This window comes from Capra hircus, chromosome 13 (assembly GCF_001704415.2).
Source record: "Capra hircus breed San Clemente chromosome 13, ASM170441v1, whole genome shotgun sequence".
NCBI lineage: Eukaryota > Metazoa > Chordata > Mammalia > Artiodactyla > Bovidae > Capra > Capra hircus.
The window spans coordinates 23,338,063-23,482,241 of record NC_030820.1 but is presented as its reverse complement, the minus strand read 5'-3'; the positions used below and the strand labels follow the sequence as shown (position 1 = coordinate 23,482,241).

The following is a 144,179-nucleotide window of genomic DNA, read 5'->3' as shown; positions in this document are numbered from 1 at the left end:
AGGAGACTGCAGGGTGGACGTGCCCTATCCTTTCTTTCAGAGATCACGGCCTCTAGCTGCCTGTTTGTCTACTGCCTGAGAACAGTTTTGTAGTTTTTGTTCAGTTTTGTAGTTTTTATGTTGGGAGGGTGAATCCGATTCTTGTTACTTCTTCATGACCAGACCCAAAAGTCAGCTCAAGGGTTTTTAGAAATATAAACCGTCATGTATTGAGGGAAGGAACACTGTATTTTCATTTGTCCATTCATTTTCCTAAGGTAGTACTGAAAATATATCTGCCGATCTGTAATTTTTCTCTCCTTTCCTTTTCTCTACATCCAGTTCTTTCTTTTTCTCTGGTTCTCCATAATAGGAGTGCCACAAGGTTTGCTTATATGCAAACTCGAATTTTGGCAGCTACAGAAAAATTTTATACAACAGTAAGGCTGTATATACTAGAGTTTTACCTAAAAAGGAACTGGGGAGGAATTTAAGTATATGCAGCATATATCCAGCTAGTTTTAGAAAGACCAGAAACACACAGCTGGCAGAAAACTAGTTTGCCTGATCTTCCTCCCATTCTCCTGCCCAAATGAACACATTCTTATTTCTCACTATTCAAGAGTGGTCTCGGAACCCTGTCTTTTCTTCAATCAAAGCCATGGGAACCCAATTCAAGCTTCCTAACTTCCCTGAGCCTTTTGATTCATCTTCTAGTCTAGGAAAATTCCTTGATCCTAAGAAAATAGTAGGACTTTAATGGTCTGTACCCTGAATTTGGTCATGGTTAAAGTGAAGCTCCACCCCAGAAAATCTATCCACACCACCACCAAGCTAGAGAGCAGTCAGCCCATTAAAGTTCATGAAATAATGTTTTAAAAGGTGCAGTAATCTTAGCATTTATAATTAGGAACTTGAGTATAATACATAGCATAGGAGGAGTTTATCTGCCCAAGATAATGCAAGAATTGTGCATTATATCAGAGTTATGCAAGAATTGTGTTGAATATCAGAGTAGAAGGGTGCTTAGGAGTCATCATATTCAACCTCTTCATTTGCATTTTACTCAAATGGGGCCCAGAGAGGATGACGTTTTCCCCAGTCTCACACACTGAAAGGCTCAGAGCCAGATTAACAGCATGTGTTATCTGACCTACAGTGTGCTGCTGCTGCTAAGTCACTTCAGTCGTGTCCGACTCTGTGTGACCCCATAGACAGCAGCCCACCAGGCTCCCCCATCCTTGGGATTCTCCAGGCAAGAACACTGGAGTGGGTTGCCATTTCCTTCTCCAAGGCATGAAAGTCCGACTCTGTGCTACCCCATAGACTGCAGCCTACCAGGCTCCTCCATCCATGGGAGTTTCCAGGCAAGAGTACTGGAGTGGGGTGCCATTGCCTTCTCCGGACCTACAGTGTAGATTATGTTTTATTGTGCAAATGGAAGATTCATCTCTTCTGGTTCCCTTATCAGAGGTAGATCTGATTTTCAGTAAGTTCTGTTCACTGGTGAACTTTGTAGGCAGCCATGGTGAGACAGAAATGACTAATGATCATGTCTATTTTGCCTTGACTATCTTAATACATTCTAACCTCCTTATTCTTGGTTTACTGCTCTAAAGGCCTGTGTTTTAATGAACATATTCATTTTTGTTGTAATGAATGCGTACATTTTATTTAAAGTATCCACTTTACAGCTGAATAAGCAGGCCATTTCAGGTTATTTTCACTATATTTTGCCTCACTTTACTTACCTAGATCTGTCTGGGCTTTTGAATGACTGAATAGCAAACTAAAAAGCAGAACTTCACACACCATTTCTCTGAAAGCTAAGGTCACATAAATTGGACAATTTTCTACACAGGGTGTCATTTATTTTTATGCCTTTGTAAATAAATAATCTTCACTTGAATAGAAATCATTTACTTCTTGATTCCGTAATATTTATAATTTTCTAGAACTTTACATGTTCACCTTGGAGAAGGAAATGGCAACCCACTCTAGTACTCTTGCCTGGAAAATCGCATGGATGGAGGCGCGTGGTAGGCTACAGTTCATGGGGTCACAGAGAGTCAGACAGGACTGAAGCGACTTAGTAGCAGCAGCATATGTTCACATTATGATATGAGAGACATCATCTGTAGACACGCAGCACTGTAACTGCTACCTCATTGAAGGACTAAGTCAGCAAGTCTTTAGTAAACACTCATGAAAATTCAGAAAATAAAGGACGTGATAGTATCTCTGTCTTCATAATGTCTCTAGCCAAACTGGGCGGTCAAGATGCGCAGCTGCACGAGCAGAAACGTCCCTGTGGAGGAGCTGGGAGAGTCAGGGATGGTTTCACAGTAGTGAGATTGAAGGAAGTATGGAGAGAGACCCTTGAAGTTGGAAGGAAAGCATTCAAAGCAAGAGTAGCACAGCAAACAGACGCGGAGCAGAGGAGGCAGGCTGTCTGTGAGAACTACATTGGCTGAGAACATCAAGAAGAACCAATGCTAGCCTTCCTTGAAACCCAGGTACTCTACCCATTCCAGTACATGCTAATCTTGTTTAACTTCCCCAAGAATGTGGCTTCTATCAGAAATATATATTATCCCTGCCACTCTACCATAGATGAAGAAATTGAAGTTCACAAACGGAAGTGATGTGCCCCAGGCTCCACAGCCAGTGGCGGGGGAGGAGGAGAGGGATGTGGGAATTTGATGGTCCAGCTGCCTGGCTCTACTTTCTGTTCTCTTAACCATCATGCTCTCATGTAGCTTCCACAAGGGGGATCGGATATAATAGGAGTGAAATATCTATTCTTATTAAACTGTGGGAGACTATGGCACTGATCCTGATTTAGGATTTTGCAACACTATGCCTATATGCTTTTGCCTGCCTTGCAAACCAGAAGGCTGAGAATATTTACACCCATTTAATATTATATTTTAGATTCCATTCAATGGGAAGTGGCTTAAATTCAGCTTCACTCCACTTTTCAGCCTCAGGTCTGCCCTCTGCCCAACACTATTTTAAGATCACTATTTACTTGTGGATGAAATTTTATCATAACTGTGATTATTATAGCTTCCAATTTTGAATTTCTAACTTCCATTTCATAGAAGAGGTGAGACTTAGAAAAGGTCTTGAAGAAGTCAAGTTGAAAGAGAGATTGATAAGCATTACAGGCATGAAGGAAAATTCTCACCAAATCCCACTGGTTGTAAAGATATTGAATTACTAAGTTGTACACCTGAAACTAATATAATACTATAAATCAACTGTGCTTCAATTTAAAAATGCTTTGGTTGGACCTGCTGCATGAAAAATCTTTTTGCTGGTGTTAAATTTTTGTTTTGCTGTACAAATTTACATCCAGGTTAATATATGCTGGAAATCATCCCTTCTGATTAGGTGGTCAGAACTACTTGCAGCCAAAGTTTAATGTGGCTTTAGTAGGATTCTGCTCTCCTGCTTTACTCTGTTATGATAAAGAATAAAACCTGAGATGTGATCACATCTGAACTCCTACCTATATTTTTCAGATGTGTCACATTATATACAAACAAAGAACACTGAACTCTCAGAGGGATATCTGAGGATAATAAGATTGCCAACAAATAATATCATCATACTAGCCAGTATTTAATTAGTCTCCAAAAGACAATACATTATTTAATACTTTAACCTATCAAAACTGTGGATATTTACTCATGGATGTAAAAATTATCCTAGCATTTAAGGAAACAAGTACATGCAAGAGTAAGAAGACTTTTCTATTAAGAAAGTATAGGGTATGAGTATCCATGTGGACTAATAATGAGTCAGCAGCATTTCTGAGGATACCACACTATGCTGGGAGGCATCTATATATTTAATAGTTGATATGAAATTCTTGTATAAACTCTGGATTGTTAGGCCATCTCTTCAATCAAAAGTTCTGTTAGTTTTCTTATTAGACTTGAGTCATTGACCAAACTGTATAAGTCAAAGTGTTTAACCCACTACCACACACACACACACACAAACACACACACAGCTAATGAAAAGTACGCATATTAATTAATTTGCCCCTGAGGAACACTCCATCAATCCTGACATACTAATGGCAGACAAGTCAAGGTAGTTGAAGGTTGTCTTTTGGCCATGAGGCAATATTTCCCTGTGTCATATGACATGATGCATAAGGAACTTTCTTCTCTAGGGTTAAGAGACAATGAAAGAGAAAACCGTAGCACGTACCTCGTTGATCCCTAGTGGATATCTGAAGATCACATATGTCTCTTTTTCTTCTGCATAGTGAACTTTTTAGGAGTTACTCTTTCCAAGAGAAGTGAAACAGTATTCTAGTTCTTTCCCTGAGGACTTTGATTCTATTCCCTTTTTCAATCAAGTCAAATATATTCCAGAAGAGGACTTAAGCAAACTCTGCCTTCTTTATCTGTTTTTTAACTTAACTCTCTCTTTTTCCTCAAGATAATTATTTATAGAACTTGCCATGCTTGCAATAGATTTGATTCTGATCCCCTCGCTGGAGGGTTAACAAGTTAGAGCAAAGAATGCTGAGAGCATTCATAAGAATACTCAGCGTGCATTCTCTGGAGTTTGGGGTGTACAAGCACAAGAGGGCTGTTGTCAGTTTTAGGCCAGGAGTGCCCAGTAGAGTACTCTGTGCTGGCAAGTCTTGAACCATGAAGGTGGCCTGGAAGAAGTAGGGTGCAGCCCCACCCCAACCAACTTCTCTGTGCTTCTTGAGAGAATGGGGAAAGTATTCTAATTATTCCCATGGCTCCACATGAAGGAATATGGAAACTGGAGGAAGGGTAAGGGCTGTGAGGCTTCCCAGGAGGTCCTCAAGCCAAATGATGGGGCAGTCCATTCTGAGAAGGGGCCGGACATGTGGACTGCTAGAGAGGCAGAGAGGGAGCTTAGCTGTTGCTCTGAGGGGTCTTCTGTAACAGAGGGGCTGAGATGCAGCTGAACACCATCCATCTAAAGGGGAGAAGCCCCTGTGAGGAGTGTACCCCATCAACCCAAGTCACTAACTATCAGACTAAACCAAAGGCAAGTCAGAGAGCTGCCTTTCTGAGTTCTATAAAACGACATGTCAAACCCACCTGTTCATTTGCAATTGGGTGAATATCCAGCAATCCATGGGCTTCCCTGGTGGTTCAGGTGCTTAGAATCTGGCTGCAATGTGGGAGACCTCAGTTTGATCCCTGGGTTTGGAAGATCCCCTGGAGGAGGGCATGACAACCCACTCCAGTATTTTTGCCTGGAGAACTCTGTGGACAGAGGAGCACCTGGCAGGCTATACAGTCCATGGGGTCGCAAAGAGTCGGACACAACTGAGCAACTAAGCACACAGCACAGCCCCAGCTATATATAGGGTTTTTGCAAGGCACTGAAACATCAGTTCCTAAAAAACATTTTATTATCACAACAACTGCTGCTTATTAAGTGCTGTGAGCGCAGAGCTGCAGTGGTACTTTCCTTATCTTTCCTTCCCTTCCCGCCGGGAAGCAGCTGGACCCAGGAGTGGGGCCACTACTCAAATGCATCTTGCTAGGGTGGGAGAAAGAAAGAATAAGCAAACCATGGTCCAGAACCCACTCCTAGCTCTTGGCCCCCAAATATCTAGCCTGTGTTAGGTACAAAGAGGAGCTTTGAATTTAGCTATGTTCTAATGACTGAAAGTAACCAGCAATGACAGATTCTGCCGAAGGACATCATTAGAGGGGAAAAGCTCAGCTGACGTAGCACCACTGAAATTGGTGGTTGAGGGGAAAATAATGTTCTTATATTTTCAAAGAAGTGAAATTCTTTGGTAAATCATTTACAAATACACTTCATTTTAGAAAGATTGCCATCCAAGTTGGCAGATTTTTTTTCTAAGTTTGGGATTTTAAAGCAGCAAGATTACTCTATCTAGAAAGTTAATTTATAAGTTATCAATCTTTCTTTCAGAGAAAGTATTAATACAGTTCCTACTTCATCACTTGTCTTAAAAAATAAAATACAGAGAAATTACTGGGATCTGGGATGGATAGTGTCCTGTTAATAATGAAGTAGATTCTTCAAATAGAAGACATCTTATCTCTTTAAATATGAAGAAAGTACCACTTACATTCATTCACGTATGGTCAGTGTCTTGAAATAGCAGTTTTCCATATGGTGATCTCATGGATGAAATGCACTCATGTATCTTATCAACCTGAGCCATTGAGCCCCCTCTCACCTGGAGGAGCTGTCCCCATGTGTCATGAAAAATACAAAGTAGAGCTGATGAAAAATTACAGAACAAGAAATGGATAACCCCTTCTTCTTTTCTTTTGTGTGAATTCCTTTGCTTTGAGTAAAGAGATTTTATCATCTTAAATGGTCCAGTCACCACCAACAATATCAAAGTAAATATAGACAAATTCCCATAATGTTAGCATATTTCTTACAAGTTGGAGCCTCTGTTTTTGATGGTCTTTTGGTAAAATTTTCACTTTGGCTTTGTAGCACTTTTCTTATAGTTTGTATTTTATCTCTGGTATTTGAAAATTTGGGATTAAAAACAATCTTTCATTATATTGAACATTTCACATTAAGCAATTGATGTCATTTCTACATAGCTTTAGGAACAAAGTGTAATGGCTTTTAAAGAATTGAATATACAAAATAAAACTGAATTCATTGTATGTGTTCTGCCCTCAATTGTGGATACATGCAGGGGTTTTCTGGAATGTGTCAGGCTCCACTGTGAAGAAAGGATGGTGAGAAAGGACGATGGAGTGAGCTGGGCAAAAAGTAGAAATTGTGACAAATGAACACAGACTGGGTTTCTCAGATTAATCTCTGACTTGCTGGTGAAGAGATTGAATTTGAGAAGGGCTGTAATAAATCAGGGGCTGTTCACAGTTACTGATTACTGAGAGCAGTCCCCCAAAGTAAATCAGCTTTCCAGGATGTAGGCTAGTTTTGAAACCAGAGATTCCCCTGTAGGTCTCAGGGACCCAGAAGGATGCATGGGAAGGCATGCTTATCTCATGGCAAGGAAAGCTAAAAGAGTAATAAAACATGATTTTAAAATGCTCCCCCCTTGAACAGCACTTAGTGATTTTTGTTTATCTCATCTTAATTCTTATGCCAGCTGTGGAGTATGTTTTTCTGCTTTATAAGAAGCAAGTGACTAACCCTAGATCAATTGGAACCACCACTCAGATGCACATCTTCTGACATTAATTCCATTTGTGATTTTCCCTGACAGGTTTGACTGGAAGGGTAAGGTTAACCCACCATGGCCAGGCCATCTCCCATAGATATGTACTTTCATCCCCAAAACTGGGGAAAAGCCTTCCTTCTGGTGAATTGGTATGCTTTTGTTTGATAGTATGAATTTTCCATTAATATTATGGCTGCTGAAAAGCTCAGGGCCCAATTTCTGGTCTAGTCTCCAGTTTTGGAGATTGCATAAGGCCTTTTGATCATGTCTTTCCATTCTATCCACGTTGTTCCTCCTTCTTTTCATTCACATTTTCTTATTTTAAAGTGGCATGCGTGTTATTTTTTTTTAGTCACCTCAGTCGTGTCCGACTCTGTGCGACCCCAGAGACGGCAGCCCACCAGGCTCCCCCGTCCCTGGGATTCTCCAGGCAAGAACACTGGAGTGGGTTGCCATTTCCTTCTCCAATGCATGAAAGTGAAAAGTGAAAGTGAAGTCGCTCAGTCGTGTCCGACTCCTAGCGACCCCATGGACTGCAGCCCACCAGGCTCCTCCATCCATGGGATTTTCCAGGCAAGAGTACTGGAGTGGGGTGCCATTGCCTTCTCCATGCATATTATAAACCTCTTCAAATTATTTGTGGAACAAAGTAGGATATAAAATACCTATTTAAAAAGGCAAATTTGTGGCATTTGACAGCTTTAGGTTCCTGGAGGCAGAGCTATTGTTCTGAGTCTTAGAAAACAAAATCAACATCTATCGTTTCACCTGTGCTTGGATGAATATCCAGCTATGTTTAGTGATGTTGCAAAGCATTGGAGTGTCAGTTCCTGGAAAAACTTCATTATAACAACTGCTTTTTATTGAGTGCTGTGAACACAGTGCTGCTGGAGGTGCCGAGAGATGGGCTCATAGTCTTTGGGTTCAGATGGAAAACATCTTTCTCTTCAGTGTTGAGGAAATTCCTGCTGGGAACAGGTGTAAGTCTGGACTTTGCATGTAGTCACCTTATGTGTGGCAGGAACACCAGAGTTGTTTCCTCTGTGGATTTCCGTGCTCTCCCATCTTCTGCCCAGTCTGCACCCATGAGAACCCCCAGCTTGGAGCTCCACGCTCTTCCTGGAATCTGACGATTTCTTCTTTCCTCGTCCTCCTTTCAGTTCTGAAGAGCAGGACCTCAGACTTCATGACCTTACTAGACCGTGACATACACAGTCTTGAGATTCAAGGAAGACATGGCCATTCCTCTCTGAAAACCCAACCTCACCATATGAATCGATATAATTGAATATGTAGAACAGTATAATGTGTTTTACTGTGAAGTAGTTTGACAGAATTTTTAACAGACCCTGGAACTTACACCTCCACCTGAATTTGGATGTGTTCGTTCTTTCATTTTTTAAAAAATGATCCAATCATGAAGCCCCACATAGACATTTATAGGGGTGGCCTTTGGTGTATTGTCACCATCGTTATCTGTGACAATGGAAATTATCAATGAATGAACACAGATGTGGGCTAAGCTCTTTGCTGAGGTTGTCAAACCTGCAGAACCCTGACTGCAGAGTTCATGGTTGAGGGCATCTTCCTGATGCGACGGACTCAGCTAAAGCTGCACCCTGAGCATACAGTTACTCATTACTTACACATATAATTAAACAGTCTTTCCAGGGCATGAAGAAGGCTAAAATGTAGGTCCCTATGGGTTATTAGCAAAGAGACTTTAGAAATTCTCAAAACTACCTGTATCCTTCTATTATGAGTCAAAGTGGTAGTTAACAATTCAGAATTGAGTAGTATCTGCTATTACCATATGCTGGGAAAGAAAGAGCTTAGCCTAAGTGGGAGATAGCTTCCAGTTCTAGGTCACTGGTTTCCAAAGGGTGGCTCCAGACCAGCAGAATCAGTATAACCTGGAGCTTGTTGCAACTACAGATCCTCTGGTTTTACCCCAAACCTACTAAATGAGGGACTCTGTGAGGCCCAGTAATCACAAGAGGATATGTGATTCTGATGCTGCTAACGTTTGGTACCACTGCTCTTGAGTCTAGTGTGAGAACAAGTGCCCAGAATTGAATCCTGGTATGAGAGCAGTGAACTCACTTCCCATTCTGGTACTAGAGTATGTCCAGGTTTAGTGAATGCAAAGTAGTTAATGAATGGAACATGAAGGATTACTTTTCCTTTAAAGTGTCTTGTGGTTTTGGGGCCACAACTGCTTGGCCTAAGTTAATGGCATCCATAATTACTTAACTGTTTACAGTTAGACAATGATGTCAACAAATTGAGTGGTTAGTGGCCAGTATTCTGGAGACATGCCTGAACCTGGGCATAGCCCACAGCTGATTCCTCAGTCATGACCGCATTCTCTTTTCATCAGAGGAAAATGATCAGATCTTTTTTTTAATTGAAGTATAATTGCTGTATAATATTTTATAAGTTATGGGTATAATTTATAAGTTATGGGTATACTATATAGTGATTCATAATATTTAAAGTTTATAGTCCACTTACAGTTATTATAAAGTATTGGCTATATTCCTTGTGTTGTATAACATATTTGTAGCTTACTTTACACCTAATAGTTTCCCCTACCTCTATATTGCCCTTCTCCCCTCGCCTCACCTCTGTCCCCACTGGTAATCACTAATTTTTTCTCTGTATCTGTGAGTAAGCTTCTTTTTTGATAACATACAGTCTTTGTCTTTCTCTGTCTGACTTATTTCATTAGCATAATGCCCTCCAAGTCCATCCATGTTACTGCAAATGGTAACATTTCATTCTTTTTTACTACTGAGTAGTATTCCATTGTGTGTGTGTGTGTGTGTGTGTGTGTGTGTGTGTGTATTTTTATCTATTCATTTGTTCTGTTGATGGACTTTTAGGTTGCTTCCATACCTTGGCTGTTGTAAATAGTGCTGTTAAAAACACTGGGGTGCAGATTTTTTTGAAACAGTGGTTTTGTATCTTTCAGATATGTATCTGGAAATGGAATTGCTGAGTCTTATGGTGGTTCTGGTTTTAATTTTTTGAAAAACTTCCATACTGTTTTCCACAGTAGTTGTACCAATTTACATTCCCATCAACAGTGTTGGAGCATTCTCTTTTCTCCACATCCTTTCCAACACTTCTTTTTGATGAGAGCTACTCTGACAGGTGACAAAGAACCAGATCTTGTAGGGTAAATTCTTTCTTTCTTTTCAAAAAAAGAATATTTTTTTTCTTGCAAAATTCCTTAAACTGCAGTAAATTTGATGCTGCAGACAAGTAGTTTAGCACTTGAATCACGCAGTCTCCCTGACTCCTATCTGTTCTTTCTAACAGACTCCCTGACCCTCATTTTAAGCGTACGCCCATTCCTGCATTTTACAATGGTTCCTATAACATTTTGACAAGAACTTTACATCAAATGTGCAATTGAAAGATAACTGCTGACATCAGCATACTTAATAGATCTTCCTGAGCCTTCACCTTCAGGAATAGTCAGAAGTGTCTAGGGACCTCCCTGGTGGTCCAGTGGTTAAGACTTCACCTTCTGATGTGGAGGGTGCCAGTTCAATCCCTGGTCAGGGAACTAGATCCCACATGCCTTGTGGCAAACACAACAGCAAAAACAACAACAACAATACCACAAACAGAATGTAAACAGCAGAAGCAATATTGCAGCAAATTCAATAAAGACTTTAAAAATGATCCACATCAAAAAAATCTTTAAAAAAAAGTCTATACCCAGTAGAGGGTCTTTCCCATTCCATGAGCTTTCTCCTATTAATGAAATGGGCAATGCCAAGGAGAAGGTTGGGGCCAAGATATTCCAGCCCCTGACCACCTGCCCTAGGTTTCTCCCTGTGTCTGCAACAGAGCAGCCACCTCCTGGCCCCAACAGCAGCCTCTTCATGTGGGAACTGTTATTCTTTCTCAGGAAATGTCACCTGTCCTCTTAGTTGCCCTGTTGTCACTAAGAGACCCAGGGACCTCAAATCAATTTGGAAAAGGTAGGAATTAGCATACATCAAGTAAGACCGAGGAGAAATGACTGCCTGCATGAATGGGTTAAAAACAATCATACTGGGTCCCATATTTATGTCCTGCCATTTGTCAGACACTTTCAAGCCTCTACTAATGTTACTTTAAAAATGTCTAAGTGGAAATACTATTCCCAGCCTGCCTGGAACTTGAGCCTGTAGCCGAGAAGAGGTCTTCCCATTCTCCCAGAACAAGCAGACAGTTATTAATGGACATGCTCACCCAGCCCATGTACATACTAACAGCTGTTAAAATTGCATTTGTACGGGATTGCATGAATGATTGATACGAGAACATACCCCACTTTGGCTAAACACAGGCTCTTATGATTTCATGACGACGCTTCCCAAAGTTCTAGCTTATAACAACCTAACTTTGAAGGCAGTCTCCTCTCATTCTGAGCTGACTGTACAGAAGAGGTTTTCCATCGAAACAGTCTGACATCGAAAGAGAGTGGAGGGTCTCTGGCAGTGGAAAGAGCTGGAATTTGTGGCTGGGATTTCTTCGGCGCCTCCTGAGGCAGCTGTAGCCTGAAAGACAGGGTGCTATACTCAGAAACATTTTCTCTTCTAGTCTGGAGGTGGTTAGTTTTACTGCCTGAGGAGGGCAACTACATAAAAGCAGGGCATAGAGGAAATCCTGATTGTCTTGCTTGTGCATATCCCCAAAGAGCATTCTTAATGCTCTTGAACTTCCATTCACTGACTTGAACTCATGTTCAAATATACAGCAGCAGCTCAGAGTGCCAGAGCTGGGTCAAGCCTCCGCTATTGTTAAATCCACATCTCTCCTGCCTTTACTTTCTCCGGTACCATCTGTGCATCCCAGTCCGTAGTCTGTTTCACTTTGTTTTTGTGTTAGGGAATCTTAGTAGGAACTCTAGACAAATTGGTGTTGGGGCGGGGTGGGGGCGGGGGGTCTTCCCGAGTGGTGCCTGTGGTAAAGAACCTGCCTGCCAACGCAGGAGACACCAGTGATCCAGGTTTGATCCCTGGGTTGGGAAGATCCCCTGGAGAAGGAAATGGCAACCCTCTCCAGTATCCTTGCCTGGAAAATTCCACGGACAGAGGAGCCTGGCTGGCTACAGCTCATGGGGTCACAAAGAGTCTGACAAGACTGAGTGACTGAGCACCCTGGACAAATTGAACACTGTTGTAGAGTGAGGTGACTCTTAACAGCTTTCTCTTCTTACCTACTTAGAAAGATATTTTGGAGAGGGAGCAGAGATTTCGAGGGCTTTGTTGTGTTATTGAGACAGAATTATTATTTTGTAACCTTGCTCCTAAGGAAAGGCATCTTCGCTGGTGAGGAAAGAATTTTGTCTGTGGAATTTGGTACAAGGAAGGGACCACTAGGGGGCGCTGAGAGCCTCAGGATAGTTCGTCTCTGTGCAGAGAAGGCCGGTTGCCAGCCCTGGTGCTGGGAGGCTTAAGAGGCTGGAGCTGCTCCTGGAAGGCCTTCATCTGTCTGTTAATGGGTTTGACAGAGAAGAGAGCTGCCAGCCCCGAGATGGGAGGGTGAGGAGGGGCATTCAGAGAAGGGGAGGAGGGGCAGGAAGGATGATTTTTATAGGACTGGGGTGCTCCAGAGACCTTGGGATATGATATTTTGGTGGACCATATTGGGAAGCAGGGAGGAGATAGGGAAGGAAACAGGTATGAGCTGAATTAGAAGACCAGGATGTGTGTCCCAGGTGCAGGAGGTCTCAGGCATCCTGTGGGCCTGGCTGTGCGGATCTCTCCAGGGTCCTTCCAGGCCTCTGTGTCAGCTTGCCACCTCCCTGATTTTTCTGTTGCTTTAGAGTCACAACTTGCCTTGCTCACGCCCTCCTCCTGGAAAATAACAATGACCATTTTGACTTCCATGCGTGCCTGACAGAAGCAGGACGTGAAGATGGAATCACATGTAGTTATTAACTCCAGAGGCTCTGGAGCTGCTCCTGGAAGGCCTTCATCTGTCTGTTAATGGGCTTGACAGAGAAGAGCGCTGCCAGCCCTCTTGAGAATCACAGGTAGTTATTAATATTATGGACAGTTTTGAGCCACAAGATGAAGAGCAAGGAAGGAATTTTATTTTCCTATTTTAAAATGTTTGAAGGACTTCCCTTGTGGTCCAGTGGTTAAGACTGCATGCTTCCACTGCAGGGGGCATGGGCTAAAAAAAAAAGTTTGAGACTCATAACAGTTGCTCTTTCTCTGCTGCAGGAAATGTTGTTAGCATCTAAAAAGGATGATACTAGTTCATCCTGGCAGCAACCAGATGAAGGTGTATTGTAGTCCTTCATATTTACAAAAGTAAAATGACTCACCTGGAGTCACACGACTAGCAGGCAGTGGAGCCAAAATTATGACCCCAGATACTCGGACTTTGGAGCCTGCCCTTATGCAACTTACCAAAAATCAAAGTCCGTTTGGTGATGGAATTTGAATTTGAATTTAGAACTTTGAATTTGAATTGAATTGAACTCAAATTGAATTTGATTTTAGAACTTCCTGTTGTATCCTATCCACCACCATTCCACGGAAGTTTTTGCCTCAGAACCTCTTTGCAGTCTAATTACTGAAGGTTTTAAAGAGTAATTGTTTCTGTAGGTTATATTAGTCACCATTCACTGGGCTAGAAATTACAACTGAAATTCAATTATTTATTGGTTCATTAAAAATAATAGTAACAAACGCATTCATGTGTATAAAGAACATATTTTTACCAAAAATATCTGTTTCTGAAATAATTTTAAATGTTAATAAATTTGTAACTATGTGAGGTGATGAATAGTAACAAACTTATTATATATGTATGTATATGTTGCATTGTACATCTAAAACTAATAGAAAATTCCATGCCAGTTATATCTATTTAAATATTATGAGGAAATTTCAATTTTCTATTCAATATAAAGGTAATATTATTGATACAGAAAACTCTGTGATAATAGAAAAGCACAAAGAAAAGGAAAAAAGCAAAAATCCCTTGAAATCCCACCACCTAAAAGTGAACTACAATGAATATCTTTTGTATAGTGTTCCAGTCTCCCTTAAAGACTATAAATTCCAGACATTGCGTCTTCCAGACGTCAAAATAGTAACTTAAATTTCACCAATTAAGAAATTCATACAAAATCAGAGTGGGATGTCTCAAGGCTAAGCTAAGACCTATAGGGGAAAGTGAGTGACTTTTGACCACATATTTCTCCATAAACAGTTTGGAATCACAGACCCATAATTTACAATCTAAGTGACCCTGAATTGGATAGGTTATCTAAATTCCCCAGCCTCAGGTTTCATTTCTACAGGGAAGATAATAATAGTACCTTCAGAGAATTATAACTATAATTAAATAAGGAATGTATACAAATGCCTAGAACAGTATCTGGAATGTAAGTATTCCAAATGTTAGTATTATTACCATGTTAAATGATTCTGAAACCCTATATATTCCCTATTAAATCATATGTTCCCTTTGGCTTTAATATCTGTTGTGTTGTTGTTGTTGTTTCTTAGTTGCTAAGTAGTGTTCAACTCTTTTTGCAACCCCATGGACTGTAGCCCACCAGTTTCCTTTTTCCACTAGATTTCCCAGGCAAGAATGCTGGAGTGAGCTATCATTTCCTCCTCCAGGGGATCTTCCTGACCCAGGGATCAAATCCATATCTCCTGCATCTCAGGCAGATTCTTTTACCACTGAGCCAGGAGGAAAGTATATTGGCATGTTTATTGGTGTGCTTCATCTTAAATAATCAGGCAATTCTGGAGACAGCGATAACACCCATCTTGGTATATTTAACTCCAGAAGATCATGTCTGTTCTAAGCATTATCATTTGTAGTTTTCTTCCCATACCAGAGTCTCTGATGAAGACATGGGTGTTGTGGATCCTCAAGTTGGGCAGAAAAAGATCTGCATTCCTCCTATCATTAACCTGTTATATGGGAGGTGAGGACATAATACGTGATCGGTGTGTGAGGAAGGGACTGGCACTTGTTATTACTGCATGTCCATTAAACGGACAGGTCAGGGAAGCACAGTCTAGCTCTTCAAGCAGCCTCCTTCCCAGTCTGTAAATCCCCCAAGGGTGGGCGACCAGAGCAGAGGCCAGGAGGACAACCCTGTAGAGAAGTGGTTTTCTCTTTGTAAGGTGTTCACTTAGCAGGGACAATACTGGGAGAGTGGACCACCCTTTGTAAACAATTGTACACCTTGGCAGGCTGGTGAAGATGCCCACTTGTAACCTGCCAGCAAGATGAGGAAGAAAGCAGGCGTGTTTCCCAAAGATCAGTTAATCTACCTAGTGGGTCAAGTAACCGTGGATTGTTGCCACCAGCATACCGACAAAAGTAATGAATCTAGTATTTAAAATTTTTTTTCAAATGTATTTTTAATTGGAGGATCGTTGCTTTACAGTGTTGTGTTGATTCATAACAACGTCAATCAGCCATAATGTACACATACCCCCTCCCTCTTGAACCTCCCTCCCACTTCCCCCATCCTATGCCTCTAGGCCGTCACAGAGCAGCAGGCTGAGCTCCGGGCGCTATACAGCAACTTTTCACCAGCTGCTTCACACGTGGCACTGTGTGTATGTCAGAGCTACTCTCTTACTACCCTCTTCATCCCCCCTGCAGCCGCAATTCCGTTCTCTACGTCTGCATCTCTATTCCTGCCCTGCAAGTAGGTTCATCAGTACCATTTTCGAGATTCCATATATATGTGTTAATGCACGATATTTGTTTTTCTCTTTCTGACCTACTTCACTCTGTATAACAGTCTCTTGTGGATCTAAGAGTTTTGAAAGAATTCCTAAATCATATTCCATTGTTAGCAAGCCAGTTTCTCCCTTTCCTGTACCATGATGGGATCTGTCATTGCCCCCAGATCTTTCCCTTTCTCTGAATTCATTCCTTTTGCCCTGTGACTTTGCAGTTTCTCCCACGAAAGGGGCAGAGTGTATGTCCCAAACCTATCATCTTGTGTCTAGCCATGTGACTTGCCTTAGCCAAAAGAATAAAGTACAAGTAAGAGGATGCACCTAGGTCTTAAGAAGACTTGGGTGTTTTCACTTGCTCTCTTGTGATTCAGCCATTTCCATGGGAGCATGGCTCAGGCACGCCCTCTGGTCTGAGAAGGGGAGTGAGAGACACATCGATCAGTCAGCTAACTTCCTGCCTGCCCACAAACATGTGAGCTAAATAAATGCTCACAAGTTTGATGCCCCTAAGATATACAGTTGTTTGCAACACAGCAAGAGCTGATGCGCTGACCCAGCATGAGGCTGCAGTAAGGAAACAGGCAGATATGATGACAAAAAAAAGCCTGTTCCCTTCACTGGTTGAACGTGGGCAGTCAGAGAAGTAAGATGGGAGGGTCAATGTCAAGCTTCTTACTTTCTCCTTGTTCTTGAGTATGAGGGTTTGGAAGGGTGAGATTTTGGAAAACCTGAGGATGTCAGGACCCAGAGGTCTTTTTTGCTGGGTATGGTATGGAGGAATCTGTCATACTGGACACCGGGGAGTTGTCACCCAGCTTTGGCAGCAGGAGATGTCTGGGCCACTGGCCGTGGCCTGTGGTGCTCCTGGCTCTCCCAGTCTTCATAAGTGTTTGATGAGGGTCTAGAACTTACTGCCTGCCACAGCAAGGGGCTGAAGAAGTCCGTGGGCTGACTGAAGACAGAACAGACGAACCAGAGAGCACAAGAAACCTGTGGCCAGAGACAGATAGCTGGGACCATGGTAATAATGTTCTCTCCCTCCTTAAAGCCAGAGGCCAGCAGCTCCCCAGCTGTGGTCCCCTGCAGGCCTGTGATCACCCAGGTGTCATCCTGGGGAGAAGTGGGGTGGGAGGCAGTGCAGGGGCAAAATTTGCCACCTTGGGCATTTACCTGAAAGATGCTAGATCATCCTGAAAGAAATATCCAACCACAAGTGGCAAACCTTAAGTTTTCTCCTTGCTACTCTGGTATCATGGGGAGTGCGCTTAAGAAGAAGGTTAAGCCAGGGAATTCCCTGGCGGTCCAGTGGTTATGGCTCCATACTTTCACTGCTGAGGGCCCAGGTTCGATCCCACAACTGCAGCATGACAAAAAAAAAAAAAGTTTAAACCATACATCAACGATGTACGTGTTAGTCCCTCAGTTGTGTCCAACTCTGCGACCCCAATGGACTATAGCCTGCCAGGCTCCTCTGTCCATGGAGTTCTCCAGGCAAGAATACTAAAGTAAATAGGCATTCCCTTCTCTAGGGGATCTTCCTGACCCAGGGACTGAATCCTGGTCTCCCGCATTGCAGTCAGATTCTTTACCATCTGAACCATGGGTGGCTCACGTGTCAACTCTATTTCAATTTAAAAACTAAAAAAAAAAAAAGAAAAATAGTTTAAACCAATTCCTGAGCACAGTTTATTCTTTCTTAGAACTCCCTTCTTTATAATTCTCTGTTTTCTCCAAATGGTAACACATGGAGGGTTTTAGTTTGTAAAGCAAGCCTAAAATGCCATAACCCATCCAAGACTTCGGCATACAAACATTTGCTCACCGCTACTAGTTAAAACGTCTTCTTTCAGCTGTTGCCTGTCAGCAGCTCTTTGCAGGCTGGTTTAAGTTGGACAGGACTGATTGTAAGGGAGGGCCGTGTGGTATTACCCATATGCTGTGTAACCGAAATTGCATTTTCATGGAGGAGGGAACAGGAGCGGGATCCCAAGTGGATTTCAGGTCAGTTCCTGATTCTCAGGCCAATGTCCTATATCCAGTTTCCCCTCCCTCGTTTTACATTTCAACAAAAGGCAGCAGCGCCTTGCGATCCCAGAGTTTATTTGGCCAATGTCATCTGAGTATGCGACAGGGTGATTTGTGGTGGGAGAGATGTGTTAACTGGGCCCAAACTGCTATCCAATACCCCAGACGTAAACCACTTCCTGCGGGGTTGAAAGAGACTGAGGCTTTCGGAAAGTTTACCTTTCATTCTCCGAGGCCTTCCAATTTCTTGGTTGCAGCTGGATGTACTCTCACGTCAGAGGAGATAGATACCCTGGGAAAGAATAGGGAAGGCCGGCCCAGCTGGGGGCAGTGGGAGCAGGGGCCTGCATGGCTCCCAGCTCTGGGGCAGCTCACGGGGTGCAGGAGCTCTGCCCTGGATGGGGGAGGAATTCTTCCTTCAGGAAGAGCCTTGAACAGCAAAAGGACCTCCCAGTTCCTGTATATTTTATCTCCCTAGCAAGCATCCTTTCACTAGTAGTTATCACAGACCGCCCATGTGGCAGCCACCAAGTCACACAAGACACTCAGGAGCCTTTTGCATTATTTCCTTGGAATTCATTTTCTAGGCAAAACATGTTTATATATGGCAGAGTTGCTCTGCTGTGCATCTGAAACTCTCACAGTGTTGTTAATCGGCTATACTCCAATGTCAAATAAGAAGTTAAAAAATAAAAAAATTAAAAGTCACCTATAATTAAAAAACAAAGTAAAAGACATCAGCAATATTAGTAATTATACCAAATAAAATGAGAAGAAGAAAAAATCAGACAATGGAGATGAGCAGCAACCCCTACTTCCTTCCCCTGTGCTTCTTGACTTACGATCTGCTCTTGTTCTAAAATGCTTAGCCTCTGTGACTTTCAAACCAGTGTCCTGGGTTTACATGTGATGGATAGAGTCCTTGTGACTTGTTCTGAATCCAGTTGAGAGCTGAAGGGATTTGTGAGAAATGCAGATTCTACTTTGAAGGATTCCCCTCAGGGATTGGGAAGGTGCCCTCATTGGCAGACAGGACTCTCCCTGATGGGGAGAGAGTTGCTGGCAGTGGGGGTGTGAGGAAGTTGCACTGGAAAGCATTTGGGTGACTTGCAGGGAGGAAATCCTGCACAGCCGTTGCACGCCTGCAAATTTATCTCTCTGAACTATGGCCTCCCCATCTGTTCCAGCCTCTAATTACAAATGCAAGAAATAGCTAATTTGCAATGGCATCATAAAAGGGGGAAATATAAGTGATTTAAGAGCTGCTCTATGCTATGTTGTTCATGTTTTACACACTCCAGGCAAAGAGAAATTGTGCTCTCCTTGTGTTAAGAGAGTTCCCTCACATCAGCCAGTTTCTTATTTGGCTGAACTGTGGGAGAATTTCTATGAAGGTCTCAGGGTAGAGGATCCGGCCCCCAGGACAGGACACGCCCGATGTGATTGTGCCTAGGAGAGGAGGCTGGCCACTGTGGTTACTGTTTAAGGCCAGTCGTCTGCCATGATTTCTGGATTAGTTGAGCTCCCTGGGGAAATATATAATGTAGATATAGTGTTGTGAGTCTATCTTGGATCACTATAAATTATTTTCTTTCCAACTGTGCCAGTGATGAAATAAGGAGGGTTTCTCATGCATCATCTCAGTAAGGAGATGTGGAAAGGGACGTGCCCACACAAAGTCATAGGTGCAATTCCCTTCTCCTTCCTCCTCCCTCCCCTCCCTGTCGTTCTCCTCTGTCTTCTGTCTCTGACGTTAGAAGGCCTTGGAAGTCGCCCAGAGTGGCATCCATGTAGGAAAGAGGGAAGAGCACATGGTTTGGAGTCAGGGGCTGTTGTGCTCCTGGCTCCCAGTGGTTATGGAAAAAGGGGGCCAGTGCCAACCTTGCTGAGCCTCACCTTCTCTTAGGTGTGGATGGAATGAGCAGCATCTGCTGTGTTTCCCAGGCCTCTGCAACCATCAGGTGACTCCCTCGGTGACAGAGCTTGGTAAACCAGGAAGCACATGCAGGGGCGTGCCCACTGAGCCAGCCCCTTTATTAGGGAAGTGAGGAACTCAGGCTCCTGCAGTGCTCAGATGAGGGGCTCACTCTCGCACTTGGTCCCTATGCTCACTCCTCACCCAGAGTGCAGCACACCCAGAATGGTGCTGACTCCTGGGGGAGGAGGCCGGGTGTGTGAGGGCAACAGGCTCTGGTGAGGGCCACCAACGCAAAGGCATGGTTTCTGAATGCAGCATTACTGACACCTGTGTTCAGAAGCAGCATTGCCAAGGGCTTAGAAACTAAACAAATCAGCTTGCTTTTCTGGTTCTCAGTTTTTCTCTGCTGTCAAATGAGAAGTTTGAACAAGATGCTTTCTAGGAATTCTTCGAGCTTTAAAATTCTATCTTTGTATTGATACTATATCAATATTATTAATGTTGTGCACTAGTCTTTGATTTATTAACTGTAAATCTGAAACACACATTTGCTCTGGGATCCTTTGATTTCTCTAAGCATATTATGAATGTCACCTCCATCTTTAATGGTGGAGAAATGAAGAAAATAAGTGTAAAAAAACTCTTTCTGAAGAAGTAAAATACAACATATCCAGTGGATAATTCATATAGTGTGTGTTGGTTGCTCAGTCATGTCCTACTCTTTGTGACCCTGTGGACTGTAGCTCACCAGGCTCCTCTGTCCATGGGATTTTCCAGGCAAGAACACTGGAGTGCATTGCTATTCCCTTCTGCAGGGGATCTTCCCAACTCAGGGATGGAACCCAGGTCTCCTGCACTGCAGGCAGACTCTTTATCATCTGAACCACCAGGGACACTAAGAATATTTGGGAGATGGTAGCAAAGAATTATTTTGACATTTGTTAAAGGGGTGAGGAAGACTTTATTAAAAAAATTTTTTTAATGATTTTATTTATTTTGCCTGTGCTGGGTCTTTGTGGCTTTTTTCCAGTTGTGATGAGGAGGGGCTGCTCTCTCGTTGCACAGCTTGGGCTCTAGGTGTGCAGGCTTCAGTAGCTGCGGTTCCCAGGCTCTAGAGCACAGACTCAGTCCCTGTGGTGCACAGGCTCTGTTGCTCAAAGGCATTAAGGGATCCTCCGAGACCATGGATCAGACTCCTATCTCCTGCATTGGCAGGCAGATTCTTTACCACTAAGCACCAGGGAAGCCCTAAGGAAAATTTTATTCAGGACTATTGCAATAGAGGAGAGAGATTGGGCTTAACTGCAAATACAGTGATGGTTGCTGGGGGGTTATAGTTAAGTAAAATGAGTGGATCAATGGATAGAAATTCCCTAAGAGGAGATAAATCAAGGGAGATTCTTGCTCAGTGCAGTTCAGTTCAGTCCCTCAGTCATGTTTGAATCTTTGTGACCCCATGGATTGCAGCACGCTAGGCTTCTCTGTCCTTCACCATCTCCCAGAGCTTACTCAAACTCATGTCCATTGAGTCGGTGATGCCATCCAACCATCTCATCCTCTGTCGTCCTTTTCTCCTGCCTTCAATCTTTCCCGGAATCAGGGTCTTTTCCAATGACTCAGTTCTTTGCATCAGGTAGCCAGAGTATTGGAGTTTCAGCTTCAGCATTGGTCCTTCAAATGTATATTCAGGACTGATTTCCTTTAGGATGGACTGGTTGGATCTGCTTTCAGTCCAAGGGACTCTCAAGAGCCTTCTCCAACACCCTAGTTCAAAAGCATCAATTTTTCGGTGCTCAGCTTTCTTTATAGTCCAACTCTCACATCGATACATGACTACCATAGCTTTGACTAGATGGACCTTTGTTGGCAAAGTAATGTCTCTGCTTTTTTATATGCTGTCTTGGTTGGTCATAACTTTCCTTCCAAGGAACAAGCATCTTTTAATTTCATGGCTACAGTCACCATCTACAGTGATTTGGGAGCCCCCCCAAAATAAAGCCTGTCACTGTTTCCACTGTTTCCCCATCTATTTGCAGTGAAGTGATGGGACCAGGTGCAATGATCTTCTTTTTCTGAATGTTGAGTTTTAAGCCAACATTTTCACTCTCCTCTTTCACTTTCATCAAGAGGCTCTTTAGTTCTTCTTCACTTTCTGCTATAAGGGTGGTGTCATCTGCATATCTGAGGTTATTGATATTTCTCCCAGCAATCTTGATTCCAGCTTGTGCTTCATCCAGTCCAGCATTTCTCATGATGTACTCTGCGTATAAGTTAAATAAGCAGGGTGACAATATACAGCCTTGACGTACTCCTTTTCCTATTTGGAACCAGTCTGTTGTTCCATGCCCAGTTCTAACTATTGCTTCTTGACCTGCATACAGATTTCTCAAGAGGCAGGTCAGGTGGTCTGGTATTCCCATCTCTTTCAGAGTTTTCCACAGTTTGTTGTGATCCACACAGTCAAAGGCTTTGGCGTAGTCAAGAAAGCAGAAGTAGATGTTCTTCTGGAACTCTCTCACTTTTTCGGTGATCCAACAGATGTTGGCAATTTGATCTCTGGTTCCTGTGTCTTTTCTAAATCCAGCTTGAATATCTGGAAGTTCTCAGTTCACATACTGTTAAAGTCTGGCTTGGAGAATTTTGAGCATTACTTTACTAGCGTGTGAGATGAGTGCAATTGTGCGGTAGTTTGAACATTGTTTGCCTTTGCCTTTCTTTGGGATTGGAATGAAAACTGACCTTTTCGAGTCCTGTGGCCACTGCTGAGTTTTCCAAATTTGTTGACATATTGAGTGCAGCACTTTCACAGCATCATCTTTTAGGACTTGAAAAAAAAAACAACTGGAATTCCATCACCTCCACTAGCTTTGTTCATAGTGATGCTTCCTAAGGCCCACTTGACTTCACACTCCAGGATGTCTGGCTCTAGGTGAGTGATCACACCATTGTGATTATCTGGGTCATGAAGATCTTTTTTATATACTTCTTCTGTGTTCTTGCCACATCTTCTTAATATCTTCTGCTTCTGTTAGGTCCATACCATTCTGTCCTTTTTTTGTGCCCATTTTTGCATGAAACGTTCCCTTGGTATCTCTAATTTTCTTGAAGAGATCGCTAGTCTTTCCCATTCTATTGTTTTCCTCTATTTCTTTGTATTGATCACTGAGGAAGGCTTTTTTCTCTCTCCTTGCTATTCTTTGGAACTCTGCATTCAAATGGGTATATCTTTCCTTTTCTCCTTTGCTTGTCTCTTCTCTTCTTTTCACAGCTATTTGTAAGGCCTCGTCAGACAGCCATTTTGCCTTTTTGCATTTCTTTTTCTTGGGGATGGTCTTGATCCCTGTCTTCTGTACAATGCCACAAACTTCCATCCATAGTTCTTCAGGCACTGTGTCTATGAGATCTAATCCCTTGAATCTATTTGTCACTTCCACTGTATAATCTTAAGGGATTTGATTTAAGTCATACCTGAATGGTCTAGTGGTCTTCCCTACTTTCTTCAATTTAAGTCTGAATTTGGCAATAAGGAGTTCATGATCTGAGCCACAGTCAGCTCCGGTCTTGTTTTTGCTGACTGTATAGAGCTTCTCCATCTTTGGCTGCAAAGACTATAATCAGTCTGATTTCGGTGTTGACCATCTGGTGATGTCCATGTGTACAGTCTTCCCTTGTGTTGTTGGAAGGCGGTGTTTGCTATGGTGTGTTCTCTTGGCGAAACTCTATTATCCTTTGCCCTGCTTCATTCTGTACACCAAGGCCAAATTTGCCTGTTACTCCAGATATTTCTTGACTTCCTACTTTTGCATTCCAGTCCCCTATAATGGAAAGGGCATCTTTTTTTGGTGTTAGTTCTAGAAGTTCTTGTAGGTCTTCATAGAACCGTTCAACTTCAGCTTCTTCAACATGGGGCATAGACTTGGATTACTGTGATATTGAATGGTTTGCCTTGGTAAGGAACAGAGGTCATTCTGTTGAGATATCAAGGGATATTCTCACTAAACCCACCCAACAGATTTCTTGCCAAAAGCAGGCTGGGTGATGAGATGTCAAGGATGGGGAATGAGGAATTTGATTAGATTTCAAGGGTGAGGGGATTCTCGCTGAACTTAGTAGGATTTTGGCTACAACTAGACTAGGCTAAAATTTGGTTAAGGAAAATAATCTTTGTCAGTGGGAAGAAATAATGTAATTTCTAGGACAGTGTAATCTTTTTTAGGTGACTGTTTCAAATAATTATCCAATAATAAGTTCTCCATGGTTGTTTTACAAATAAATACTAGAGGAGGGAATGAGGGTTTAGTGGAAGGATAAATTCCTGTTTGGTTAATAAGACACAATCCTCAGATCCCTAGTTTGATGAGCACTCATAGTTGTAAGTGGTTTGGAATCCTGGATTGCAAGATGTGGGGTGAAACTAATCTGAATCAACCCCCAAGACTAGCCCAAACTCTACACTTCTATGAAAATAGTGGCCATTTCAATGGTTACCATGCAAAGACAACTGCCAGAATGTTTATTGTCTTGCTCATGTTCCCACCATTTTGTAGAGGATAAAATTTGAATAACCCTGTATACTATTGACTGGTGTTCAGAAAGTGCCAAGTGAATATCTCAGTGTAGACATATGTCACATGGTCTACACTGCATGTTTCAATACCCTGCCTTCTTCATTACTGATCCAGCTCCATGTGCACTTAGTTAGGATCCTTGGTTTTGGAAGTTCAGTGACATTGATTATGAAACAGTTCAAAACAGGGAACATGTTTTCTAGGAACTTAATCCACTATTTTAATTCAAGATTTGAAATGCAGACAATTTTGAGAGACAGATTTTGAACTGGAGGGTGTCAGTACAGTGAGTATCTGTTATTGCCTGTGCCCTCCATCCAGGCCTCTAGTTCCAGGAGAGTTGGGTTGGGCTGATTTTGGATCCAGTAAGGATGAGAAGGTAGGCACACTGTCCCTGCCTTCTAGGAGTTTCTGGTTAATATGGGAAGGCTGCTCTGAGAGAGAATCTCCCAAGTCTGTGAAAGAACATTCAGAACAGATGAAAGGTTAGCACCAATGGAGAGAAGTCAGAACATAAATCACCAACAGTCAAAGTCTAAGAAATAGTACGGAAAAACATCCACTTCCCTCCGGCAGCCTCAGGGTGGCAAAACCTTCCAGAGGCAAAAGAGAAAAATGGCAGAACAAAAGGAACAACTTCCTCCTGAAAAGGAAAATGATGTCGCCCATCACCTGCAAATACAGAGGAAGGAGAAAAGAAAACAAAAGAGCCTTTCACTTCTCATTTATATGCATGAGTAGAAGTAGGTCCCCCATCTTTCCCTTGTTTTCCTCCAAAGAAAGCAGCTTTCAAATTGCATTCAGAGATTGACTTTGCTGCAGAGATGCAGCTTTGTTTTATGCCATCGAAAAATAATCCTTTTCGATCATAACCCTATTTGAAGACAATGTCTTTTTAGCTACTGAACAGAGCTTTTGGAGTTGTGGTGGTTCTGTGGCTCTGTGGAGCAGTCTGGCAGTTTTGATGTTTGTATTTTCTTCTGTTCGCGTTCAGAGTGAAAGGGCCTCCTTAAGCTGTAAATGACAGGAAAAAGAATAAGCTGTCTGCTCTGATCCACAATCAGCATAACTCCAAGAGAGCGTTCTCTGCTTAATCCGGACATGATTAATTCAGCTAAAGTGGATTTTTTAAATGACTAAGAATAAAATGTATTCCAGTCGCTTCCTGCTAAACCATCCTCAGTTCGTGCTCCTCTCCGTGGACAGCAAAATGGGGGACTTCTAGAATTCTGACCTAGCATTTCCATAACACCTCAGTGAATTGGGGGAGCTTTCTGCGTAATTAGCATGCAAATGTGCATTTCCATGCAGAATGGCAGACAAGCTCTCACTCTCCTGCTGAGGGACTGATTTTGTTAGAGGGCCCCAAGAAGGTGTGTTTTTCATTAAGACATGCTTGCGTGACTATGAACACAGGGGTAAATTCCATCTAGGCTGTAATTGGGAAGGAACCTTATGAGAAATGAGTTCTGGCCCCACAGCAAGTCAAAATGTCTGTGCCCTGGATTGGTCTAACATAAACTGGCCAAAAGATGCACACTTCTCAAGGAGTGTTCATCTGGGGCCAGTTCTTGCTTTTTGCGTATTTAAAATTTTGTCTAAAGGAATTTTTTTTGAAAAGCTTCAGTGATTATCTGCAAAATAACTATATTAGGGGACTTTATTAAATCATGCAATCTCACTTCATTTATTATTTCTAAGTGGCTCCCATAGGGCAGAGGGAATAAGGCCTTTGTTCTGTCTTCTTTTTGTCCCAGGAAGGAGGTTCCCTGGAGAAAGGACTGTCACGGTTTTCTCTGGCGACATTCTCTTCTGTAAACAGTTCTGCTTGGAGCTTCTGAAATGTATATCTTTAAGACCAGATGTCTAGCTTTCTGGTTTTGTTTGTGGGAAGACATTTTTCCTGTCGGGAGTGTGGGGACAGTCTGTGGCTGGGGTGACACATTCTGTCGTACCTGAATAAGACTGAATAGGGAGGACTTCCCTGGTGTCTCAGACGGTAAAGAATCTGCCTGCAATGCAGGAGAGCTGGGTTCGATCCTTGGGTTGGGAAGATGCCCCTGGAGAAGGAAATGGCCACCCACTCTAGTAATCATGTCTGGAGAATCCCCATGGACAGAGGAACCTGGCAGGCTACAGTCCAGGAAGTCTCAAAGAATCAGATACAACTGAGCGACTAAACACAGCACAGGGAGGACTTAGCATCTTAGGTATCCGGGCAGCTAGAAGCTTCTGGGTGAGAAAGTGGCTGCCTGAAACGGAGTTCCATGCCTTTTGAGCAAGGGAAAGCTGAGTTGGCTCTGAGATGGGGGTAGGGGTTAGGGGAAAGCTTTGTCCTTGAGAGGTGTCCTTGGGTGGGGGAGGAGGATGAAAATGTACCACTTCTTAGCATCCAGGATGATGGGTAGCATAATTATTTTTAAAATCTTTAAGGGGACAAGGGGTTTTCCACGGGGCACAGTGGTAAAGAAACCACCTGTCAATACAGGAGACGCAGGAGATATGGGTTTGATCCCTCGATTAGGAAGATCCCCTGGAGGAGGAAATGGCAACCCGCTCCAGTATTTCTTGCCTGGAAAATTCCGTGGACCAAAAAGCCTGGTGGGCTACAGTCCATGAGGTTGCAAAGAGTTGGACATGACTGAGCGACTAAGCACACACATAAGGGGACAACAAGCTAACAGTGATTAGTTGCCTCTAGTCATGGGACTGTGGGTGACAGTAGCTTCTTTATATATTTGTCTGCATTTTAAAAGTTCTCTACGTTTTCTACAGTGAGAATGTATTACTTTCAGAATCCTAAACACTATTTTTCAGGCTCCCAGTCCTGGCAGAGGGGTCAGGAGGAATGGAGCTGGCAGTTGCAGGAAGGTGCAGAGGCAAGAGTGCAGAGCTGGAACCCTGCCAGTGACTCCCCACACCCTGGCACTGCAGCATGGCAGGGGTGGGGCCATCTGCTCCCCACTGAGCAAATCTCCCATCCTCTGCAAGGTGCTCAGAAAGCCGCCTCTGCTCCTCAGCCAACCCTTGCAGGGCTGTGGGGCCTGCCTTCGCTGAGAGCTGCCCTTGACTGTGGTACCAGCTTCCAGCACATTGATTTATGGAGCTATTTGGTGTCAGGTAATTGCCCATCAATATCCTATTTATCACCCAGCTTGTCACGGGTTGTGGCTGCTATTCCATAAAGCCAAGGCCTCTGAGAAAGGGCCAGTGACTCAGAGCCCAGGGAGAGGACACAGGAAATGTAGCACTTTCAAGTTCTTTTCTCCCCATTTGTTTCTTGCTGCTCAGCTCTCCCTTGAACAGGGTGGTGAGGCACAGCGGCTGCACCCAGGGCAGGGCGCTTGGGGTTGTGGGGAGACTTCTGAACGCCCAAGGCTGCCTTCTGCTGGGAGGAGCTCCCTTGACCCCACCCTTCTCCCCAATATCCTTCCTAAATAAGTGTGCTCTGTGTGTGTTGAGGGGAGAGGGGCAGATTAGGAACAAAATCTGCGTATTCAGCAGGTCATTACATTTTTTAAAGTCCAGATTAATAGAATGGAAAGGAATATATCAAAACACAAATACTCTAGCTTGATAGAAAAATGCTTTTCTTCTTTGCAGTAGTTTTCATACTGTGTAGAATGAGCGGGTATCTCTTAGAAACAAAATAATACACCTTATATATGTTCACTGATACTTGAAATTCCACAATTCAAGAGTCATTCATTCAGTTTCAAGTTTTTTATGATTTTAAAAATGCAGGTTCTTCTAGAAGGTGTCTTTTACAGCCTGGATGAGGAGTTCATTATTCTGGGAAGAAGGCTTCGGGGAATTGACAGGCCCTGGAGAGCAGGCTCTGATGAGGGGTGGGGGGGGGGGGCGGTGGCTGGGAGGGAAGAGTGGAAGGAAAGCAGCTTTCCTACCAGAGGGTTTGCCAGGGGTGCAGCTGGAGGTGTCAGGTATGAAGGTGGAGGTGCTCCCCACTTTGCAGGCAGTGCTGAATTCCTGGGAAGCCCAGCTGTTGTCTGGAGCCCTACAGGTCAGGAAACACTGGGCTTTCTGGGCCCTTGCCCTGCCCTTGAGTTTCATGGGTTCTGTCAAGGCTCTTGCCTCCTCCAGTCCTTACTCTGCAGGGGGGAGAAAAGGGAGCCAGAGTCTCCAGGTGTCTGACAACAGAGTCCCATCTCCTGACACTGAGTGATTAAAAGGGATTTTTCTTTTAAGAAAAAAGAAACCTTTTATCATACTCCTGGGGCTGTCAGAAACCACTGGAGGTTTTGCTAGTCTTGCTTTTAGATGCAAAGCGAGAGGGCATGCCTGTTCTCACCCTAGCTCACCCTTACAAGCCTGGGTGAGGAGAGGAAGGAGGTTTTCCGGTTGGTCTGGGAGGTGTTTTGATGGACTGTTCTCATTATATCCAGGGCAGCCCTCACTGAATGAAGGCAGGCTGCGAATCATTTCTACCCACAGATTCCCCTTCCTATTGATTATGTCTGAAAATCTGGGTCCCTGGGCACAGCATGAACCAGCCAAAAAGGGTTCATCTGGTGCTTTCTCTGTGGCAGGCACTGTTTCCCTTTCTGTCTTTTTTTCCTTTTTTTTTTTTTTTACTGCTTTACGATTATGCATCCATATAATTCTCTCTGCACCCCAGTGAGAATGGAGCCATTGTCATTGCCATTTTCCAGGCAAAGAAACTCTGGGCCAGGGAGTCGCTTGCCTGAGACCATCCTGTCAGTGGGTAGCAGGGCCAGGCTAAGAACCTGGGTGTTCAGTGATGGCCTTTGATTATAACCACGACCCATACTCTCCCACCATTCTGTCTGCAGATGGTCATTTCAAATTTTGCTTACATCTGTGTGTAAGGTCTTAAAAAATAATTATAATGGAATACCCTTTCCAGGCATTATGCTAATTATAATGTGCCAACAATTTACATCAGTAATTAGGAGACTGGGGAGTGAGTGATTCAGTTGCTTGAGGAGAGGTGCAAATATTACTCCCTGTGGAAACCATATTCCCAAATCCCAAGAATAAAAATAGCATACCAACAAATACTGATGCCCACTGGAAGCCCGTCATCTAAATATTTTCAAGGTCCAAGTATTTTAGTGATTAAATATCCCAATGGCATAAATCTATAAAGACAAGAAAGTGGGCAAACCCACTCAAGTCAGCCCACTTCAGTGCAGGGGAAGAAAAAGCCTTTTCACACTACCTTCCTGGGTCCTCTAGCTCGGTCCCTATAAATTGGACTGACAAATGCAGATTAACAAAAGAAAGACATAGACATTTATTTTTTATTTATTTTACTCTTTATTTTTTGCGTGCATGTTTCTTGGAATATTTTTTTCTGACACTCCAGTTTTTGTGACAACTGTGTAAATCTTAATTGATAATTAAATTGAAATACTTGCTAGTATTTTAATTATAATACAATGGAATTATTTGTTAGTATAAAAATAAATATGGACAAATGTTTAAAACTTAAAAGCAGACTACTGATCCTGAATTGAGTGGAGATGGCAAAACTAATATTGAGATCAGAATAGAAAAGAAAAGCAGAGACTGGAAAACAAATATTTTAAACTTCATTGTGAATGGCAATTGCAATTTGCTGCAGAATAAAACAAAGAAGTTTTCTGTTTTGTTTTTTAAAAAGATAATAGAAAAACAGAGAAAGTTACATCAAATATGATAAGTTCCTCCTCAAGTCAAAAAATAATTGACTAAATTTGTCACCTGCTATCAGAATTAAGCATCAATCAATAAAAATTTTAAATATTTTTAACAGAATCTGATTATAATTTTGGCCAGCTATGAAATGGCTCAGATTCTTATTCATACATACATAGAACCATTTCTTGATAGATAATAAAATGAACTATTATTTCACTTATTGAAAATTTAAAGAAACTTGTGAGGAAACTACTAAAAGTGATAATTTACAAAAAGTGGAAGATTTTCAGTTAAGCTGGAAAACAATTGCCCATAGACTGGAAGACCTTTCTAACAACATCAAAGATCAGTTCATACACAATTGAAAATTTGCAAGGATTTTTTCCCCAGCTTTTAATGGGTTGGGAAATCTAAGAGACACTTGCCAATAAATATTTGGGTATATGTTGTCTCAAATTTGCAACAAATGTCAACCCCTGGCCTAAAGTATGGAACTTGTGGCATATATAGTTTTAATCTTTCATACACATTTATTTACTATAAGCCTTATGTTGCAAAAGAGCTTTCATAAATAAATTAAGACACCAAGACAGGTGAAGCCTCAGTGTGTTCATACTAGGTTTGATGGAGACTAGAAGTTGTGGGGGAAAACTGATGAGAAGAAAGGGTATGAGCTAATTGTGGGAAACTGAAAGTCCTTTAGTCGCTCGGTCATGTCTGACTCTTTGCGACCCCATGGACTGTAGCCCACCAGGCGCCTCTGTCCTTGGAATTTCCCAGGCAAGAATACTGGAGTGGGCTGTCATTTCCTTCTCTAGAGGATCTTCCCGACCCAGGGCTCGAACTTGCGTCTCATGGATTGCAGACAGATTCTTTACCACTGAGCCACCAGAGAAGCCTCAGGGAAAGTTATCAAAGTCTGTTTGTTCAGAGTCCTGTGAGTCCCTTGGTCTTGGGAGATAAGGACTCTCCTTTCCTCCTGGTATAAGGAGGTTGCCTCTCACATGAGGTTCTCATGACTCCTTCAGGGTGATGGAGAAGGTCAGGGAGACCTGCCTGTACCTGCCATTTCTCAGGTTCCTTCAGCTAAAAATATTGTTTGCCAAGTTGCTGTATTTTGGAATCACATGTTCTCAGCCCTGCTTTCAGCAAACAACAAAGGTGAAATAATAAAACTTTAAAGCTGAAGGCATTCACAACCAAGACATTCTCAAATTTCCTAAACAGTTTAGTTCATGTATTTTTAATTGTCTTTTTATAGACATGAACACACATTAAAACAAAAGTTTAGTTCCAATTTTTAAAAAAATTGAAGAACAGTTACTTTTAAGTCTCCTGCTTGGATTAAGGTCTTAGTATCCACACTTAGCCTTGGATGTGAAAGCGTGAGCTGAAGGAACACTTTGAGGTGCTCATCAAAGACTGACTCTGACCTTCTCTGGGCAGGTTTCTGGTTCATAGCTGAACTCTGTGTGTTTTTGCATCCTTCCTACATGGCCTCTTTGACAGTGGTGCCAACTGTACATGGTACACATGTGCTTGGTGCCAACTGAAAAATGATAACAGAACATGTCCTTGGAGGAGTCACTTTCCAGGACCTCTGACTCCAAGGGACCTGAGTTCAGTGAGTGGCAGGCTGAAGGCAGACCTGGCTTCTCTCCTGGGGTGATTTATGTTAAGGCTCTGGATCAGGTTCTCAGCCAGATGCCATCCCCCTACTCTCACCCAGCCCAGGCTGCTGGGACTGTGCCAATAACTCAATGGTGAACCTGAAACTAAGCAGACAGTCTGTATTAAGAGATTTTTCCATGACCCTCTTCATTTCTTCCTTTCCTTTCTGTGGGATTTCACATTCATGAGCATATCCTCTGAACGTGATGTTGTAATAGCATCAGACTAGGCGATTCTGAGTCCCAAGGTACTCATTTCATAAAGAACATGCGTCAGAAGAGAGCATTTGAGTTATCCTGTAAATGTTTTTAATTCACCAATAATTAGTTAGCAATCATGGATCCTGGGCCTGGAGAGGGCTTTCCTGTTGCTAAATTTTGTGCCACTCATTAAAAAAAAAATTTTTCTAATGTGTATCTTTTCGAAAAGTCTTTATCGAATTTCTTACAATATTACTTTTGTTTTATGTTGCGGTTTTTTGGCCGTGAGGCCTGTAGTATCTTAACTCTCCAACCAGGGATTGAACCCACACCCCCTGCCTTGGAAGGTTAAGTCTTAGCCACTGAACCACAAGGAAGTCCCTGTGCCACTGCTTAAAGCCAGCTAGGATGCATGTGTGTGTTAAGTCGCTTCAATTGTGTCTGAGTCTACGCGACCTTATGGACTAGCCCACAGGGTCCTCTGTCCATGGGATTCTCCAGGCAAGAACACTGGAATGGGTTGCCATGCCCTTCTCTAGGGTCAGCCAGTATGGGTTCCATATTGTTACTTCTGAGAGGGAGCCTATTTCAAGAAATTCTTGGCTTCCTTTTTATTTATTTTTTATTCTATTAGCTAGGGAAAGTTAAAAACTGCACAAGGAAAGTCTCCCTATCTCATTCAGCAGTTCATTTTTTTCCCTTTCATCCTAATTCTCAAAGAAGTAAATAATTACATACAAAGGATATAAACCAAGCTTTCTATTCTATAAGCATCTAAGGAACCAGCATATTTATCTTTCTTCCTATCTGTCTCTCTTTTATTTGTATTGATAAAAAGAGATTAATTTTTTTTCTAGAAAGCCAGACAAATGAAATCATACAGCTAGAAAATTCTGTATGCAAGATAATGACTATCATTGATTTAGCAGATACATGACTTGATAATACAGATATAAATGCATTCATCTGGATTTTTCAAAGTTTTTCTAAAAGTAAAGACTATGAAATGAAAGGAGAAGATAGGCACTAATTCAGATTTTTCAAAGAAAGGAGCCCATAAATAAACTAATTGGACTATCACTCGATTTGTATGTCAGATATGTAAGTACTTAGGGAACACTGTTTGTTTCAGCTGTTCTCATCACTATGATTAATGACTACTTAAAAGTGCTCGATTCCATTTGTATGCCAGCTGTTCTTGTGTAAAACAAACTGGGACTTTCTCAAGATAGAGTCAGACTGTCTGCAGAGCTTGGGAGCTGATACCTACCAGTTAGAAAAGGAAATGGGTGGCTCTTAGCTCATCCTGATGAGATCAGACCCAGATGCTTGTGACTGAAATATATTCCTAAAGTGGATGCTTGTTACTGGGGACTTGTGAAATCTAGGGCCTGCCCCATGTGTCGGTTCAGCTTAGTGGAAAGGTTGAGCCAATCGGGAGCTTTATGCATGGTTAGCAAGCTAAAAAGAAACAAAGTAGTCTTAGCCGTACAAACCAGTATTTTCAAAGGGAAATATGCAAGATGAACCTTTCAAAATCACAGACAAGCTGGACCAAGCAGCAGTAAGAAGTCATCAAGCTGTGGAAGTAATGTTATGTCCTTTCCCAGAGAAGTGGCCACACACAGATCACATCCTGGGGGTAGGCAAGGTGTTGGTGATGGGGGCATGACTTCACAATTAGAAGACTGTATATGCAGGATCATGACCATCAACAATTTAGCAGATAAATGACTTGAGAGTATAGGTATAAATGGATTCATCTGGGATTTTCAACATTCTTCTCAAAGTAAAGACTATGCAATCAAAGGAAAAGAGAGGCAGGGCTTCCCTGGTGGCTCTGTGGTAAAGAATCAGCCTGCCAATGCAGGAGACGTGGGTTTGATCCCTGGTCTGGGAAGATCCCACATGCCGTGGAGCAGCTAAGCCCTTGCACCACAGCTATTGAGCCTGTGCTCTAGAGCCAGGGAGCCACAACTGCTGAGCCCGCACAAAGCAGTGAGTGAAACCCAGGAGCTCTAGAGTCCATGCTCTGCAACAAGAGAAGCCACTGCAATGAAAAGCCTGCAAACTGCAACTAGAGAGTAGCCCCTACTTGCCGCAACTTGTGAAAAGCTCATGCAGCAGAAAAGACCCAGCACAGCCAAAAAGATATAAATAAAATTACTTTTAAAAAAAAGGAAAAGAAAAGAGAGGCATCGTAGGGAATGATTTCAACCATGAACTTCAAAGACAGTGAGCAGAAATGCTCACCGCATAGTCACTTCCTGTAGAGCAAGTTCAAAAGTAGCTGTGCGATCACTGACTGTACCCTCTGCATTGAAACGCAAAAGGGAGTCTGAGATGGGAGTGATATTCTTTACCACACAACGGCTTTCAAAAGGGTCCATGTGAAAACGAAAACCCTATTGTAGTCTTTAAGGTGAGTTAGTTTAAGACACAAAGACGGTCAGCAAATATTGTTCAGGCTGTCTCTGTGCTGGTCACTCTGCCTGTAAGGTGGATGCGAGGCCTAAAAGAGCTTTTTGTCTCATTGGGAGAGAACAACACTTAATAGCTAACAGTTGTCAAATGCTTACTATGTTTGGAGCTATACTGAATATGTCCATCCTCTTATTTATTCCTCAGAGCAACCTTATGATGTCATTATTATAACTACATCCCCATTTTAGAGACAAGCATGCCAAGATATTTGCTCAACATCTATTAGGAATGGCAGAAGCAGGATTCTTGCACCGAAGTCTCTCTGATTCCAAAGACCAGGTGTGGTCTCAGCTACTATGTGGTAGCCATGTTTATGAGGAAAGTGGCAGTGCCAGGCAGTAAACATGAGGAAAAATGTTAAGATGAGTGTCAATGGCAGTGTCATGGCAGGTCATCAGAAGAGTGAAGAGCATCTTGAGGAAGCTTAGGGAAAAAGGTGAGGCTTAATCTGAATTTGGATTTGAATTTGTAGTCCAAAGATTAGTAGGGTGATTTGAGGATGACTGCCATACATGGAACAACAGACTGGTTCCAAATAGGAAAAAAGAGTACATCAAGGCTGTATATTGTCACCCTGCTTATTTAACTTCTATGCAGAGTACATCATGAGAAACACTGGGCTGGAAGAAGCACAAGCTGGAATCAAGATTGCTGGGAGAAATATCAATAACCTCAGATATGCAGATGACACCACCCTTATGGCAGAAAGTGAAGAGGAACTAAAAAGCCTCTTGATGAAAGTGAAAGAGGAGAGTGAAAAAGTTGGCTTAAAGCTCAATATTCAGAAAACTAAGATCATGGCATCTGGTGCCATCACTTCATGGCAAATAGATGGGGAAACAGTGACAGACTTTATTTTGGGGGGCTCCGAAATCACTGCAGATGGTGACTGCAGCCATGAAATTAAAAGACGCTTACTCCTTGGAAGAAAAGTTATGACCAACCTAGATAGCATATTCAAAAGCAGGGACATTACTTTGCCAACAAAGGTCCGTCTAGTCAAGGCTATAGTTTTTCCATTAATCATGTATGGATGCGAGTTGGACTGTGAAGATAGTCGAGTGCCGAAGAATTGATGCTTTTGAACTGCGGTGTTGAAGACTCTTGAGAGTCCCTTGGACTGCAAGGAGATCCAACCAGTCCATTCTAAAGGAGATCAACCCTGGGTGTTCTTTGAAGGACTGATGCTAAAGCTGAAGCTCCAGTACTTTGGCCACCTCACGTGAAGAGTTTACTCATTGGAAAAGACTCTGATGCTGGAAGGGATTGAGGGGCAGGAGGAGAAGGGGACGACCGAGGATGAGATGGCAGGATGGCATCACGGACTCGATGGACGTGAGTTTGAGTGAATTCTGGGAGTTGGTGATGGACAGGGAGGCCTGGCGTGCTGCGATTTCTGGTGTCGCAAAGAGTCGGACACGACTGAGGGACTGAACTGACTGACTGACCATACTTTCTCACTAATGCTCTTTTCGTGCTGCCAGAGAAAAGAAAAAGTTGGCTCACGAGTCACTGAGTTGATCTGTTGTCACTTTTCTTGAAATAACATAGTTATAAATAGAATTGACTTTATACGTGTTCATACAATTTTTTAAATTTTGTATCAAAATGTATCAATATCTATTTTATAGATGAGAAATTCCATAAAGCCTCACATACTGGAAGAAGTGATGTAGCTATTGGGAGACAATTCTCCCTGGATCTCCCTCTTTTCTGTCTTATGAGAAGAGGTTTCCTGACTACTCTTTGCTCTAGAATCTGTCTTCAAGGATGCTAGTGAACAAGCCTGGGAAAGATAGTGAAAAGGGTAGATGCTTCCTGCCCACATAAAAGTTAGGTTCTCTGAACTCAGGGTTCCTCTCCTGGGACACACCCGCTGTGCTTGCTGTCGTCCACCCGGGTCTGTCCATGGGACTGGGAGCAAGAGTGCCTGATATGATACGCTGTCTCTGCTGCTTGCTGTGCAAGAAGAATAAAGCCCTTTGTCTCTGACCCGGGCATCTCATGTTTATGCCAACAAAAATGGTGGCACTTAGCTTGCAACTGGGGTGCAACCTCAGACCCTTCACACATCAAAGAGAGGGAAATTTATTTACTTTTTTAGATAGGTCAAATTTATCCTCACCCTTATTTTTTTCTGTTTTTTTTTTTTTTTTCCCCCTCATTGCACGGCATGTGGGATCTTCATTTCAGACTAGAGGTTGAACCTATGCCCCCTTCAGTGGAAGCATGGTTTCTTACCCGCTGGACTGCTAGGGAAGTCCCTATCCTCATCCTTATTGAAAAATAAGGCTGCTGCTTTGGCATCCGTCAGATTACTATCAAGTAGATCCATCTCAGAACCCAGAGAAACCAAAGAGGACAAAATGCCCTTGTGAGCGTCTCTCTTTTACACTTATTCAAGGTGCCCAGAGCTTAGTCGCTTGGTCGTGTCCGACTCTTTGTGACCCATGGACTGTAGCCCACCAGGCTCCTCTGTCCATGGGGATTCTCCAGGCAAGAATACTGGAGTGGGTTGCCATGCCCTCCTCCAGGGGATCTTCCCAACTCAGGGATCAAGCCCAGGTCTCTGGCATTGCAGGCAGATTCTTTACCATCTGAGCCACTGGGGAAGGCCAGGGACTAGGTTAAGTCCAGTTCTCTCCACGTCCTTACCCTCAAGGTGCTCATCACCTAAAGCAAGGCTTGACGCTGGCCTGTGAGCCAAGTCTGGCCCACATCTGTTTTATTAAATAAGATTTATTGTCTAGGTGTGATCGACCGGCTGCTTCTGTGCTACAATAGCAGAGTTGAGTTGTAATAGAAACTGTACGCCTTGCAAAGCCTAAAATATTTACTCTGTGAGTCTTTAAGGAAAATATTTGCTAACCTCTGATCTAAAAGAAGAGATACATGAAGAATGAAGAATGCCCTCAAATCATGCTAAAGACAGAGGTGTGAACAGAACATTGTGAGAATAGAATACAAAGCTATAAGCACCCACATGTACTCACATAACCTCCCCATTCCTCCATGCACACACACACATACATGTCATTTACATGCACGGTCTTACTTCATCCTTGTAGCAGCTTTATTAGATTAGTAGCTTTATAGATTGGGAGCATCTCCTCTACAGACAAACTAGGTTCAGATTTAAAGCTTTGCCAATTACTACCTGAGTGAACTAGAGGTAAGTTACTTCTCTGTGCCTCACTTGCCAAACATGGGTAATATCACCTATACATCAAAGGGTTCCTGGAAGGATTCAATGAAGGCTTAGAAGAGCCTCTGGTACATAGTAAACAACATGTAACTATTCATTATCATTTATCTCCATTTCCAGATGAGTAAATTGAGAGACAGAGAAGTTGAGTAATTTTTTCAAAATCACATAAGTAGAAAAAGGTAGATGCAGAACTTATCCCCAACTCTCACTCGCAAACCTGGGCTTTTTGCCACCATTATTATATTGCTTCTCAATAATAAAGGCTTATTAAATTTATAAGGAAAATCACCACAGTAACATTTCTTCACCTTTTCCAACAATGCTATTTTTCAAATTGTAATTTTTGGCTTATTGGCTTATCCTACAGGTCCTTTGTACTGTGTGAGTTCTACCAGGGCCTTACTTGAATTTGCTATATTAATATATTTATTCCTGACACTTCAGTGGCTGTCCTTTGAAGTCAAGTATACTTTTATTATTAAAATAATGATGTTTCTGGCTTTAAAAGTATAAGTCTAAGCAAAGCTTTTGCTAGTGAACTATCTAAAAATATTCAGGTGATTTTAGATTAAGAATAGTACTTTTAAATACTAAACTCAAGTAATTGGATACTATTATATTGCTCTAAAAAATATTCCCCCAAAATATGCCCAATGGTGATATTCTCCATTTAGTTTTCATAGTGTCAGTTTATCTTACCCGTATTATTCAACTGGGTGAAAACAAAAAAGCAAAAAAAAGAAAAAAAAAAAAAGAGCAAATAAACCACCAGTAAGTGGTTTATAGCCTTTCTGGGAATGGTTCTAAAGGGAAATGTATTTCCTGAAACTCCTTACCTCTTATCTCCAGGTATCTTCAGATTACTGTCTTTAGCAGACAAATAGTATGAGGAAATATTGCTGAGAAATATGTTACTATTCAAATAATTTCATGTCAATAAAAAGCCAATATCCATTTGATTTGACATATCATTTTGAGCTTCTAGAAAATATTTTCCATCACTGACAGTGCTGCTTCTTGGACAATATCTCTGAAACCTACTTGCTAAAAGTGGAGGACAGTTATTACCTAGAACCTAAGTGAGAGAGAGAGCATACCAAAATCATATCTAAGATGAAAACAGGAATGTGGGTTTGGTCTGTACCAGACTAAAAATACGTCGTGTCCACCTGAACAACATCACGGTGGCTCCGCACGGAACTTTTCCCTCATTCCATTTTGATGTTTGGCCACTGGCTTATGAAAACTCTTTCCAGAACTTGCGGGGAGGTGGTTTTTCAAAGACGTTGTTTTCTATATTGCATTTGTCATCTGTTTGAAGCGCCCAGAGAAGAAGTCCCCTGGTCTCTGTTCCTCTTGAGAAACTGCTCTGTGATTTTGTCTAGCGGACCCCGTCATCAGTCATGACAGCACTCCCCTCTGCACTGGCTGCTAGACAGTCAAAATCCCACTTACCTCTAACAAGCATGCAGGATTGTCACAGAATGCATTTTGAATTCTAAACTTAGTCTCAGCCTTGTCGAACTTTCTTTTCTATACTTACGCCTGTTGCTCATTTGTTTTTTATCTTGTTACATCTTATATATCTTTGTAATCCATCAAGAGAGACTTGGAAATGCTTTGATGGGTATGTATCCTATAATCTGTGCTCTGGTTCATGAAATTGGTTGATAAATATAATTACCACACCATTTGATGTAGCAACTTTATTTTGAAATAAAGAATTACACATTCTTTGAAATTACACATTGGTTCACACAGAATAATCTTCACCTTAATTCCTAAAATCAAAGTCACTTTTAAAAGCCTTTTAGTAAAATGATTAGACGGGTTGGCTTTAGACTTAAAGGCATGATGAGGAAAATGTTTATACTATATCAGATCCATTTTCTCTCGCCGTTTGGAATGTGTGCTTGCTCCCCATTTTGTGCTCAGTACTGACAAAACAATCTCTCCCCAAAGATTTACCTTATTCTTATATTTCAAAACTTTTCAGAAAAGAAGAAATTTTTAAGTCACTTAAATTAGAAATCATATTTTTGTAACCCAGCATTAAAATGTGCAAAAAGCAAATCAGAATTTTTAACTGAAGGTATATTTCTAAGTCAACATAGACAAGTACCGTGTATGAAAATCGTTTTTAGGAATATTTTCAATTCAGTGAAGTATACTAAACAGTGTTTTTAATGATAAATTTGGAAAAATATAAACCAAAAATTTTAGAAAGGAATTTGTGATACTAAAATAGATCTGCTGCTGCTGCTGCTAAGTCACTTCAGTCGTTTCTGACTCTGTGCAACCCCATAGACGGCAGCCCACCAGGCTCCCCTGTCCCTGGGATTCTCCAGGCAAGAACACTGGAGTGGGTTGCCATTTCCTTCTCCAGTGCATGAAAGTGAAAAGTGAAAGTGAAGTCACTCAGTCGTGTCTGACCCTCAGCGACCCCATGGACTGTAGCCTTCCAGGCTCCTCCGTCCAAGGCAAGAGTACTGGAGTGGGGTGCCATTGCCTTCTCCAAAAATAGATCTACAAATGTTCAAAATATGAATACTCTTACTATATGGTAGTGAGAGGAGGTGACCGAAGACATGAAAGACCACTGACTTTATTTAACCAGGTCTTCCTGGAGTGTCCTGAACATGAAGCATAGCAGTCACAGGGCACTCACTTTCTGGGAACAGTAACTGTGGGCTTTTTACACAGGATTACCAAAGGGCAGAGATGCTCCTCAGGAGATGGGAGGGGTGGGGTGGGTTAATTTCAAGAATAAAAAGCTTTCCTTGAGCATAATATGATCTCATCAGACTGACTGCTTGCCAAAAGCCTGAAATCAGAAGCACAGCTGAGTCCAATCCAAGTGACCTCATTTCTACACAAGGAGAGCGTTTCTAAGGTTTTTATTTAAAGAAATAAAATCCACGGGTGAACTTCATAGAAAGGTATATACTGCATTTCTTGTTTGAATCCCTTCTATGTTCATTTGGAAGTTTAGAGAAATCTGTAATGATCTGCCTCGCGACTTCTTAACTTTATCAGGGACCCTGGATGGAACATGAGGTCAACTATGTAAACTTCCAGGGGAGGGAGTGCCCCTATCACTCCCTTTCGGGATTCGCTCATCAGCTTAACTTCATTCCAGGCTCTGCCATACTCCCCGCGAACAAGAGAGCAGCCTACACCAATTTTATCAGCCAGAGCCTGTGGGAGAAAACACGAGATCAGCCAAGAGTGAGGAGGGGAGGGGCGGAGAAAAAGGCTTGGTTGAAAGACCCACCTTGCTTGAAGGTGAAATATGCACTCTTGTAAAGGAAAAAAAAAAAAAAAAAGTGCTTAGAAAGGAGGCTGGCAAAATGTACAGAATTGTGACAGGAGTCAGTAAAATGTGTTAAGTTTCCTTGCTCCTCAGGATTCTGTGGACTCGAAACTTGTGTGTAGGTCCTGCTGGGAAGGGACATTTTCCAGGCAGGTATGCTGCATTGTCCCATAGCACAAGATTGATAATGTAATTGGAGAAAAGCTGTTCCACGGGCTTTCAGCACTACGGTGTCTATCAATCTTTCCATGCTCCTGGGCTGTTCTTTGGGTGTGAAATGCAGTGGGATTGAAGAGAGGGATCAGACTGGGGTGGGGTGGGAGGGACCTGTTTGTTCTGTGTGGTGTAGGCTGGTGGAGCCAGACCAGCAGAACTGTGAGCAGCTGGTCCTTGGGCTGCCTGCCACCCAGTCCTCAGGGGTTGCTTATGTTCCTTGGAAGCTGTCTCTTCCTTCAATTTGTCCTGATTTTAACAGCACTTTTTAAATAATCTGGAAAGTTCCTAGTCCCATCATAGGGAATACGAGAGCTGGCTGGGTTTGAATTTCAGGTGACTAGTGTCACCTTAAGGACATGACTCACTTCTTTATGCTTCTGTGTCTCCATCTGTGGGATGATAACAATGGTGTAAACACCTTCCTTGTCAGGTGGGTGTAAAGGTCAACTGAACTCATGCTGTGAATGCTGGTACACAGTACGGGCTCAATAAACGTTCCTAGTACCAGAAGGCAACGCTTGCGTTGATTCGATCATCTCTGTATTTCTACATGCATGTCATTATAGTTGGGCACGACTGAGCGACTTCACTTCACTATGTAAAGACTGCTACCAGGGAGTCTTGGGTGAACCCAGATGATGGAGGCATGGTTGTTATTTTTAGGGCCTTAGATTCCATCTAGTCTGATCAACAGTCAATGGTAGCATAACAGTGTCTGGATGTTTGGTACTCCTGTGATATATAATAAAAAATATATATTTGGTCTTTGTCCAGTTCCTGGCAGAGGGCTCCTAAAACTCTTGGAATTTCCTAAGTGATGAGATCCATAAGGTGTCTTTTGTTTTGTGAGTGAGGTGACTTTTGGACCCTACCTAAGGATGGGAGCTGGTTGCCAGGAGAATCAATTCTGTGAGTGAAGGGTTGAAACTTTCACTCCTGCTCCCATGACCTCTAGGGAGGGGAGAGGGGTTGGAGGTTGAATCAATAGCCAATGGCCAATGATTTAGTTAATCACACCTATGCTATACATCGTTCATGAAAAACCCCAAACTCTTGGAGAGCTTCTGGGTTGATGAGCAACGTCTTCAGAGAGCATGGAAGCCCAGAGCCTTTTTCTCACGGCCTGCCCTATGTGTTTCTCCTACCTGCCTGTCCCTGCTGCTGCTGCTGCTGCTAAGTTGCTTCAGTCATGTCCGACTCTGTGCAACCCCATAGACGGCAGCCCACCAGGCTCCCCTGTCCTTGGGATTCTCCAGGCAAGAACACTGGAGTGGGTTGCCATTTCCTTCTCCAATGCATGAAAGTGAAAAGTGAAAGCGAAGTCACTCAGTCCTGTCCTACCCTCAGCGACCCCATGGACTGCAGCCTTCCAGGCTCCTCCGTCCATGGGATTTTCCAGGCAAGAGTACTGGAGTGGGGTGCCATTGCCTTCTCCGCCTGTCCCAGAGTTATACTCTTTTATACTAAAGAGTTATACTCTTTTATACTAAACCACTGCTTTAGTAATAATAATAATATTTCTCTACTTTCTGTGAGCCACTCTAGCAAATTAATTGAACCCAAGGAGGAGGTTACTGGAACCTTCAATCTACAGCCTGGTCACTCAGATGCACAGGAGACAACTTGGGCTTGTGACTGTCACCTGAAGTGGTGAGGGGGGAAGCAGTGGTGGGGGGAAGCAGTCTTTTAGAACTGAGCCCTTAACCTGTGGGGCCTGACCCCATCTCCAGGTAAAGAGTATCCAAATTGAGTTGAATTGTAGGACACCCAGCTGGTAGCAAATAATTGCTTGGATGTGTGGAACAAGCCCCTGATCCCCTTGAAATTGGTCCTAGAATCATTTTACACTCACTGTAGGGGGTCGACACACACACACAAAAATATAATCTTTTCCAAAATAGTATTTAGAGATCTCTTATTCCATATCAAGGCACTTTAAATCACCAAAACACCCCTGTGGAATACTACCGTATTCCTCATCTTTCAGAGAGTAAGACTGAGGTCAGACAGTTTTCCCAAGGTCACCGTAAGGGTTGACCTAACGTGAAAGCCATAGAATCTATCTTCTGAGTTCTTGTAGGACCTTAGTTCTCCAACCAGGGATTGAACCTGGGGCCCCAGCAGTGAGTGCACCAAGTCCTAACCACTGAACTGCCAGGGAATTCCCAGAGTCTGAGTTCTTAACCTCAGCTGAGTTGAACCTGGAAGTTTCTGTTTACTTCATAAAATGGGGAAAAAGGTCATTTGCTCATAGGAAGAGGTGAAGATGGAAAGGCTTAGGAAGGAGGGCAGATGTGGGGACATGACTGCTGAGGAAAATAAGAAAAGTCCTTGGCTAGGAGCTGGAATAGGTGGCCAGGCAGCATGCGAACCGCCATCTTGGATCCTGAATTGGCGGTGGTGCACCCCACGGTCGCGTGCTGTAGCCTGAGTGTCATCGTGGAAAGGGCAGGCAGGGTGGGCAGGCAAGGCAGAGGAGTGGAAGGATGGGGGCAGGAAGATGAAGGAAATCAGGGAGCAGGTTATAAGGTCTGTGGACAATTTATCTAGGCTGCCATGGGGGAAAGGAGCTGGAAGAAAATGGGGGAGATGAACAGTATGTGTAGGGGGATTGAACGATTTAGGAGGAATAGAGGGATGAGACATTTTACCAGTGAAAAATGTAAGAACCTTGAGTTCTGGGTCAGGACCCCAACATTTAAGACAAGGGTGCAGGAAAAGAAGTCTCCAAAGGAGACTGAGATGAAATGACGAGAGGACAGAAGTTACTGAGGAAAGTGGTGCAGAAGAAAGGGAAGGATCAGTGACAAGTTCTCTGACATATCAAGCAAAAGAGACACTAGATCATTATGATCCTTGTCGGGAGGGAGCAACAGCCAGACTGCAGAGAGCTGAGGATAAAAGGGAGATCAAGGAGTGGAGATCACTCAGAATTTTTGACCTGGAATGAGAATTATCTTCAGACAGAAGCAGTGTAGTAGGTTTTGGCTCAGATAGGCATGGGTTCAAATTCCAGCTGTATCTCTGGGTAAATTCCTTGTCTAAGTATCAATTTTCTTGTCTTTAAAACAAAGGTAGTAGTTCCAGCCTTTGGCCTATTTGAGACTGTTGATAATTATGTTTATCTAATGCCTGGTATATAAGCTCAAGATGATGACTGTCATGTAATGGACTGTATACAGGAGTGGTTGTAGAGATAATGAGAAAAGATTTACATTTTCTCTTTAGATAGAATGGACTTAAGTTTGGATTTTAAAGGAGAAACAGCTGGCAGAGTGCAAGAGATTTAATATGGGAGAGAAGAACTGATAGAGCAGGAAATCCCGGGAAATAGGAAAGACTGGCATTTGGGCTACAAATAGGATTAGCTTGAAACTGGAGGCAAAATGCAATGAATTTTGTAGTATTCAGGAGAAGGCTGTATTTTATACATTTAAATCTATGGTTCAGAAACCATTTTCTCAGCCCCTGTTATATTTCAGACACTTGACTACAACGCAGGGAAAAAAAGATCACCCCCTCCCTTTCACCTCTTCTGGCTCTAGTGTCCTCATCTCCGTGAATGATGCCATCATTTCCAGTGGCCCTGACCAGAGTCTGGAAATCATTCTCTTCTCATGCACCCTCTCATCCAACTGTCAGGCAGCCAGCAGCTTCTTCCAGTTTTGCCTCCCATGTCTCCCTCTAAACTCACCGCTCGTTTGCAGCCTCCTCCACGGCTTTTGTATCTGTCACCCAGACTTCTTGCTCCAGGGACCCTGCAACTGGTCTTCCTGTCTCCAGTCTTAGCCACATTCTAATTCATTCCCTGTTCTGTAGCCTGAATGGTCTTTCAAAATCATGTTGCCACACTCCCCTTAACTTTCAGTGGCCACTCGCAGATTTTAGAATCAAGTGCAGAATCACATGGTGCTTTATTGTCTGGTCCTTGAGCCCATCCAACCCTTCCCTGCTCTTCTGGATCCAGACCTACTCTCCATCCCTCAAGTGGATCACTGACTCTCATACCTGTTATTTTGAATAAAATGTTTAGAACATCCATGTCTTTCCTTCTTCCCTGCTGGAGTTCTATGCAGCCTGTAAAACTGAGGCCACATATCATTTCCTCCCCTGGAACTTTCCCTGAAGTCACCTGAGAGCCCACAAGTCTGGCTTCAGACCCTCTTGAGTGCAGGGATTGTCACTTTATTATCCCTATATTCCCGACCTTGGAAGAGGCCCTGGTCTAGAGTTCAGTTCGGTTCAGTTGCTCCGTCGTGTACAATTCTTTGTGACCTCACGGACTGCAGCGCGCCAGGCTTCCCTGTCCATCACCAACTCCTGGACCTTGCTCAAACTCATGTCCATTGAGTTGGTGATGCCATCCAACCATCTCATCCTCTGTCATCCCCTGGTCTAGAGTAGGTGTGTCACAAATATAGAATGAATATGCTTCTAACAGTCTGGTGAACTTACTTACATGTGTGTATGTATATACACATACATATATATGCCAAATATAAGTACATCTAAATGATAGTATTAGTATTACAAAGTTAATTGTTAGCAATTGGCTCACTCCACAATGATGAAGATGAAACATTTTTACCTAATTGGAAATGAGGCAAAACATCTTAAATACCTTGAAAAGCAAAGCTCGATGGTAGAAGATTCCTTTTTTGATCAGTCCAATTGGTACAACATTGGATTTAAGTTGAAATTTTAGTTCACTTATATGAAGCTCCCAGCTGAAATCCTGTAGTTTTTCTTTTGGAATCTTACCGCCCATCTTTTCAGCCACATACCTGCATCAATTACAGTGAGATTGAATCAGTCAAGTTTAATATTTCACTGTCTTCTGTGTAATTATACTTGTAAAACATGTGTTTCCTCTGATTTTTGTTTTACTTTATGTATTTACTATAAGTTAAGATTATGCCTGGGCTTCCCTGACAGCTCAGTGGTAAATAATCTGCCTGTAATGCAGGAGACACAGGAAATGTGGGTTCGATCCCTGGGTCAGGAAGATCCCCTCATGGAGGGCATGGCAACCCACTCCAGTATTCTTGCCTGGAGCATCACATAGACAGAGGAGCCTGGTGGGCTACAGTCCATAGGGTTGCAAAGAGTCGGACTCGACTGAAGCAACTGAGTGTGCATGCATGCACACACACACACACACACACAGTATTACACTTACTCTCTTCATATATAAGCTGAAATTCTAGCAGTTTCATTCAGCAGGAAAAAAGAAATGAATGCTAATTTTCAGAATGTTTATAGCAAGATACAGATCAATATCACATTACATTTGTATCAATGCAGTTTTTGAATGTTATCTTACTGTTGGAAAGTATTTTCAAATGTTTGAATCTGAATTGTCCTGACATATGGTCCTTCTTTTAAGGAATTTAACCTCATCCAAACACATAGGACCACTGCATACCATTAGGTTCACAATTATTTTCAAGTTTTATCCTCCTCTTCTTTTAAATTTTATTATTATTATTATTTTAATTTAGAGAAAGAGATATGCCATTTATGTAACACTGAAGTTAGAGGAGGGAGGAAGAGGCACAAAGGAAAAAATAAGTAACAATTACATGAGGTGAGTTGGACGTATTGTACTTTGCCTGAGAGTTTCTCCTAAAAGTAGGCTCTCACTGAAGATGTCACTCAGCACACCTGTAAAAATCCTCTGTCAACTGAGGCTACTGCATCATGGAGTAAAAGCAGAATTGCACATCGTTAAAGAATTTCCTCTTGCTGTTTGTGGAACCAACAAAGAAGAGCAATGGTGAAACCCAAGAGAAAGGATTGGGTAGAACACTGACCTGCGTTGTCAGTCAGCCAGGTATACAGCTAGGAGCCAAATGCATGGGGATACATCTCTGTATCACTCTCTTGGTATGGGCTCAGATTAAAAGAAAAATGGGGGAATGATGAAAACGATTTCTGATAGGAACAAAGCATGAGGAAATCTGACAAATGTTGAAATGAGTTAAGTCAGAATCTGCTTGAGTCATCACTTCTCAAGGACACCAGGAAAACTTCAGTAGCCAAAAAAACATTCCCTTGCAGAGCCAGCTGACAAGAGTCAGTGATCTGGCGGCTGTGTTTCTTGCAGTTGTCACATCCAGGTTTGGTGCCTGCAACTCACTTCTATTTGGAGAAGGTACAAGCTCTCACAGAGACTGCAGCTGTTGCACAAGCCAGGAGCTCACGACTGGCTGGTGTCAGTCAAGAAAGTGAGCCTCCATTTCCAGTAAGTCTTAATCCCTGTCAGCTATAAGGTCAAGTTCTCAGTCTTCTCTTGGTGGAATCTAGAGTAAACACTCTCATTTAGGAGGCAACCTCACTGGATTATACAGAGCCCTGAACCATCTCTTAGAATACCCACAATGCCACTTTAGAGCAATGTGAGACACAAAATATCGGACATATAACATAAAAATAGTGGATGACCATTTGTATTAGGAACCAACTTGTGAGTTTACAAATAATTCACAATAGGATTCCTTCATTTATAACTTCTTTGGAATCACCCTGAAAGATGCTTTTCATGGTTTAGCAGGAGAAAATGACAGAGACATTTTTCTTTAAGTAATTTCTAGCTCCTAGTTCTGATTCTTGGCAGAAATATTATCCAAAATAGAAATGGAGGCTTTCTTTCCAAATCTTTGTGTTTCTGCTTCAGAGTCAGAGTGCTGTTTATTATGGTGTAGTTGTCTGAAAACTGGCTAGAACAATGCAAATCACTAACATCGAAAAAACATTTTTCAGAAACTGAAAATGCATATGTATACACAGACAGCTTACTTTGCAAGAACCTCAATCTGTTCCTTTATATTGGTGATGGGAAGTATGGATTTGGTCACTTCATACACATAAACACAGAAGTCAGGATCAGAGGGAGGGAACCATTCTTTCTCAAGGCTTCCTTCTCCAGTCAATTTGGGTGCTGCTGCAACCTCTTCCTCCTCCTTCACTTTTTCCTCTTCTTTTTTCCCTCTCCCTTTCCTTAGAAAATGAACAACAGCAAGCAAAATAACAGAGTGAATAAGCACTAACTGTGCTCTGAGTTAATCTGAAGAGCATCATGGGAATATAGTATTTGCTATATACCTCAATAACCATACCCTACATATTTTTCAAAGTTTCCATGACAAGGAGTTTTACAGTCTCTATATTTGTGGGAGAAATTATTTTTCAAGAGAATACTACATGATTGATACATATTATGAAAATAATATATTGCTTTTATGCACCATTTCTTATCAAAATATTTGGTACACTGTAGGTATGCAATAAATATTTATTGAATTGGGAAAAAAATAGGTTGCCTCCTCAGGGAGTCTATGCCAGTTTTTTATCATCTCTTGCTTCAGCTGAGACCTTCTGCAAGAAGAATTTGGATCCCAATTTTTAGAACAATTACCCAACACATGGGGGCTTCCCAGGTGCACTAGTGGTAAAGAACCTAAGAACCTGCCTGTCAATGCGGGGGACATAAGAGATGTAGCTTTGATCCCTGGGTTAGAAAGATCCCCTGGAGGAGGGCATGGCAACCCACTCCAGTATTCTTGCCTGGGGGATCCCACAGACAGAGGAGCCTGGAGGGCTATAGTCCACAGGGTCACAAAGAGTTAGACATGACTGAAGTGACTTAGCATGCACACATATCCAAAACATGGTAACAGGCAAAAAACAAAATAAGGATGGCAAGGAATTTTCATGTCATGCAGGGACAAAGACCTCATGCAAAGTTTATCTAGGGAAATGTACTTAGTTCTGTACTTAGGGAAAATAGAATATACTTAGTAAACAGTAAGGATACTGTTTACTCTCAATGAAAAGTTCCAGACTTAGAGAAGTTACTACTTAACATAGAAATTTTTGTTTAGTACGGATGCAAATTATTTCCATTCAATGGAAAAGATACCCCCAAAGGTTACAATTTATTGTCCTGTAAGACGTTAGTCATCCTACAAGTTTTTAAAATGTAGCTCAGCAATCTTTTCCTAATATTCTTTAGTTAAATTGGATATAAATATATATATTCTCAAGTGATCTTTTCCCAGTATTAACATCTCACTAATTCTCTCATTATTAATGAGTTGAACAAACAATGACTGGAGTTCTCATTCCAGGTAACAGGGAATAAGTACACTTCCCCCTGTCTCTCCTACTGAATACAATCCTAAAACCTGGACAGGGTACATGCAATAGCTATTTGAAAACTCTGAAAAGTAATTCATAGCAGAAAGATCAGAAAAGACCAACATCTGAATGACTACTGAACTGATGGTGAGCTTGTCTTTTAATTTTCCTCCACTATTCTCCAAGCTGAAGTAAACATCGCCCCAAGTCTGGAAGTGGGCATCAGCGTGTAGAGAGAGCTCAAGAAATCTACTTGAGAAATGGAGGAAAGCCCTGATTTTGATCTTTTTCTTATTTTTATCCATTCTCTTGTGCCACAGCCCCTAAGGAATCTTGTGACGGCAGTGGCAGTGGTGACATTCAGGTCCCTAAGAATCTAAAGCTGCCTTATTCATGCCCAGTCCTCCTGCTGTTTGGCTGTGGATATGGATGCTGTCATGGCAAGAGTGTTGCAGCACAGGGTAAATAATGTTTTTTTTGGCTTAAGGACCAAAAGGGAAGCTCCAAGGAACCAGAACAGACAAGTGAGGTCATGGAGAGGGAGGAGCTCAGGAAAGCAACCCTATAAAAGTCTTTATGAACTCCTAGGCTTATTCCAAGCTGTGTGTGCATAGTTCTGACCCTAAATAGCACATACGTAGATTTTGAAGATGGAACTATAGTGTAGACCACTGCCCAAGTCCCAAATGGATCTTAGCTGGCACACATGCAGGGCTCATCCAAATAGCACTGCAAAGCCTTTGAAAATGGGGCAAACAGTAGATTGGCAACTGGTTGGAATTTGAAGACTGAAAGCACCTGGGGCGATTGACTGCTAAAACACACACACAAGGAACATTCTTCTTAGAATGTGTCTAAGACCCATAAATAAGAACTGTAGGACTTATAACATATTGCAATCTAATTACTCAACATACGAAGAGCCAGGAAAATCTCACCTCGTATGGGAAAAGGCCATCAATACACATCAATGCTGAGATGATACAGATGTAAAATGTTCCAACAAGTAAAACACTCTTGAAATGAACAAGGAGTCAGAAAGTCTTAGAAAAAAGAAGATATAAAAATAGAATTTGGAGCTGAAAAATACAGTAACCAAAACTTAAAAATCACAACTCTCTGAATAGGATTCATAGCAAAATGGAGATAACAGAGAAAATAATCTGTGAACTTGAAGATGTGTCAATAAAAATTATGTGATATGGATAACACAGAGAACAAAAGATTGAAAAAGCAATTGACAAAGTCTCAGGGACTTGTGGTGCCATAAAAAAAGCTAATATTAGTATCATCATAGAGTCAGAAGAAGAGGACAAAGAAGGCAGTACAGGAAAAAAATGGAATAAATTAGAGCTGAAATGGTTTCCCCAATTTGGTTAAAAACATAAATCTACATAGTCAAGAATTTCAGTGAATGTGAATAAGGCACACTCAAAGAAATCTACTCCAGACACGCTGAAATCAAACTACTGAAAACTAAAGACAACGCAGATGATATGATTGCCCATGTAGGAAATCCCAAAGAATCTCCTGAAAAACACTCCAAGAACTAAGAAGTGAGTTCATCAAAATCTGAAGATGTAAGAACAACACACAAATCCATTATGTTTCTATACAGTGAAAACAAACATGTGGAAACCAAAATTTAAAAAAAAAAATTTGGAGCACTCACAATTATGCTAAGAAAATGAAATCCTTAGGTATAAACTTCTCAAAACATGTACAGGATTTGTGTGCTGAATATTAAAAAGTGTTCTCAAAAGCAATCAAAGAAGATCTAAACACATGATGACACGTCCTGTGTCTATAGATTTAAAGATTCAACATAGTAAGATATAATTCTCCTCAAATGGGCTCAAGGTTTAATGGAATTCCTGTTAAAATCCAAGCAAAGTTTTCTGTAGGATAGAAAATCTTATTCTAAGCTGTATATGGAAAGGCATAGGCCTTAGAATAGCTAAATCAAATGTGATGAAGAAAAATAATGTGGGAACAATCAAAAGTGATTGATAAAACGTCTTACTGTATAGCTACAGTAATCCAGATAAAGTGATACTAAGGGAGAGACACGCAGATTAACCTAACAGAAGCCCCAACCCACCACAGGTATACTCAACTATTTTGACAAAGTGAAAGTGAAAGCCACTCAGTTGTGTCCGACTCTTTGCAGCCCCATGGACTATACAATCCATGGAATTCTCCAGGCCAGAATACTGGAGTGAGTAGCTGTTCCCTTTTGCAGGGGATCTTCCCAACCCAGAGATGGAACCCAGGTCTCCTACATTGCAGGCAGATTCTTTACCAACTGAGCCACAACGGAAGCCCAAACCTGTTGTAAATTTCTTTTCTTGTCATGTCCTTGTCTGGTATTGGCATTAGAATAATGCTGGTATCATGAGCTGGGAAACATTCTGTTTTCTGGGAAAGATTGTGTAATTCAGTTCAGTTCAGTCACTCAGTCGTGTCCGACTCTTTGCGACCCCATGAATTGCAGCACGCCAGGCCTCCCTGTCCATCACCAACTCCCGGAGTTCACTCAGACTCACGTCCATCGAGTCAGTGATGCCATCCAGCCATCTCATCCTCTGTCATCCCCTTCTCCTCCTGCCCCCAATTCCTCCCAGCATCAGAGTCTTTTCCAATGAGTCAGCTCTTCGCATGAGGTAGCCAAAGTACTAGAGTTTCAGCTTTAGCATCATTCCTTCCAAAGATTATGTAGAGTTGGTGTTAATTCTTGAAACGTTTGACAGAATTCACTAATGAAACCGTCTGGGTCAGGAAATTTCTCTTTTGGGTTTTATGAAATCAACTTTTTTAAAAAATACATGATTATTTTAGCATCTATGTCATCTTTAGTAAGTTGTGATAGTTTGTAGTTTTTGATGAACTGGTCCTTTTCATCTAAGCTGCTGATTACAATTCTCATAGTAGGATTGACATAGTTATTGACATTTTTAAAAAGCCAGCCTTGATTTCATTGACTTTCTCTGCTGTTTCTGTTTTAAATTTCATTGATTTCTCTTCTTTATTATATTCTTCCTTCTAATTGTATTGAGTTTATTTTTCTAGATTCTTGAAGTGAGAACTTAGATTATTGGTTTACAACCTAATACATTTTAGTGAAGTAAATTTCAATATCAGCATTGCTTTGGCTGTATTTTCATTCAATTCTTTGTATTTTTAAATCCTTTTGAGACTTCCTTTTGTCCCAGAGATTATTTAGAAGTGTATCATTCAGTTTCCACGTTTAAAGAGTTTCTTCTTGTCTTTCTGTCATTAATTTCTAGTTTGATTCTATTATGATCAGAGAGCATATTCTGTATGATTTAAAGTACTTAAAATTTTTTTGCTATGCTTTATGACCCAGAATATTATAAATGTTCCAAATGCAGCTGAAAAAATGTGTTGGTGATGAAATGTTCCATGATATGTCAATTAAATCCTACTTATTTTGCTGTTGTTCAAATCCTTTATTTCCTTGGTGATTTTAGGTCAAGTAGTTCTATTGGTTGCTCAGAGGGGCATGTTGCAGTCCTCAACTACAATTCTGGATTTATCTATTTCTCCTTTCTGCTCTATCAGTTTTTGCCTCATGTATTTTGAGGCTCTGTTGTTTGGTTCATATATATTAGATTATTATGTCTCCTTCATGGATTAATTTTATTATACATAATGTCCCTCTTTCTCTCTAGAATTTTTCTTTACTCTGAAGTCTACTTTAATACATATTTGAAAAGCCATTTACGCTTCTTTAAAAATGAATGTTTACATGGTATCTCCTTCCAACCTTTCACTTTCAACCCATCTAGCTGGATAAATTTGAAGTGAGTTTTTTTAAACAGCATGTAGTTGAATCATAACTTTTAAATACACTCTGCCAATATCTGCCTTTTGATTTGTTTTTTTCCTTTGTTTTTCTTTTCTTGCCTTCCTGTGGGTTACTTGAACATTTAAAAATTATCCATCTTGATTTATTTATACTGTTTGTGAGTGGAGCTCTTTGTATTGGTTTGTTGTTGTTATAGTAAGTACTATAACAGACATATTATATATTACGTATCACAGTCTGCTGGTATCCACATTTTATCACTTTGAGGGAAATATGGAAATGTCACATCCATGGGAAGTCTCTTTACTTTATCCACTTTTAAATATAATTTTTCTTGAGTATCAGATATTATTAAAATTTTTGTTTCAATCATCAAATATAATGTATAAAAATAAAACTCATGAGGAAATAGTCTATTGTATATACCCATATTTCAGTTCCTTCTTTCTTCCTAATCCTTCCAGATTCTTTCAGCATTTTCTTCTCTTTGGAAGAACTTCCTTTCGTTAGCCAATCTGTAAGGGTAGGCCAGCTAGCAATAAATTGTTTTCCTTCATCTGGAAATGTCTTTATTTCCCCCTCTTTATTGCTGAAGGATAGAGAACACATGGTTGATTCCTTTAGTGCTTGAAAAATGTACTGTTTCCTTCGGAGAGAAATCTGTGCGTGCCTGTTCAGTTGCTCAGTTGTGTCTGAACTATAGTTGCAAGTCCTGTAGCCTGCCAGGCTCCTCTGTCCATGGGGTTATCCCAGCAGGGAATACTGCAAAAGGTTGCCATTTCCTCCTCCAGGGGATCTTCCCGACCCAGGGATAGAACCCACATCTCCTGCAGCTCCTGCTTGGCAGGCAGATTCTTTACCACTGAGCCACCTGGAAGCCAATCATTCAAGTAGGTGTTCCCTACAGGTAATTGGAATTGGCACCTTTATAAAGTCTGGATTCCATGACTCAGGTAGGCTTTCTGGGGTGGAGCTATGTCATATGAGAAAATCGCATCCTATGCTCTGCTGGCAGAGAGGGAGGAAGGACTGGGAGGGAAGCCTGTGTGTGACTTCTGTTAGCCATTGTTTATGTGTACCTTTTTCTTGCTGATCTTGCATTGTATCTTTTGCTATAATAAATTTTAGCCATGATCATATATTTGAAAGTCCCCAACTGGAACTAGGCTAGTGTAGACAGGTAGATCTCCTAAATTATGTATTCATAAATAGGGAGTATTCTGTTCCACTAGCAGTAAATTAGGGGTGGGAATTACCTTTAAGTATTATTTGAAGCATGGGGGGCAAGGGAGATCAACTCAAGACCATTTGAGTTTTCTCTTTAATTTGGAGGGGAAAAAAATACAGAAATAATCCAATTAGCTGCTATTGGAGAATTACACAAAACTCTAATCATAACAAATACTAAAAAAATGTTTTATATTTTCTAATTCAATATTTTGATGATTAGTGACATTGAGCATCTTTTTACATGCCTATTGGCCAACTACATTTCCTTTTTGGAAAAAATGTCTATTCAAATCTTCTGCTCTCTTAAAGTCAAATTGTTTTACTTATTTGTTTTTGTTACTGAGTTTTATGAATTCTTTGTATATTTTGTATATTAACCTTTTATTGGATATATGATTTGCACATGCTTTCTTCCGTTTAGTAGGTTACCTTTTCATTTTGTTGATGGTTTCCTTTGCTATGCAGAAACTTTTTAGTCTGGTGTAGTCCCAGGTGTTTATTATTATTATTTTTTTTTGCCTTTGCTTTTTAAGTTAAATCTAAAAACTTATTGCCAAGGCTGAAGTAAATAGCTTATCATCTAAGTCTTTTTCTAGGTGTTTTAGGGCTTTAGGTCTTACATGCTGAGTTAATTTCTGTTTATGGTATAAGATAGTCATTCAGTTTCATTCTTATGCACGTCCAGTTTTCTGAGGGAAATTATTTTAGAACAAAAATGTTATAGGACGTCACTGTGATGGGAATCAAAATGATTTAAGTACCAGAAATGTTAAAGTTTATAGGCTGTAAAGATCTAAAAGTCGCCGAAGATGAACAGACTGGAAGGATATGCATTTCATATCCTTCTATATGGAGACAGAAGAACATGCTTTTAAGTGTGTATAATAAACTCACGTGCAATCAAATTAAATATTTATGAAAACCAGTCTGAATAAAAAATATAGTATAGATAGAACTTATAATTCCTTTCATGAATAGGTATAGTAAATATTTAACATAAGGAGAATGATCTTTACAAGGAAAAGCTTTGGAGGGCATTAGACATGTTGGTTTCAGTGAAACCTAGGTAAGTATCGAGAGGGTGTCTGAATAAACAAGAAATAAATTAATCACCTCTCCTAGAAGTGTTGCGCTATAAAACAGAATGCAATTAAAACCTTTGAAAACAGAAATAAGATGGTGGCTGGTGACCGAATGAGAGTCTCTTGCTCAATGATTTTAATTTATATGATAATAGTATTCATCAGGAAAAGGAAATCCAGGTTTTCACTTTCCTTGTCTGGCACCTCACACACAGCTGTCTCCCATTTCTTCTTTCCGCTCCCTTTCAAAACTTCAGCCAGTTTGTGAGTCTGTGTTTCATGATTCTTCGCCAGTGTTGCTCAGTCTCTTTTTGTCAATATGATAATATTCTCTGTGACATTTTCAGATGAGTAGAGTTAAAATATTTTACTCTATTTCTAGGGGTCCAAAGTTTTAACAGTCACAAGATGAGAGACAAAAAAGATAAACAACAAGATTATAACCAGTCTATCCCCTAGTGGACCAAGGGCTAAGAAGGGGTAAAGAGCCTGAACACACACTGATCACTTAAATAAGCCAGGTGGATTCTTCCCCAGGACCGCAGTTGGGGAGACCATGGGGAGACACCTGCCTCAGAGCCAGTCAATGTCCTGTCAAGCATATGATGTTAAGAAGGCCTCCCTCACAAATACACAGAAGAGATACAGACTGTACCTGAGCGTTGTTATGCTTTAGAATTAAAAGACAGTCTTGGAACTGGGGCCAGGTTTGGTCCCATGGCAAATCGGAGTCACATATAAGCTATAGTTATGGGTGAGGTGGTAATCAAAAGAAAGTCACGGTAGATAACAAAGCAATTGCAAAAAGGCACTGTGCAGGTAGAGAGAGAAAGAGAGGGAGAGAGACGAGCAGACCCTACTGTTATTGACTTAACTCCCAGCCTCTTTCATGTGCTGGATTTGGGGGGTTCTTCTCATCCCTACAAGGCTGGAGTGGCTTTGGGCTCCTTGCAACTGGTTCATCCAGCAGTACTAACATTTGTTGAGTGTTTACTCTGGGCTGGGCTCTGCTCTAAGCCCTTTACATTATGTTTCTTAACTCATTTAATCTCTCAACATACTATGAGGAACAACACACTGCAGGGTTTTTTCCCTCCATTTTACTGATGAGTGAATTCAGCCAGAGAGATCCTATGTGTTCAGGAGACACAGTTTCTAAGTGTGGACCTTTTCCTGAAAAAGTTCACGTTTCTATTCTCTTGAATAAACACGAATGCCTTAGGTATGCTAACCAAGCACTGTACTAAATACTGGGGATGGAAAGAGAAATTATTTGAGTTAGAACATGTTCTTGTCCTCAAGGTGCTCTCAGTCCAGTGGAGGAGAAGCAAGAGAAGTAAAGAGAGGAGAGAAAGGAAACGGAAGAGGTGGGGAGGTGATGGGCAGGCAAAAACGATGAGGGCTGGGACAGCAGGAGCAGATCAGAAGCAGAGACCAGAGCAGTGAGCCAGAGAGACTGACAGAAGAAAACAAAGGCAGAAATTGAAAACACAAAGCTCTGAGGTCTGCGGAGGAAGGCAGACAGTTCCTTAGGAGACCTTAGGGGACAGTCTCGGTTTAGAAGGTAGATGCTCAAGTGTTTGTGTGTGCACCAAATAGCCTCCAGCACCCCAGTGGTTCTGAAGGGCTTAAGCCAACTCTAATTGAAGGCTCATGGAGTGGGGCAGGAGTTCTGAGTGGTTTTCTGAAGAATTCAGGAAAGAGCTCACATGAGAAAGAATATGCATAAAAATATGTCAACATGTCAGTCAGTCAGTCAGTTCAGTCACTCAGTCGTGTCCAACTCTTTGCAACCCCATGGGCTGCAGCACACCAGACCTCCCGGTCCATCCCCAACTCCTGGAGTTTACTCAAATTTATGTCCATTGAGTCGGTGATGCCATCCAACCATCTCATCCTCTGTCGTCCCCTTCTCCTCCCACCTTCAATCTTTCCCAGCATCAGGGTCTTTTCAAACGAATCAGTTATTCACATCAGGTGGCCAAAGTATTGGAGTTTCAGCTTCAGCATCAGTCCTTCCAATGAATATTCAGGACTGACCTCCTTTAGGATGGACTGGTTGGATCTCCTTGCAGTCCAAGAGACTCTCAGTCTTCTCCAACACCACAGTTCAAAAGCATCAGTTCTTCAGTGCTCAGCCTTCTTTATAGTCCAACTCTCATATCCATACATGACTACTAGAAAAACCATAGCTTTGACTAGATGGACCTTTGTTGACAAAGTAATGTCTCTGCTTTTTAATATGCTGTCTAGGTTGGTCATAACTTTCCTTCCAAGGAGTAAGCGTCTTTTAATTTCATGGCTGCAGTCACCGTCTGCAGTGACTTCGGAGCCCAAAAAAATAGTCTGTCACTCTTCCCACTGTTTCCCCATCTATTTGCCATGAAGTAATGGAACACGATGCCATGATCTTAGTTTTCTGAATGTTGAGTTTTAAGCCAACTTTTCACTCTCCTCTTTTACTTTCATCAAGAGGCCCTTTAGTTCTTCTTCACTTTCTGCCATAAGGGTGGTGTCATCTGCATATCTGAGGTTATTGATATTTCTCCTGGCAATCTTGATTCCAGCTTGTGCTTCTTCCAGCCCCGTGTTTCTCATGGTGTACTCTGCATATAAGTTAAATAAGCAGGGTGACAATATACAGCCTTGTTGTACTCCTTTCCCTATTTGGAACCAGTCTGTTGTTCCATGTCCATTTCTAACTGTTGCTTCCTGACCCACATACAGATTTCTCAGGAGGCAGGTCAGGTGGTCCCGTCTCTTCCCATCTCTTGAAGAATTTTCCACAGTTTGTTGTGATCCACAGTTAAAAGCTTTGACATAGTCAATAAAGCAGAAATAGACGTTTTTCTGGAACTCTCTTGCTTTTTTGATGATCCAACGGATGTTGGCAATTTGATCTCTGGTTCCTCTACCTTTTCTAAATCCAGCTTGAACATCTGGAAGTTCACGGTTCAGCCTGGTCTGGAGAATTTTGAGCATTACTTTACTAGCGTGTGAGATGAGTGCAATTGTGTGGTAGTTTGAGCATTCTTTGGCATTGCCTTTCTTTGGGATTGGAATGAAGACTGATCTTTTCCAGTCCTATGGCCACTGCTGAGTTTTCCAAATTTGCTGGCATATTGAGTGCAGCACTTTAATTCCATCACCTCCACTAGCTTTGTTCATAGACAGCATTTAAAAATACATGGAACCATATTATAATGGTTCCAGCCAAGTCAAGAATGTGGTCCTGTTTCCTTTCCCTCTTCTCATTGCTTCTTGAAGGGTCACAGGTTTCTGTGAGCAAGATGGGAAGGGGACATGGAAGTACAAGGCAGGGTTAAGGAAAGGCTTACACTCTAGTCACTGCAGCTCACCACCTGCAAAGGCAGCCACCAGGGGAGGGTGGAAATGTTCATTTTCGGTTGATTCCTACACATGGCTAGACTTTTAAAGGGCTGACTGGAGACTGCTATTTGCATTGTGATTTGTGAATTAAAGTGACTGTAGGACTTTACAGGGGTCAGAGTGCCCTGAGTTCTCACCCAGAGGCAGGAGAAGAAACTCCCTCTGAGTAAGTTTTAAAGAGACAACAAGAGACACAAATAAAGGTAATTTTAATTACACTTTATGAGTCCTGCTTAGTTCTATATCTTATCCCATGAGAAGAGCTTCCTAGTTAAAAGCCGCCCTTCTCTTTCCCCAACTCTGTAATTAAAACTTGATGGGATTACAGTTAGAAGACTACAGTAAGGTGTTTCCTACCTTGATCCTTTCTCTTTAGTGGTGCTTTTGCTAACAGCTGTATTGCGTCCCGAAGTGGGTTCTGATTTCTCTTCAGTGGGAGATCCAAATCCAGCACTAAAATGAAAACTATTTTCTTTTGTCATTTGACAAAGCCACGACCAATGTCAATCATATGAAAAGAACAATATGCTACATTTGCAAGACATTTCATAGGTTATAAGGCATTTTCACTTCCATTTTATGTTTTGATTCCAATCAACGAGAAGAAATAGGGCACCAGGCATTATTCCACCTGCAGATAAGGGTGTGAAGCCTGATCATAGACCATGAGTCATGGGTTCACAGCAGACAGAATGTCAAGCCAATTTTCCTGGTTTTCATCCTGAAATTGTGTGACTGTCAGAAGAATAAAAATTAAGCTGCCAAAACCTAAAATCTAAATTTCCTTTTTACTCCCAAATTCAGGGAGAGAATGATTTGAGTATAGACAAAACATCATTTTCTTACTTGGTCTTTTCTTTACTTGCTCTTCTTAAAGAAGATGAAGAAGAAATACTTCGTCCATAACCAACGTCTGATGACTTATCTTCCGTAGATGGAGGTGGAGAACTAAAATTTTACATATTTGAAATTATGTACAAATTAAAATAATTTGTCAACATTAACTTTGTCCTACAAAATAGATTTTTTTCTGAAAAATCATATTTGGAGCTGACTTTTAACAGTGACACATTATTTTAATAGCATAAAGGAGAGGTGAAGAAAAGATAGAATGAATACTATAAAGCTTTTCATGACCTAGAACTGGAAATAGTTTTTAAGGTGTGCCACATAAAATGTATAGCTTCTACTGTTTTTTATTTTATTAGAAAAATTGGGCATCAGCGGTATTCTTGCATCTAGTTCTGGAGATCTGTAAACATAATTCATCTTGGTTTGCTCCTCTCTGTTTATACCTTCTTCAGTTACTTGATGTTGCCAGAAGGGTAAGAATCCCTGACTGCAGAAATACATGTGGAATTGAGTGGTAATGTGGAGTAAAAGGAAAAACTATGGTGGTGACTATTCCGTGGTCTTTACTATGTTAGGCTATGAATTTACAGACCAGTATTTACTTTCATGGTGGTGCTAGACAGAGGAAGGGATAAAAGGTACCATACTGGGCACCTTTATGTATTTACATGATGATAGACAAAAATTTTGCTTCCCCATATCCCTGCTCCCCCCAAAGACTCACACATCAGAAGATCTACTGTTAATTAAGAGTATAGCACGTTGGTCACTTGGTTCTTGTAAGCAGAGATCCTTCAAAGGCAAAAGTTTGGTGCCAGGATTTATCTGTAGGCAGTTTAAGAATTGAAAAGTAATCTCTGCATGGGTTATATATTTTTAAAAAGTATATTGATATAATAGGTTCTCAATTATTTCAAGTATCTAATTTCACACACACACACACACACACACACACACACACACACACACGTAGAAATAGGAATCTGAAGCTTGTGGATGTCTTGTCTTTGGGCAAAATATACTCTCCAGCGCCCTCCGCTCCTCACCCCAGCCCTGCAAGTCTCTGTAGCTTGATACTCAGCTGTTTCACACCATAATGATCAGACTGGCTCGTGGAAGTATTTGAGTTTGAAAATCCACCCACATATATAAGGGAGAGTTTATTGTCTGTAACAGTAACTAATTACTCTACAGATCACCAAAAATGTTGTGAGGATGACTAAAAGCCAACTAGATGAAGCTCTATACTAGCAATTTATCAGCCTGGTGAAAAGGTTTAGACCAGATCACCTTGTGAGGTCCTTTTCTAATCAAGTAATAGATAATTCTCTTAGTCATGATCCTTTTAAAGTAAGACAGAGCATGTCATTCTTCTGTCCAGAACTCTGCTGTATTTACCCATTTCATTCAGAGTAAAGGCCCACGTCTTTGCAATGATCTACAAGCCCATCATGAGCTCCTGCCTCTGTGACTTGGTCTATTATTCCACCCCTGCTTGACCCAGCTCAGGCTACGCTGACTTTGCTGTTTCCTTAAATGTGCCAACTGTGTTTACTCCTCATGCTTTCTGCACCTCCACCTATAAAACTCCTTCTCCACGGCTAAGTCCCTCACCTCCTTCAAATTTTCGCTTGGATGTTACCCTTTCAGTGGGGCTACCTGACCTCAATGCCAAATTATGACTGTCAACCCCAGGATCCTCAGCATGATAGAGCCCCTTGGTCCTTCTTTGCTCTCCTCCCCAGCCACCATAGTGGTTCTCACTTCGATCATGTGATACAATTTGTGAGATTTACCGTTTATTATCTGTTTCCTCTCACTGGTACCATGGGAGAAAAGATCTTTGTCTCATTTGTTCACTGACATATTTAAAGACTAAAATGTCAGAAACAATTTAGAATTAATCAGAGCAGGGGTTCCCAACCTCCTGGGCTGTGGACCAGCATCCTCTGTTAGATCAGCGGTGGCATTAGATTAGAAATAATGTGCACAATAAATGTCATGCCCTTGAATCATCCCCAAACCATCCTCCCCTATCCCTGGTCTGTGGAAAAACTGTCTTCCGAGAAATTGGTCCCTGATACCAAAAAGAGTGAGAACTGCTGAATCAGAGAGTTCTCCTTCATAAAGAAATTGTCTCATTAAGTTTTGGGGTTTTTTTGTTGTTGTTTTTTAAACTCATGAACACACATATTTGCCACAGTTTTTCACCTGTTCCATGGCAACATTTTTCCAACAAGTGCTCTTTGGTGGTTTTTCTGCTCTTTCCCTCATTTTTCTTAAAGCATCTTTGTACTAATAGTGTGGCACTTGTTCTTTTAAAATTACTCATCATTGAATGAGAGCAGTAATTTCTCAGTGGTTTGTGTGTGTTCTGGAGGGTATGGTGGTGGCAGTGCCGGGAAAAGCAGAAGGAAGAGATGAAGTGTTAGGCTAGCTGTTCTGATGACTCAAAATGTCTCTAATTCTGTTACCATGATATAGCATTTCCTGCAAATATGGCTTAATTAGCTGTGATTCTTTTACAACCCTGTGTCCTCTGCTTCTTTGAACCAAATTGATCCAAGAAGGTTGCTGCCACCAGCCCTGCTCATCCCAGTTCCCCAGGGCCTGTCCACCCAGCCCCTGGCAAACCAAGCACACGATTTTTGAACGTCTGAGTTGTCCATCCCCTCAGGAAGCATGGAGTCTGGATGGTGCTCTCTGAGATCAGCTACCACTCCTGTCCGTCTCTGTGCTTTTCCCCCTTTCTCATTCTTCCTTCCATATAGCTTCTGCTTGATCCCAGGGACTTTTAAATGTTTGAAATCTGCAGATCATACTTGTTTCCTACTTCTGCCTAAAATGGGATTTGTAGGTTTTTTAAAATTTCTCCATTTTCCTCACTGCTTTTGGTTTCCAGAAGTAGAAAATGCTGATATAGACAGTAATGTCAAAAACTCTTCAAGATTCTAATGTTTAGCTTCCCATTTCTTTCAACATTAACACTGAACTGAAATCATAATCATAAATGCAGCTAAGTAAAAAATAATATTATTCTGCATTACATGTTATAATTCAGTATTCCAATATGGCTTATTTCAGTGAGATTATAATTAATAAAATGAAGACTTATATTTCTATTGTTAACATTATAACTGACACGGAGCCCTAGAAGCAATATAAAAGAAGCTGATTCTTTTTTATTTTCTCTGAAACTTGAGACTAGCATTAGCAAGCTAATTTAAGTACAAGTAATTAAAATCTAGTTAAAACTATACACAAATGCAAAATCTTATAGCCAGACAAAGTTTAAGGATGAAGTTCTGATTCCCAAGTTTCTGTCTATAAAAATAAAAATTATGTCAGGTGGTATAAAATTGCAATGTAATGGCATCATGATGAAAGAACTGATCACTATATACTAAAATACAAATTAGTGCTGCCACTTACCCGACCATAATCATAGAATCCATCACTAATTATGTTACTTGATGACAAATAGCCAGTCTGGCTGTATTTCAGAGACAGGTAGTTGTTGAGCAGTTTGTTATAAGCGGCCTCACTGAATTTATTTTTTCGACTTACTGATACATTAATTTCTTCAAGGATTTCTAAAGCCCTGTCAATAAAAGCAAAAATGACATTATTTGCCTTATATAAGCAATCTAACATTAAGTTCCCATTTATGTACCTCACACTAAGATCCTGAGTTGAAGAACTGGGATGGAAAGGTTAAAACCATCCCACCCATTTAGATAAACTAATCCTGACAGAATTATAAAGACAAATCTGCCCTTTTTGAGAACATATATACCATGTAGTAACTTACATTCAAACAATTTGAAAAAGACACTTTCAGAAGAAAAACATTGTTCATTTAAAGCAAAAATCAGTATTGGATTCCAGTTTTTTTCAGCCAACCAGGTGATATATGCAAAGAATAAAAATGGTTAGGAATGATATGAACTTGTCTGTGGAACCTTAAAACCCTACTGACGGTGGTGCTAAAGGCAAGTGGCTCATAGGCTGTTGGTAAGGAGAACCAGTGCGGTGAAGCTGCTTAAAGGCATAACTGTAGTGGGAAAGTTTGGGGGACAGAAAAAGACAGATGACAGCCATGGCTTGACTGTTTAAATTCAGTCTTGAAAGTTAAGAGAGCAAACCAGGGGACAGTGAAAGAGGAGCCTTCATTGAGATGAAAAAGTGGAAAAGAAGACATTGATGATGATTTTACGGAGGTGGTGAGGGAGGTCTAGGACCCCGCTTCTGCAGGTGGTCCCTTCAGAGGGACTGTGACCCACAGAGCTTCTGAATGACGCCCAGCAGCCTGAGCATGGGCATGGAAACTGTTGGACCTTCCTCCGGCCTGAAGAAAGTGTGTGTCCTTGATCTGAGCCAGACCCTCCAGGCCATGCCACCCACCCGAGCCTGCACAACTCCACAGCCATGGGCTCGTCCCCGGCACAGACCATCACGGCCCAGCTGGCGTTCCTCCGGACCTCCTCATTCTTAGAGCGCAGGAGCTCTACCAGCGGCTCCAGCCCACCTGCATTTCTCAGCTAGAAGTAGAAACCAGAATTTTACACATTAAGAGTACAGAACATAAACATTTATGCTTAAGAAAACTTTATTATTTGATTGTTAAAAGGGTGTTGAGTATGTAAAAACATTTTAGGATGTGTCCACATTTAGACTTATTAAATTCAGGGGTAAATAATTGATTGCAAAAACCTTAAGAGCCCAGTTTTCTGTTCAAAATCAAGAGGCCACAGTAAAGTAATTGAGGGAGGGACTTTCCTGGTAGTCCTGTGGCTAAGATTTTGTGCTCCCAATGCAGGGGGCCTGGGTTTGGTCCCTGGTCAGGGAACTAGATCCCACATGCTGCAACGAAAGTGAAAGTGAAGTCGCTCAGTCTTGTCTGACTCTGCGACCCCATGGACTGTAGCCTACCACTCTCCTCCGTCCATGGGATTTTCCAGGCAAGGGTACTGGAGTGGGTTGCCATTTCCTTCTCCAGGGGATCTTCCTGGCCCAGGGATCCAACCTGGGTCTCCTGCCTCATAGGCAGACCCTTTACTGTCTGAGCCACCAGGGAAGTCCAAAGCCAACTAAATAAATAATTAAAGAATGGATATTAAAAAATAATTCTTTTATTTGGAGAATAATTATGATACTGTGATGGCTTTTGCCATACAACAACATGAATCGGCCACAGGTATACATGTGTCCCCCGCACCCTTAGGGAGGAGATGGGGCAAAGAACCTGTCCTCCTTCCCCTACAGTGCAGTGTCCCACGTTCGTTTGCTCTGCTCCTCACCACTGCTGGTGCATCTGGCCCTGTAGTGGACAGAAGCATGGGCTCCCAGAGATGCCCTTGTACCCTGGAGGGTTCTGGCAGATGTGGTTAAGTTAGGGATTTGAAGATAGGAAGATTGTCCTGGGTTATCAAGTGGACCCAATTTAATTACAAGGGCTCTTATAAGAAGAGGGAGATGAGAGTGTGAGGAGTAGGGAAAGGAAATTTGTAGAAACAGATATTGTAGTAATCTGCTAGGAAGATAGAGGAAGAGGCCACAGCCAAGAAATGCAGGTGGATGGTCAAAGCTAGAAGCATCAGGAAACAGTCCCATCAAGTCTCCAGAAGGATCAGAGCTCTGTTAATATCCTAACATTAACCCATAAGACCCGTTTTCAGACTTCTGACCTCCCAACTGTGAGATAACAGAATCGTATCTGGCCACCTGATACAAACAGCTGACTCATTGGAAAAGACCCTGATGCTGGGAAGGATTGAAGGCAAAAGGAGAAGAAGGCAGCAGAGGATGAGATGGTTAGATAGCGTCATGGTTAGATAGCATCACTGATGCAATGGACAAGAATCCGAGCAAACTCCGGGAGATAGTGAAATACAGGGGAGCCTGGCATGCTGCAGTCCACAGGATGGCAAAGACTCAGACACGACTTAGCGACTGAACAACAACAACAATTGCTTTAAGCTGCTGAGTTGTGGTCATTCTTACGGCAGCAGTAGAAAACAGACATGGTCTCCAAAGCCGGGCAGGAGTAACCAGTGCAGGCAAGTGGCACCCGTGGCACCAGACACTGTGACCAAGCCAGCCGTGTGGCCAAGGCAATGCTGAAGCAGTTCTCCAGAGGAAGACCCATTTTATCATTCATATTTCTTCAAGGAGTGAAAAAGAAAAAGAACAAGAAGAGAATCGGGGAGAACTACACTAATTACACTACTAAAAGGAATCACTCATGTATAAAATTATTCAAATCGGGGGGGGGAGAAAAGATTTGACAGAGCGCTTGTCTCCCTGTCTGAAATGTAATACTGTGCTATCTAAGCCTGGAGGACAAAGGAATATTCTACAGGTGTCTCTGTGTAGTATTTGAAAACAGAAGCCCTTATGAGACATGATCCACTTCCAGTCATGTTCTTCTCAACCACAGGGGCTCTGATGGAGATCACACATTAGCACGAGTAACTTGGGCAGCTTTGAAAAGTTTACTTGAAGCATCTCATGCTTAGTAAGCCACATTTCTGAACATCTTTATTTCTGAGTATAATACAAGATTGCAATCTGACTCCGTGTGCTCTTTTGGCAGATATCTAACTCATTTATGAATTTCTCCACTCATTCCTCCATTCATTTATTCATCTACTCATTCATTCAACAACTGCTTACTAAGCCTATACTGTGTGCCAGATATATGTCAATGACATGAACACAGGAAAGGGAAACTTCAGTTCCCTTCCCTAAAGCCTCAGGGAGTTTATGGTCTTACATGCAAGGGCTAATGCAAAACTGAGTTCAAGGAAGGCATGCACAGGGGGTGGTGGGATCACAGAGCAGGATGTTTGAGGCCCTGTTTGAGGACTGAATCTTTTTAGCCCCATTTTCCTCCTCTGTAAAATGGGGATGACAAATGTACCTATTCCTTTTTCAAAAACTGGAGTATAATTGCTTTACATACCACATGCATTACATATAGTTGGCTTATTCTGTTAGTTTCAGGTGTACAACATAGCAATTCAATATTTTTATAGACCATACTCCGTTTACGCGAGTGCTCAGTCACTCCCTTTCTTGGCTGGATGAGGTCAGTTTGTTTCCCAACATCTTGCATCTAGAGGGACTTAAACGATGGATGCGGCGAAACACTTGAAAATGTTTCAAATGGATGCAGGGGTAGGTACCGACCAGAAGAAGGCGCAATCTCTTGCGTCACAGAGGTGACGCAAACTCTCACCTCTGTGCGGGCCTCCGCGTCACACGCGGTTGCAGCAACGGTGAGGGCGGCTTTGCTCTGCACGATGGTGTTGGCCGAGTGCAGCGGGCCGAGCAGGGCGTGCATGACGTCGTGGCTCTGGATGCCCAGGCGCAGGGGCTCCTGCATGGCCATGTTCGTCAGCACTGTGGCTGCGTTGGCGATGGCTCCGTCTCGCTTGCTGGACAGGGTATTGATTAACGCGTCTACACCATCACCTTCCGCAGCAGCTCTGGGTCAACGAAGGAGAAATGAATGCTCTTCACCCCACTTCAAGAACTGATCTTTGGAGCGTACAGCTAAGCTTATAAAACAAACGAGTGCATAAAGACAATTTTAGAAAGAAATTAATTTACCCAGGCAATGAACCTGGCATTGAAGCGCTGGGGATTTAAATGGAGTCTGGGGGCGGGGGGTAATGTCAAGTTATGAATGAATTTAAATAATCCTTTCCCTACATCTGCAGCTTTGGGTTATAGAAAAATGCATGATTGCTTCTTAGAAACTCTGCTTCAGCTGTTCATTTTTTAATACTTATAAGTATTCCAATTCAATAGTTACTGAATTCTATTAAAATATTTCTAACCAGTAAGAAAACAAAGCTTAAATAGGAGGAATGAGTGAACATGGAAATTTAAGATCAGATTGTTCAGTTTGTCTTCTTTTTAAATTAAGCTGTTAACTGTAGGTAGATGTTAACACGTTTGAAGGCAGCAAATCATTTTGATGGATGAATGTTGCTTTTATAAATTAAACATCAAGATTCAAGTCATGATATTGACAAAAAATAACTTTAGTAATAATGTAGGCATATCCAGTTGTTAAATTTCCTATTTCTAGTATAAAAAGACTACCATCATCCATTAATATATTATTAACATTTTCTCACAATTAGAAATCCTAAACCTTCTTATAAAAACACTATACTTTCTATAGTCCTTGCTTTGTAATCACTGAAAAAGCTCATAAAAGAGTATGAATTAAAAAGACATAATTTTAATGAGTGAAAGATTATTTAATCTTAAGCTCAAAGGTTCTTTAATGTTTGGAGTTGTTTCAATTATGATGTTTCAAGCAATAAGATATATAGAGCATCCTGGTTTTAAAGGAGGACCCCAAATTGTATTAAAAATCTGTTTAAATCATCATGGGAATAGAAGTAATCAAGACAATAAAAGTACACTTAAGACTCCAATAATACTAACATCTCTTTCAGGTTATATTTGACACTTAAAAATTTTAGGATCATATTAATAACCAAAATTGAAAAAAACAACAACAACAACAACTGAGGCTACATAGTTTAGCTCATCACCCTGCATTCTGATGAGTTTAATTTGGCTCTGTCACCTAAATCTGCTGATGGTGAAGGAGAATTGATGTGTTAAAACAGAAGTCATCACAGTTATTCATCAGAGAGCAGAATACACATATGGCCTCAATAAGAAGACTGGTCGCTCTAGGTGAAAGGAACCTGTGATTAGGTACAAACTAGCTCTGAAGGAGACTCAACTGCAGCCATTGGGCAGGAACGGAATGACATCATTCTGGAGAATGAAGGGCTCCTCGGTGTTGACCTTGAAGGCAGCTCCCACCCCTGGTTTATATAAATCCATCCAGAAAACACACCATATTGATTGTCACCAAGGCAAAGCGAGCACTCAGTTCCATGTTTCTCCTCCTCCAGTCCCTGGTGTCTGTTTAACCCTCTGTATCATCTCCCAGTCTTTCTCTGGGAAAGCATCCTTTAAAATTTGGTTTGATGACAGGTGACCAAAATTTGGGAGGAAGCCCAAGAAAAACATTGAGAGGAAGGCCCTGCATCTCACTATGACAGACTGAGGGACAGCATTTAATTTCCTTTCCTCAAGTATAAAATAAACACTCTTAAGATTATTTCACATTACATCTCTCTCCTATTATTGACATCGTGGTCATTTGATTTTATGAAGAAGGGAAAATTTGAGGCTCTAATATAGTCTAAATTTGGTGGAACTTCTCATATTCAACTTATAGTAAAAATTGACATAAAACTACCAGGAGTAATTTAAAATTATGCATATCTTCTAATTAGTATATGCTTCTGGTTGTTCAGTTGCTAAGTTGTGTCCAACATTTTGTGACCCTGTGGACTGCAGCACACTGGGCTTCCCTGTTCATCACCAACTCCGGGAGCTTGCTGAAACTTATGTCGATTGAGTCGGTGATGCCATCCAACCATCTCATCCTCTGTCACCCCCTTCTCCTCTTGCCCTGAATCTTTCCCAGCATCGGGGTCTTTTCCAATGAGTCAATACTTTGTATCAGGTGGCCAAAGTATTAGAGCTTCAGCTTCAGCATCAGTTCTTCCAATGCTTAAACCTCAAAATATTTTGTTTCCTTTGACTTGTTTTTCATGCACTTAATGTAATCCATTCCTTAAACCAAATACTTTGTGATTCTTAATCATTATAAACACACCTTGGTTAAAATCTACTTAGTGGTTTTAGATGTTTACTTTTTAACACATCTTGGAGTGTAAAGAAAGAGCACACAATGGAATCCATGAGAGAAGCCAGAAGTATTTTAGGTAAATGCATTTCAATAAATTCTCAAAGGCTTTGTCTTTTGTGTGTATCAGGGAATTTACAGAAAATTTAAGTAAGTGCATAGGATCATACTCCATCTTTTTAGTTTCTCTAGTTTATGTTTTTTAAAAGACAAAAACAAAAACAAAAAAACCAACTCCTTAGGTCATGGAGACACAGGGATTTTCATCAGGCATGCCTCTGCTCTCAGTCTTTCTGCTTGGATTTTGCTTCTCTCTTTCTCCTGTACAAAAGCATGTCTGGCCCTGGTTCATTTATACTCTACCTTCTGCTCTTTCTTTCCTCTTTATGGAGGCAGTAAAGGGAAGTACATTTTTATGTACTAGCTGTTTAAAAAGCTCAAAGATTCTAGACACAGTGGAATATAGCATTTACTAAATTGAACATAACTGCCAGCACCAAATCATACATGCACAGCTAGGAGAGCAATGTAATATAATGTAGACATATCTGCCCATAATTTGCTATGTGCAGCTCTAAGTGCAAAATGCATAAATGAGATTAAATTATGATATGGAAAATCAAGCTATTAGTCTTACTTAAAAAAAATAATTTCAGTTATAAAAATGGAGTGCAGAATTTGTACTTAAAAAAAAAGAATTGCATTAATTTGGTGTCTTTCAAACCCAAGACTCTATGTCTTATTTCCCCTGTGTCTAACATATACACAAGCCAAATCCTATCCTATTCTAAAACACATTTTTAGTTTCCTAAATGGATCAGCACTATTCAAATAGATAGGATAGAAGTCAAACTGCTTTGTTACAAAGTACAGAATTACAGGGTCATCTGTAATGACCTGAACAATCTGAACCTATTTTCTGATATTTACTATCATTAGTCTCCATCCGGTTGGACTTAAATAAGAGTTTAAAATGTAAATTGAAAAGTTTAACCAAGCTAAAAACCAAATATGGGAATGTATAAAAACATTTTTATATCATATATGTAAATAGAAGTGAAGTTTGACATGTCATGTCTGTCAATTTATTACCAAGTCCTGACTATTTCCCTCCTCTGTATTTCTCAAATCCCTCCCTTTCCTCCATCTCCATCTCTCCCTCTGAATCCAATCCAATATCCTTTCTTATGGATTGATGTAAGTTCTCTCCTAACACACTTTCTCCCTCATCCACTCCAAACTTTTCTCCATCTTACAGTTAAGTGATTTGAAATATATATATATATACACATATATTCATACAGGTATTGATACAAAGATACATATATTTATTTGGCTGCACTGAGTCTTACTCGCCACACATGGGATCTGCCTTCTAAACCTTAGTTGCAGCACATGGGATCTAGCTCCCTGGCTAGGGATCAAGCCTGGGCCCCCTGCGTTGGGAGCACTGATGCAGGTGGACCACTGGACCACCAGAGAAGTTACTGAAGTGACTGAAATGTTTTCACATTTATACTTTTATTGGAGTATAATTGCTTTACAATGTTGTGGTAGTTTCTGCTGTATGATGAAGTGAATCAGCTACATGTATACATCATCCCCTCCTTCTTGAGCCTCCCTCCCACCCCTCGCTTCCCATCCATCTAGGTCATCAGAGCATGACCATGAGCTCCCTGCGCTATGCTGAAGATTCCCACCAACTATTTGCTTTGGCACAATGGTAAAGAATCCACCTGTCAGTGCAGGAGACACAAGAGAAGCAGGTTTGATCCCTGGGTCAGGAAGATCCCCTGGAGTAGGAAATGACAAGCCACTCCAGCATTCTTGCCTAAAAAATTCCATGGACAGAGGAGCCTGGTAGGCTACAGTCCATGGGGTCACAAAAGAGTCAGACACAATTGACTGTCAAACCTCATCTCCCAGTTCATCCCACCCTCCCTGCCCCACCTCATGTCCACACACCTGTTCTCTATGTCTGCATCTCTATTCGGGCCCTGGAACCAGGTTCATTTGTACCATTTTCCTAAATTCTGCATACATGTGTTAATATATAGGTATCTGTTTTTCTCTTTCTTAGCCATAAAAGGGAATGAAATTGGGTCATTTGAAGAGATTTGGGTGGACCTGGAGTCTGTCAAAACAGAGTGAAGTAAAGTTACTTTTTAAATAATATAATCATATTTCTCCTCTACTTAAAGCTTCCACCATTGCCCATTGCTCAGGATAAAGCCCCAGATTTCATGTGTCCTCTGAGGTTAAGCATGAGTTGACCCTGTTCTCCTTCACCCCCACGCTCCCCTGCCACCTCTCCCTGTTGCTTCATCCCAGCCAGGCCTTTCTGGCAACCTTGCCAGGCTCCTTGTCACCTCAGGGTGTCCTCACACTCTGGTCCCCCTGCCTGGACATTTCTTCCCCCAATAATTCCCATTCCTCTTTCAAAGTTCAACACTAACATCTCCTCCTCAAGGAAGCATTTCTTGACCCCCAAACTAGGTCTTGGAGAAGGCAATGGCAACCCACTCCAGTACTCTTGCCTGGAAAATCCCATGGGAGGAGCCTGGTAGGCTGCAGTCCATGGGGTGGCTAAGAGTCGGACACAACTGAGTGGCTTCACTTTCACTTTTCACTTTCATGCATTGGAGAAGGAAATGGCAACCCACTCCAGTGTTCTTGCCTGGAGAATCTCCGGGACGGGGGAGCCTGGTGGGCTTCCGTCGGTGAGGTTGCACAGAGTCGGACATGACTGAAGCGGCTTAGTAGCAGCAAACTAGATCTTCTTTTTCACGTAAGTTCAGAGCATGCATTTGCTAAACATAAACGTTTCTTTTTGTTTAAAAAAAAACGAGATTTGGGTACAAACGTTCACAGTCAGAGAATAGTAACCATCTCAAAATATTATTTCACGGCATATGTTATGGAAAGGAATTCAACACAAAGTTTTTTTTTTTGTATTAAGTCCCCAAGCCCGACAGTGAAAAAGCACTTACAGCAGGGCGCTAAGAATACTAAGGAGAAATGCATTTGCACAGACAGCATCTATTTTATGCCTCCTTGTATTTACTACGCTGTTTCACGTCTGTGTGCCTTTGCACTCATGCTCGCTTTGCCCCAGATGCCCTGCCCTATTTCTCCCACACCTCTGCCTGAGGACCACTAGCTCAACCTGCAAAACCAGCTCACTTGCCCTTTCCTGGGTGAAGTTATCCACATCCATTACTGCCCCTCCTTATTAATCACCCTGCCTCTGTGTCTGCCTGGTATCTACTTCTCAGCCAGGCTGCGAGTCTTTTTATATCCTCAGTGCTGAGAAGATCAATATATTTTAATTGACTTGAATCACCTCAAGGGGAGTGATGAGAACCTCTTGCAGGTGTTGAGAAACACAGAGGGAAAAGTACTCAGCTCAGTTTTAAGTTCACAAGAAGGGAGAGGACTCAGTAGTATGGGGATCTCCACTAGTATCACTTAAACAGCTCCTCTTGAAAGCAGGTTATTTCCTCCTCACCCCTGGGCTTCTCTAATTATACAGTGAAGTCATTTTTATAGGAAGTGTAATAGAATCTTGCGCTTGACACAGTGTCTTTGGGATCTACTCCTTTCAGGTATCAAGGGATGTGGATATTCTGTCTTTGCCGACAGGGTGGACTGTTTATTTGGGCTCTGTCATCGGAGGACATGATTTGGTACCTCTCGGATGTTGATTCTTGCTGCTGTCGGGAGGCTCACATTTAACCCATCTGCAAAGGCTGGTTACATGAATCAAGGGTGACCTTGGGCCGCACGGAAAATCTGTTTAACAGAGCCCACATACCGGGGAATATGTGGAACCCGATGGAACAGATGGTAATATTGGCAATCAGAACCTTGTTTGTTAACAGTGATTACAACCATTCCCACCAGCACGGCTTTTCATATGTCTCCGTGAGGTTTGTCACACCAAAGCAAGACATATTGGTGGCAGGCACGCTGCGAGCGGGGCGGGGAGGTGCATGTGCCCCAATGGCTGGGGGCTGGCGAGTTTAATTGCGGGTTCCCGCGAGTCTATACAGGTGCGAGGCGGGTGGGGCGCGGGCCACTAAAATAAACAGATCTCCTGGTTATCAGAGCCAGATTTGGAATGCTGTGAACAGGATTCCTGACTCTCATTCCAGCCAGCTTTTCAAAGGTAATGACCTGAGAAGTCGAGGGTGTTCGTTAAATTGATCGATTTCTGAGTCCCAAACAGCCGTCATTCCGAGGCAGCCCCACAGCTGCAGAAGACAAAGAAATGTGTCCCCCAACTCTGGCTGAACCCCAGAATTGACAAAAGTAGCCAAGAGATTGTCTCTTTTCAAAGAAATATTTAAAGACGTTTATCCTGTAGTAAGGGACAGAATCATGATTAAACTGCAGGCAAAAATCTTAAAGAATGTAAAGTAACATTATTATTAAACTGAAACCCAGCCATAAAAAACAAACGGAGGAAGCTTTGCGTCCTATAGCAAAATAAGGGGGAAAAAATGCAAAATAAAATTTTTTAAGTATGTGAAATCAAATTGTTTCCATCATACTGAGGTGCCCTAGCAAGTATGATTTGGGGGCTTCCAGGGCATGCTTTTAACTACAGTTGCTGCAACATCACGATTTTTCAAGAGAAAACTGCTACTCAAAAGGAGTCGAGTACACCCTAATCCAGCCCCTCCACAGAGAACACGCAGGTTTTTTTTTTTTTTTTTTTTTACCAATTATGAGGCAGTCAGTCAAGGTGCAGGGAAATCAAACGTAATTTTCTTACAAGTGACATGGAATCTTTATTGACCTGTCTGTTCAATCAGGATACCTCACTTCCATACATGCCACCTTCTGTCTCAAAAAGCTGCAATGCCTGCCAATAATAAACTAGATGCCATCAGGAAAGAACAACTGTCTTCATTTAACATGGCTGACTTGTCTCCTGATAAAATAGGAATAACGGTCAAGGTGTTAGAACATTCATAATAAGTGGCTTCTGCAGCTACCAAATGTTTCTGTTTAGCCTGGAAGTCAGTCTGTTTACATATCTGGATGTGACAGGGGCCACAATCCCAAAGTAATTAGAGATACCACGTTTTTTATTTTCTTAACTAAATAATAAGGATGCTGAAATCTCTAGAGTGACTGCACATTAAAAAACAAAACAAAACACCACTGGCCATTGCCAGGACTACCCTCAGCTCATCAGCTCTAATGTTGCTTCTTCGGAGAGACCCTCTTTGATGAGCTGTGTCATTCCTGTGACTCCTTCCACAACCCTGTTGTCATGCATGCCCCTCTCTATGATATCATGCTGTTTTATTTAATCCATACTGTTACCGCCTCTGAAATTACCTTACAATTACTCATGTGTTGTCTGTCTTCCTGTCCAACCTGTAAGCTTCATGAAAACAGTTTCATGGAACCATTGTCATGTTCCCTACTGAACCCCTAGGGCCTAGAGCAGTGCCTGGCACACAAAGAACACCCAAGTAAAAGTGAAATAATTTACACAAGAAACCAAAATTCACAGATAAGAACTTCCTTAGCCTTTGGGATAAAATGATAAAAGAGGTAAAGAGTGATCCCATCTATTCCTAGTGGAAATTTGTGTTCCAGGCTCCCTGGATCAAGGGTAATCACTTGGATGTGCAAAATAGAATTCAGATTCCATTTTTATTTTGTTTTTGTTTTATAGTTAAGAAAGATTAGATGGCAATGACGACCCTGTATGCAAGACAGGAAAAAAGACACAGATGTGTATAACGGACTTTTGGACTCAGAGGGAGAGGGAGAGGGAGAGGGTGGGATGATTTGGGAGAATGACATTCTAACATGTATACTATCATGTAAGAATTGAATCGCCAGTCTATGTCTGACGCAGGATACAGCATGCTTGGGGCTGGTGCATGGGGATGACCCAGAGAGATGTTATGGGGAGGGAGGTGGGAGGGGGGTTCATGTTTGGGAACGCATGTAAGAATTGAAGATTTTAAAATTAAAAAAATAAAAAACTAAAAAAAAAAAAAAAAGAAAGATTAAAATTTAGTGAGAGAATTGCTCAGGGAGCAAGTCAATCAACAGAGACAAAATTAAAACCATGGTGATCTGACTTTTAGTTCACTACCTTTTTTTTGCAATTATTAATATCTTAAGCTTTGAAAAATATTGTACTTTCAAGGGGGGAAAAAAAAGCCAGCATCTATTTGGTTTACTTCATCATTCCTTAGGAAATGAGAAATAAGGGAGACCATTTTGATTCGCAGCATTCTGGGAATTTTTTACTAACCTTTGAATACTTTTTTTTTCTTTTTCTTATTCTCGTATAAATAGAAAACAAGGGTGAGGAGGAAGTGAAGTGATAACAGGGAAAGAAACCTGGGAGAAAGGTGGAAGGAGGGAGGAAGGAGAGGGGGGGGATGGAAACTCACTTCTCCAAAGGTGCCTTCAGTCTGGTGGAATCTAAAGAGACCAAGAAGGCAGAGGGAAACATTTTGGTGGGAAGATTTGGAGAAGCTCAAACTCAGGGAGATAGTGAGCTGGAGGCAGAGAAAGAAAAATTATGAGCTTTCTCTGGATATAGGTAGCCGACTGGCTCGGCGTATAGTGTCCATCCCACCTCTGTGACCTTGAACAAGGACTGTGCTTCTGTTTCCTCATCTGCAGAATGGACATGATAATAAGACTTGCTACATCATAGGGAACTTTTCAAAGATTTGCTGATACATTCCAAGTACTTAACTAAGTGCCTGGCCACACATTCCAGCTCTCACCATCATTTCACCACTGCTGTCAGCATCGTCATCACCACGTCACCATCATTATCACATCATTACCCACGCCTACTGAGTGAGCCACAAGGGCAGAGATTTTCCTATAATCCTGTCTCCATTCCTGGGATCATGGGAAAATAGCGTCCTGTTTCCAAATTTGCATCTATGTATGAACTTTTCATTTTCAGACAACTTTTCAGCTAGACAGTCAAATCTCCAACCTCTGCAGGGCTGGAGCTGAAGCCATTTCCTCAAGCCTCACCCCCAAGTCTTTGTTTAGGCAACAAATGAGCAGTGAAGGCTGTTTTCAGAGGGATGGAAAATCATGGGAAAAATTAATATAAAAAGTCAAGGATGAGTAAAAGTGGAATTTATGTAGGTATTAAGCTATCCAAACTGTTTGATAATTTCCTCTTAAAGTCAGTTACATTGGAAATTAAGCCTGAAAGAGGTACCAGCAAATTTAAAATAAGGTTATGCAAGTGTCAGTCTTTGCTCTCCAGGTAATAAAAGCAGGATAGATAATTTTCTAATTGAACATTTCATGGGATTCACCTAGCCTCAACTGGTAGCTAATAAAATTCAAACTGTTTGTGAAGGTTGACTAGGCATCAACTGACACAAAATGGGGATACGGAATTGACTTGTTTCATTGCAAAATCCAGCTTTTCATTCTATATACTCCTTAAAATCAAAGGTGTTGATGAATATACAGTTAGCAGAGAAGAAATCTAGGTGCTAAGGTGGGTAGAAACAGAAAGTATCCACTCGGTAAACTTGGACGGAAATAAGGAAAGAATACTACTTAAGTTTACCATGAAGGTGCCTCCCATATATTTTATCTGTTAATTTCAGAAGGCTTTTAAGATAGTGAAGAACACTTTAGATAAGTTTTTGAGGTATCATCCTGAGTACAAAAATCTGATACACCCTTACTACAAAATTGAACTTTCTAAAAGGAACTAACTCAACTTGTCTTAGAGGATTCTCATCTTATGAGCATTTTAATTCAAAGGAGGTAGCACCTGACAATAAAGTGATATAAGTAAGAATTTTAAAACCAAATAATTTCTATTATTCAAAGTCAAGAGCAAAAAATTCAGCTCTAGAGTAAGTACCATAACAACAAGATTAATTTATGTCAGTTAAGCGTATTATATTTATCCTATATGGTTATGTAGCACAGGTGATATTCAGCCACCAGGACAATGAATGTGTCAAAATATTTTGAAATGACTTCACCTTAAAAGGAGACAAAGACAAGCATCTATTAACACAGCTAGCAGTAGAATATTATCTCTTTAAAAGCACCACAGTGGAATGCTTTCCAGATCACAGTCTTTCAATAATATTTTAAAATATTATTTTAAACACACTGAAGAATATTTCGGATTAAGTTGGTGAGCATTTTCACTAAAATACAGAGCAAATCTTCCATTACCTTTTCTGCCCCTCCCCCAACATCTGCCTAAACTGCCACTAGGGGTCAGTATGAAGACACAGTTCCTCCCCTGTTAGAGGAAAATGGACTGCGGAAAACCTTTTCCGTGAAAAGCCCTAACAAAGACCATAACCGCACAGCTTTACCATTACCAAGCCCACCCCATACATCAGGTCTTCATTTTTCCGGAGACTACATTTTAATGTTGTAAATCACAGTGGATTATTTCTATGGTCAGTATTTCTTTGATTTAAAAAAATAAGTATTGTAAATGACAAGATTACTTATTCCTAAGTGAATCTGTGTGGATTGGTCAAGAAGTATGATCTAGAACAGATGTTAAAGTTTATTTTGAAAGGGTGATGGTATGCATCTCTAGCCATCTGGGAGATATATATATATATATATATATATATATATATATATATATATATCTTCCTGGAGGGGAATGGCAATGTGGAAGTGAATCTTGTGATGTTTTGCCAACTCTGAGAGGTGTTTTGTCCCCTCCTTTGAAATGACATCACCATTCATTGCACTACAGCCTCAAGTGCACAAGAAAATAGAGTACATCCCCTACATAGGAACCTTCAAGTTGTGAACTTTCAAAGATGCACACATTTCCAGAGAAAGGAGGGAGAAGACGTAATTGAAGAGCTGAAGAGATTCACGATGCAGGAAATGGCAAGAGGGTTTTATTTGAGGAGACACTGTTTGCTTTTGAGACACAAGACCCAAATGTTGAACGGTACACAAAGCTTGCAGCAGCCATTAGGAATGCAATCCAGTGCATCAATGACAAGAGAAAAGGCTACTACCCAGACATCGCTGGATCCTTTTTGCAAGAGGGTAGATAGAATTGAATCCAGCAAGGAACCAAAACCTGGGCCATCAGCGTCAGGCATGAATGAAACTGCAGCTTGCCATCCGTCTCCTATTGCTGATGACCATTCAGCTCTACCATCTCCCACCTCCCCTTCCTCCTCCAGTCAGTAACTCCTCGTGCCTGTTCACTTGATGCCAGTCCCTGTGTGCCAGGCGTTGTAATGTACTCCTGTACTTTTCAAGGTGCTGTGAGATCAAAATTGTTTTACTTTTTGTTTGTTTTTTACGTGCTATTTGTGTCAAAAGTATTATAAACCTATTACGGTATTGTACTATATAGCCAATTGTATTAGTTGGGTACCTAGGCTAACTTTGTTGGATTTATCAGCAAAATGAACTTATAAACAAATGGACTTACAAATAAGCTCTCGGAATGGAACTCGTTTGTATGTAGGAGACTTACTAAAGAGTAGCACTAGTCTATACTTAAATCTGCAGAATAAAAGAAAGTAAAAGAAATATTTGTAGAAATAAATACATAAGTACACTACCTTCCACTAACCCTATTTAACTGGGGTGGGGGCAGATTTTTTAAAAAGCTTTGTAAAGTGGTTTCCAAACACTAGAGAGATTTAACATTCTAAGGAATTATTTAAGGTCAGGCCCTTCCCTGACAATACTGAATGGATAGAGAGTTGGGTCATTGTGAATAAATGAAGTGCTGTGTTTTCTTGATGTTTTATATGTAGCACATCTTTAAAAGATTTTCTCTACACATTACATGACTTTCTTAGGCATCTTCATGCATGCTTGGTCACTTCAGCCATGTCCTACTCTTTGTGACCCTATGGACTATAGCCCGCCAGGCTCCTCTGTCCATGGGATTTTCCAGGCGAGAATATTGGAGTGGGTTGCCTTGCCCTCCTCCAAGAATATTGGAGTGGGCTGGGGATCTTTCCAACCCAGGGATCAAACCCAAGTCCCTTCTCCTTCACTGGCAGGTACGTTCTTTACCACTAGCATGACCTGAGAGGCCCATCTTAAGCCTAGTACCCTGATAAATAATTCTACTAGATATTAAAATGATTCAGTCACTGCTTTATTTCTGTGTTAGTGAAGAGAAATATGAATACTGGTAATACAGAACGACAGGTCATCCATATAGAATGAGGACACTGAAAAGCTCCCAAAGCACTCAACATGCACATCTGTATAATTCGGGGGGCATTCTGTCTCTTCCTGGAGTCTCTTTGGGGTGTTCTCCCTACTCATCCCCTCATTTCCTTTGTTGTGGTCCTGACCACAGGTCACATGATAGCAGGATGGTTCCTAGAGGAGAGTTGTCTCTGGTAGTGTGGAAGGCAGCAGTGGCCCAGCAGTCAATCAAAAAAAAGAAAAATTTTTTTTAAAGTAAGCACTATATATGCTGCCTTGAGTCACTGCTGTTGTGGGAAGGGCTATTAAAAACAAAAAATAGGGCTTCCTTGGTGGTCCAGTGATGAAGAATTCATCTTGCAAAGCAGGGAACACCAGTTCAGCCCTTGATCTAGGAAGACCCACATGCTGGGGGCCAAGTAGGCAGTGCGCCACAACTGCTCAGCCCGTGCTCTGGAGCCCGTGATCCACGACCAGAGAGGCCCCTGCAATGAGAAGCCTGCGCGCTGCAACTAGCGCGGAGCCCCACTCTTGGCAACCAGAGAACCCACTCGTAGCAATGAAGACCCAGGGCAGCCCTAAGTAAATTAAACGTTTAAGACATTACAAATAAGGAAATGGAGATAACAAGTTCTCCACGATTTAAGGAAATCACCCAGGTCTTTATGGAGACACTATGAAGTAAATATGAAGAATCAAGAGTGAGTTAGTATGATCTAGAGATATACAATGGCACCCCACTCCAGTACTCTTGCCTGGAAAATCCCATGGACGGGGGAGCCTGGTGGGCTGCAGTCCATGGGGTCGCTAGGAGTCTGACACAACTGAGTGACTTCAGTTTCACTTTTCACTTTCATGCATTGGAGAAGGAAATGGCAACCCACTCCAGTGTTCTTGCCTGGAGAATCCCAGGGACGGGGGAGCCTGGTGGGCTGTGGTCAGTGAGGGTGCACAGAGTCAGACACGACTGAAGTGACTTAGCAGCAGCATAGATATACAACAGAGACTTGATTGAGCATTTTCTATAGCAAAACCATAGTTTCAGCTGACCTCTCTATAAACCTTAAAGTAATTGTAGTTATTACTTTTTATAATTTAATCTTATTCATGTTTTATTTCTTCAAATAATTGTATCTTTTGAAAAATATCTAATTGGCAATCACATTATTTTCTAATCTTTTCATTGTTTACCGATATCCAAAGTTTACTCACTGCTGGCATTGGGAAATGAAAAGCGCTGAACACTTCTCATTCTTGGAATAACTGAAAAACTCTAATTCTGATCAGATCCAACAGATGGCAGTGATGCTATAAATTAATAGTTTAAACTATTTTAATATAGAGAATCTGCCCCTCAGGAAATGTCAACCAAGAACAAATGCTCTCGGTAGTTACATAAATAATATAAAACTTTGATATGACTAATTGGATTTAAGAAGTACAATGTAAATATGTAGTTTAGCTTAAATAGTACTACTTTCAAAAATAAACAACTTTCTCCTTTCTAAAAAGTATTATATATTGAGAATTGTCAAAAAGATTAACAATGAACCAAAAAATGATAATCGTGTTCAAATTAACTAACTGGATTACGTTTTTAATGCTTTTTAAAATTTTTACTTATTTATTTGGCTGTTGGGTCTTAGTTGTGGTATGTGGGACCTACTTCCCAACTAGGGATTGAACGTGGGTCTCCTGTATCAGAAGCTCAGAATCTTAGCCACTGGACCATCAGGAAAGTCCCCTGGATTACATATTTATATAAAATTAATTGTTGTTTCTGTTTCCATTTCCACCTCTTTCTTTCTATGGCGGTTGTTTTAACCTCACTTGTTACTTATTCACTTAAAAATGATTTTACTTTTTTTCCTCCCATCACTTTAAATAAGTGACTCTGGCTCTTCTTGTCCTCTTTTCCTGTACCCTCAAATAGTTATTTTTATTCTTATTCATTGCTTTTTGTCCACTTTGACCTTTATTCTGCAGATAATACAGAATGGAAAGTATGGCCAGAAGACTCTTAGAACTAAGTTGCTCTCCACTTTGTGAAGGAAATTGTGTGAAAACAAACAGCGCAGTACAGATGATCACTTTCTATTTTAAGTTATCAGCACTGGTTGATAACAGACAGATCTTCTTTCACTGTCATTTTCCTTTTGATTGTGTTGTTGGTGTGCGCCCACTCCCCCACCCCACCCCCAAAATGCTATTATGGGATGGGGACTACTCTAGATGCTTGTTGTGTGTCAGTGAGTTAGACAGACTCACTGGGAGCTGGTCAGAGAGCAGAATGCATGAGCTGTGTGTTGCTAAGAAAACGCTAAGAGCTCTGAGAAAAGGGCAGCAGGAAAGGAGGATGGAGAAGGTATGTGGGTGGTGTGCTGCGACCACAGTGGTCACCATCGGCCTTCTTGGGGTGGCATTTGGGCAGACTTGAGGGGGTGGGGAACTGCGTGGTGGGCATTCATGGAGTAGAAGAACATTCCATACAGAAAGGATGGTCATGCAAAAGGCCTAAAGCAAAACACTCCTGGGAGGTGAACGAACTTCCAGAATAACTTTATTGTCTATTTTACTCATCATCATTTTCCTCCCTGACATTGGCTTGTTTATAAGTAAAAGGGTTTGTGTTTGTTGAGTTATTTTTTAAATTACACTTTCACTTATCCATAACGCAAAAATACCTGGAGACTTCACATATCCAGAACACACATGTGAATTATCAGAAAAGAAAGAAATGGCCTGTGAGGACCAAAACACCACTTAGAGACGTGGCCTCAGGTCCTCCATTATTGCTTTTATATAAAATTTGATAAAGCTAGGTTACCTGGTATCCAAGCTTTACACTGGCTGAAGGAATTTGAAGAGAATGTTGGCAGGGTTGGCCCTACCCATCAACTCTAGAGACAGCAACATTAACACTGCCAGCCTGCGTAAGGAGTCAATAAGATGTATCAGCCCAAAGGTGCTCTACCTGGAGGCTATCCTCAGCAACTGGGCAAGCACCCACCTTCCCTAAGGGGCCTGAGTACACTACCATGGAATGTATGATAGCCACTTACTCAAAATGATAACCACAGTGCATCCCCTTTCCCCTCCCAAGTTTAATGACCATACAATCAGAAATTTGGAGGGGGAGGATTTTAGAAGATTTTTATTCAAATTCATTATATATTTTTAAAAACCTTTATTGATTATAGAAGTAAATTTTCAAGTGTCCAGAAGACTTTATCTAGGAAACCACATTCACAGACAATAACAACTAGCCAAGATCTTTTGGTAGCAATTAAAGTCATACTTATAATTAAAGTTGAACATCTTCCACAAAGAGGTATGGGTGGTCTGGTGGTTTGTCACTGCTACCAAATTTCTCATCATCATACTTTTATTTGTCTCTGTTTTGGGTTCTTAGAACTTTGACATTCATTCATTGTCGTATTACATTTCAATGTGTTTTCTTTTGGAAGAAAGCAAGATGTGTGCAAATCTGAATTCAGGTATTTTAGGTTATAAAGTTTTATGCATATTATAAAATTATGTTTTTAGATTATAAAAATACTTTGACTTAAAAAAAGCATTTGTCAATTTTGCAAAAAAAAAAAAAAAGTCATCACAAAGTATGCTCCTCCTTCCTCCAGTTGGTTTTCATTTTTTACTTTAGAAAATTTTGATTTACCCTCAACATACATAAAGAAAATTATACCAGCATCATATGTTGTCATAACAAGCCAGTGATCATCTAATTCATGAGGTGAGTCTCTAACTCCAGAAGGTGCCCTGAGTTTAAGAATTAGAAATCCGTCTTAGGCACCTTGAGATATGAGTATAGGAGAAGGGGTTACATTTTAACAAAACTGGAATTCTCAGTCCTTCACAGCATTAAAAAAAAAAAAAAAATTGGGCTACCAAATATCAAGTATCCCAACAGCTACTAAAGGTACCTGGAAGACATCAGCTCTGGGTTTTTGCTTTCTTCTCTTACTATTAATACTTAGATGTGGTGGAAAAGCGGCTTTCTAATTATTTCAATTCCAGTTACCCAGCAGCAGAGCCAAGGACTCAGCCTTCGATCCTACAGTACATTGCTAAGAAAGGGGATGAAATGGACTGTTTCCAAAAAGTGATACTGGAAACACCCATGCCAAGTTTGATATAATTTTTAAAGGTGATTTGAGTGGGTGCTACAAATAACCAATCATCTTTGTGGTCTCTTCCTTTGTAGTTAGCTTAGAAGACCCAGGAGACTACCTAGAAGGATTGACAGTGGGGCTTGCTTGTTTTTATTCCTTTCGATTGACTACAGAATCTTTTTCAACCCCAGTTCTCAGCATTTGGCACAAACAGGTCAAATCTGACTCTGTATCTTTCTCAAAACCATTAATTTTCAGTATTTTTTAGCTCAAAAAGTCCGAAGTAAAAGCTACATAGACCTCGAAAAAACCATAAAACCACTTTCATTCAGGCCCATTTCCCTTAGCAGACATAAGTTGGAAAAAGAAATCAGAATGTACAGCACATGATAGGTTAAAGAAATAACAGCAATTAAAATTGATAAGAAAAATTAAGTTACAGAAAGTAAAGTTGATTATCACAGAAGAAAAGTCAGGCACCATCTAGTCCTAATTGACCTCTCTGTGGACAAAATGGAACTATATTGGCAGATAACAAAAATTTGATAAATGGAAAATTGAGAGAAAATCTGAAGGCAGCTTCTTTGAGTACTACTTATCATCCTGATTGTCTAGGATGTTATATAAAACTGTGAAACGAGGTAAGCCAGGCAGTCTCACATCAAATCAAGACAGCTATACACTCTAGAGGCCTTTTAGAGTATTTTAGATAATATATAAATCTAAATGCACTGGAGAGTGAAGCGTTTTGGTGTCACTGATAAGATTTTTGCACTAGCGGGACTATACTGGAAAAATCACTGAGTATGCTGTTCTCAAATTGCTGCTTACTATGACCTGATATTCTAGACGTGTGTGTGCTTTCATGCACGTGATGATGCACGCTGAATTTAGGAAATGATTGTGTCAAAGATTGTAGCTCTTAAAGGAACACAGTTTTGCTTTGATGCTTACGCATTTTGGCTACATTTTTCTTGGGCATTGTTAGATTTTGAGTCTTTCTGTCGAGGTCTTATAAAAATTAGTGTGTGAGTAGAGAAAAAGAAAGAAAGGATAAGAGACAGATGAAACTTATGATGGGGTGGAGGAGGATTTATTTCAAATAAGGAAGGGATAAGTTTAGCAGCAGTGCCAGAAAACCATAATATGTGAATGTTAAAAACTGACGTAATGACATGGTTAATTTTATGGGTCAACTTGACTGGGTTAAGGGGTGCCCAGATAGCTGGTGAAACATTGTTTCTGAGTGTGTGTGAGAGAGTGTTTCTGGAAGAGGTCAGCATTTGAATGAATCAGTAGACTGAATAAAGATTCCTCTTTTCAACGTGGGTGGGCATCATCCAATTCATTGAAGAACTATACAGAACAAAGAGCCAGGGCTTACCAGGTGGCTCAGTAGTATATAATCTGCCTGCCTATGTAGGAGACTCAGGAGACACAGGTTTGATATCTGAGATGGGAAGATCCCCTGGAGGAGGAAAACGGCAACCCACTCCATATTTTTGCCTGGGAAATCCCATGGACAGAGGAGTCTGGCAGGCGACACAGTCCATGGAGTTATAAAGAGTTGAGTCATGACTACACACGCACAGACAAAGGAGGAGGAAGGGTGAATTTCTTGAGATGGGGCAACCATCATCTGCTTTCCTTGGACATCAGTGCTCCTGGTTCTCACACTGGGACTGACCATCACTACCATCTTTCCTGGCTCTCCAGGTCACAGATGGCAGATCCTGAGACTTCTCAGTCATCATAAGCTCATGAGCCAATTCCTATAATAAATTCATTACACACACACACACACACACACACACACACACACACACCTTCCATTGGTTCTGTTTCTCTAGAGAACCCTAATACTCATACCATATTTAAGGAGGGTAAATAATTGTTTTTTACTCTTCTTTATTTATTTAGATTTTTCATTGAGGTTATATTGGTTTGTAACATTATACAAGTTTCATATGTACATTATATTTCTACTTCTGTATACACTATGGTGTGCTCACCACTAAAAATTTAGTTTCCGTCCATTATGTACAGTCAATCCCCTTTACCTACTTTGCATTCCCTCAGCCCCTTCCCCTCTGGTAACTACTGCTCCTTTTTTTTTTTGTATCTTCAAGTTTGTTTCTGTTTGGTTGGGCTGTTCATTAATTTTGCTGGCTAGTTTTTTGTATTCCCATAAGAGAGAAATCAGATAATATTTGTCTTTCTCCATCTGACTTATTTCACTCAGCATGGTATCTTCAAGGGCCCACCCATCTTATTGCAAATGGCATTAATCACTTTATTTATGAAAGTTGCCTTCTAGAAATGCTTATTGTTTTATAAGCAACCTTATCATCTGTAGAGGAAATAGCGAGCCTTTGGAGTCCAATAGATCAAGCTTTAATTTCCAGCTCCTCTATTCGAATGAATATGTGTACTCAGGAAAATTAGGGAAACCTGCAGAGCCTCTGTTTCCTCAATTAGTAGATGGATTATCTCGACAATTAAAATTTAAAATGAATATGAATTACATGCCACGGTGTTTGGAATACAGAGGACGTTCCTTTTCAGCCTTTTTCCATAGGTATTTACTGATAATACGTTGTTTTCAATGGACTTTTAAAGTATTTCTCGATTTTATCTACTGTTTGTCCTTTTAAAAACTGATTCTTTAAATTTTTTTTCTTGATTTACCAATGTTTGTAGAATGTCGTCTTTAGTATTTCCCAGCATTATCCAATTTTCTTTGTTCTGGAATCTTCTACAAGGCTTAGCCTCTTACCTGCATCAAATGTCCCACCCATTTTCCCAAGAAGCCCAGAAACCCTCAAGATTTTGTGATGTTTTTGGAAAACAGGCCTATCTGCTGACTCTTATTTTCATAAGGGTTCCTAAGGAATAACCCAACATAGAAGCATTTGAAAGGATATGTAAACTGCCTTGAAAGGCCTTGAAAGGCAGGAGATTACAATGAGCTTATCTTGGCCTGTTAAATATCAGTGCTGAATGAGTTTTTTAGTACTCACTTCGCATTAGCAGGATTGCCGGTGGTCAGATTTGCCAAGGCAAGGGCAGCAGCTTCCCGCACTTCTTCGCTGTCACTTTTTAGCAACTGAATTAACTGAGGGATTCCTACAGAAAAAGAAAAGTAAAATGTGACTTTACAGATATCCATGTGAACTAGAATATGGCAGCCTAAACATGTTCAATGGAGAAGGAAATGGCAACCCACCCCAGTATTCTTGCCTGGGAAATCCCATGGACAGAGAGGAGCCTGGTGGGCTACAGTCCATGGGGTCACAAAAGAGTTGGACACAACTTAAGAGACTAAATAACAAAAACAACATCTTCAAAATGGCTTTTTCCAGTGTGCTTACCTTGATTATTGAAAAATTCTTTGCTGCCTGAATTCTCACACATTGCCGAGATAGCTTGGGAAGCGGCAATTTTAGTTCCATCGTTTTCAGAACCCAAAAGGCTTACAAGACATTTTTCGACTTCTAGTTCGTGAAAAAGTTTTCTATTTTCAGCTTTCATAAACCAAAAGGGGTAAAAAAAAAAAAAAATCAGAATTTTGCTACAGAAACTGTGCAAATATAAAGACTTCTCCATCCAAAAATTATGGGAATTCAAACTATTTGTTAGCTTTAATTGTAGTCTAAGCCAAACAAAATATATACCTATTCAACCTTTAGAACATAGTGAATATGGGAAATGAATTATGGGTATTGCACTTTTTTCATAATCTCTTGTATGATATCAATACTATGGCAGAGAAAATTCTGTGATAAGAAAGAGGCAAGTTTCAGACTTAGTAAGAACTTACTTTCGCCAGTCATGTACTGTATTCACACACACTGTCTTCTTACTGAGCACAAAACCTATTTGTTTTAAATACAAAGCCCCATATTTGAAGAACGCTTAAGATGTTCAAACCTGTGAGCTAAATGCTCGAGAGAAGAGCAGAGAAACTAAAAACGAGTAATAAAGTGTGATTCCAAGTCTTAAGGAATTTATAATCATCTTTTTTCTTGTTACATGCTGACATAGCAAAAATGAAAATAATTGCTAAGTTGCCATAAACATAATATAAACATAGCACAATTCTATCCAAAAACAAATAAAGTACCTATCATGATATTCACCCCACTATAAAACACTAAATTGAAAACCAAGGTATTCTTAATGTTCTTTTTGTTCCTGATGTTTTTCTCTCAATTTAGTTTGATTTTCTAATAAGTGACAGCCTCATTACTATACAAAAACAAATACTACATTGAATTTAAATTCAATGCAGTATTTAGAGTATAGAATATTAAACAATTTTTTGTTTTGTATTCTACATTTAATCCTAAATAAATTACTATTTATTAAAAGCATATACTAGGCAATATTTACATTAAATCAAACTCATTTTTAATGCTATAATAGAAAAAAAAACAAGTTGGAAAAGAAATAGTTTACAAATAATTTCTTGCTAATTACAGTTTCTTAGAAAATTTTGTCATAAGTTTGATTCTCATTAATAGATTGCCAGGAGAAATATCAACAATCTCATATATCAGATGATACCACTCTAAAGGCAGAAAGTGAAGAGGAACTAAAGAGCCTCTTGATAAGGGTGAAAGATGACAGTTGAAAAAGCTGGCTTAAAATTTAACATTCAAAAAACTAAGATCATGCTATCCAGTCCCATCACTTCATGGCAAATAGTAGGGGAGAAAGTGGAAGCAGTGATAGATTTTATTTTCTTGGACTCCAAAACCACTGCAGATGGTGACTGTAGTTCAAAAGCATCAATTCTTCGGTGCTCAGCTTTCTTTATAGTCCAACTCTCACATCCATACGTGACTAATGGAAAAACCATAGCCTTGACTAGACAAACCTTTGTTGACAAAGTAATGTCTCCGCTTTTGAATATGCTGTCCAGGTTGGTCATAATTTTTCTTCCAAGGAGCAAGCGTCTTTTAATTTCATGGCTGCTATCACCATCTACAGTGATTTTGGAGCCACCCAAAATAAAGTCTGTCATTGTTTCCACTGTTTCCCTGCCTATTTGCCATGAAGTGTTGGGACCAGATGCCATGATCTTAGTTTTCTGAATGTTGAGCTTTAAGCCAACTTTTTCACTCTCTTCTTTCACTTTCATCAAGAGGTTCTTTAGTTATTCTTCACTTTCTGCCATAAGGGTGGTGTCATCTGCATATCTGAGGTTATTGATCTTTCTCCTGGCAATCTTGATTCCAGCTTGTGCTTCTTCCAGTCCAGCGTTTCTCATGATGTACTCTGCATAGAAGTTAAATAAGCAGGGTGACAATATACAGACAATATACCAAAAGAGAGTATTTTGGTAGAAAAAAATGTTGATATTAACTTAGATTACATCGATATGTGGAATTAATTCATTACTTGTGCATATTTTAATTAACTTTTTTCCCAGAGATATCTTCAGAAATTATAACAGCTAGGTTTCCACTTTTAGGTTAATACATGATTTGTCTTCTTTCAACAACAGTTTTTTAAAATCGCCCTTTTTCCCAGTGTCATGGTCAGATGTCACTATCTTTGCAAATACTCTTTGGGCCTTTGTTTGTCTGATACACAGATATATGCCAAGCAATCTGACCATCACTGGCACAAGGGAAGTCACTAACACTTCTGTTCATTTGTCTTAAACCAATCATGAACCATGTCCTGTAATCCTATCATTTTAATCCCTTGCTCCTTTTATTTAAAATTGGAATTCCATCAAGCCATAACTGTTTCATTAAAAAGCTGTGATTAATACTTAAATCTCAAGTATGTGTCCCCTAAAATGTTTTAACATATATGTAATCCTTATTAGTTTTCCCTGAATAACCAAGATCTCAAACTTTTCCAGAATCTTTAACTTAAAATGTCAGGTGTACAATTAAGACTTCCATTATGGCACTAAATCAACTATGCTAAACAGAACACTCTGAGTGGATTCCATCAGGAAAACTGACCAAAAGAATTAATTTGAAAAGGCTAACTTTGGAGTATGTGGTTGTTGCAAAAAATAAAAAAAAACAATAGTGTATATGCAATTATAGGAACAATTTTTTTAAAATAATTTAAATACTGTGGGCAATTAGTTTCTCAACCCTGCTGGGAGTGTTCTCAAAATCCAGCTGTGTTCACCAAACCTCAAAAGTGCTAACTGCAGTGTGGCTATAATAGATTTAAAAGATGAATTAACATATTAACCAACTACCTTCTTTGAATTGCTACACTGAGAAGTATTTACATTTTAATTACACTGATAATAAAGATGGCAAGGTAATTATATTACTAATAGAACAATGTCCTTTAAAAATAATGGTTGTTCAGTATCACTAAGATAAAAAGCATGAGGTTTTGTATCTGAAGATAAATCTGTATGTAATGATACTTTTCTTATCCATTCTCAGAAGTTGCTAGTGGGCCACCTGTGCTCTTGCTGAGATGTTAATGCCAGTTCATAAACCTCATGGCAACATGGTAATTAACGCCTTCCTCCTCCTGGTGCTAGGTCAAAGGCACACTGATTTAGGGGTGCATGTTAAAACTTTACTCAGCAAACAAAACTTAAAGAGTGTGTATTATGTGTGTTTGTTTGAACTGTGTTTTTGACATCCAGTGATGATTCTAATCCTAACCCTAGTCTATAAAAGATTTTTTGATGATTGATGGAAAGTAAAAAGAGAATGTTATAAATGAATACTGATCATTACATTGTTCTTAAAAACAGTATAAGGCGCAAAATTTGTAAAAACCTACTTATGAATGGAGTTAAGAAAACATAAATTGGACTACATCAAAATTTAAAACTTCTATGCATCAAAAGATACAATTAATAGAGGTAAAAGGAAACCTACAGAATGGAAGAAAATATTTGCAAGTCATATTTCTGAGGAGTTAATATCTAGAGTATATAAAAAACTCCTAAAATTCAATAACAAAAAAATTTAAACACGTTTAAAAATGGGCAAAGGATTTGAATTGACACTTCTCCAAGATGTTTTAAGTGGCTGTTAAGCATATGAAAAAGATGCTCAAAATCACTAATTATCAAGGAAATGCAAATCAAGACAGAGAGCTACTACTTCACGCCTGTTAATATTAGTATATACTTTTTAAAGACAGACAATGCCAAGTATTGGTGAGAATGTGAAGAAATTGGAAACTTTGCGCCCCATTGATAAGACTATAAAATGGTGCAGCTGCTATGGAAAACAGTATGGCAGTTCCGCAAAATAGTAAACATAGAATTACCATATGATTCAGCAATTGCACTTCTGGGTATATACCCCAAAGAATCCAAAGTGGGAACTCAGAGAGATGTTTGTGCATCTATGTTCATAGCAGCATTATTCACGGCACCCAAAAGGTGGAACCAGTCCGGTGTCGATTAGTGGATGAATGGATCAACAAATGTGGTATAAGCTTACAATGGCATATTTTTCAGAGTTAAAAAGGGAAGGACATCCTGACACATGCTGCAGCATGAATGACCCTTTGTTAGCGGAAACACTGACTGAAAGCGCCCACCCTGCAGGCACCATAGTAACTATTTCTGTGAGTTATTTTATGACAGGAGGTTCTCATAAGGAACATGGAACTAACAAGCCACCACCAATTGGAAGAATTCAGGAAATGTCAAAAGGAGACACTGCATGTCCCCAGAATCCTTCTTGCTGGCATCCATCTTGACTGAGCAATGTGTAAGCCCCCAGAAAGGACCCCGAGTCAGAATGATTGGCCAGAGACAACCCAGAAACTAATCCCATCACCATAAAACCCGAGCTACGTGGCAGAGCAGTTCTCTTGGGGTCCCTTACCCTGTTGCTCTCCATTGGGGTGCCCCTTCCCAATAAAGTCTCTTGCTTTATCAGCATGCATGTTTCCTTGGATACTCCATTTCCAGGTATTAGATAAGAGCCCACTGTTGGGCGCTGGAAGAATTTCCCCCTTCTGCAACACCATGAGGACATCATGCTGAGTGAAATAAGCCAATCACAAAAGGACAAATATTGTATGATTCCACTTATATAAACTACTTACAGTCAAACTCACAGAGACAGAAAGCATGGTGGATTTCAGGGACGACAGGCAGGGAGAAGTGGGCGGCAGTTATTGATTCATGGGTACAGAGGGTCAGTCTTGTGAGATGAAGAGGCCCTGTGGTTGGATGGTGGTGATGGTAGCACAGCAATGCGAAGGAATTTAATATCACTGGACTGTACTCTTAAAACTAGAGGTAAAGAACCTGCCTACCCATGCAGGAGACATAAGAGATGCAGGTTTGATCCCTGGGTCGGGAAGATCCCCTGGAGGTGGGCATGGCAACCCGCTCCAGTATTCTTGCCTGGAGAACCCCATGGACAGAGGAGCCTGGCAGGATACAGTCCATAGCGTCACAAAGAGTCAGACACAACTGAAGCGACTTAGCATGCATGTACACTTAAAAATGGTGAAGATGGAGAAATTAATACTACATGTATTTCACAGTTTTTCAAAAAGGAATCACTTTCCTCTCCTTTTCCGCAAACCTGCTCTTCTTTTCCAGTTCCCCATCTCTGTGAGTGGCACCATTCCATGTCCAGCTGTCCAAGCCGGAAACCTGGCCTTGTCCTTGGCACCACTTTCCTTTCCCCCCACCCCACACAGTCATTCAACAAACCTATATGGACCCCCCGAGGGTGCTGCGGGATCTCGTGGCAAATGCCTCCAAGTCTATCTCGACCCCCATGGCTCTGTTTCAGGATCCCTTCTCCTCTCACCTAGGTCACTGCAGCAGTGCCCTTTCCCAATCTTTCCATGAATGGTTGCACACACATCTAATCTCTTCTTCACTTTGTAGCAAGAGTGCTTGTTCTTTAAAAAGTGAAAAACTGCAGTGTTCCCTCCCTCCTCTGTCATTTGAGTGGCACTTCGTTGCTATGAAAATAAAGTCCAAAGCCCTTAAACTTGGTTCGTGATGCCCATTAGCATTTGATGCCTCATTACAACGCCAGCCTTAACTCTGAGTTTCCTGCTGCTTTCTATTCACTGGCCATTCTGAAAACTTCAGTTCTGAAACTTACCACATTCTGTCCCTCCCTGACCTTTACACACTGTTGCTTCTCAGAGCACTGCCGAGCCTCCCCAACCCCACGAGGACCTTCTTTGCCCAGCCAATTCCCATCATCCACTCTACATCCTACCTAGCCTGTAAATCATTTCTTCCAACAAAGCTTGTCTGATCCAAGTCTGTGTTAGGTGACCCTCCTAGGGGATCTTCGTTGCCCACCATCAAGCACATTCAACACAGCATTACGATTGTCTGCTTACTTGCCTTCCTTGGATTTGTTGACACAAACTGGGGGCTTAATGAATCATTAATAAACAAATTCATCAACAGCTCGAGAGAGGCCGTAGCTCACTCACAGACACATCCCTAGGTCACTGCAGTGCCAGGAGTGTTAATTAGTAGTAGAACTCAAACGTAAGAGCTCTCCATCCAGTGCCCTTGTCACAACCGTATCACATGAAGGGTAATAAACCCACTAAACTCACTATCACAAGAGAGACTGCAACCCAAAGAGACCCGATATAAAAATTTTAGATTTGACATTGCCCGTGTCTTTCCACTGCCCTCTTGTCTGGTCTCAAGTAACTAAGGAGGCCTGGGATAGACAGAGAACAGAACTGACCAGGTATGACAAGGCCTGAGTTCCTTTAGGGAGAATTCTGAACTAAGCAATTTTGCCAGCATTAATTTTATGGTCTGTCTTTAGAGTAGGCCTTTATGATATAACTCATGAGGTCACTCTCTCTATTGACTTTTGTACTGAGCGGTGAACTTCAGCATACTGCATTAAAACTGGGCTTTGAAGAAATCCAGTATGTGTGGAAAAGGAAATGTTCCTCATAATACACACATGGACATATATGCAGATGTGAGTATATATGTTTAGAATATAAATCACTTAAACCAGTCAAAGCTGTCATCGTTTATAAGAGGAGTGATGTGGAAGGGGAAAATAAAATCACATCCTTTATTAAATAAAATATGCCAAATATACATAAATTGAAACAATAATTTCATCTTCGGTGCTCATGATGTAATTAATCTCTCATATTTTACAGGTTTATGTCAACACAGCTTGCCAGTGAAATGAAAAGTGTATTTTGTATATAGTATGAGCATATTATTTTTCATAGCTATATTACATGGCACAGTCAGACTCCAGCTGCAACTCAAAATTACTGTATAGATATCATTCCAAATGTGGATTTATTGAAATGACATTTTCAGGATCACAAACAGTGCATGCATTCTGTAAAATTTCAAAATCAGGAGAAATCAAGGCTTAAAACTTAATTTAGGAAAGAACTGTTTTTTTAAAAAGGTATAATTAAATCACATTGAGTTTGTTATATCCTTGGGGAAGCAATCTCTATTTTCACTTATGGACATTGTGATGAATTTCAGCCTTCAATATTAAGCATAGCACTATCCTCAAATGACCATTTAAAAGCAGACAAATACTCTAGTGCTTTTTAGTACTAATCGGAATCAAAAATATAGGAGGAAATAGGTATGCTTAGTTTATATAAAATGAGACATACCGTCATAAGCGGCTTTAGCAATTGCTCTTGCTGCGTTCTTCTGAATTTCAGGAATTGTAGAGTTTTCTGCAAATGATAGGAGCTTCTTAAGACCCCCTGTTTGCTGAATCAGCACCATAGTATCCATATCTTCAATGCAGTTGGCCACCACAGAAAGAGCTTCTATGTGAAGGTCATTCAATTCCTAATGATAAAAGCAAACACAATTTTAGAAAACTGTAGTAAAAGCAATTCACACTTGCCAAATTTTACTACAAGAGGGAACTCCGATCAGAATATAATAGAATTAATTTTGTTGTGACAGAGGCCCAAGGAAACAGTTCTGTTTATTAACATAACATCACCCTCCCTAACCATTTTTCTCATCTCTTCTCATTTCCCCTAGTTTAAAATATTTTATAGATAAAAAATAATTGCTGGAAACTCCCAGTAGTGGCATCCCAGTGAAGTTGCTCAAACAGCCTTTCATCGACAACAGCTTTATTTTTTTAGTTTTTTTTTTTAATTGGAGTATAATTGCTTTACAATGCTGTGTTCATTTCTGCTGTACAATGACAAAAATCAGCTATATCCATACATATATCCTGGACAGCAACTTTAAAATCTAAAAAGAAAAGTGGTTTTTGAAAAAGCAAACAGAAGCTGAAGGGAAGAATATTCCTTAAAACCTCCGGTTGGTAGAAGCAGTTATTGTGAGTGTGTGACTTTCTTGCCTGAGGACCCTCCAGAGTCCCCACAGCAGTGGAAAGTGGCAACCTTATATTTGAACAGTTAGAAATGTAAGGTAGAAATCCTTAAAGTGAGAGAAACATGGGAAGGATGCTCCACCACCATGGTATTCTGTACGGCATTGCTTCATAGCAAGAGAGGTGGAACAGCGAGCACAGGGGCACAGAAGTCACTGGCCTTCCCAGGGCCCCACCAGCCTGAAGCAGCTGGCTCGGTAAAGCGGCCTCTGGAAGACTCTGCTACAACTGGAACTGAGCACAGGGCTGTTTGTGCTCTGAAACAGCATCCAGCATATGGTGCTGTTGCTCCCGTAGCACAGTTCATGGGTCCAGGAACCACGGAGTGACACGGTAGTGGCCCCACTCGCTATTACCCATAGCGATTCAGTAGCAAAAATTCTGTTTCCTGTACCCACAACCATAGGCTCTGCTGATCTGCAAATCTTAGATCCAAAGTAATGGATACTTCCACCCAGAGACACAGCAATGAGTCCAGTCCACTGAAATGAAATGACAGCCACCTGGTCTCTTTGGGGGCCTCATGCCTCTGAATCAATAGGCGAAGAAGAGAGTTACTGTGTGGGTTGGGGTGACTGATCCCAACTATCCAAGGGAAATTGGACTGCTACTCCACAATAGAGGTGAGGAAGAGTGTGCCTGTAATACAGGGAGTCTCTTACATCATCTCTTTGGTAATACCATACCCTGTGATTAAGGTTGGCGGAAAACTATAATGATCCAATGCAGGCACAACTACAAATGGTCCAGACTCTTCAGGAACAAAGGTTTGGGTCACCACGTCAGGTAAAGAATCAAGACGAGCTGGGGTACTTGCTGAGGGCAAAGGGAATATGGAATGGGTATTGAAAGAAGGTAGTTGTTATTGACACCAACTACAACCATGTGATCAGTTACAGAAAAGAGGACTGTGATTGTCATGAATATTTCCTTATTTTGTTATGAATGTGTGTATGAAATATCTTTTTCTTCTCTCTCTTATCTCCTCAGGTAACATGAGATGTACTGATTTTATAATATAGTATTTTTAAGGTGTTTTATTTTTTTAAACATTTATTTCTTTAGCTGGCTGCGCCGGGTCTGAGTCACAGCACTCGGGATCTTTGTTGCAGCATGTGAGATCTTTATTTGCGGCATGTGGGATCCAGTTCCTTGATCAGGAATCAAACCTGGGGTCCCTGCGGTGGGAGTGTGGGGTCTTAGCCACTGAACCAACAGGGAAGTCCCTGTAATACACTATTTAAGTGTAGGGGTAGTTTTATATCTTAGTATTTAAATTATGGGATGTGAAGGAGAAGAGTAAACATCACCCAAGGACTTTATACCGTCTCCTCTGGGGAAGGGGACAGTGTGTTTTTGCTTGCGCACAGGACAGTTGTATCATGTTAAGTGGAAGCATGATCTTTTATTGTTCTTATTTGGAGATTGATGACTTAGGAGCTCTGTATGGATGCCAAATTGACTAGAGATGGATTTGTGATGGTTAATTTTTTGTTTCAACTTAGCTAGGCCACAATATCCAGATATTTAGTCAAATGTTATTTTAGATGTTTCCATGAATGTATTTTTTAGATGAAATTAATATTTAAATCAATAAACTCACTAAAGCAGATTACTCTCCATCATATGTGAAAAATGACTCTTCTTGCCTTACCCTAGAGAAAACTAGAGCAGACAAAGGGAAGAAGACCAGTTGCAGGTGTTTGAAGAGAAGACCATAAACAAAAATTTAAAAATCTTAAATCTTCTAAATCAGAAGATTAAAAAAAATTATTTTAGAATGACCACTAGCATTAGTCTGATTTAATCATGCTGGTAAACTATGTAGCAATAAGCAGATTAGTTCATTATACTTAGTATCATGCTTAAATATAATAAAATTTCAATTTAAAAAATATTCCATAATATGCGTTTATAATAACACTTAGGAGAGATATATCTTCTCATAGAGCATTGAATAAAGGTTACAGGTACCTTAGTTTCTAGGATCTTAATAAGCTGATCCACTCCTTGATTTTCTCTTAGCATGGCCCGGGACACCTTATCATTTGTAATAACACCTAAGGTTTTGAGAGCCAACAACTGAATAATTGGATATTCTGACTTCAAGAGGTCTAATATAGGAGGGATGGCATTTAGTTCTTGAAGTGTTGCTCGGCACTGAAAATCCTGCCAGGAAAGACAAATGTTTAAATAAGTGATTTTTAAAGCTAAATAGAGTCGCAAGAATAGAGACACTCTATTTTCTAACAAAGAACATAAGTTCCCATCTTTTACTCCAGATTCATTTCCAAAATAGCTCACAAACAAATATAAGCAAACCCTCCACTGACAACACCAAAATATTCATATTAGCCCTACAGACATTGTCAGTAATAGGAAATACACATGATCCAGAAGCTTCTGACTTCTCAGAAGCTACTGTTTCTTTGGTTTTGTCGTTGTTCAGTTGCCAAGTTACGTCCAACTCTTTGCAACCCCATGCACTGCAGTATGCCAGGCTCCCCTGTCCTCCACTATCTCCATTTCCAGCTTTGCTTTCCTCTATCCATCCCACAACTGGCCCCTAATATTAAGCTTTCTTCGGACATAAAAATTGTAGGTTGTTGCTTATTATGGGTTGAATAGTATCCCCTCCAAACATGTTGAAGTTCTAGCCCCTAGAACCTCAAAATGTGACCTTATTTGGAGATAAGATTGTTGGAGATTTAATTAGTTAGGATAAGGTCATAGTGGAGTAGCGGGTATTTAGTGGTGTCCTTATAAGACCAGTGTCTTTATAAGAGGAGGAGAGAGAGCCAACAGAGGGAAAGATTGCAATGATGAGGCTGCAAACCAGGGACCGTCAAGGATTCAGAGCTGCTGTCAGAAGCTAGGGAGAGAAAAGGAAGGATTCTACCCAGAGTCTGGGACAGCACAGCCCTGCTGACACCTTAAAGTCAGAAACTCAGCCTCTAGAACTGGGAGGGAATAGATTCCTGGTGTTTTAAGCCAGTCTATGGTACTTCCTTACAGCAGCCCTAGGAAATGAATACACTGTTATTAACTAGTACTTCTGTTATGAAGAAAAGGGGAGCTAAGTCTTATTAAGGAGATTTAGGGTGAAACACACAAACACATCTGCAGGATTATTTAGGCCCGTAGGACGAACAACAGTCACCAGAGAAGGGACACTGCTGCACTTGCTCTTCAGTAAGGGTAGAGGTAACACCAGGGAGTATCCAGCCACATGGGAAGGACATGCAGGGGCCAGGAATTCATGCTTTTGGGTGCCTTTTGTGATGAGTCCTTTTGTCATCTTCTGTTGTTAATATATATTTTCTCTAGATATCTGTCTTTCAGTGAACCCTCCCTCACCTTTGCTTAGATATCTCCTTTCACATTCTATTGATGGCTATTTAAAATGATGTTTTATACTTGCAGTTGAACTAAGGCTTATCAAATGTGTGTGGGAATTGTTCAGAAATCTGAGCAGGAAGAGAAGCGGAGAAGGCTGTCCAAAGCAGCCGGGAGCTGACCTGCTGGCGATGTGAGGGTGTGCCTGCTGGGTTGGGGATTGAGAGGCTGTGGGGGAGAGGCTGTGGGGGAGAGGACAGGACAGGTGCAGGCGACGGGGTGAGGGGTGGGAGTAAAGGAAACCAGCACGTTACAAAGGAAAGTAGCATCTTGCAGATGTGAGCAATGAGTTTTGTTCAGCAACTCACTAGGTTTTCACCAACAAATGAGCCTAATCCAAAATCTTAGTAAACTGCATAGGGTGCAATATAGGGTACAGCCCATTGGACCACCAGGATTAGATCAATAGGTAAGCCCAGGTCAAAACTAGTTCAACACTAATATTAGATTTCCTGTTTTGGAAGAAACACATCTTACCTAGCATAAACCCACCTTAGTCTGCAAGCCATTCTATTCTTTAAAAATTAGGTTATGATTCTAAAATGCCCTTTCACGGAGGACAATTATTTTGTGGAAAGTGAAAGTATCAATACTAAACTTCATTTTATTTTATTGAATGATAACTACTAAATAGTACTGAGATGAACTGATGAATCAAACCTGGGGCATTTTAATAAGCTTTTTCCTTTTTTAATAGGAAAATAAATTCTATAACCAGCTTTTGTCAAAACATGTTTTTAGAAGTTAATCTCACCTGGACCAAATTGTAAATGCACTCAACAGAATTTTTCTTCACATCTGGGTCTGGGCTGCTTAGCAGTCTGATGAGAGGCTCTAATCCACCTTGTTCAAATATTTGCACTTTGCTGGTATACTCTACAGACATGTTTGCTAGGCAAAGACTAGCAAATTCATGGATAACGACTTCTTCTGTGTATCAAAAACAAATAACACAAGTATGTAAAGGCTTATTCAACCATTATTTTAAAGCATGCTTTGAAAACCAAAGCTCCACAAATCTTACTTTGGTTGGAGCCCATCTTAGTTTGAGAGATTTTAATGATAATTCACAGTTGGTGTTTCATAAACTATTTTCAATAGACACTTTAATCAGAAGTGGATAAGAAACCATTCCCCATTTTTTACACAGATGTAGGTTGCAGAGTTACCTTCTGGAGCCAGCCGAGCAATCACAGAATTCACGACATCTAACTCTCTTAACAGTTTTTTAACATCATCTGCAAAAGAAGAAACAGAATATTAATGTTTAATAGTAATAATAATGGCAATGTCTGTGGAATAGTTCTTTATGAGATAGGTTCTAATATTACCTAATTTTACAGATAAGAAAACTGAAGCTCAAAATCACACAGCAAGTAAAAGGCAGGCTAGGTCTGTCTGACTCCAGACAGGCTCTAGCCCATGTTCCTTGATTGCTCAGTTGTCCTACTTTCCAAAACACTAGGAAAGATAACCATAAATGTTCAAAAGTGCCTAGAATACCATCAGTAAAGCTGAGTTACTGTGCCCTACACTTGCTTATTATGTAACAGTAATTTTTTGGTTTATTTGGGAAGATACTAAAAATATTTTAATATTTAGATTTTTAATAAACTAGTTCAATTCAGTTCAGTCGCTCAGTCGTGTCCGACTCTTTGCAACCCCATGAATCGCAGCACGCCAGGCCTCCCTGTCCATCACCAACTCCCAGAGTTCACTCAGACTCACGTCCGTCGAGTCAGTGATGCCATCCAGCCATCTCATCCTCTGTCTCCCCCTTCTTCTCCTGCCCCCAATCCCTCCCAGCATCAGAGTCTTTTCCAATGAGTCAACTCTTCACATGAGGTGGCCAAAGTACTGAAGTTTCAGCTTTAGAATCATTCCTTCCAAAGAAATCCCAGGGCTGATCTCCTTCAGAATGGACTGGTTGGATCTCCTTGCAGTCCAAGGGACTCTCAAGAGTCTTCTCCAACACCACAGTTCAAAAGCATCAAGTCTTCGGTGCTCAGCCTTTTTCACAGCCCAACTCTCACATCCATACATGACCACAGGAAAAACCATAGCCTTGACTAGACGGACCTTAGCAAAGTAATGTCTCTGCTTTTGAATATACTATCTAGATTGCTCATAACTTTTCTTCCAAGGAGTAAGCATCTTTTAATTTCATGGCTGCAATCACCATCTGCACTGATTTTGGAACCCCCCAAAATAAAGTCTGACACTGTTTCCACTGTTTCCCCATCTATTTCCCATGAAGTGATGGGACCAGATGCCATGATCTTCATTTTCTGAATGTTGAGCTTTAATAAACTAGTACAGAATGCCAATAAGAATTAACCTCAGCCTTTTTTCATAAGTGCATTTTGTATTTATTCCATTTGATTATCACAAATGCCAAAAGTGCTTAGATATAAAAAAGTGCTAGTTTTAAAGTTCACTTTTTTCCTATTTCTAGGAGCCTAATTAAAATTAGACAATTATGCCTCTATTTCTTTCTTGCTCTCCTTACCCCCCTCTTTTTCTTAGAAATAGACACGGCTGTTACTTCAGTTTTGCAGTTTCTCTTCTTGGTTGATTATCTTTTCTGTCAGTCAAAATTAGCATTACCAGAAGTTTGGAAAAGTTCACTTTGCAGTACCTGAAGCATATGGTCTAGGGGATTAACCACTGGATATATATGCCTTTTCTTAGACACCTTTTCCTGTGGGATTCAGCGATATAGCTGTTTCTCAACCAGTCAAAAACTTCTTTCTCTCTGTTCTGTTCAAAATGACTCAAAGAAGGCTAGTTGAACTTATGTACGTGAATAGGCTTTCAGTACAAAAGAATACTTGAATTTTGGGGAAGTGTAGGAAAGACATTCTGTGCTCTTAGATTAATTCCTAGTCACAATTTTTTGGTTGCATAATATTCACCATCTAATTTACTCTTGATCATACATGCTCTTTTACATCAACCTTTTTCCTAAGACAGCGAGCTCTTCTGATTGCCTAAAGTAATGTAGAGTCTGGGCTTACAAAGCTACTTCTCACAAGGATCCTGATGAAAGCTCCCTCTTTAGCTGACTTAATTAAATGAGTCTCGGTTACATTAAACTAAATACAGCGTTAAGACTTCGCCTTCCAGTGCAGTGGGGTTTGGGTTTGCTTCCTGGTTGGGCAGCTAAGGTCCCACATGCCTGCGGCCAAAAAAACAAAACGTAAAACAGAAGCAATACTGTAGCAAATTCAATAAAGACTTTAAAAATGGTCCACATTAAAAAAAAAAAACTTAAAAAAATAAATACTAGCTGGAAGGTAAAAGAAGATAGAAGCTCCTGTTTGATAAAAAGGTTTAACAAAGTAATTTGAGTCCCTATGTTGGATGGCCCAGGCACAGCACAGGCACATAGCTCAATCACTCTAGCCAAAAAAAAAAAAAAAAAAAAAAATTTATTTGAAACTGCAAAAGGGGAAGACGGTTTTCATAGCAAGCCTTTATCACCTGGAATGTTGGAACATTCTGTTGGTTCATCCACTATAAGCATGTGGGAAAGCGTAGTGAAGTGAAGTCGCTCAGTCATGTCCGACTCTTTGTGACCCTGTGGACTGTAGCCAGGCTCCTCCGTCCATGTGATTCTCCAGGCAAGAATACTGGAGTGGATTGCCATTTCCTTCGTGAAGATACAAATTTCTGAAGAATAATCAGTTATTTTAAGACTGTCCAAAGATGATGATTTAACCATGCAGCTTCAGAGGTGTATTTATTTATATATTAGTCTGGAAACATGACTTCATTTTAGGTCAAATGACCAGTTGCTTTTTTTTTTTTTTTATTCCAAGTCTCCTTAGACACATATGAAAAGTGAAGCAACAGTTATTAATATAATATATAATAGTGTTGTCTCTCTTAGCAAAAAAGGAGGTTCACAAGCACTTGAGGATGTGGTGTGTTTTGTCCATATCACCAGATAGTGCAAATAGAAAATCAGCTAAAGTGAAAGTGTTAGTTGCTCAGTCGTGTCTGACTCCTTGCAACCCCATGGACTGTACCCTGCCAGGCTCCTCTGTCCACGGAATTCTCTAGGCAAGAATGCTGGAGTGGATTGCCATTCCCTTCTCCAGGGCATCTTCCCGACCCTGGAATCAACCTGGGTTTCCTGCATTGCAAGTAGATTCTTTATCATCTGAGCATTAACCCCAATAATTGTTTGATTTTTTCACCTACTTCATAGAATCATAGAATTCAGTATACTTGAAACTCAAGCACTCAGTGGAGACCTTGAAGACAGCCAAGCTCTTTCCATGATTAAGCTTTGTAGTTGCAGACTGCATTGGTCCTAGCACTGATTACAGCCTAGTCAGCCAGCTTACAGATTGTGGTTTGACAGTTCTAAAAGAGCCATCTCAGTTCTCTGCTCCGAGAGGAAGTGCCAACCGTAGCTTATGCTCGACTCCTGTTTGTTTCTGATAATTGGAACTTTGTACTTAGAGGTTACATTTTGTCGCTCACGGATGGGCCGCTCCTGGAGAGGTCATGAGGTCACCTTCTGGCTTGAGTTTAGTACCACTGGTCTCAGGAGAACCCATTTGACGTTGGCTTGCTTTTTACTTACTTTGGCCTCAAGTTTGAGACTACGCTGTGCGAAAGAGGAAGGGGCCGTCCTCAAGGATGTGAACTTGCCTTCATCAGAGGCAGGAGTTGGCCCTGCAGTTGGTCCACAATAAATGGGGATAATTTTGCATGGCAAAGAGATTACAGTAATTGTCTTTATGATAGGTACTGATTCCTTGAACATAAACTCGAACTCCAAAATGAATTATGCTTCTCTGCAGGTTTAATGAAATTTCTGAGGTTGCTGAAATTTGTATATTTGTTTTTCCATTCAAGATCTGCTGGTGAGGGGAAATACCTGACTGGTTTCATTACTGGTTTATAAATGAATAAATGGATATTTATTTCTGTAAAAAAATAAAAATAAAAGAGCCATCTCATTTAGCATCCAAATGTAAGAGTATTTGTAACATTTGGGGGCCACAGACTCCTTTAGAAACTCATGAAATTCAATGTAAAAACCTGCTCAGAAAAATCTGCAAACAAATTGTAGGGTTTCACAGATGATAAACTCCACATATAATGGAAAGAAAAGAATGCTAAATAAAATCAATAGAAACTAAGAACATAAAAAAGAGGAAAAAAAGTCACAGAGACCTAGATATTTCATTAGAAAATGTAAGTATAAACAAGAATTTATAACTCTCCTTTCTCCCCCAAAATCATTTAGAAGGACAACCTGACTTAGCATGGACACTAATGTTAAAGATCATAAGAGATTTAGTGAATAGAAAGTCTACTGAACTATTAGAGAGTAAACTTGTAATTTTAGCTCTCATCTCAGTTCTGCTACTAGCCATCTGCATGACTTTGGGCAAAGAACCCAGTCCTTCAAAGAACCCTTTTGTGTTTAAAATGAGTTGCACAGGAGGCATTATGAAGCACCTTTGGTGTATAAACTCTGTGGTGTGTACACAGAACAAAACAGGAGAAATTTAAATATTTCTCCTTTTTTGTTGTTTATAAATAATGTAATATGCCACATTCAATATGGCAGAATTAGTCTACCAAACCCCCAGAGATGGATTTATAGAATAAATAAACTTAAAATGAATCCCTTAAGGTTAAATTTAAACAAGGAAAATGCATCAGGTGAGATTACTTGATTATGATTTTAAAAGCAGATACTTACTATTAGAAGCCAGAATTCCAAATATCATAGTAGCATTTCTTCTCACAATTTTGTCTTCATGGGTGAGTAGCTTAGTTAAAGGTTCCACAGCTCCAAGTTCAAGGAGGGTGGCTTTATTTTCCTCACCTACCATCACAGGTAAAATAAAATCAGAAATGGATAGCAATCTCATCAAAATTCTTCCTTGTGTCATTCCAGTTTATTTGCCATTTGCCTTTCACATTCCTCTGCTTCTACACATATTTCTCTAGAATAAACTTTAGAGCAAAGGTATCCTGGATGCTTGCTGGTCTCCTTTCCCTGAAAGTTTACAAAACTGGCCTCCTCCTTTGGGTCTTAGCTCATACTTCACCTCCTGAGAGGTCTCCTCTGACCGTCCTACCTACCGTCATCACTATATACCAGTCTTTCTGATTGCTCTTTTTCCTGCTTTATTTTCTTCATACCACTTAACGATCTCCATGATTGTTTGCTTCCTCTCCTGTAACTTGACTTTCCATGAAGACAGATACCCTTTCTGTTCTATTCTTTCATAACTGCAGTGGCTAGCACAGTGCCAGGCATCTAATGGGCACTCAGTAATACTTACTGGCATAATTCATTATGAAAATTAACACAGAGAGTCTCCACCTCAAGTTCAAGTGTGTGTGGTGGACTTTAGGGTGTTCATTTTTCACCCAACAGGTTCGCCTGCAGCCATCATGGCTACGGCAAGAAGCCCCAGAACCAGAAGGTCACTGAAGGCCAGTATCGAGCCCAATTGTAGAAGCAGATTATCCATACCCCATAAGTGGGATATCATTCTGCAAAGTCTGGGAATAATGTTTAGGTCCTGATTAATTTCAACTTTGCAATTTCTCCAGCTATGAAGACACATATTTCATTTTCAAAATTAATTTAAGAGGAAAGTATTTCTTTGCCTCAGTTTTCTCAGAAAATGAAGATATTTTGTACCTGAAGTTACAGGTTCATTCTGATAACACCTTTCTCAAAACACAGACTGTATCTTCCTATAGTCTATGGACTTGCCTTGTGTCTAAATATTTAAATTTGTCACTTCAAAAGAATATGTTGAAATATGCATTGTTGATACTACAAAAATCCTTCTCAAATTTTCCATAATTTTGCATTTTATCGAGGTTCTAAAAGTTAATTTAGATGAAGATATTATGTAAAAAAAAATTTCCCCCCCGCGCTGTGCCACAGAGCATGTGGGATCTTCTCTCTCGCCAGGGTTCAAACCTGAGCATCCTACATCAGAAGCATGGAGTCTTAACCAATGGACCACCAGGGAAGTCCCAAATAAATTTTAATTTAAGGATAAACTTCAGGATACTTAAATAAATGGTTGCTTCATAGAATCAATGGAGAAATATCCCATCTTTTACAACTTTCTAACAGAATTTTTGTATAATTGGTATTATTTCTTCCGTAAGTGTTTGGTAGAGTTCAGCATTGAAAACATCTGGACCTAAGTTTTCTTTGTGAGATATTTAACTACAAATTTCCATTTCTATAATAGATAAGGGGCTGTTCAGGCTATTTATTTTTCTGTAGTGAGCTTTGAGAGTTTATGTCTTAAAATGAATTTGTCCAATCCATCTGAGTTGTAGAATTTATTGGCTTCATATTGTTCATAATATTTAATTATCCTTGTAATATATGTAGGAGCTGTAGCAATGTCTCCTCTCTCATTCCTCATATCAATAATTTGTCTTATATCTTTTTATTTATCAATCTGATTAGACATTTTTATTATTCTTAATCATCTCAAAAAACCAGTTTTTAATTTTATTGCTTCTATCCGTTGTTTTCCTGTTTTCTATTGCTATTTCATTGATTTCTGCTCACATGTATATTATATTCTTAACACTAATGCTTGGGTTTCATTAGCTCTTGTTTTTCTATTTTCTTAAAGTGGAAGCTGAGAGAGATCATAGATTTGTTTTCTAACAGTCATTTGGTACAATAAATTTCTGAGTACTCTTTTAGTAGCATCCTACAACTTTTTATATGCTGTGTTTTCATCTTCAATTTGGATTTTCCTTTTGATTTCCACTTTCATTCTTAGGTTATTTAGAAGTATGTTATTATTTTCTAGCTATTGGGTGATTGTTCAGAGTTCTTTGTGTTATTGATTTTTAATTTAATTCTAATATGGAATAGCATATATTTTATATGATTGGAATTTTAAATTTATTAAGGCTTGTTTGATGGTCCAGAATATAATCTATTTTGATAAATGTTCTGTATGCACTTGAAGAGAGTGTATACTCTGATGTTCTTAGAGTGTTCTAAAAATATAAACTAGGTTAAATTCATTTGTATTGCTGTTCAAATCTCTCATATCCATATAGATTTACTATCTCCTGGTTCTTTCATTTATTGAGGGAAGAGTATCAGAATCCTCAGGTATAATTGTGGATGTCTATTTCTCTTTGCATCTAGCTTCATATAATTTGAAAATCCGACATTAAGTACTTAACACAACTGTTTAGGATTTTTCATAGCACATTGATTAATTGGTCCCTTTATTATTATTACAAAATGGTCATCTTTATCTCGGATACCATTCCATTTTTGTGATAGTAACATAGCTACTTCAGCTTTCTGTTGATTAGTGCTAGCATAGGGTATCATTTTTCCTCCTTTACTTTCAAATGATTTATTTCATTATATTCTAAGTGCATTTTCTGAAGGCAGAATGTAGTTTAGTCTTGCTTATATCCAATAAAACACCCTGTCCCTGTTAACGTATACAGACCATTTTCATTTAATTTCATTATTGATATGGTTAGGTTTAAATATACCGTCTTGTTACTTATCTCGTATGTGTTTCATTGTTTTTTTTCTTTTCTTCATTTCTGCCTTCTTCGTATGAATTGAAATGTTTATGATTCCATTTTATTCCTCTGTTGGCTTATTTGATATCGTTCTTTTGTTATTTTCATGGTTGCATTAGGGTCTGTAGTATACATCCTAGTAGTCTTCTTTCAGGTGGTAGTATATATTACTTCACATGCAGTACACTTATATAGTATACATCCACTTTTTTTTACCTTTCTACCTTGGTTCTGTTGTCATATATCTTTCTTTTACACATGTTTCAGACCACACAATATATGATTATTATTTTTGTTTAAAATAACTAATTTGTTTTTTAAGTGATTCAAATAATAAGCAAAAAAAACCTTATATGTTACCATTTCTAGTGTTCTATCTTTATTCTTCTTCCACATTTTCATCTGGTATCATTTTCCTCCTGCCTGAAGGACCTACTTAATATAGTTAGTAGTGTGGGTCTCCTTGCAAAGAGCTATTTCAGTTTTTGAACGTTTGAAAAACTTTATTTCACTTATGATTTTGAAAGACATTTTTTCAGGGTGTAGAAATCGAAATCAGGTTGAAAGTTTTAATTTTTTTTAGTACTTTAAAGATGTTGCTCCACTGACTTTAATTTTAAAAATTTACTTATTTGTTTATTTGGATGTGCCGGGTCCTAGTTGCGGCATACGGGATCTTTTAGATGCAGCATGCAAACTCTTAGCTGTGGCATGTGGGATCTAGTTCCCTGACCAGGGATCAAACCCAGGTCCCCTGCATGGGGAGCACAGAGTCTTAGCAACTGGACCACCAGGGAAGTCCTGAGACTTTCCTTGTTTATGATAATTGGAGAATGTCCCTGAATTGGGGTTTGATTTAAACAATCATATTTAGACTGAGTCTCTAGGTTGGGGTCAAATAGCAGAAGTGAAGTACTCTTTTCATTCTGTCAAGGGCACATGTTATCTCTGTTGATGCTGATTTTGATCACCTGGCAGAGGCAGGGTCTGTCAGCTTTCTCTGCTACACACTTTCCCCCAGGTGTCCATTGTGTGCTCTTTGCAAAGATGTCCATGCACAGCCCCTAAGGAGTGGGAAGTTGTGTCCCACCTCCTCGAGGGAAGAGTATCTGCATAAACTGGGATTCTTCTGCACTGGAGATTTCTCTTTTCTCTCCTGTTTATTTACTTATTCAATCATTTCTTAATCTGTATAATATTTTTCTTCTTCAGGCTATAAATCTAGTATTGCATGTGTGCATGTGTGCTCAGCTGTGTCCAACTCTTTGCAAATCCAGGAACTGTAGCCCATCAGGCTCTGCTGTCCATGGGATTTCCCAGGCAAGAATACTGGAGAGGGTTGTCATTGCCTTCTCCAGGGGATCTTCCCTACCCAGGGATTGAGCCTGCATCTCCTGCATTGGCAGGTGGATTCTTTACCACTGAGCCACACAATCAAGATTGCCAGGAGAAATATCAATAACCTCAGATATGCAGATGACACCACCCTTATGGCAGAAAATGAAGAGGAACTAAAAAGCCTCTTGATGAAAGTGAAAGAGGAGAGTGAAAAAGTTGGCTTAAAGCTCAACATTCAGAAAATGAAGATCATGGCATCTGGTCCCATCACTTCATGGCAAGTAGATGGGGAAGCAGTGGAAACAGTGTCAGACTTTATTTTTGGGGGGCTCCAAAATCACTGTGGATGGTGACTGCAGCCATGAAATTAAAAGACACTTACTCCTTGGAAGAAAAGTTATGACCAACCTAGACAGCGTATTCAAAAGCAGAGACATTACTTTGCCAACAAAGGTCCGTCTAGTCCGTTTTTCCAGTGGCCGTGTATGGATGTGAGAGTTGGACTGTGAAGAAAGCTGAGCGCTGAAGAATTGATGCTTTTGAACTGTGGTGTTGGAGAAGACTCTTGAGAGTCCCTTGGACTGCAAGGAGATCCAACCAGTCCATTCTGAAGGAGATCAGCCCTGGGATTTCTTTGGAGGGAATGATGCTGAAGCTGAAACTCCAGTACTTTGGCCAACTCATGCGAAGAGTTGACTCATTGGAAAAGATTCTGATGCTGGGAGGGATTGGGAGCAGGAGGAGAAGGGGGCGACAGAGGATGAGATGGCTGGATGGCATCACTGACTTGATGGACGTGAGTCTGAGTGAACTCCGGGGGTTGGTGATGGACAGGGAGGCCTGGTGTGCTGCGATTCATGGGGTTGCAAAGAGTCGGACACGACTGAGCGACTGAACTGAACTGAACTGAACTGAGGCGCACAACTGTTGCCAATTTGATCCTTAGGAGCTCTTTCAGCTCCTGTGACATTTGCAATTTTTAAAACTGCAATAAAGCCTTCGAAATGACTGTTCTACCCTGACTGAATTACTCTTTAAGACTAGTGTAGGAACATAGGGAGATACATTATTTTCAGGTGATGAATTTAAATGATATTCTGGTGTCTAAAAGAATTCATGAGACAAGAAGTAAGTTAAAGACTAAGGAGAAAAGTGCCCATTATGTAGTAAATATTTTAAGAAACTAATGAAATAGAAAGATAAATTGAAAAAATCCAAACCTTTTAAAGCAAATCTATAAATGGCTTCACATGCTTTAGCCAAAATTTCTTCTTCGGGAGAATTAAGCATTAGTACCACGGTTGCGACTTTTTTGCTTTCAACTGTTAATGGATCAAACTGAAAGGCAGAGAGAAAAATATCATAACCACATATGAGTTTTAAAAAGCACATAAAACATGAATTGTGTCTTCAAACTTAAGGAGAATATAATCTTACAAAAAGGATGCGGTCACTACCCACAAAGTGCATTGCAAATTTTTTTTTTTTTTAAATCTCACTGATGGAGAGTTGTCAACATTGCTGGCTTTGAAATTCCTGGAGTATGGAGGAAAAAGCAAAGTATTTTGGAACCTGGTGGTGTAGTCTGTCATTTTAGCCATGGGAAATCAAAAAAGTTACCTAAGCTCTTAGAATTTCAGTTTCCTTCTCTGAATAATGGGTATAATAATACCTATGGTGAAGGATTAAGGAGATTAGAGATCATCTATGTAAAGCATTTAGCAAGTTGTCTGGCACATAATAGATGCTCATTAAATAACATATCTTAGTATAATTCTTCATCAATACACAAGAATCCTTGATAACCTGCTCTACTGGATACTCTGGCAGTCTCAGTGATCAGTACCTACTTTCTAACCACTACACCATTTCTTGAAAAGCAGGAACTACATTTATGTGAAACAACTAAAAAGTTAAAGAAAGCAGCAGATCACCAAAGGTAAAACTGGATCAAATCTGGAGCAAGGAAAAGGTTATATAGTACAAATAAAAAGTATAGGACTGTAAGATATCCCGTATCCTGCTGTGAGATCCTGAGAATTCACATTTAGCTGAAATGAACAATCATAAACTCATGAACCCTATGGATTTTCTTTGGTCAAGGAGAAAAAAAATTATTACACTGTTTTCTTCCATTTCCAGAGACCATGGAGAAGGAAGTTCTGTTTATGTTAAATTAAAAAAAAACTGAATTTCAATGCTTTAGCTGCTTCTTCGTGTTGACCCTTTCTAAATGGACATCTTAATGTGTTTTCAGTTCAGTTTAGTCACTCAGTCGTGTCTGACTGTTTGTGCCAGGACTGCAACAAGCCAGGCCTCCCTGTCCATTACCAACTCCTGGAGTTTACCCAAACTCATGTGCATTGAGTCGGTGATGCCATCCAACCATCTCATCCTCTGTCGTTCCCTTCTCCTTCTGCGTTCAATCTTTCCCAGCAGCAGGATCTTTTCAAATGAGTCAGTTCTTCACATCAGGTGGCCAAAGTATTGGAGTTTCAGTTTCAACATCAGACCTTCTAATGAACATTCAGGACTGATTTCCTTTAGAATGGACTGGTTGGATCTCCTTGCAGTCCAAGGGACTCTCAAAAGTCTTCTCCAACACCACAGTTCAAAAGCATCAGTTCTTCAGTGCTCAGCTTTCTTTATAGTCCAACTCTCACATCTATACATGAATACTGGAAAAACCATAGCCTTGACTAGACAAACCTTTGTTGACAAAGTAATGTCTCTTCTTTTGAATATGCTATCTAGGTTGGTCATAACTTTCCTGCCAAGGAGTAAGCGTCTTTTAATTTTATGGCTGCAGTCACTATCTGAAGTGATTTTGGAGCCCCCCAAAATAAAGTCTGTCATTGTTTCCACTGTTTCCCCACCTACTTGCCATGAAGTGATGGGAACAGGTACCATGATCTTAGTTTTCTGAATGTTGAGTTTTAAGCCAACTTTTTCACTCTCCTCTTTCACTTTCATCAAGAGGCTCTTTAGTTCTTCTTTGCTTTCTGCCATGAGGGTGGTGTCATCTGCATATCTGAGGTTATTGATATTTCTCCCAGCAATCTTGATTCCAGCTTGTGCTTCATCCAGCCCAGTGTTTCTCATGATGTACTCTGCATATAAGTTCAATAAGCAGGGTGACGATATACAGCCTTGACATACTCCTTTCCCTATCTGGAACCAGTCTGTTGTTCCATGTCCAGTTCTAACTGTTGCTTCCTGACCTGCATACAGATTTCTCAAGAGGCAGATCAGGTGGTCTGGTATTCCCATCTCTTTCAGAATTTTCCAGAGTTTGTTATGATCCATACAGTCAAAGGCTTTGGCATAGTCAATAAAGCAGAAATAGATGTTTTTCTGGAACTCTCTTGTTTTTTTTGATGATCCAGCAGATGTTGGCAATTTGATCTCTGGTTTCTCTGCCTTTTCTAAACCCAGCTTGAACATACGGAATTTCACAGTTCATGTGTTGTTGAAGCCTGGCTTGGAGAATTTTGAGCATTAATGTGTTTTGGGATGTAACAAAAGTTGATGTTCGGTTTTGAGTAGAAGATGGAGAGAGAGATTACTCTGAATAAGGAGACGTAATTGTGTGAGGTTAGAAGAGTAGAGAAGACAGAGAAGATGGCAGTAAGCAATGACCTGAAAGAACGTGGCTAGGATAAAAATACCTCTTGGAGGGAAAATAGCTGTTGGATTTTAGAGCAACATTATCTAACATATGAATTGAAGCTGTTATACACATAACTTATATGTGAAACTTAAGTTAAAATGCAGAAATCAAACACCAGGAAATTAGGAAAGCCAAATAGAAAATGCATTACTGTTTTGGTTTATTTTAATTAGGGTCGTCTATCAAGTGAGATGACAGTATAACACTGTAAAGATCATGTAGTCTTTTCAAAACAATTATATATTACTCAATACTCACTTAGAATAACAATGATACTTCTAGCTCATATTTAAAAAACTAATTATCCCTAATAAAAATATTAAATCTTCTAAATAATAAAACAAATTGAAGCTGAAGCTGTTACTTGCACATGTCTAACTGTACTAGAGCTGAAAGAGTTATCAAAGTCTCAAGCCTCTTAGACTCTTTCTGGAAGACAGATCGTCAGTAAATATCTGTTGTGTGCACCAGGCTTACAGGTCCTTATGGATTCCAGTGCCATGAACCATTGAGAAGAAATGGCCTCTAGGAGAGCCTAGAGCCATGGCTAGTATGCTGTATGCAGCACTAACCATGAATTTAAGGGCCTGGAATTTCACAGAAATTTAAGGAAGAGCTTCTAAAGTACCTGGAGATTGAGGCTTGAGAATTATTTTGCTGCTGCTGCTAAGTCGCTTCAGTCGTGTCCGACCCTGTGCGACCCCATAGACGGCAGCCCACCAGGCTCCCCCGTCCCTGGGATTCTCCAGGCAAGAACACTGGAGTGGGTTGCCATTTCCTCCTCCAATGCATGAAAGTGAAAAGTGAAAGTGAAGTCGCTCAGTTGTGTCAGACTCTTCGCAACCCCACGGACTGCAGAAATAGATGTTTTTCTGGAACTCTCTTGCTTTTTCCATGATCCAGCAGATGTTGGCAATTTGATCTCTGGTTCCTATGCCTATTCTAAATCTAGCTTGAACATATGGAAGTTCACAGTTCATGTATTGCTGAAGCCTGTCTTGGAGAATTTTGAGCATTCCTTTACTAGCATGGGAGATGAGTGCAATTGTGTGGTAGTTTGAGCATTCTTTGGCATTGCCTTTCTTTCGGATTGGAATGAAAACTGACCTTTTCCAGTCCTGTGGCCACTGCTGAATTTTCCAAATTTGCTGGCATATTGAGTGCAGCACTGTCACAGCATCATCTTTTAGGATTTGAAATAGCTCAACTGGAATTCCATCACCTCCACTAGCTTTGTTCATAGTGATGCTTCCTAACGCCCACTTGATTTTGCATTCCAGGATGTCTGGCTCTAGGTTGATGATCACACCATCATGATTATCTGGGTCGTGAAGATCTTTTTGCATAGTCCTTCTTTGTATTCTTGCCACCTCTTCTTAATATCTTCTGCTTCTGTTAGGTCCATACTATTTCTGTCCTTTTTTGTGCCCGTCTTTGCATGAAATGTTCCCTTGATATCTCTAATTTTATTGAAGAGATCTGTAGTCTTTCCCATTCTATGATTTTCCTCTTTTTCTTTGCATTGACTGATGAGGAAGGTGTTCCTATCTCTCCTTGTTATTCTTTGGAACTCTGCATTCAAATGGGTTTATCTTTCCTTTTGTCCTTTGCCTTTAGCTTCTCTTCTATTCACAGCTATTTGTAAGACCTCCTGAGACAACCATTTTGCCTTTTTGCACTTCTTTTTCTTGGGGTTAATCTTGATCACTGCCTCCTGTACGTGTCAGGATCCTCTGTCCATAGTTCTTCAGGCACTCTGTCTATCAGATCTAATCCCTTAAATCTATTGCTCACTTCTACTGTATAATCATAAGGGATTTGATTCAGGTGATACCTGAATGGTCTAGTGGTTTTCCCTACTTTCTTCAATTTAAGTCTGAATTTGGCAATAAGGAGTTCATGGTCTGTGCCATAGTCAGCTCCCGGTCTTGTTTTTGCTGACTGTATAGAACTTCTCCATCTTTGGCTGCAGAGAATATAATCAGTTTGATTATGGTATTGACCATCTGGTGATGTCCCTGTGTCGAGTCTTCTCTTGAGTTGTTGGAAGAAGGTGTTTGCTATGACCAGTGCGTTCTCTTGGCAAAACTCTATTATCCTTTACCCTGCTTCATTTTGTACTCCAAGGCCAAATTTCCTGTTACTCCAGGTATTTCTTGACTCCCTACATTTGCATTCCAGTCTCAGATAATGAAAGGACATCTTTTTGGGGTGTTAGTTCTAGAAGGTCTTGGGCAACTTCAGCTTCTTCAGCATTATGGGTTGGGGCATAGACTTGGATAACTGTGATATTGAATGGTTTGCCTTGGAAATGAACAGAGATCATTCTGTCATTTTTGAGACTGCATCTAAGTACTGCATTTCAGACTTTTTTGTTGACTACGATGGCTACTCCATTTCCTCTAAGGGATTGTTGCCCACAGTAGTAGATATAATGGTCATCTGAGTTAAATTCACCCATTCCAGTCCATTTTAGTTTGCTGATTCCTAAAATGTCGATGTTCACTCTTGCCATCTCCTGTTTGACCACCTCCAATTTGCCTTGATTCATGCACCTAACATTCCAGGTTCCTATGCAATATTGCTCTTTACAGCATCTGACTTTACTTCCATCACCAGTCACATCCACAACTGGGTGTTGTTTTTGCTTTGGCTCTGTCTCTTCTTTATTTCTGGGGTTATTTCTCCACTGATCTCCAGTAGCATATTGGGCACCTAACAACCTGGGGAGTTCATCTTTCAGTATCCTATCTTTTTGCCTTTTCTTACTGTTCATGGGGTTCTCAAGGCAAGAATACTGAAATGGTTTGCCATTCCCTTCTTCAATGGACCATGTTTTGTCAGAACTCTCCACCATGACCTGTCCATCTTGAGTGGCCCTACATGACATGGCTCATAGTTTCATTGAGTTAGACAAGGCTGTGGTCCACATGATCAGATTGGTTTGTTTTCTGTGATTGTGGTTTTCAGTCTGTCTGCCCTCTGATGGAGAAGGGTAAGAGGCTGGCTTATGGAAGCTTCCTGATGGGAGAGACTGACTGAGGGGGAAATTGGGTCTTGTTCTGATGGGTGGGGCCATGATCAGTAAATCTTTAATCTGATTTTTCTGTTGATGGGTTCAAGAAATTTAAACTTTGCAAATTTTTCATTCAGATGTGAAAAAGATAGGTTCAGGCATTTTCAAACTCAAGTATATCAACTGTAATTTCAAACAAATTACTCATCAAATATTCCAGCCAAGGTTGGGGAGGACAAAATAGAAACACAATAGTGGCATATCAATAAATTGATAAAATCAATAAACTGAATCATGGTGATCTGAACTCTGAAGAAAGGATTTCTAAAGTAATGATGACATGATAAGAAAGAAAAAGTTAACAATGCTTGAAATTAAAATTCTAGATTTTTTTTTTCAACAAAACTCAGGTAAAATTTTATTGATTTTATCCTGGAATTTTAACCTTTTTTTTGTTAATTGACTGTTTCCCCATTTGAGTGTATTAATAAACTGCCTTGAGGCCTGATCTATATGCCCAGGATGTAGAGGAATACTTGACTTGTGTATGGTATGTACCCAATATTTGCCTGATAAATGAATGATCTTCTTCAGGCAGAGGGTTATATTATTTCTCTATCCCTATTACCTAGAACAGTACCCTGGATATAGAAACACTCTGTAAATCCCCATAAAGGAATATATTAAAGTGCCTCTGGAAACTTCTTTTTTATGCTTGTGGCCTTGAAGTGGCTTCCTTGCGTGTTGTACTGTCTGTTGATGCCAGAAAAGAGATTTCAGATCTGAGGTTAATGAAGTCATCAGTGGGCTCCAGGGACAGCTTGTCTCTCTGAAATTGTGGGCAGAACTTTTGGTGTGCTTTCTGCAGGGAGAGAGTCCATAGTCACCCATTCTATCCTCATGAGGCCCCCTGACCCTGCGGCTGAACCCTTGAGAATCACAACCTCAGATCAGCTTTCACCTAAGACAGTGCCCCTAGCATCCTGAATGGTTACCTCCCCTTACATTTTCGAACTTCCGCTTCAGAAACTTCTGATATTTCAGTATTTTTAAATTTAATTTGGCAAGCATGTGAATGAACAGACTATGCTGAAGTATGGATTTGTCATGATCTCCATGGAATGACTACAGTTGTCAAAGGAGCAGGGTATGTGGAAATACCTTTAAACATCTTTTAATTCTCCTTCCGTGGTTCAGAAAACCACGTGGTTTAGTATTTCGTCATATCTTCTGGCTGTCCTTAAGAAAAAGGTGATGGGGGTACAAGAAGCTTAAAAGGAAGTTTGAGACTGTGAGAATTACCATCGTAAGAGCTGTCAAAGAAGAAATATCAATGTTTGGCAGAGAGCAGAGAAACTTGGCATGACATGCATTTCTCCTACAGAGCCTGCAGCGCTATAGTAATCTTTTATTAGAAAAGGCGCCGAGAATAAGATGATAGCTGTAACAGAATGCCACATGACTAAATAAATAATCCTGTGCTGTAATTACAGATTCCATCTGCTTTCCTGTGAGGAACTCAAAGCGAGTCACCAACAAGCTGGTTGTGAAATCATAATTTCGCGCTCTGTGCAGAATAAATGATGAACCAAAATTATTTACAAAGAGGAGGAGAGAAAGGGAAGCCGTTTTGGCTAAGCTTTGAATTTTAAGTCCAGTCAATTAGAGAAGCCTTGGACTGGGAGAGATGCTTTTCTACCTCTGTTAAGGAAACAAGACCATTTAGGATAAGACTGCCCAACAGAAGAGCAGTGATGGAAAGATCCCGATCCTGTGTTGTCTATGTGGCTCTTGAGCACTTGAACTAATGCGACTGAGGTACTGAAGTTTTCATTTTATATTGTTGGTTTTCATTGATACAATTTCAATTATTTAAATGTAAATAACCATATGTGGCCACTAGCTTCCATGATTAGACAGCACATGTCTAAAAGAACATACAATTATAAAGCTGGACTCAGTGAAAAGAGATAAATCATGACAGTTGAGTGATTTTTATGGCGCCAGCAAGTGCAAATAAAAGGCTTTTTTGATTTCTTTTGGAATGTGTTTATAGAGTCAGTGGTCTCCAATCATGAGGAGCCAATTGCCCAGGAAAAGGGAGAAAGATAAACAGAAGGAAGCCAACTGCACCACCCTGGCACAAGCTTTTAGTACAGACTCTTTAAACATCAGTTAAAATCTGCAAAAGGGTAAAGGTTAAAATGAAAAGAGCTAAAATAGCCTCTCATTTGCTTTACAACCTCAGTCATTCTAAGGCTGGTGGAAAAGGTCCAGAAAAACAAGCCCCAGGAGACATCCCTTCTTCCACGGAACTGGATTTGGTTGCCCAGGTAGGAGAGCAGGTTCTGCTATTGCTGGTGCCTCTGATTCAACACCCACCAAACTTGGTTCCCACATGCACTTAACCAGAAGAGAAGGCGTTGACCCCTTAACATAGATGTCTACTTAACTTGATACTTAACCACTGATATTCTAGAGCCAGATCACAGGCTATGAGTTTAGATTCTGTGGATTCAGTTATCTCTGAAATGTAAGAGAATAAAATTTCCACGCTCTTAAACTCAGAGAGACCCGACCATAAATCATAATGGCCATGCTCTGGGCGTCTGGGAACTTTAGCGGCTGGCTGGTCTTTCAAAACTGACATCCCTGCCTCTTCAGACAGGTTCAAGCAAACCTCAACAGTTTTGTAGGGTGATGGACAGCACCCTCAGCCACATCATGAATAATCACATGTACCGAGTTCTTACCTAATGCCTGGCACTGTTCTAAGCTTCTTATTTATCTAACCTTGCCCCACTGCTGTAAGTGGTTATGAAGTGGGTATCCCATGAAGTGGACATCATCACATCCTCACTGAAAATACAGAGGTCAGGAGATTACAGATCACAGGTGGTGGGTGATGAAGCAAGGATTCAGACTTGGACAGTATAACTTAGTCACAGAATATCACTGTTGTTATTGTTCAGCCACTAAGTCATATCTGACTCTTTGTGACCCCATGGACTGCAGCACGCCAGGATTCCCTGTCTTTCACTATCTCCTGGAGTTTATTCAAACTCATGTCCATTGAGTCGGTGATGCCATCCAACTATCTCATCTTCTGTCTCCCCCCTTCTCTTCTTGCCCTCAATCTTTCCCAGCATCAGGGTCTTTTCCAATAAGTTGACTCTTCTCAACAGGTGACCAAAGTATTGGAGCTTCAGTTTCAGCATGAGTCCTTCCAATGAATAGTCAGGGTTAATTTTCTTTAGGATTGATGAGTTTGATCTCTCTGCTGTCCAAGGGACTCTTAAGAGTCTTCTCCAGAACCACAATTTGAAAGCATCAGTTCTTCAGTGCTCAGCCTTCTTTATGGTCCAACTCTCACATCCATTCATGACTACTGATGCCCTACCAAATATTGCTTACTATGGTCATTTCTGCTAATAATTCTTTCATGCACACAATCCACAGAAAGTCTGCTTTTTATTAAAGCATCACAAAGAACCTTTCAGCCAGACTTGGAAATGATTTGTGAAAGCAGAATATAGTTGTATTTGTTATTCAATTCATATCTTCCCCACATCAAGGCATCTTCTCAGCTAGTATTCTCCTTTAGGAGAAGAAATGGAAAGCAATAAACCGTAAATGCACATATGAGTATATGCTTCAACAATGAAACTACTAACAAAAGCCAAGGGAGATTTTTGTTTTAACCTTATCACTGAACATCCTTTTTTTCCATCCCCATTACCCATCTTAACCAGTAGATGAAAGATTAATAAAAATAAAAATCTTTGGAAACAGTGTTTTAGGAGATATAAAAGAAGAAAACTGCCATGGCTTGACAGGAAAAAGTTTATTTTCTCAAGCAGTTATATATCCCTCTTTTAAATCTGATTTTTCATCTATAATTTATACAACAAACCCTTCACAGACTTTGAAGAGGTATATCTTGGAACAAATTCCAAGTTCAGATAGTTTAAACTGTGCTATAGTGTTTTGAAATAGCCATGAAATTAAAAGACGCTTGCTCCTTGGAAGAAAAGTTATGACCAACCTAGACAGCTTATTAAAAAACAGAGACATCACTTTGCCAACAAAGGTCCATCTAGTCAAAGTTATGGTTTTTCCAGTGGTCATGTATGGATGTGAGAGTTGGACTATAAAGAAAACTGAGCGCCGAAGAATTGATGCTTTTGAACTGTGGTGTTGGAGAAGACTCTTGAGAGTCTCTTGGACTGCAAGGCAATCCAACCAGTTCATCCTAAAGGAAATCAGTCCTGAATATTCATTGGAAGGACTGATGTTGAAGCTGAAACTCCAATACTTTGGGCACCTGATGTGAAGAGCTGACTCATTTGAAAAGACCCTAATGCTGGGAACAATTGAAGGCAGGAGGAGAAGGGGACAACAGATGACATGGTTGGATGGTATCACCGACTCAATGGACACGAGTTTGAGTAAACTCCGGGAGTTGGGATGGACAAGGAGGCCTGGCGTGCTGCAGTCCAAGGGGTTGCAAAGAGCCGGACACGACTGAGTGACTGAACTAAACTGATAATGTTTTGAAGCATTAGAATTTATAATATAGAAAAGCAATTAGGTATGTAATACTGCTCTATACATCTATTTCTGCTTTACTGACTATGCCAAAGCCTTTGACTGTGTGGATCACAATAAACTGTGGAAAATTCTGAGAGAGATGGGAATACCAGACCACCTGACCTGCCTCTTGAGAAATCTGTATGCAGGTCAGGAAGCAACAGTTAGAACTGGACATGGAACAACAGACTGGTTCCAAATAGGAAAAGGAGTGAGTCAAGACTGTATATGGTCACCCTGCTTATTGAACTTATATGCAGAGTACATCATGAGAAACGCTGGACTGGAAGAAACACAAGCTGGAATCAAGATTGCCGGGAGAAATATCAATAACCTTAGATATGCAGATGACACCACCCTTATGGCAGAAAGTGAAGAGGAACTAAAAAGCCTCTTGATGAAAGTGAAAGAGGAGAGTGAAAAAGTTGGCTTAAAGCTCAACATTCAAAAAACGAAGATTATGGCATCCGGTCCCATCACTTAATGGGAAATAGGTGGGGAAACAGTGGAAACAGTGTCAGACTTTATTTTTGGGGCTCCAAAATCACTGCAGATGGTGATTGCAGCCATGAAATTAAAAGACGCTTACTCTTTGGAAGAAAAGTTATGAGAACTTTTAGATAGCAACTTAGATAGCATATTCAAAAGCAGAGACATTACTTTGCCGACTAAGGTCCATCTACTCAAAGCTATGGTTTTTCCAGTGGTCATGTATGGATGTGAGAGTTGGACTATAAAGAAGGCTGAGCACCGAAGGATTGATGCTTTTGAACTGTGGTGTTGGAGAAGACTCTTGAGAGTCCCTTGGACTGCAAGGACATCCAACCAGTCCATTCTGAAGGAGATCAGCCCTGGGATTTCTTTGGAAGGAATGATGCTAAAGCTGAAGCTCCAGTACTTTGGCCGCCTCATGCGAAAAGTTGACTCATTGGAAAAGACTCTGATGCTGGGAGGGATTGGGGGCAGGAGGAGAAGGGGACGACAGAGGACGAGATGGCTGGATGGCATCACTGACTTGATGGACGTGAGTCTGAGTGAACTCCGGGAGATGGTGATGGACAGGGAGGCCTGGCGTGCTGCGATTCATGGGGTCGCAAAGAGTCGGACACGACTGAGTGACTGCACTGAACTGATAGTGTTTTGAAGCATTAGAATTTATAATATAGAAAAGCAATTAGGTATGTAATACTGCTCTATCAGCTTTATTAACATAAAGCCAGAGTAGGGGAAGGATGGAAGGACCCTCAGGATAGTCAAGGACCACATGCCTTCAGCAGTCCTCAAGGCTGCGGTGATCCAAGGAAACAAGAGCTAAATTTTTGTTAACTTGGGGATTGGAATTGTTTCTCATTCCTTGACTGTGCTCCTCAAAGATTGGAGTAGAGAGGACAATACCAGCAAGACATTATAAAATTATGAAAGGTGTATTAGACAAATATGTCTATTTGTTTAATAGTCCCTTAATTCTAATTTTAATCAGAAAGTGTTTGTCCTCAAGTTCTGTGTTCATGACTCCACTTTCTGGTAACAGGATGTCAATAATGCTATTTTGCAGTAAAAATAAGGGTAATGCAAACTAGATGCAATGATTAAAACAAGAGAATTTAGAACATTTGAGCATTATGTCGAAAGGAGAGTAGCCAGACCAATGAACTTCATCAGGAGACCACACTGACAATCTCTGCCAAACTTTTCTAGACCTGTGCCGATATGTTATCTGTACCCTTTGTTGCCAGCTACATTGAGGTATCATACATAAAAAGTTACATAGGAGTGTGTGTGTGTGAGAGAGAGAGAGAGAGAAAGAGAGAGAGAGAGAATCTAAAGGATTCTGGGATAACAGATCTTATTTACTGAGTGTTTAGTACGTGCCAGGCACTGTGAATTTCATGTATTCTATTTCATTGTAATTGATAGAGCAACCAAAATGATTTGGACATGACAAATCTCATTTAAGAGATTTTTTAAAAAAAGACTGAAATAACTTGGCCAGATTTAGCAACTTTACCAAAATAACAGAGTTTATGAGAGGCAGACCTGGGACAGAGCTCACATTTGTAACTGCAATGTTCCAGTGTTGTCGGGAAGACTCCTGAATTAACATCAAGGTTCCTTCAGGCTGTAAATCTTGTGGGTTTGTTGACTATACATACTTTTTTCCCTATTCACATTTTATTTGAAGAAAACCACACCAAATGTCTGTTCCAAATATGATTTTCAATTGAAAATTGTCCTAGGACATTTTTAACACAATCTTTCAGTAGTTCATAAATTTTAAAGAGAAATGATAGAACCCTGCTTTAATTTTTCATTCAGGATTGGGAGCTTGTGTACACCCGTGGTGGATTCATGTCAATGTATGGCAAAACCAATACAGTATTGTAAAGTAAAATAAAGTAAAAATAAAATTAAAAAAAAAATTTTTTTATTATAGCCTTTTTTCCTTTTTTTTTTTTTTGATTGTGCCTGGTCTTAATTGTGGTTTGTGGTTAGATGCAGCATGTGACTCTCAGTTGCAGCATGTGGGATCTAGTTACCTAACCAGGCATGAAACCCAGGGTCCTGTGCATTGGGAGCATGGAGTCTTAGCCACTGAACCAAGGGAAGTCCCTATTATAACGTTTTAATTTAAATATTGTGATCATATTCCCATGCTATCAAACATTAAGTGACATCATTTTATCAAAATGGAATAACTTACTTAACTAAGTTTTTATTTTAGAACAATTTTGTCACTTCTGATTGTTTACTTCTGTGATCACTACTGCTATGGAAATAATTTTTCGCGTAACATATGCTTATTTACCATGACCACTTTAAACCATCTTACATCTTCTAAGATCCCCTCATCACAATTGCCAACCTGTTGGACATTAAATTTATTGAACCTTGCTTTCAAAAGGGAGAGACAAAGGTTCGTGTTTTGAGGAATGCATTATTCAAGCACTTGAAAGAGAAAAAGGCGATGAACACAGACTTTTCTCTCCATAGGACTGGAAAACACAGGACTTCTGATGTCCAAATGCTCATCTAAAGACAACCATACATACATACCTAGTAGCTATAGCATTACCTTCATTCATTTTTTAAAAATCTACTTAGATAATTAACATCAATGAGAGACTGGCAAGTGTAAATTTAAAGTATTTGAAAAAACAAACCAAAACTATTTGTTCATTAACTAGGCTTATAAACATGCCATCCACATACTGGAAAAGCTAATAATTACTCTCTAATTGTGCTAATTATGTAATGACAATGTTGTAAATGTTTGTTTACATAATGTTAGATTTCTCTGACTAATCTTATCATTAGTCAGACTTTGGACTTCTGCCACTGTGCACTCATGTATATACTGGTACATGCCAAACTGTTTCAACAACTTATTTTTAAAACTGGTTAACATGCTGCTAGTATTCAAATCAGAAACTTACCACATCCTTGGGAGGGGGCTCTGCTTCCTTCTTTACCTTTTTACCCATTCTGGAAAAAAATGCCACAAATGGTTAACATGTCATCTGTACACTGTATATGCACAAATCTCTGTTACCTACATACCTAGGAGGAAATGTACTTCTTCCTCTAAATTTTACATAAAAAGAGACTATGCAATACACAACTGCACATATACAAATATGTTTTCTACATCCCAAGCTTCACAATTTTAAAGGAACTTATTGATAAGGTTGTTGGGCATTAGTCCTGGCTTCCAGTTTAGAAAGAAGAATACATTAATGACATAAATTTTACTTACATAACAGGTAATGATTTACTACACTTATAACTCACTTGTGTAGGGTTTGGGAGATTAAACGCAAATTAATTTTGAGATCTGCAAGAATGTGCTGTCACTAAGGAAGGGATTTTTGTCTGCTTTCTTGCACTGATCTATCCCAAGCACCTAGAACCATGCCTGCTACATACTGACAAACTGACATAAAAATCATTAACTCTGTTGTTTGTAACTAATTATTTTCTGAGTGGTATCTGAGATCTACTAAGTCCAAGTGAACATCTGTGTCATTTTCCTAGATAACAAAATGTTTTCTCTAATATATTCTATATCTCAATTTTAAAAAGTAATTGAGAATCTGAAAAGATGAATTCTAGGGGAATTGGGGGTACTCCTTGCAAAGACCCTTTCCCACCTGCCCTTTTATGTCCAGTCTTGTGAAGGAAAAAATTAATGGAACAGTATACATACTTGATATACCACAGAGGAGTGACTCCACCTGGGTACAGAAAACTTTCCAAGATGCTGGTGGTGACTGTTAAAATAACCCATCTCTCCAATGAGAGTTTGTCGGGTTATGTTTGATATTAGGGCAACTTCAGATGGTATATTCTAGTCCAGGTGTCCCCAACCTCTGGGATCTAATGCCTGATGATCTGAGATGGAGCTGATATAATAATAAAAGAAAAGTACACAATACATGTTAACACACTTGAACCATCCCAAAACCATTTGCCCTACCCTGTCCTGGCTTCCATAAAACCCGTCCCTAGTGCCAGAAAGGATGGGGACCACTGTAATCTAGTCTCAAAGAAATTACTACAGTCTCAAGAGAAATTCTGGGAAGTAGGAAACCTTTGGAGAGAATCTACAATGTCAGTGTTAGTTCAGATGGCTCATCAAGGGACAAAAGCAACTCCAAGCACTAAAGACACTGAACATAATTGATCACATATGTTTAACTGTCAAATGTTCATAGAAATTCTGACTTCTGAAAGACATCTATTCCAGGTCCCTAACTTCCAGTCACGAAAATTTCAAGATCTTTGAGGCCCTGGGGAAGCCTATGCTGGGATGCACTACCTCACACTATATCTCATATGTTAAAACATTAAAATACACCCATATCCCCTACTGACTATAATTTTCATCATTAAAAGTTTTGAAAATTTGCATATGAAATGACTCATCTGTTCGTACACCTGGAAATTATTGCAAAATGAGAAAATTATTTTATTTTCAAATCTCATATTAATAAAATACAATATTAATTTTTGAATTTTCTTTTCATTTCTTAGGACCAATAGTTTTTTTCATATCTCTGACATCTTTCTCAGATACTTGAAAACCACTCAGATCCTAGACTTGCACTTATAATGTTTCAGGCAGACACACAGACTATTCTGGACAGATGAAAATCTTTCCTATGATTTGTTTAGGAAAAAGAGTTTCCATACCTCTTTATAACCAATTCCAACATATAGCAGTCTTTGCTTTACAAAAGAATTCCTTACGAATAACATTCAAGAAGCAATTAAATTACACCTGTAGAAAGTTACTTGATGTCAACTGATTTTTCACTTGGGAACTTATTTTTCCCATCTTAGGAGAGTGAATTTGAGTAACTGCATACTGAAAAATACAGAGGCTCTAGTAGTTTAAACATACAGGTTTACAGAGATAGAACTTTTCCTTACCAGCATGGTTAAGTAGGAAGCATTTCTTCTTTTTTTTTTTTAAACCGTTTTGGGTATAATAGTTAATAGGGGAGAAAATACACAGCTGACAGAGTCCAGGGCAGTGAACCCAAGAGATGACTCTCAGATTTTTTAATTTGTAAATTAAACATTTCATTTAAAATCAACATGATGCAACTAAATTACCTTGTTTTATTCTTTAAAGCTACTGAGATGTCAACTTAAGAAAATAAATCCCTTTGATTTTTGAAGCAACCTAAACCTGTTTTTCCTATTTTACCACTTCCCCATTGATTTTTATTGTGCTAAAATATATAACACATAAAACTTATCCTTTTAATTCCTTTTAAGCTCATAATTCCATGTCTACTGTTTACTTATACAGGTATCACATTTCAATGCAGATAATTTGGGGAAAAAGGAAGGGCAAATGGAATTTAAAAAAAAATCACTCAGAAATAAGCTCAGGAAGATCAGCACTGTTTTGATATAGCTCATTTTGGTGTGTGTTTTCTATAGTGATTTTACCTTCCTACTTGGATTTCTATCTGCAGTTCTCAATTTACCTTCCTGGGGGCATTTTCTTACTAAATTCTCAAACTAACAGACAAGTTCTTGAAATCTCAGTCTCCATTTATTGCTTCAGGCATCATCCCTGGATCGTGCCATTTAAAACAAAATTTTAAAGCCCATCATCCAACCAGTCCCTTATTGTTGAGCATTTGTTTTCAACTTTTTGAAATTATGTGCAGACTGCAAATGAACATTCTTAGAGGTAAAATTTTCATCCTCACTTACAATTGTTTATTTAGTTTAAATCCCTAGCATAAAATAACAGGGCTAAAAGGTATGAACTTCACGGCATTGGACATAAAACAAATCTGTTTTGAATGTTCATAGTTTTGATTATTGGAATCATTTTTTCACGAATTTACTGATTTTCTTCGTGAACTTTCAGCCTTATGTGATCTTAAACGTTTTCTAACCAGATTTATTTTGAGAAGGTGTAGAACAACTGAGGACCCACGTTTTGAGCTGCTCAGTCAAGTAACGGAATCTTAGACCCTCAGATACCCGCTCTGGACCTCAGTTTTGTCACCTGTTGAATAGGAAGCTGTTGGCACGCTTATGAAATCCACTGGGTCCCCACCTTGGGAGGACCTCTGGGAGGTCTTTCCTCAGTTGCCCCGGATGCTCCTACACACGGGGCACTTTCTCTTTCCCCAAGTCTTGCTGGGGCCTCTGCCCTGGGCCTCTCCAAACCCCCAGGATAGCGGTGCAGCCGCCCACTCGCCTTTACCTGCAGGGAGATCCAGCCGGGCAACGGCTCCTCTGATCTGGCGAACAGCACCAACCGCGGCCCGCGCGCGTCTGCCAGTCCGCTGTTGTGACTGGTTGCTAGGCGACAGTGAGCCGCGCCTGCGCAGTTAGCGCCCGCGTGCGCCTGGGCACTGGAAACGCCAGCTTGGCTGCCCCATATCCCAGCCGCGGTTAGAGGTAGGTACCTGAGAAGCCATGTGCATCCTTGGTGACTGACTCCCAGACTTTGGGGGCAGGATAGGCACTGGGCATCCTCCCCTTCTAGTTGTTGAGAGCCAGCCCTAGTGACAACGAAATCAGGAAGCGGGGCCACCTCCGCTTCTGACCAGAGAACTGGCTATGATTCACACACTCGGAGGTGCAGGTGCCTTCTCCCAGTCAAGCGCCTCGGCCAGAGTCTCTGCGAGGTGACTTCCAAATGCCATCTTCATAAATGCCCTTTGACTTTAGCAAAAAATATCTCTCCCATCATCATCGCAAATTTCCTTCATGCTCCTTGAAAGTCAAATCTCTTTCTCCATCCCACTTCCTTGGGAACAACTGATCTGTTTTATCTTCCTTTAATTTGCATTTTTATGAACGTCTTATATATGGAACCACACAAAGCACTACCATTTCCGTCTGGCTTCTTTAATGTAGCAAATGCCTTTGAGATTTGTCCATGGTGTTGCATGTATCCGCAGTTTGTTTCTGTCGTTGCTAGCATTGCACTGCCTGGATGGACCACATCCATTTGCTGGTTGATGGACATTTGGGTTCTTTCCAGTTTTGGACTATTATAAATAAATATGCTCTAAACAGTTATACACAGGTTCTTGTGTGAACATATGTTTCTCCTTCCTTGGGAAAATACCCAAGAGTATAATTTCTGGGTCTTATGCCATGTGTATGTTTGATGTTACCAAAACTTGCCAAACTGTGTTCTAAAGGAACTATGCTATATTTGTATTCCCATCAGCAATGAGTCAGAGATCCATTTGCTTTATGCCCTAAAACGCTTGGTATTGTCAAGCCTTTTAGTTTTAGTTATCCCTTCGGTTATGTAGTGTTATCTCCTTCTGGTTTTAATTTTAATTTCCTTTATGACTAATTATGATAAGCTGATTCTCCATACTTGTTAACCAACCATTTCAGTGTCTTCTTTTGTGAAGTATCTGTTCAAATATTTTTCTACTTTTAACTGGGCTGTTTGTCTTATTATTGAGTGGTAAGAATTAACTATATATTCTGGATGTTGCTGTTGTTAAGTCATATCTGACTCTTTTGTGACCCCATGGGCTGTAGCTCACCAGGCTCCTCTGTCCATGGGATTTCCCAGGCAAGACTACTAGGATGGGTTGCCATTTCCTTCTGCAGGGGATCTTCCTGACCCAGAGTTTGAACCTGGGAAGGCCATATATTCTAGCTACAAGTTATTTGTCATATGTGGTTTGGAAATATTGTCTGCCCTGGTCCAGGAAAATGAAATTTAGAGACCATAATCTAAACATTAGGGTTGCTCATTGCTACTGAGTTGGTCATTCCTTTTAGGCCTTCTCAGAAGCCTGGTGAGGCTCTGAATTCAGTACATTCATAAACTGGAATCCAGACAATGGTTGTAAGAGAGAAAATGTCATTGTTTGTCTGTAGTAAGCACTCTTTGGTTCTCTGGCCATGGCTTCTACTGAGATCTTAAAATTGTCATTTTCTGTCTCAGAAACACTAAATATATTTAGAAGTATTTCACCCACTCCGCATCCCTTGCAGCCCTTTTGTCCACCACACTGTGCTATAGCAGTAGCCCCTTGGTCTATCAAAACTGTCTCCAATAGGTACTTTTTTCTAGGAGACCACAAGTGACTCCCAGTAAGACATCCTCTCAAAGTAAGCAAATCTGCCATTTTCAAATTCAGTCAAGTCAACCAACTAGTCCAAGATTTATATCTTTGAGCTTCTAAGATCAATAATTACTTCTGGTTTCAATTGCTGTGTCATTTGAGGTTCCATTGCAGACAACACATTCTACTCTAGTTAGCAGGGAAGTAGAGATTTAGAAAATTGGTTCTAAGAATGGACAAACAGGTTCTAGGCTTAACATTCAGAGATGACTTTCAAAGCAATACTGCGGAGCATAATTCACAGTAACTATGACATGAAAACAACTAAGAGTCCACGGACAGATGAACAGATAAAGAAAATGTGTATCTGTGTACAGTGGAAGATTATTCAGCCATAAAAAAGAAATGACTCCTGCCACTTATGCCAAAATGGGTGGACGTTGAGGGCATTGTGTTAAGTGAAATGTCAGACAGAGAAAGACAAATGTGATATGATCTCACTTATAAGTGCAACCTGAAAGCATTAGAACTCATAGAAACAGAGCAGAATGATGATTTCCAGGGGCTGAAGGACCCTGGACAATGGGAAGCTATTGGCCAAAGTATAAATTTTCAGTTATCAGTAAGTTCTGGAGATGTGATATACAGTATGATGATTATAGTTATCTACACTGTATTGTATCCTTAAAAGTTGCTGGAAGAGTAAAGCTTTAATAGTCTCACCAAGAGTTTCTGAGCTAAAAGAAGAACTGAAATTTTGGGTGTAAGTGCTGGTATAAAGTAATTCTTTCTTTGCAAATTTGAAGGTTGGTTTGTTAGCTTAAAAAATATATTAACCAAATTTTGAGCATCTTAATGAGCCTGGTCCAAGATTGGAAGGACCACAAGAAATATTATAATGTACACTGCCAACATTCATGAATTCAAAGGAAAAAATGATCACTCACTGATGTTAGCAAGTGTTAGAATTGAAATCCTAAAAAATTAGTGAGATGAGTAGAGCAGTATCTTTATTCTAGGAGAAAAACTTCATTAACACTTTGAAATAATATGAAAACATTTTAAAGGATTAAATATCTATTCATTATTGCAAATTTTTCAATGTTACATTTGTCAAAGAAAGTTAAGAGTTTTAATGCTTAAAAATTATAAACCTATGAAGTAAAATTTTGCAATATTAAAGATCAGATTATTTGATAAAGAGCAAAAAAGCAGTTTTTATTCACTAAAGAAAAAGTATCATCTATTATTTGCTGCCTTTTCTTATGTAATCATAACTATGCTGACCAAGGTATGAAGAATATGAAAGGTTTAGATCAGGAATTACATATAGCAGTTTCCAGCTGCAAATCAGAAATGTGTGTGTGTGTGTGTGTGTGTGTGTGTGTGCGTGCATGTGTGTGAAATATTTACAGAAACAAATGCAACTTTTCATTTAAAAGTTATACTAATATTTCTACTAATTTTTTCTTATTGTAAATATGCAAAATATACATAATTTTATAATTTTTCTTCACCAAGCCCCATATTGACTCATTATTTCCCAAATTTGCTATGTTGTAGAAAGGTTTGAGAACCACTGATCTAAAGTCTTCTGACCAGCCCCATGTTGGACTTACAGGATTTTGTCCCCAACAGTCTGGGTCCAGTAACTTGACATTATCCATATGTGGAGAACTCATCAAATAAGTTTGTTAAACAGTTTATCAATATAATAAGAGCTAGTCCCAGATCCCCTAAATCAGTGAACTTTCTTTCCTGGTATTAAGGTACTTGGGCAACAAATTAACTATCAGAACATTGTAGGTGAATAAAAATGAGGACTAGGGAAGATGAGAGATCTTGATGGATTTTTCCTACCCTATCAGAGTCAACAATTCTTTTGCATCTGGGTTACTACTGATCTTCAGACTGAAGCATTTTTCTCCCCTGGTCTCTGTTATGGCTAACATAGCTATTTCCATAGCTACTAGACATTTTGTCTTCTCATATTATGTATGTTTAAAAATCAGTGTCTTGGGAATCCTGGAGGTCCAGTGGTCAGAACTTGAGCTTTCCCTGCCAGAGTCCCAGGTTGGATCCCTGGTTGAGGAACTAAGATCCCACAAGCCACGTGGCCAAAACAAACAAAAAAATAAAACAAAAATCTGTGTCTTTAAGTATTGTGATTGTCATGCTTCATCCATAAGTACTGTGGTTTTGGAAATTAATTAAACCTCATAACACCATTGAATCTCCCATGTTAATGACTTGAGAGTCTTGGCATAACAAACTTCGTTTGACTCAATAGAAATGTTCCAGAAAACATGTTTTTTTAAAGAATTTTTGAAATCTAATTATACTTTGAGAACATTGAGAATTCACTATTTAGAGAAATCTGAGGATGAATCATTTTATATAGAAAAAGAAAAGAGACTGTCAGTAAAAGAAAGCAATTCTCTGTTATTTATCTCTTAAAGTGAAAAGTGTAATACGTCTATAAAATATTAGGTAATTTATCATAATATGTTCCTTTTAATATATTCTTTGAATTCATTTCCATTCAAATTGAATTAGATAGTTGGTTGTTGTAAATCAATTGAATGTGGTTAAAGATAAACACTAAAAATGTAAACTTCTATTTGTAATACTCAGTTCAGTGTTAGCAGTGTAAGGAAACCCAGAAACAGTATGGTAACCCTTCACCTTTTCTAGGGTTTAAACATAGATAGTTTGCCAACATGTACTGTAAATAGTTGCTATTTTTCTCCACAGTAGACTGCCACAAGGCAGTTTCTTCTACCACATTGTGTTATTTAAAAGTTATCTGCTTTTTTGGCTGCTGTTCAAGGGAGTTCTTTGCCTGTAAATCCTCTTTATCTCATGCTAGGGTTGCAGAGAAATCTTGGCACAATTTCAGTGCATTTGTCTTGTTGTACCAGAGGAGAAAAACATGAAGGGCCCCAGAGACTGACACTGTTCTGCAAATGGTTGTGAAACAGTGGGGAACCCTGTTGGCCATTCAGAAGGGTAATGCTACTAAGCACCCACTGCGACAAATAAGATCCCCTCATGGGAAAGGCAGCCACGCCATAAAAAAGATCACTGAAAAGCTCCAAAGATAGAGTTTCAAAGTAAACATCACTCATTGTGTACTTGAGTTGAAGCCTTTAAAATCAGCTTAACTTCGTGGACTGGTTCCATATGTAGTAGTCATTTAGTTCTTAGTCCGGTTTTTACATTCTTGGACTCTGAACTCAAGTTTCTATAATTTGCAATATGGAAATATCTGCCTATTTGTTAGAGGTTAGAGGTTTAAGAGGAAAAATAGGATGCATCCCACTTAAAGAAAGTCTGAGACAACTAATCCATTGAGATAACATCTCATTCTGTGAAGGGTGCCCCAGAACGGTTCCTCCACCACTGCTCAACCCTCCACATGAAATGTGCAACCTGCGCCCGTAAATACACAGTAAGAACTGCTGTCAGAGCAACAGCTGGACATGAAGACATTTCCCCTAGTTGGCTTCTGGCACTCAGCTTGTATTTTAAAAGAAGTTGAACAATTGTGTCTGTTTAAGGAAGGATCCCTTGAACTGAGAATAAGTGGGTTAATCTAAAATACAACCCAGATCAAGCTTGCCAGAATAAACTACGTTGAACATAATGTGGTTTGGGGGCTCCCCAAGAAAACCAGTGCATTAGTAGGAGAAGTTCTCTGAGCTTGCCTCTTGGCTTGTTGTGGTCAGCTGTAAAGTTAGTACTTTGAGACCAGGCTGTTGGGTCTGACCCTTCCTTGGCTTTCTTAACCAAAGTAGCCAGAGATTTTAGCTGGATCATGATGGTAAAAAAGGCAGAACACCACAGAATTGATGCCTTTGAACTGTGGTGGTAGAGAAGGAGATCAAACCAGTCAATCTTAAGAGAAATCAACCCTGAGTTTTCACTGAAAGTTCTGATGCTGAAGCTGAAGTTCCAGGATTTTGGTCACCTGATGCAAACAGACAACTCATTTGAAAAGTCCCTGATGCTAGGACAGATTTAAGGCAGAAGGAAAAGAGGGCAGAAGATCCATTCAGAGGATGAGATGGCTTGACAGCATCATCGATGCAATGAACGTGAACTTGGGCAAACTCCAGGAGTTGGTGAAGGACAGGGAGGCCTGGTGTGCTGCAATCCATGGGGTCGCAAAGAGTCAGACACAGCTGAGCAGCTGAACAGCAACATGACCAATACATGATTATTGTGAGAAAAGGAGATCTAGCTCAGGCTTTTCCAATGGCAGCTGGTGACTGTGATCTTGACCGAAGAAGTATTCTTGGGCCTGAATTTGGGAGGCCTTCCTTATTTGGAAGGCTGAGCCACCTGCATGGATCTGGCTCCAAGGCAGGAGAGCTAATAACTTTACAGAGACCATAGCTTCATAGAGTTTCACAGAGATCAAAACTAGCTCCCACAATTGGGCAAATGGGTAAACCAATTTCCTGTAATAAATCTCTTTGTACATAGGGATATAGATATCTCCACTACTGGTCCTGCTTCTCCACTTCCCTAACCGATACACTGGAATACTTCTCTCAGTTCATAAATGGTCTTTTATAGCAGTTCTTTCATTTCCGGCTGTGGTTTTAAAATTTTGGACCTGTCTGCTTTCCATACTTTAGAAGAACCTCATAGGTTTTGTTCAACTGTTACTCTTATTTTCTACAGTAGTTATGAATTTACTGGTTTATTATATTTATCTTGTCTTATTTCTAGGGCTTGGGAGGCATAGAATAAGGCTTAGGTATGAGCTTGATCTGTTATAACCAAATCCTTTCTTAGTTATTTTTTCTGAATAAAGTGTCTGGAGCCATTTTTTAAAAAAGATTTAGAAAAATATCATCATTATAGTTAAGCCTCCTTAGTTTAGTCAATATACATTTGTGAAAAGCTTAAATATAGAAAATTTGAAGGAAAAGAGTGAGGACATAACTTTCTGCATCTGAAAATGACTGAGAGGCAAGTTGATATAATATCAGACTTAAAGAACTTTCACTACATTCTCAAAAACAGACTTGAATTTCTCCCTATTTAGGGGAATATTCTGCTTAAATAGCAAATATCTTCCTATCAGAAAATTTTATTATCTGCTTTATCTTAATTCTTTCATGTCACACTAACATAAGTTTGGTTTTATAGGAGAAAAAACACTGGAAAAACTATCGTATGAAATTCTGAACTTTCAAATTAACAAAATTTAACAAAGGATTGCCACACAATAGACTTCCTACAGTAATCTAAATTAGCATATCAATTGTTAGAAAAATGAATTTAGCCCAACTTAATTCTTACATGAATTAAGCTGAATAATCTTTTTTCTTTACTAATTATCATTCAACTTTTGAGTTAATTTTTATGTTCTTTTTACACCATGGCTAACATCCAAGGATAAGGTATATGAATCACTTTAAACTGTAAATTACCAGAAAGAGGTAAGGCGAAATTATTGTAATCTTTGGTTTAACCAAAGTGTACTATATTGGTCATTGTTTGGGAGTATATCTGGTAATATTAAGTCTTCCTTGCTATACCATGAAGTTTTAGCAACTGAAGATGAAATAAAGTGTGCTGATGGCATTTGTAGACTAAAATCTCCCTAAGCCCTGACTTGTTTTTTCTTGGCCTTTCACCTCTTTTAGTAGGAAAAAGAATGAAGCCTGTTTGTTCTGGGCACCAGAGCTAAGATCTGGCACTGCCAGGTCTAAGATGCAGTGCAGCGATGAAACCATTTTTGCTTCATTGACTACACTAAAGCCTTTGAAGAATACCCGACTACCTTACCTGAGAAATGTGTATGCAGGTCAAGAAGCAACAGTTAGAACCAGACATGGAACAACAGACTGGTTCCAGATTGGGAAAGGAGTATGTCAAGACTGTATATTGTCACCCTGCTTATTTAACTCATATGCAGAGTACATCATGCAAAACGCTTGACTGGAGGAAGCACAAGCCGAAATCAAGACTGCTGGGAGAAATATCAATAACCTCAGATATGCAGATGACATCACCTTTATGGCAGAAAATGAAGAGGAACTAAAGAGCCTCTTGATGAAGATGAAAAGAGTGAAAAAGTTGGCTTAAAACTCAACATTCAACAACAAAGATCAGGGCTTCTGGTCCCATCACTTTATGGCAAATATACAGGGTAAAATTAGAAACAGTGACAGATTTTATTCTCTTGGGCTCCAAAATCACTGCAGATGACTGCAGCCATGAAATTAAAAGATGTTTGCTCTTTGGAATAAAAGCTATGACACACCTAGACAGCATATTAAAAAGCAGAGACATCACTTTACTGACAAAAGTTCGTATAGTCAAAGCTATGGTATTTCCAATAGTCATTTATGGATGTGAGGGTTGGACCATAAAGAAAGCTGAGCACTGAAGAATTCATGCTTTCGAACTGTGATGCTGGAGAAGGCTCTTGGACAGCAGGGAGATCAAACCAGTCAACAAGAGACAAGTCTGGCTTTTGTCCCTGCTCTTAGGCGCTAACTTTTATACCCTTGGAATGTCCCAAGTAATAGGAATGTGTGACCCCTCAAACCACATCTAACAGTTTGTGCTAGTAAATGACTCATGGTGGGCATTCTGATAGGTTATGCTAAGGGATGACTCAGTGTGGGGATTCTTAATACATCAAAAGTCTTGAAGTGAGGACTGTCCACCCTAGAGGAACCAATCAGATGATTAGAGGGTTGGGACTTTGAGCCATGTGATACTCCAAGAAGGGGAGAGGGCTGGAGATTGAGTTTAACCCTGTGGGCCACAACTCAATCAACTTGCCTGCTTACTGAAGCCTCAATAAAATCTCTGGACACCAACATGGACATGGAGGCTTGAATCTGGAGCCCTCTCAGTCCCAGATTCTGCCACATGCCCCTCTTACTTTGGCTGGCTCTTTGCTATAATAAAATTGTATAATTGTAATTATGTGTATAGTACTTCCTTGAGTTCTGCTGAATCATTCTACCAATTTATCAAACCTGAGGGAATCTGTGGGGACCCCTGTATTTGTAGGCAGCTAGAAGTGAAGGACTTCCCTGGTGGCTCAGATGGTAAAGAATCTGCCTGCAATGTGGGAGACCTGGGTTTGATCCCTGGTTGGAAAGATCCCTGGCGAAGGAAATGGCAACCCACTCCAGTGTTCTTGCCTGGAGAACTCCATGGACAGAGAAGCCTGGCGGATTACAGTCCATGTGGTCACAAAGAGTCAGACACAACTGAGTGACTAACATATATATATATATGTCTGAAGTGAGGGTAGCTCTAAGAACCCCCAAACTTCTGGCTGGTGTCAGATGTCTTGGGGAGACTTGGTAGTCTGGGGAACTGTGCCCTTCACCTTGAGCTGAAGTGGGTGGACTTAAAGATTTGCAGGAGCTGCAATCCAAAGGATTTGGTGATTGACTGAAAGTTGGAGTATGGTCATGGGAGGTGTCATGGATGACTCCCAGGTGTCAGACTTGGGCAACCAGGTGCCATTTGCTGAGTCAGAGAACTCTGGAAGAGAATAGGTTTGTCAGGGAAACAGCCCAGGCTCAACTGGACTTGCTGCATTTGTGGTACCTATAGACCATGTGTTTGGAGGTGTTTACTATGAAGCTGTATTTATGTATCTGAAGCTCAGAACAAAAATCTGTGCCATGGATATATAGATAAAGGAGTTGTTGGTATATAGAAGGTATCCAAATTCACAAGAATGATAAGCCTACCTAGGGAAGAATGTGCACAGAGAAAAGTTCTAGTACAACTTTAGCTATGTACTCTGCTTAGATACAGCAATCCTTTAGAGTTTTATCAGGAAGTAAAGGCTAAGGTGGGACCAAAGGTAGGTAGAAGAACCAGAGAAAGTAGAACTTCATCATTTCTTCTACATGTGGTCATCATCTTTCTCTCCTTATTCTCCTTCCTCCTCAGGCTGAAAGTTAAGGAGGGTTGTAATGGAAATGGGTGGGTTTTAGGCATTGTCTGTGTTTATCTGGCGATCAAATTCCTGCTGCCATTGAAAACTGCCTTCACAGAACTAGATCTCCACTCCTTTTGCTAAATATAAGCAGTAACTATGTGGCTACCTGGAGAAGGCAATGGTACCCCACTCCAGTACTCTTGCCTGGAAAATCCCATGGATGGAGGAGCCTGGTAGGCTGCAGTCCATGGGATCCTGAAGAGTTGGACACGACTGAGCAACTTCACTTTCACTTTTCACTTTCATGCATTGGAGAAAGAAGTGGCAACCCACTCCAATGTTCTTGCCTGGAGAATCCCAGGGACGGGGGAGCCTGGTGGGCTGCCGTCTATTGGGTTGCACAGAGTCGGACAAGACTGAAGCGACTTAGCAGTGGCAGCAGCAGCATGTAGCTATCACTGACTCTTTTTTCCTCAGTCGGTTCATGTTTTTACTTATAGTTAGTACAGAGTGGCAACTCTCAAGTTTCTTACATGTAGAACTAGAAAATAAAAGCCCTCTTTCCCCTACTGTTACTATTTTGTACATATCTAACAACTGATGAGTCAATATGAATACATTATTATTAACTAAAGTTAATTTACATTAGTGCTCACTCCTTGTGTTGTACATTCTCTAAGTTTTGACAAATGTATAATGACATGTATCCACCATATTAATACTATCATAAAGAATAGTTTTCACCACCCTGAAAATCCCTTGTGTTTCACCTATTCATCCCTCCCCCAATCCCCTGGCAACTATTAATCTTGTTACTGTCTCCACAGTTTTGCCTTTCCCAGAGTATCAAACCATGAAATGACATGGAGGAAATTTAAACGCATGTAGCTAAATGAAAGAAGCCAATTTTTAAAAGCTGTATACTGGCACTTTCCTGGTGGTCCAGTGGCTAAGATTCCATGCTCCCAATGCAGGGGACCCAGGTTTAATCCCTGGTTGGGTAACTGGATCCCACATGCCACAACTAAAAAGTTTGCATGCTGTAACTAAAAATCGTGAGTGCCACAACTAAGACTGGGTAAGGCCAAACAAATAAATAATAAAACGTAAATTATTTTTAAATAGCTGTATACTATGATTCCAGTTAGATCACTGACCTTTTTTGTGAGGTGATAAGAGGTGTTAATTAACTAGATGGAGAGGACCCTTTCATAATGTAGACATCTATCAAATCTCCCTGAAAGTAAAAGTGAAAGTCACTCAGTCGTGCCTGACTCTTTGTGACCCCTGTACAGTCCATGGAATTCTCCAGGCCAGAATAGCAGAGTGGGTAACCATTCACTTCTCCAGAGGATCTTCCTGACTCAGGGACTGAACCCAGCTCTCCCACATTGCAGATGGATTCTTTACCAGCTGAACCACCAGGAAAGCTCAAGAATACTGGAGTGGGTGGCCTATCCCTTCTCCAGCAGATCTTCCAGATCCAGTAATCGAACCTGGGTCTCCTGCATTGCAGGCAGATTCTTTATCAGCTGAGCTACCAGGAAAGCCCATCAAATCTCCCTGATGGATACTTTAAATATCTTAAAATTTTATATGTCAATTAAGCCTCAACAAAGCTGAATTTAAAAAAAAAAAAAAGTGAATTTAGAACTCCCATTATTTTGTCTTGTGGTTTTCTTTTCTGGGAAGTGAGCGGATCTATTTTGCACATAATTATTAAGATTGTATTAACTTATTTTATTACTGAATGTTTGAATGCCCTCATTCAAGTGGGCAAAGAGTATATTAGAGATACTCAATCAAATGGCAACTTTTCCAAAAGTCTTGTGGGGAATTAGAAAGGTTTCATTCCCTGGCTGATCTAGTGTTGCCAACCCACTTCCTGGAGAAGCCCCAAGGCCCTGTTGATGATACGGACTTCCATCACGTTCAGATACATCAGGGGTTAAATCATTTTCTGTGAGATAGAACAAATGATACAACGTGGAATCCTCAGCCTCCTTCCCTCGACACCAATATTATAAAATGATTTCACTCTCTTCAGAATAGGTTATGACAAAACAGTCGCTAAGCTATGGAAAGACTGGGTTTTCGCCAATACCATTTTCTATCTTTAACCGCTTAAATAGCTCTGTGGTCGACCGGCTCTCATTATGCTCTTCATTTGTCAGGTGCTTGAAAATAGCCTAGACACTTTTTTCCCCCAAAGAAAGGCACCCTGCCGGGAAGGATGTGCCAGGAAGAAAGAGAGAGACATTAGGCTCACAGCGGGAGCAAGGCCTTCTATTTCCTGGGAGAGTCGTTTTGATCTGTGCTGTTGATAAGACTGTTCTCTGCTTGGGAAGAGCCTTTAAGGTGGCAGCTCTCTTGTCTCAGGCAGAAGGTCCTAAAGCAGAGGAGAGAGATGCGTGACTGTTGTTAATATAATTTTATTATTTATTTATTTTTGGCCGTGCTGGGTCTTCCTTACTGCGAGGGCTTTTCTCTAGTTGCAGGGAGCAGGGACTGCTCTTCCTTATACTGCGCCAGCTTCTCACTGTGAAAGTGAAAGTGAGACTCACTCAGTCTTGTCCAGCCCCATGGACTGTAAGCCTTCAGGCTCCTCCATTTATGGAAACCTCCAGGCAAGAAGTACTGGAGTGGGTTGCCATTTCCTTCTCCAGGGGATCTTTCAGACCCAGGGATGGAACCTGGGTCTCCTATGCTGTGGGCAGACTATTTACCATCTGAGCCACCAGGGAAGCTTCTCTTGTTGCGAAGCACCAGCTCTAGGGCACGTGGGCTTCAATAGTCGTGGTTTGTATTCCCAAGCGCCCGAGCACTTGGAGCTCAGCTCAGTAGCTGTGGCACATGGGCTTAGCTTCTTTGAAGCATGTGGTATCTTCCCAGACCAGGGATTGAACCTATATCTCCTGCATTGGCAGGCAGATCCTTTACCACTGAGCCACCAGGCAAGCCTGAGATGTGTGATTTAACCTCTTGCTTGCCCATATTTGCTTCCCTGCATCCATGCTTATCCTCCCCGTGACCCTTTCTGTGCCACTCCCTACCCCTAATCTGGCTCTAGAAAGACTTTACATCCGTAAATCTCAGAGGTAGCCTTCCAAATTTTTTTTGTTTCCCAGAAAAAAATACATTAAATGCTTGAATGCCTGCTCTGGCCTCTCATGCTCCTCGTTAGGCCAAGTATTTCCAGAGCATATGTTGTATACCCAGTTCTTCTTATGCCAAGAGAAAATTTTGTCTGATCAAAAATGTTTACGGTATTCACAAACTCCATGAAAGTTGATATAACTGAGAATAATTTTCTCATCATTACCCTACTCTCATATGTAATGGCTATGTGAAGAAAAAAAGTATATTAAAAAGCTATCTGAGTCCAAATCATCTTATATTTGAAACTAAAGGAGAGCCTGGACAAATATAGATACAGCCAATTTTTTTTAATGTAGTCAGGGGTGTTCTGCTTTCTCAAGCTTGCTTTCCTGGCATGATCCCATGAGGATTTCTTCATATTTGAGAGAGTCCATAATCCAGTTCATGGCCACAAATGACAATACCCTCAGCACCCAAAGATTGGTTTTCAGCACATCAGCAATATCTCTTCCTGGTTATATATGTAGGTCCAGTTCAGGGAGAGAGGGAAGGAAAACAAGGTCTTCGTATTTGTCTTGATATTAAAAGAAGCTCTAAGGGGATCATGAGGGACTTTCTGTGGTTTTCCTAATGTTCCATCTCATGATCTGGACGTTAGTTAAACAACCATGTTCTTCACGAAAATGCACTTGGAATTTGTGCATTTTTCTGTACATTTTATGTCAATAAGAAGTTTAGTTTTTAAAAATCCATTCATCTAATCTGCTTCCAAAAGTCTGAGAAGCAGATATCCAATCCTTGGCCAATCTACCAGAGCTGGGCAGAGCTGGGCTGTCCAGTGTGGTGTCCACCAGCCATACGTGGCTAGTCCAAGTTGAGGTGTGCTATTAAGAGTGATATACACACTGCATTTCAAAGACATAATATGAAAAAAGAAAAATATGTTATTAAAATTTTATATTGATTATAGGTTACATTTATTTGGCTGAATAAGATATATTATTAAAACTAATTTGACCTGTTTCTTTTTGCCTTGTTATATGGCTGCTAGGAAATCATGTATGTAGCTCACACTATATTCTCTTAGATAGATTCTCTTAACTTTCCCGCTGGGCTGGGTATGGGATCAGTTAATACAGATCTTGACTTTGCCCACTCATACTTAATTTTTCCAATTCCCATTGAAATATCACAGAATATTTTATGTTCTAGGAGGAAAAAGAATAATTATTTACTTTGATTTGTAAATTTGGGTTACATTTATACGCATTGTACTTGGCCTTTTAAAAAATTAACACTCAACTGAATTATGAATTAATATCAGTGAATAGTGTAAAATATTTTCATGTTAGAAATAGTAAAAGAAACACATCTAATATGGGCAAATGTGCAGAGTCAGTGTTCAGAGAATGATTGTCCAAACCACCATGGCTAAGGGAAATAAATACATCCTTTCTTGGGTTTATAGTCTTCCCCTTTGTCTGCTATTTCTGCTTTCTGTTGGGCATTTTTTCAGGATTGATATTCAAGCTGTGAAAAGCATTCTTCCATCAGCAGAGTCTGGCACAATGGCAGGCTCTTCAGATAGCAGGGTTGGCATTTTTAAAATTCACGCTGGATTTGTTAAGTGGTTTGCAGCTGAGAAGCTGGATGCACTGACTTTCCACTGTATGAATTTTTAAAATGCTCAAAGACAAGCATCTCCTGAAGAATTAAGATATTCTGTGGGCCATGTAATCAGCACATTATCAAAATATATGCTGTTTTGATTATTATAGTAATCTAAAAATTGCTAATTATATAATAGCATGCTAACTGAAATGTAATTGCAGACAATACATTATTTGATGTGTGTTACTGTTATTGGCAAACTCTGGGACTTGTTACTGATTATTCCTGGGCAAATTGAAATTTGTCCCCAAAGTGTTAGACTCAGTCAAGGCTAGACTTAAGCGGTAAAGTCAAGCACTTAAGCAGGCTTAGAAAAATGACAGTTTTCTCCCATGAGAGTCACTGGGGAAACATTTATCAATGAAAGATATGAGGAAATTGGATACAGTAAGCAAGAGCGAGGAAGATTGGCAATAGATGCATTCTTCTCTTTGCACCTTTCTCCCCCTTCACCTGTTCAGTCCCACTGAAGGAGCTCGCAGTTAGAACTTTTGTTCTTTTTATATGTAACAATAACCATTTTTTAAAGTTTTTTTTTTTTTGAGGTGGACCTTTTTTAAAGTCTTTATTGAATTTGTTACAACACTGTTTCTGTTCTGTGTTTTGGCTTTTGGGCCACAAGTCATGTGGGATTCCCAGCTTCGCGACTAGGGATTGAACCTGCACTCCCTGCGTTGGAAGACAAAGTCTTAACCACTGCACCATCAGCGAAGTCCCTGACACTAACCACTTTTACATTTCATGTTGTTCGGTCACTTGGTTGTGTCCGACTCTTTGTGACCCCATGGACTGCAGCACGCCAGGCTTCCCTGTCCTTTATCATCTGCCAGAGCTTGCTCAAACTCATTGTCCATTGAGTCAGTGATGCCATCCAACCATCTCATCCTCTGTCATTTCATAGCCATTGGAAAAACCAAAGACTCGGCATTGGTAGGACGAACTTACTCTTTGAAAGCAGCTGGACTATCAAACAAATTTCATTTGACATTGCACTTGACGCAAGGATTGCTCTACCTGTGCTGCTGTAAACAAGGTGTTCAGAACAAAAAGAGTGGGCAAAATAAGAAAAGGAGGGAAAGGGAGGAAACAGAGTCTGTCAAGTAGGGGAGGGAGGAGGAAGGAGAATGGAATGGTGCATCTTCTGGAGGTCATGAAAATCACTGAGATGAGTTTATCTGATGTTTTATCTAAATGGTACTATCAATTGTAAGCCCATCCAAATTCTTTGGAAATGTTTCTGACTGGAAAAAGCAAGTAGAATAATAAAATACCTGTAGTGAAGTAGTGCTGATAATTGGACTTTGGAACCTCTTAGGTTAGGAAATTCAAATGTATTTTAATAATAGCAACTCAGAAGCCATATCTTCCAGGCTGCCTCCCCAACATATATTTCTTCTTACCATTGTTCTAACGAGACCCCAACTTTCCCAGTAGCAAGGTTTCAGTTCAGTTCAGTCGCTCAGTCGTGTCCGACTCTTTGTGACCCCATGAATTGCAGCACGCCAGGCCTCCCTGTCCATCACCATCTCCCGGAGTTCATTCAGACGCACGTCCATCGAGTCAGTGATGCCATCCAGCCATCTCATCCTCTGTCGTCCCCTTCTCCTCCTGCCCCCAATCCCTCCCAGCATCAGAGTCTTTTCCAATGAGTCAACTCTTCGCATGAGGTGGCCAGAGTACTGGAGTTTCAGCTTCAGCATCATTCCTTCCAAAGAAATCCCAGGGCTGATCTCCTTCAGAATGGACTGGTTGGATGTCCTTGCAGTCCAAGGGACTCTCAAGAGTCTTCTCCAACCCCACAGTTCAAAAGCATCAATTCTTCGGTGCTCAGCCTTCTTCACAGTCCAACTCTCACATCCATACATGACCACAGGAAAACCATAGCCTTGACTAGATGGACCTTAGTCGGCAAAGTAATATCTCTGCTTTTGAATAAACTATCTAGGTTGGTCATAACTTTTCTTCCAAGGAGTAAGCATCTTTTAATTTCATGGCTGCAATCACCATCTGCAGTGATTTTGGAGCCCCCAAAAATGAAGTCTGACACTGTTTCCACTGTTTCTCCATCTATTTCCCATGAAGTGATGGGACCGGATGCCGTGATCTTCATTTTCTGAATGTTGAGCTTTAAGACAACTTTTTCACTCTCCTCTTTTACTTTCATCAAGAGGCTTTTTAGTTCCTCGTGACTAACCTCACCCTCAGCTCCAGGATGAGCCCTGATTGGCTTTAGTAATTCAAAATATCCTATTTCTTATGAGAATTATTTAAAATTTCATTATTTTGGCCACACTGAGCAGCATGTGGGATCTTAGTTTCCTGATCAGGGATTGAACCCATGCCCCCTGCACTGGAAGCTCAGAGTCTTAACCAATGAACTGACTGGAAATTTTCAAGATATCCTATTTTCCAAGCCACAGGGCTTGGTTCAGGGATAGAGATGTGATCCAGCTGGTGCAGTGAGATATAAGAAGAGATGTTTAGGAGCTCTCTGTGCAAGAATTGTGTGAACTTCCTATAAGGGGCTTGCCCTCACCCCAGAGAGACATGATCAAACTAGCAGTCCCAGTTGTAGCTGGCAGAAGTCTTGAGACCGTTACAGGAAACGCCCTGAAAATGAAGTTGACTCTATGACACACACAGAGGAGACAAAATGGGATCCTTGATAGCATCTTCATTTGGTAAATCAATTTTTTTGAGATACGTATACTGTATCAAATGCACCATGTGTGTGTGTGTGTGTATATATATATATTCTTTTAAACATTTTATTTTGAAATAATTTTTAGGCTTATAGCAAAGCTGCAGAAGTACTCAGAGTTCCCATAGGCCTCTACCCAGCTCCCTAATGTTACTACTGCTTAAGAGGTTATAATTTCTATCTTTAACTTGTCACTGTCCACCTTCAAACAATATTACAGCATTGCACACAGAGTGTGAGTCCACTTAATCCCTTCCTATCCTTCGTGCTCTTATCATCATACACTTGATTTCTCCACGTGGTAAAAAACCACAGATATGTCCTCACTGATTTTGTCTTGCAAAGTCAATTATTTTTTGAATAAGCAGAAAACTCATTAATATTTGCTCATATATTTACTCTTTTCAGTATGCTTCATTCCTTCATGTAGATCTGAGTCTTTATTAGTTTTATTAAGGATTATCTTCAAATGGCCTGGAGAACTAATTTTCTTTAATATTTTTTGTAGTGTGGTTTTGCTACCCATT

The 144,179-nt window shown here is 40.3% G+C and overlaps 1 protein-coding gene across 2 annotated transcripts; it reads right to left on the bottom strand.

Annotated features, from left to right (window-relative positions):
- On the bottom strand, positions 40,451–126,481 carry ARMC3 (armadillo repeat containing 3). 2 transcript variants are annotated; one of them, XM_005687935.3, is made up of 18 exons: positions 123,119–123,166; positions 109,629–109,746; positions 104,228–104,353; positions 99,672–99,740; positions 99,257–99,432; positions 97,081–97,275; positions 94,361–94,544; positions 87,124–87,276; positions 86,773–86,878; positions 66,927–67,176; positions 64,091–64,227; positions 63,119–63,287; positions 60,411–60,511; positions 59,681–59,782; positions 59,192–59,287; positions 47,963–48,163; positions 45,786–45,948; positions 40,451–40,833 (listed from the first exon to the last, which is right to left on the bottom strand). In XM_005687935.3, the coding sequence occupies exons 1-18, from the start codon at positions 123,164–123,166 to the stop codon at positions 40,624–40,626; spliced, it is 2,604 nt and encodes an 867-aa protein (XP_005687992.2). In that variant the 3' UTR covers positions 40,451–40,623. The 2 variants fall into 2 exon arrangements, with proteins under 2 accessions (XP_005687992.2, XP_005687993.2); XM_005687936.2 differs by lacking the exons at positions 40,451–40,833; positions 45,786–45,948; positions 47,963–48,163; ... (1 more) ...; positions 59,681–59,782; positions 60,411–60,511 and adding exons at positions 62,851–63,010; positions 126,415–126,481 and having other exon boundaries at positions 123,119–123,167.

Excerpts from the sequence above, each read along its gene's own strand:
- ARMC3 (XM_005687935.3), bottom strand. The coding sequence starts at position 123,166 with ATGGGTAAAAAGGTAAAGAAGGAAGCAGAGCCCCCTCCCAAGGATGTG. Across the intron at positions 86,879-87,123 it reads AGAATTTTTCAATAATCAAG|GAATCCCTCAGTTAATTCAG; the intron begins GTAAGCACACTG and ends CTTTTTCTGTAG. Across the intron at positions 59,783-60,410 it reads AACAGTAGATCTTCTGATGT|TTCTCCACCTCCATCTACGG; the intron begins GTGAGTCTTTGG and ends GTAAAATTTTAG.